Here is a 138859-nt window from a genome sequence, read left to right as displayed (position 1 = left end):
AAGCAGTGGTATCAACGCAGAGTACTTGCAAAAATAAAATTAATGTAATTTGGAATTCTTTTTATATTATACATTTAAAAAAATCGATAAAATTTATCTGTTTAATAATAGGATACTATCGCGTCAACTATGATTACGAGAATTGGCAAAGACTTGTACATTACTTAAATTCTGAAAACTATTCTAATATACATGTTCTTAATCGAGCGCAAATCATCGATGACGCATTCTATATGGCGATAAATGGAAAACTTGATTTCGCCATATTCTGGGAACTTGCGAGCTACTTGTCGCGAGAGAAAGATTACATAGCATGGTACCCTATGATCAAAGCTTTTGAATATACATCGGTTATTTTTGCATTTCCAAATAATACAAATGAATTTCCCGATTCGCTCCAGGTACTGTCAATAATAAAGTACGAGGCCCACTTTTAAAGTAAGGTTCGTTTTGAAATAAAAAAAAAAAACATCTTATCATATAAAAATAATTTATTATAACCAAAACACTTTAACAAGTTTACTTTATTGTTCCACATAATCATTATTGACTTCCACGCATTTCTGATATTGTTTCAACAGCTTCCTAATTCCATTGTCTTAAAAGTTTGCCGCCTTTGTTTTGAACCAGTTAGTAACGCTGTTCTGATATCAAAAATTCTGATATTAAAAATACGTAGAATCAATTATGATTATGTGGAAAAATAAAGTAAACTTGTAGAAGTTTTTTGCTTATATTACATTTTTTTATCTGTTAAGATCTTTTTTATATTTTAATACGGACCTTACTTTAAAAATACGCTTTGTACATCAATAAAATTGTGTTTTGTGTTGTATATTAGGTCAATAAGGATACAAATTTGTATCATTAACAAAGTTATATGATAACAATTTTATATCATTATTCTAACTTGCTTAAATAGTAAGTTGTTGGGTAATGAAAAATAAAATAATAAACATAATTATATAATTCGAAAATCTTATAATAATGTGCTGTTTTTTTTAAGGATCAAAATGTAACATTTTAATTGTGGCTTTGTAATGTTCACAATATTTTTTCTTTATTCTCTCTCTCTCTCTCTCTCTCTCTCTGGGAAACATAATAACGCCATTTGTAACAAATTCAACTTTACATTTTTTTCAGTATAATGCGTTAAAACAAATTTTAAATATATCCCTACAGTTACTTTTGAGGTTACCTGATATATTTTCTTACATACACATAAGTGCAAACGCACACACAAGCACACGCTCATAAAAGCATTGAATTGTTCTAAATATTACGATACAATTTGAAAATATTGTTTTTTTAATAACCTTTTAATCACAGTTGCAATGAAATTGTATGATTTTTATTTAAATCAGTTTATGTAATGTAAATTGTATTTATTATGTTTTATTTTTGTTATTCGTATACAAATTCATACATATTAGAAATTAATTAAAACATAAAATTTAATTTAATTTTTATAAACTATAATACTTGACTGAAATTTTGAATCTCCAAAAAGTTAAAAGTGTAAAAATAAGCGATTTTTTCAAATTCAAATTATTCTGTTATAATATTAAACTAAAATATTAATTTTTATGTATTTAAATACTTACTTTTTTCATTATAAAGACAAATTTTTTTACAACGTTTTTCAAAATTAAAGATGTTTCTCCGATTAATAAATATGAAGATTTAAAATTATAAAATTATTTTGTATTTTATTTTGTATTATATATATATATATATATATTAAAATTATATCGCTTTTATTATATTTTTAAAGAAAAATATAGTATTTAAAAAATTTTTGTGTTTTATGCATAGAACTTAACTTTAATAGCATTAAAAAGAAAATGAAAATTGTATAACAATAGGATAACGTAAGTTTCTTTACAATATCGACAACGAATGACAGTATAAAGTTATTAATTTAAAATCTATAATGAGAAACGATAATGAATTATTTTTATTTTATAAAATAATTCTTCCGTTATTTTTTTTTATAAAAAATTTAATTTAAAAATACATTTAAATTTCAACGTGCAATTAAATGATATTAATGCGTCAGTATCAAGAAAAAATTAATTTTTTGTTGAAACTGGTTACTAATTCACGGGGCACTTTTCTTGGTCCAATAACAAAAAATTGAATAATTCTTAATTTGAAATTTTATTTTTATTAACCGTGCTTAAATAAATATATATTAAAATATAACTTTATTAATTATTATCTCACATTTCACTTAGGAAATTATATCTCAAATATATATATTGATATTGATAATAATTATAATAAGATTATGATTTGTACCCAACGTTTGTCGATAATACTGAAAATGAATAATTAAGAACAATTAAAAATAAAGTAAATGGTCCTTCGAAAATAACAATTTAATGTAAAATATAAAAGGCATACAGGGTTGTTAAGACGCAGATCAAGTTTCTCAATATGTCGTAATACTAATGCATTTTATTAATAAATGTTGGATACAAAAAACGAAAACGTTCTCGCGTTGGATACAAAGAACGTGAAAATTTATAGGAACTTGATAATAAAAGACAATAACGTTAACGTGTATATAGTAAAACCTATGCATTACACGTATAACATTCCACAGTCAAGAATAATCTTTTTGTATCCAGATTCGGATTCTTCAACTAATTCCAATTCCCTTTGAAAATTCTCTTAACAATAACATTGTAATAAAAATGGAACCTTTGTCATTTACAAAGAGCCCAGTTTATATAAAATAAAAAAGACAGGTGGATTGGTAACTTATAATCGGTTACCATACTGTATAAAGTACAATGATTTTCCATTGCTAGAATGCTCCACATTAACTTATCTTAAACTTGACTTTTCCCTTTTTTTGCATTCTCATTGAGGAAGCTTTGTTTTCGATTTTGTTTTTACATGCAAACTATGTTAATAATTCGTCTAATTATTTAAGTTAAGTTTTAATAATTATCTATGAGCCAAAGATGGCCACAATAATGGCCAAACGTTTGCGTTCATTGTATCCAACCGTTATTAATAAAATACATTAGTATTACTACATACTGAGAAACATTATCTGCGTCTTAACAATCACGCTAATATATTTTTTATCGTTTACATTTAATTAAATAATTAAGTAAATAATACATATTCAAATTTGTTTTATCATAAAATGTTATTAGCAGATATCAAAAAATTTAACTGAATTTATGTTTCAAAAAAATATAATATGATTTGTGATAAATCTCATAATTGCAAAACATTTATTAAATAATTCCTTTGTGCAAATTAAAAATTTTTACCTATTACGTATTTTCTCTTCAATAATCCAATATTAGAAAATTTTAAATTACGTAAATAATAAACATATAAAAATTATATGTATATATTTTATTAAAATGAATTTGAGTGTATTTAACCAATATAAACAATTATTTAAGGGATTAATCAATTTGGAGTAAGTTTTAATCACTTACGAAAATAAAATAATTCTAGTCAATAAGAATGTATATTTTTTGCATATATATTATATATGTGTTTGTAACTAATTTAAAAACTGAAATTTATAAATGTTATTTTTTGTCACATTTCAGAAAGTATTAGAGAAAATAAGAAACCTGTTTCTACTTATACCTCAGGATACGTACGATCAAATGATACAAACTAACAACGATCTTGATAAATCTTTAAAACAAGAACTCGCAAGAATCGCATGTATTATCAATAATACTTTGTGCATTAGAGCAGCTGAACGTCAAGTAGAATTATATTTACATAATACTACAGAAAATATGTACTCGTAAGTGTTTTTTAATCATTATATTTCTCAGTATTTTTTTAAATCTTGTACGCTTATATTTGATACATTTATTACTCGAGAAAGAAACCATACAAAATTAAATATAAAAACATGTATGTATATATTTATGTATATACACTCGGCCAAAGAAAAAAGTACACTTGAAAAATAGTAAGAAATTGTGAAAGTTGAAGTATTTATGACTCAGCTAATAATTATGATATTAAGGTGTATAAAAAAAAAATAAAATAAAGCTTCAAGTCTGTAGTCTGTTTGAGAAAATTTTAGTGCTAATTAAGTGGAATGATCAGTTATGCAATGACAAATAACAGAGTGAGAATTGCAAAACTGATAAATAGATGGTCCATTTTCGTGAATTGCACGGCGTAAATCAGTTGACGTAGCTCAATGGGATAGAAAGCACATGAAAATTCAATATTCTTTTCTGTATTGCGCAGAATTTTACCTGGGTGGCAAAAATGGACTTACTGTAATGGTTTAAAGTATGCGAATACGAGTACATGGATGCCTGTATGGGAGGAAGCATCCAGGATATACAAAGAAAGATCTGATTATAAAATGTTAGAGGGCCTTATTTGTTCCGAGGATCCCCAAATAATCATTTATTATCTGTTCCAATTAGCAAACTTTGAAAATAAATTCATAGATAATGAAGATGAAACAATAGCAAAAGAAATAAAGCGTAAAGTTAATTCTGTAACTGCTAATATTTTTCTTTCTGCTCTATCGAAACATGCTAACAACATTAGAATACTTAAAGAATTATTGGAACATTATGAACAAGTAAAGTTGAGGTAAGAACACTCTTCTAAATGAAATTATATTATTTATTATCGTACAGATTTATTATGTATGTGTTAATTATAAATCTATACGTATTATTTGTTTTTATAGTCATGTCAATATAAATGCAGCATTAATTGTGGCTGTTAATAATGCATATTCAATTGAACAACTTAACGAGGTAATTTTATACTTATTTATAAAGTTTTTATTAATATATTAATTTTTTATTAAAATGCATTAAATATATTATATTATATTATATACATTCAACAGATGTTATATTTTATGTATATAATGTACGTATTTTTCTCTTTCATATTGTTAGATATTTTATACACGGTGTTTCATTTTAATTTTTGCAGAAAAATGTCTTCGAAATTAAACAAAATACGAAAAAAGTGTCGAAATAAAAATTGTAAAATTTCCAGCGGGATAGAAATTGTCGCTACTGACTGATTTCTTAGAGCGCGATTTTTTAGGTTATTTAAATATCATTTATGTTTTCTTTACTAAAAAGAGAGCTACCTTAATTTTTTTAAATAAATAAATTCTTTGCAATATTTAGCGTAAAATGTTATTTGGATAAGATGATCAAAAAGTAAATAGTTTACGACATATTTTATACTTTAGTTTGACATTAATTATGAAATATTTCGTAAAAAAATATTCATTTTATGATTATTCTTCTTCAATACTTTTATGCATAAAATAATAAGAGAAATCAATTGGTGTAAAGAAAACACATTATTGTTTGTAAGAAAATGTATGTAGCTGCTAACTGCAAATTAAATACTTTTACAAGCGCCGACTAATTTCTTTCTTGAAATCTTATTTTATCATTTTTTTCGTATTTCGCTTAATTTGAGAGATATTTGCTTGGGGAAATTAAAATAAAACTGTATATCGATATAATTACTTATGCTTACTGTTTAATAATCTTGCATTCGTTTTTCATTATTATTAATTACGAAATTATTTATTGATAAATATTAAATATAAAATAATATTTATTTCAGATATATAAATTTGCGATATCATTTCATAAATATCCACCATTACGTTTGGAACATTTTGCACCCACGATCAGTATACGTATTCGTAAGATATCGGAGCAGATGACATTTTTTCATAATTTGTATCAGAAGTCCAGGCTTCATTGAATTATTATAGGTGCAACTGTAACACATATACATTAACAGCTGCAATTGTAAAACACCCATTATTTATTATATCTTCAAAAATATATCATAGATATTTAAAATAATTTCTTACATGTTTATAATGCTTTACATATTTATTATTTAATTCTAAAAATACTTATATGATAATTTGATTTTCATTATTTTCTTTTTAGTTATTTTGTATTATATTTTAAATATATTTAACGTTAAATAAGCTCTTATATTATTAGTTTTAGTACGTATATAAGCATTAATAATACTTATGTAATGTTTATTATACATATATGTATATATGTGAAGAATATGATTTTTTGCATATTCATTATGCCTTATTAAATATCAAAACTGAGATATGTACTAAAATAAAAATGAGATATTAAATTTAATACACATAGATATACAACTTATATTAATATTTAGTCAGTACATTTAATGTAATAGTAAATATTAATATATTAGCAATATTAGTTTATATATTAATTTCCATTTTAATGTAATAATTAATATTGATATTAGCATTACTGTTTTATATTAACCTTTATAAAAGTTTGTATTTGATTATTAATATATTTATAATATTATATATTGTTTTAATTTTTCTATGCTTTCCCTGTTCGCGATTTTCTTGTATAAATCTCATATAATTGCTTTGGCCCAAGCCTCCAATCGCCTGAGCCGCCGATTCCGTCTATTTCGAGCGCGCCTCGCTCCAGCCCGCAAGGCACATTTTTTAAATCGTCCACTGATAAAAGTGAAGAATAAAAAAAATCAATCGATCAAAAAAAAGAGAGTGGTTTTGAAATAATTCTTGAAATTTATTCTGGAGTTTACACTTTTTCTAGTTTATCGTTATCGATTCTATTTATATTATATTTGCGCTGGTATAATTTTTAAAGAGAGGGAGAGAGAGTACCGGTATAATATTGAAGGAGGGAAAGAAGCGAAAAAACGGGATCACGAATCTCGTAGTCAATTCTCGAGATCTTGAGTGATCCGCGAGGTTTCTCACGAGAGTTTCCGCGGCGGTGCCGTTTTGCTCGGCACGTTTTTATTTTTATTATTTGCTTTTCTGATTTCTCCCTAAAGATAGACTCGTTTTTTTTGCGAGTTCTCGTCGTCTTTTGATGGGAATACTATAAAAGCTTTCTTCTTTCATATATTTCAAATTGCTACAGTCATCACGAATGTGCACAATAATCATATTTTGTAACATTTTCTCTTTGAAAAAATGACTTTCTTATAAGTATCGACCAAATCGATATATCGACCAAATCGATTGTATATAATTTATTTATTAATCATTCACAATTTTTAAAAAATAATAGTAATAAAAGGTAAAAATAATTAAAAAAGAGAAAAAAAAGGAAATTGCAATTTAATATCGCTAGATGTAACTTATTTTTTTCCTGAAATTAAATAGTTGTGTACGTCTTAAAAACAACCATGTATTTTCTTTAAACCAATTAATTTTTCCTTAACTTCTTTTATTTGTTTTATATAACTGTATTGATAACATCATTGAAGATTGAATATTTTACGAGATATTTTATAGTTTATGTAAAATAATATTAAATTGAAATATAAAATATCTTGTAAATTATATTCACTTTTGGAAGTATTGGTAATCTGAATCCTTAATCTACATTCTGTTCTGATTAGGTAGTCGAAAATTCGCAGTGTGACACATGCTTTAAGGAGATATTTACATGACATTGTGTATTTCATATGTTATGATACCGTCAGTATTTGATGGTTGTTCGAAGAGGTGAAATCAAGATTGAGTGATACTTTTGGCTAGCACTTTTAGCTATATAAAATAACGGTTCGTGATTCAACAAACAATGTAAGTAAAATACTGAACATTTAGATATTTCTTTTTACATATATATGTATAAAAATATGTAGAAGAAATGATGACACACGATTACAGATATTTATTTTCTAGAAAATATGTTATTTTGTTTCTAAGAAATCATTTATATTCTTTTTATTTCAATTATTGTCTTTATTCTTTATTTTTTTTTTTTAACAAATTACAATTAAAAACAAATTGCTCTGTTGAATACATTTAATTTCTAACAGATATCGAGAGTCAACGTTCCCTGTAAAATTATGTTAAATTAAGTTAATATGTAATAATATGAAGAAAATAAACAAATAAGCGGAATAAATGATTCTTTTTTTGTAAAAAAATATGTATACAACGATAATGAAAAGTGTTTTTGCGTCTTTTATTTAATCTTAATCTGAATTGCTTTTAAAACGTGTATTAAACAAAATTTGAAATAAATTTGCGACAGCTATATCTTTGTTTTCTTTTTTTTTTTACAATATACGTAAACTATAGGTTTCCTGTACTGGCAATGAATTTCGGAACGTAATTTATTTGTATATATAACTTACTAATGATACATAAAAATCTGATATTAATAAATTAATAACATATTAATAAACATATGTCAAACTAATAACGAACAAAGCCCAGTTATTAAAAGGAATTATTTTATACATTCTTAAGTTAAAATCGATGCATTATATATTTCTAAATTTAAATACAGTTTTGAAAAGAGTTTATCTCCATCAATATAAAACTTTATTTCAGATTAAAATAAAAACCTCTAAAGGAAATTTTACCTTCAACACCTATTAGAAATTTAATTTTTAAGAGAAAATGCTAAAAAGTATAATACTTAATATATGTATGTGTTGCGACATATGATATTTTAATTAATGCAATGTAATTTGCTGCTGTGTATGTAAAAACAATATATATGTATATAAACGTGAAAAAAATTTTATCTCTCTCCCTCCAGCCTCTAAGAAGAAAAACTAACCATCTCATCCTTTACATATACACAAATGGAAAAATTGTCACGAATAGCGACTAATTAAAAAATGTAAGAAAATCATACTATCATGCGTGAACAGGATATAAACACTACGAAATGAATGTTGAATCCTACAAGCCTTTATAATACAATATTTGAATAATATACATATTATAATTTAAATTTTTGTAATAATTTCACCTTTTTAAACTAAGAGTGAGGAACAATTTTCTTAAGAATACTATAAGCTTTTTTCTTTCACATATTTCAAATTGATGCAGTCATCACAAATGTGCACAATAACCATATTTTGTAACATTTTCTCTTTGATTAAATTACTTTCGTATAAGTATTGACCAAAATTCTCTTTACTGAATTTCATTTTGATCTGAAAGAAAGCTTTTCACAAAGTCGAAAAGGACCATACCTTTATGGAACTACATCTTAATTCAATATTAATAAAAGAAACAATATAATGTATCTCTTAATCAAACTTGTTTTATATAAAATTATAATATACACGATACAGAAAGATTTATAACATTAAATAAATATAGAATAAAGAAAATTCATACCTACCTTGATATTTCGTATTAACCTTGACATTCTTGAAAAATAAACTAATATATAAGGAATATTGTTTACAGATTTAACTGTTTGAGGACACAATTTAGCTTACACGATGAAACTAAAACAATTAACTTGATTATAACTGCTCCGCACTATAATTTATATACTGCACAATTTATTTATTATCGAAATCCAAGGTAAATATTCAATTGCTCTGTTTTAGTAAGGCTACACACGTGTAGCTTTTGGTCTAGTCACATATAAATTCAGATTATATTAATAATAAAATTAATTTCCTTTAAGAATTAAAAAAAATTATATTTTTTCTTTATTTGTCTCGTGAATAGTATTTATTTACCATTTGTGCTATAATTTATTCAGTATTTAATATTTCAATATTTATCATTATTATCCTCTATTTATCAATAATATTTATTATATTATTTTATCATTTATAATTCTAACTATGTGTTTATAATATGAATTATAGTTTTTATAGTTTCTAGTGTTTTTAATTTCAATCTATCTAATATAACATTATTGTTGTTTTGCATTAGGAATCAATAAACCATAAATTAACATTAATTTATATATATATAATTAAGATTAATATGTACCTTGATGTGAATATACAAACTGCAATTCATTTATATTATTAAAAAGGAAAACCGCTTTTCCGCGATGTTAATTGGTTCTCTCGATGTCGAATAACCGCGCGATGAAACAATCTTCTATTATTTTCCCGTTATAAAAAATGGAGCTGTCTCAAACACGATCGCGTTATTTGACAGCTTTCACAAATCTAAGATGTCCAACGCAAATTTTGATTAATATCGTGATAAATTGATGTCTAATTACCGTGCTGAGTTTAAGATGTTGATTATTTTTGTTATACTGAGTTGTCACTGCTATAATCATTTTGATATTCTGTAAGCGATTAAAAGTTGCATACTTTACATCAAATATAAATATACACAATAATTAGCGCGCTGCTTGTAGTACTCTAATTTTTATATATAAAAATTCCTTAATGATCAATTATTTAAACAAATTAATCTTTTTATATAAATTATTGTAATTTATTTACATATTCCTTTCTCTCAGATATCGAGAGTTTTCCATTTATTTTCATATATTTCTTTAGTATTTCTGTTTTCTGTTTTCTGTTTTCTGTTCTACACTGCCATATAAACGGTACTCTTAAAAAGTAGTAAAAAATTGTGAAAGTTTAAGAATTTATAACTCAAATAATAATTATAATATCGATGTGTTTAAAAAACGAAAATAAAGCTTGAGGTCTCTAGTTTGAGAAAATTTTAGTGCCAATTACGTGAAATGACCAGTTTTGCAATGAAATATAACAGAGTTAGAATCTGATAACTAAAAGGTCCACTTTCCTGAATTGCACGGCGTGAATCAATTGACATATGAGACAAAAAAAAAACGTGAAAATTCAAACTTTTCTCGTAAAAATGCGCTTTAGCAGAATTCGATACGATAATATTGCGCTGAGCTATCTCAAATAGAATATAGTCGGTTTTCTAACACAAAAATTATAATTTTTTATTTTTATTTTTATATTTTATATTATATTAAATATAGCAAGTACAAATTTTATGTCATAATTTGTCGTTAAAAACCGATTTTTTTCAAATTGAGATAAGTCGGCGAAAAATTATTGTATCGAATTCCACCAAAACGCATTTTAAAGAGAAAAGTTTAAATTTTCACGTGTTTTTTATCCCATTGAGCTACGTCATCTGATTCACGCCGTGCAATTCAGGAAAGTGGATCTTTTATTTATCAATTTTGCAGGTTCACACTCTGTCATTTTTCATTGCAAAATTGATCATTCCACGTAATCGGCACTAAAATTTTCTCAAACTACAGACTTCAAGCTTTATTTTCTTTTTTTAAACACCTTAATATCATAATTATTAGCTGAGTTATAAATTTTTAAACTTTCACAATTTTTTACTACTCTTGAAGTAAACCGCTTTTTTTGGCCGAGTGTATTTAATGAGTGTTCTTAACGAAGAAACAACATTCAACAAAGTAGAGAGAAGATACAGGCTGAAAATTTTTGCGTGTCATTTTTAGATAAGAAGATATTATGATAATATACAATTTTAGATTGCTTTAGTATATATACTTCTAAAATATTCCGAAAATTATCTTTTTCCCTTTATAATCAATCAACAACTGTAAAGTAATTGTGAAATGAGGACCAGTCCATCAGATCTTTGCACATGCGCAGACATTTCGCGTGACAAAGTTTGCTGTTTCAATTATTTTACAATTGTTGATTGACTGTGAAAGGAAAAATTTTAGGAGTATTTTAAAAGTGTGCTAAAATCATCTAAAGTTACGTTTTATCAAAATATATTTTTATATAAAAATGGCGCGCAAATATTCTTAACGTGTATTTTCTCGCCTCTGACGTCACAATCTAACGTGGCCGTAGCCAGTTACAAGAAGCCTTAACATAAAACGCAATATACATATTTAAAAAATATTTATAAAAATTTACAACTATATAAATAGATTGTATATTTTTCTAAATTGCTGCAATTTTTTGATACGTTTCCCTTTTCTTAGAGAGAAGTCGACAGTTTTGCATTCTTCTTATATTAACTTGTTATGCATTTTTGTTTCTCATTTCAATCTTAAAAAAAATATATGTTTGCAGATTTGAAGCAAAAACTGATATAATGTTCCTAAAACTGTCATTAAATATTTTATTACACATCGTTGTAATGGCAATGGCTTTTTCGTCAAACTGTCTGGTACCATACCATTATGATTTGAAGCTAAAACTGGAATCAAAATATATGTTAAAGGGCGAGTCCAATATCTCAGTTTCCATTAATTGTGCATTACGGAACATAACTTTTGATGTATCAATACATATAAATGTACTAAAAGTGAATGTGATGTCATTAGAGAATCGAAAAATTTATACACCAAATTATATACTTTTTGGATATGGAACTGCCATTGCTAATTTCGATGAACAATTAAGTCTTCATAATAAATTCGAAGAAGGATATTATATTTTGAATATAAAATTTGAGAACCATATATATGGACGATATACTTTACAGTTTTTGAGAACTTATTGGTACGAAAACCATAAACAGGATGAGTGAGTAAATATAAAAATATATTAAAAATTAACAATAAATAAATGTATAAATAATATAAAAATATAAATATATAAATATATATATATATATATAAATATTTATAAGTGCATATAATATAAATACATAATATACATATACAATATATATACATATTATGTATATTTAATTATAAATTATAAGTCATATTTATTAAAATTTGTATACATTTATTATTATATTTTACAAATTATTTATATTACCATTAAATACTATATGTATTAATTTCTTTTTTACGATGATTTACAAAAAATATGTTGTTGACAATGTTGCAAGGAAAACTTCTTTATACCTGAGTATGATTATACTTTACATAATATATATTAACATAATATATATATCGAACACTATATAAATATTTACATTAGTTGCATTGTTCTTTAATGAAAAATCTAAATATCCTCATAATAATATATGTAAATATAAATAAGTAGTATTAAGTTAAGAAATGCATTACACACAATCACATTAACATTAAATAAGAATCACAGTAAGTGTACTATTAAAGAATAACAATTATTGCATAAATTTTAAACACATTTCTACATATGCATACCCACGCGTACGCAAAACTATATAATTTAATATTGCTTTTGTGTACCATATTTTATATACAACTATAAAATAATTTTATGCATTAATATACAAGATAGTCTTGAAATACTTGGCCATAATCAAGAATTGGATTGAGCTTGTCATAAGGATGAAAAAAGTTCTTATAAACATTAGTCTAAAAATACTTCCTTCAGAGTTACGACTCATTTAATTATCAATTTCAAAGAATAAATACTTTCAAAGTTCTTATCGTACCTTATTATGATTTGTACTTTTTATACATTAAGGTGTTTAATAAGATTAATCGAGTATATTATACGCGCGAAGCAACACTTCAAAATTTAAAGCACAACAATCTCGATCCCTTCTTCCGGTATCTCGAAGTATTAGTCGAACGGAAAAATTCAATGGTTAGACGAATGGAAATGTGTGTTTCAGTTAATGGTAAATATTTTCAACAATATCTGTAAATCTGTAAATAAAAATAAAGTTCTTTCTTTTCGTTGGCCTTCCATTTTTTTTAATCAGGTATTAATTATTAAATAATTAGATGAATTGTAATTCCTGAAGAAGCCGTTTTTGGACTAATGTACAAATGAACATTTTTCATCCTTATGACGAGCCCAATCCCTGATTTTGGCATAGTATTTCAGAACTACCCTGTATTATAGAAAAATAATATTATATTTGTCCTGTTGTGTATATGTATGTGTATATGTATGTGTAAAACTATACATATAATTATAAATAATAATGAACAATGAGCGATAATCATTATCATATTATTATTTTAACATTATTTATATATTGCGCTGATGCATTCTGTAATGCTTTCTTAATAATAGTTGTATCAGTAATTGCTGAAAAGTTGTCATTCTCTAAAGCATGTCATTAAAATGTGATAGGTGGATGCTCGCGATACTAAATCAGGAAGAAACAGCCCGAGAGTTATTTCCATGTATGGACGACCCGAAATTAAGTGCCACCTTTAAAATTTCCGTAGAACATGACAAAGGATACCGAGCTCTATCGCATATGCCGATACGAGAATACGATATTATAGCCAATGGCACGATATTACTTACTCATTTCCAAACGACATCTGAAATATCTCCAAACGACGTAGCAATTTTAATATATAAAGTTGATGGTCTGCATCCAATTCATATTTTTAATTGGAACAAGACTGTCACTGAGACGTGGTGCAGACCGTATTTTGCACCCTACGTGAAATTCGGTCTATATGTTGCTACAATGATAACTTTGCGTTTAGAAAACGATTGGAATATCCTGAAAAACGTTTCAAAAGTGGATTATGTCGCCGTTCCGAATTTCAAGAACAAAATTAGGCGAACCTGTGGTCTGATTATTTACAAGTAATACATTTATTCTACAAATAACTGTAAACATATATTGAATATATCATTAAAATATTATATTATTATTTTGAAAACTTAAAATTCAAAGATATGCATTTTTCTACTTTTATTGTTACATCTGATGGCTTAATTAAATGCAGACTATAACGGTATTTATTCAATTATTTATTTATTTTAACAATTTAGAGAGTAGTATATTTTATATAATTTGGAAATATGTGCTTTTATCGATGATCAAGTAATTCCTATAAGCAATTATAATGAATGACGCAATAAAACACATGTATATGTAATATTTACTATAATCCAATTACTGAATAACTTACATTTATAGATATGTAATAGACATTCCATCATGGAGAAACTTTTTCGTCGTTATATCAAACTAAGAATTTAAATATTATCAACGATTTAATACAATTTTTAGTTTTTATGTTAAAAATATATGTTTCTGTTCTAATTACTGAGCTTACTTTTATTACTAAACGCATTGTGTATGTGTATGAGTATAATTATTTTTTTTTATATATTTATCGAAAAATGGCTAGAAGATTTATTCTAACACTTTGAGAAATAAATGATAACAAAAATAATGGAAAATAAAATTACTATATACTTATTCTGTTTTTGGGAAATAAAAGAATAAAGTTATATAAAATAATTACATATAATTAACACATATAATACATCGAATAAATTGTTACAAAAAACTAACAACTTTTTTGTGTACTAATGTATAATTATATATTCTTATGTTTATTAAAATTTTAATTATGTATGACAATACTTGAATTATATTTCTTTAATATACATATGTAAAAACATTTAATTTGTATATAAACAAAATATCCAAGTTTATAACAAAATGGTTCGAAATAATAATATTATTAACAAACAATTTTCAGTGAAGCTGATATTATTTACAACGAGAAATTACATCTTCCTGCGCATAAATTTATAATGATGCGCTCAATAGCTCATGATATAATATCTCAATGGTATGGTTATCTCTTTGATTCTATTCATTTGTCTCACTGGTGGTTAAATGAGGGGTTCATTCTGTTTTTCGGAACGTATATCGTCAATCAGGTTGGTCTTCTAACATTTCTAACGTTAATTATAAGAAAATTATGGTTGATATTCTGACAAAATGTAAAATTTTGAAATTGCCTTCTTATTCGAAAAAAATATAAAAGAAATATCAATATATTATTTTTTTCACTATTTTGCAATATCATCACTATTTGAAAAAAAAAATAAAAACATTACAGAGCTGATAAAAATTATACTTAAAATTCGATATTAGATTTTATGAAGAACTCGCGTTTATATTTTTAAATCTACGATAATAATTTTTATCAAATTGTTAAATATGTAGTTGTGAACAAATTTTACTAAAAAAAATTATTTTAATTTAAATGAATATATAAAATAACAAAGGATTTTTAGAAATAGCTATAATAATTTTATTCATTATTTCGTATTATTAATGTGATTTTCTTTCACCATTTTATATTTATTCGGATACATCTATTTGTCCGTAGGATTTACCAGATATCCGGATGATGGACTTGTTCGTAGTTCAGGCTCAATATGAATCTCGATTTCTAACAATAAACGGTACAACGAATACAAATAATGTTAAGGAAGACACAAGCGATACGTTTAAAATTAGTTCAAAATTTTTTTTTTCTCCTATTAAAGGTATGTATGTATGTACATTTGAATTATAAATTATGAATTAATTAAAATATATATAAATATATATACAGGGTGTCACTTAAAGACCACCCACTAAATACATAGCGTTATTCCTTACCAAAAAATAAATCGAAAAGTCCTGAACAATTTTCTTTTTTGAACTTAGTGGGCGGAATTGAAGTGACACCCTGTATATATGTATTTACACATGCAGATATATATTTATATAAAAAATTTGTTTAATAATATAATTAAACAATAATTACATTGCCAACCATAAACATGTATTAATAACAATAATAACAAATTAATCAAATTAAATTCTGCATTTATTTCTTCTTATTTGCTTATATTTATGTTAAAAATAATTTTCTTTTAATTATAATTAGTTCATATATATAGTATTATATTATTAGTTATGTTTACAAATTTATGTACATTATGGAGTAAAATTATTTAAAATGTAACTACGCATACTTTATATTTTTATAGGAGCCCTTATATGGCGCATGTTACAAAGTGTAATTCCCGATAATATATTTTGGACATCTATCAATACGTATGTAAAGTAAATGTTACTTATGTTGTAATATAATAATTATAAAAGTTTTTCTAAATATGGATTACCATAACATTTTTCTAAAATAAATCTTTATTAAGTATTCTATAATTAATCTCGTTTATTTTAATTAGTCTTATAATTATTAAATAACACACAAAAGCATAAAACTTTCTTCACAAAGAAACAAAAACCAAACCAAATATTGTATTTATTTCGAATGTCATACGAAATTTTAAATTTTTAAAACATGTATTATAAAATGGACTGATTTTAATACAAATTAAAGTCCAACTAGCAATAATAATAATCTTATTTATAACAATTTTTAATGAGATCTAATATATAAAGTAATACTTAAATCATATTACGTGAAGTTATTAAATAATTTAATATTATCCATCGGTCAATAGTTGGGAAATTTCCGATATACATATATAATCCATAATAAATATATACACAAAACGTTAAATAAAATGTATAATATAAGAGCAAAAATGTATATCAAGAACTTTTATAAAACAGATAAAAAAACATACGCTAAGTTTATGAAAGTGTATCCGATGATTATTCAAATATGGGTGTGATACAAACTGAAATTTAAAATATAAAAAATTGGTAAATGCTGTTAAAAAGTATATTTGTTAACAAAATAGTTAAAAAACAAATAAGATCTATTATAATAAAAATATATGCAAACAAATACTCAGACAAAGTATATATATATATATATAAAAAATATATATACATATATATTGCATCTTTTTAAATATATAACAAAAACACTGAAATATGACAATAAAATAATTAAATAATTAATTAAAAAAATTATATTATGGTTTGCATCAAATATTAGCGTTATTTTATGGAATTTGCTGATTTGAACTTTATTTTGTAAGAAAATCGACCCCTGCTTTATATTAATTGACCTTTGTAAGAATCAAAGTTAATATTAAAGTAAAAATTATTCAAGCTGTATTCGTTAAAACGGATAATTATAATTTTATATTTTGCTAATGCGAATCATTTATATCATGTAGCATTTATTGCCACAAATATGTTAAATTTTACAGACTATCTTCTTCTAATTTAAAAACTCCCGATGATCTGTGGAACGTTATGGAGAATAAGACAAAAAAATACGATAGTTCCGATGTAAACTACCTTCAGAACGTGAAAGAGATGATGGATATTTGGACTAAACAAAAATATTGTTCTGTGCTAAATGTGACACGAGATTATTTAAACGATCAAGTAATAATATCGAAAGAGTTTGAAGACAAACTGGGTGAAACGCCGTATTTTATACCTGTCACCTATACTATAAACACAGACATCAATTTTAACATAAATTTGCCACATATTTATGATTGTTTAACGAAATCGAGACCGACGTTGGAAATACTCCTTGATAAGGAAGTTGAATGGATTATTGTCAACATACAACAAACTGGTAAATATTAAATAAATTATAATATAGATTATAATATATTAATATTTTCATTACAAAGAATCTTTCTTTATTACATATATTTTTATAAATTTTGGAATTATATTTCATATATTACAAACAATGATAATATTTTTAAAAACATTTTGCAATATTATCATTAAACAGGTTTAGATAAATATTATTTTTTAGTTATAATTGATTTAAATTCATACAATTTTGTACTCTATTAATTTTTTTAAAGCTTTATTCTTTAATTTAATAATGGAATTTTTTTATTATATTATAATATATGTACACACACTCACACATGCGTTCAATTGCTACATAAATTAGTTTATATGTGTTTAAAACAATATGCAAAAGTAAAATTAATGTAATTCAGAATTCTTTTTATATTATACATTTAAATAAATCGATAAAATTTATATGTTTAATAATAGGATACTATCGCGTCAACTATGATCAGGAGAATTGGGTGAACCTTGCACTTTATTTAAATTCTGCAAACTATAGTAATATACATGTTCTTAATCGAGCGCAAATTATTGATGATGCATTCTATATGGTGATAAATGGAAAACTTAATTTCTACTTGTTTTGGGATCTTGCAAACTACTTACGGCAAGAGAAAGATTACATAGCATGGTACCCTATGATTAAAGCTTTTGAATATACATCGATTATTTTTGCATTTGCAAATGAACCAGATAAACTTCCCGATTTGCTCAAGGTACTGTCACTAATAAAGTACAAGGCGCATTTTTAGAGTGAAGTATGATCCGTTTAGAAATAAAAAAAAATCTTAACATGTAAAAATAATTTATTATTGCAAAAATCTTCCACATGCTTACTTTATTTTTCCACATAATCATCATTGACTTCCAGGCATTTTTGATATCGTTTCAACAGCTTCATAATTCCATCGTCTGAAAGTCTGCCGCCTGTGTCTTGAACCAGTTATTAACGCTGTTCTTTAGTTTGTTGTTAGGAAATTGAGTAGACAACTTTGTAATGTTTTGGACAAAATGTTATGAGTGACAGTAAAGTTAGGCAATGGTGTCGTTTGTTTAGAGAAGGACAAACAAATGTCCATGACAAAGAGCGTAGAGATAGTCCAACAATGATGACAGAAGGTTTAATAGAAAAAATGAATACACAAATTATTGAAAATCAGCAGTTTACGGTTTTGGAATTGTCTATTTAATTTCCTAAAGCGAACTAAAGAACGAAATATAAAGCAAACTAAAGAACGGCATTACTAACTGGTTCAAAACACAGTCGGCGGACTTTTACTATAAAATTAAAAAGATGTTGAAACAATATCAAAAATGCGTGGGCAATAGTGATTATGTGGAAAAATAAAGTAAGATTGTAAAAATTTTTTGGCTACAATAATATATTTTTATATATTAAGATATTTTCTTTATTTCAAAACGGACTTTACTTTAAAAATGCACCTCGTATATCAATAAAATTAAATACTAGATCAATATAAATATTAAATTGTATCACTAACAAAATTATATGATAACAATTTTATGTCATAATTCTGACTTGCTTAAATACTAAGATATTAAGTAATTAAGAATAATGACAAAACTTAATTACATGATAATTATACGGAAATCTTATAATTATGGGTGTTGTCTTCTTTCAAGATCGAAATGTAACGCATTACGTGTGGCTTCGTTATCTTTACAATATATTTTTTCATTCGGCAACGTAGTAATTGCATTAGTAACAAATCCACTACTTTACAATTTTTTTCAGTAATGCGTTACAATAAATTTTAAATATACTATCTCTATAATTAATTTTGAGTTTATCTGGCATATTTTCTAACATATGTGCAAACGCACTCACTAAAAGCATTAAATCCTTTCAAATATTACGATACAATTTTTAAATATTGTTTTCTAATCACCTTTTAATCACAGTTGCAATGAAATTTTATAATTTTTTTTTTTATCAATTTAAGTGATATAAATTTGTTTTTATTTTTGTTTTTTGTATACAAATTTAAAGATATTAAATTCAAATTTAAACATAAAATTTAATTTAATTTAATTTATAATTTATAATATACGATCAAAATTTTGAATTTGCACAAAGTTGCAAAAATATACAATATTTTCATATTTATATTAATCTGTTGAAATTTTAAACTAAAAAACTTATTTTTACGTATTTACATACCTACTTTTTTCATTACGAAGATAATTTCTTTACAATGTTCTTCAAAAAAGATGTTTTTCCAATTAAAAAGTGTAAGGATTCACAATTATTAAACTATTATATACTTTATACACAGATTATCAAGTTATATCGCTTTTATTACATTTTAGAAAAAAATGTAATATTAAAAAAATTTTTTTGTTTTATGCATAATACTTAACTTTAATATCATTAAAGAAAATAAAAATTGTGACAATTCGCCAACTCTTTTTACTTAACAATATCGACAATGAATCACAGTAACGAGTTATTAATTTAAAATCTATAATAAGAAACAATAATAAATTATTTTTATAAAGTAATTTTCCCAACTTTATTTTTTTCTTTACAAAAAATCTGATTTTAAAAGACATTTAAATTCCAACCGACAAATAAGATGCTGATATTTATTAATGATTCAGTAACAAGAAGAAATTAATTTTTGTTTGAACATGATTTATGATAATGCACTTTGGGCACATGAGGCACTTTTATTGGTACAAGAATAAGAAGAATTTAAATTATTCTCAATTTAAGATTTTATGTTTATTAACCATGTTTAAAAAAAATGTTTTAATATTACTTTATTAATTATTATATCACATTTCTCTTAGGAAATTATATTTTAAATATATATTTTGAAATTGTGTGTGTGTGTGTGATTATAATTCGAATAAGATTATAATTTGTACCCAATTTTAGTAAATAATACAATAGACAAATAATTATAAGTAAAGAATAATTATTCAAATTTTTTGTATCATAAAATGTTATTGACACATATCAAAAATTTGAACTGAGAGTTTTAGTTTCAAAAAAATATAATATGATTTATGAAGTCTCTTATAATTGCAAACATTTATTATTAAATATCCTTGTGCAAATTTGAAATTTATTACCTAATATGTATTTTCTGTGTAATAATCTAATATTACTTAAAAAATTATGAATTAGGTAAAATATAACATGTTATAATTTTATGTATTTAAAAGGTATAAAAAATTATTTAAGAAATTAATTAATTTAAAGTATATTGTAATCTCTTACGGAAATGTTAAATAGTTCTAGTCAATAAGAATGTAAATTTTTTGCATATACATATATATTATATATATGTGTTTGTACATAATTTTATGACTGAAATATATAAAAACTAATTTTTTACTAAATTGCAGGAAGTATTGTCGAAAATAAGAAACCTGTTTCTACTTATACCTAAGGATACGTACGATCAAATGATACCTACTAACAACGATCTTGATAAATCTTTAAAACAAGAACTCTCAAGAATCGCATGTATTATCGGTAATGCTTTGTGCATTGAAGCTGCTCAACGTCATTTAGAATTATATTTAGATAATACTACAGAAAATATGTACTCGTAAGTGTCTTTTAATCATAATATTTCTTAATACCTTTTTAAATTTTGTACGCTTATTTTCGATATATTTAATACTGGAGAAAGAAACCATGCAAAATCAAATATAAATATATGGATGTATATATTAATGTATATACACTCGGCCAAAGAAAAAAATACACTTGACAAATAGTAAAAAATTGTGAAAGTTGGAGAATTTATAACTTAGCTAATAATTGTGATATTAAGGTGCTTAAAAAGCAAAAATAAAGCTTCAAGTCTGTAGTCTGTTTGAGAAAATTTTAGTGCCAATTATGTAGAATGATCAGTTAGGCAATGACAAATAACAGAGTGAGAATTGCAAAACTTATAAATAGATGGTCCATTTTCGTGAATTGCACGGCGTAAATCAGTTGACGTAGCTCATTAAGATAAGAAGCACGTAAAAATTCAAAATTTTTTTCTGTTTTGCGCAGAATTTTACCTGGATGGCAAAAATGGACTTACTGTAATGGTTTTAGATACGCGAAATTTACTACATGGATCCCTGTATGGGAGGAAGCATTCAGAATATACAAAGAAAAATCTGATTATAAAATGTTGGAGGGCCTTATTTGTAACGAGGATACCTTAATAATGTTATATTATCTGTCCCGATTATCAAACTATAAAAATGATATTATAGATGAAGAAAAAGAAACAATAGCAAAAGAAATAGAGCGTAAAGTTAATTCTGTAACTGCTAATATTTTTCTTTCTGCTCTATCGAAACATGCTAAGAACATTGAAATACTCCAAAAATTATTGAAATATTATAAATTACTAGACTTTGAGTAAGAACATTTTTTTAAATAGAATTATATTGTTTATTATCATAAAAATTTATTATGTATGTGTTAATTAAAAATCTATACATACTATTTGTTCTTATAGTCATGTCAATATAAACGCAGCAGTAATTGTGGCTGTTAATAATGCATATTCAATTGAACAACTTAACGTGGTAAATTTTATACTTATTTATAAAGTTTTTATTACAATATTAATTTTTTATTAAAATGTATTAAATATATTATATTATATTATATATATTTAACAGATGTTATATTTTATGTATATAATGTACGTATTTTTCTTTTTTATATTGTTAGATATTTTATATAGGGTGTTTTATTTTAATTTTTCCAGGAAAATATTTTCGGAATTAAATAAAATACGAAAAAAGTGTTAAAATAAAAATGGTAAAATTTCAAGGAGGAAAGAAATTGTCGCTACTGACTGATTTCTAAGGAGACGATTTTCGAGGTCATCTGAAGATTATTTATGTTTTCCTTTTCTAAATAGAGAGCTACCTTAATTTTTTTAAATAAATAATTCCTCGCAATATTTGGCGTAAAAAGTTATTAGGGTAAGATGACCAAAAATGAATACTTTACGAGATATTTTATATTTTAGTTTGACATAATCTTACATAAATTATGAAATATCTCGTAAAAAATTCCTTTTTTGATTATCCTACTTTCATACTTTTATGCATAAAATAATGAGAGAAATCAATTGGTGTAAAGAAAATACATAATTGTTTGTAAGAAAATGTATGTAACTGCTAACTGCAAATTAAATACTTTTACAAGCGCCGACTTATTTCTTGCTTGAAATCTTACAACTTTTATTTAATCATTTTTTTCGTATTTCTCTTAATTTGAGAGATATTTGCTTGGGGAAATTAAAATAAAACATTGTATCGATATAATTACTTATGCTTACTTTTTAATAATCGTGCATTCGTTTTTTATTATTATTAATTACGAAATTATTGAGTGATAAATATCAAATTTAAAATAATATTTATTTCAGATATATAATTTCACAGAAACGTTAGATTTACCAGTACATTTGGAAGTTTATATTGTACGCAAGATCAGAATACGTAATCGTACGATATCGGACCAGCTGGAATATTTTCGAAATTTCTACAAAAAGCCCAGTCTTGGTTGAATTATTATAGATGCAACTGCAATTCACATACATTAACAACTGCAACTGTAAAACACCCTCTATTTCTTAAAAATTTAATAATTTAGCATAGATATTTAAAATAATTTCTTACATGTTCATAATGCTTTACATATTTATTATTTAATTCTATATATTGCTTATATGTCTATGCTTCGATTTTAATTATTTTCTTGATTGTTTTTAGTTATATCGTATTATATTTTAAATGTATTTAACGTTAAATAAGCTCTTATATTATTAGTTTTAGTATTTATATAAGTATTAATATAATACATACGTAATGTTTATTATACATACATACATACATACATACATACATACATACATACATACATACATACATACATACATACATACATATATATATATATACATATATGTATATGTGTAAATATATGTATATATGTAAATATGATGTTTTGTATATTCATTATATAATGCCTTATTAAATATTAATACTGCAAAATATATACTATAAATCAAATATAAGATATAAAATTTAATATACATATACATATAAATTATAGACATTAACATTTTGATTAGTTATTATTAATATTTACTTATGTTAGTACATTTAATGTAATAATTAATATTAATATATTAGCATTATTATTTCATATTAATATGTATATTAATTTTTATCTTAATGTAATAGTTAATATTAATATTAGCATTACTGTTTTATATTAATTTTTATAAAAATTAGTATTTGATTATCAATATATTTATAATATTATATATTGTTTTAATTTTTTTGTAATTTTCCTGCTCAAGAGTTTGATTCTCGTATAAATCTCATATAATTGCTGCCCAAGCCTCCAATCGCCTGAGCCGATTCCACCTATTTCGAGCGCGCCTCGCTTCAGCCCGCAAAGTACACTTTTTAAAATAGTCCACTAACGAAAAGTGAATTAACAATAAAGAAAATCGATCGGAGAGGGAGAGAGAGTGGTTTTGGATTAATTCTTGAAAGTTAGAGAGAGAGAGAGAGAGAGAGAGAGAGAGAGAGAGAGAGAGAGAGAGAGAGAGAGAGAGAGAGAGAGAGAGAGAGAGGGAGTGAAAGTCTAGGATTGGGTCGGCTAGGACTCGCGCAAACAAAAGCAAAAGGGAATGATTCTATTTTGAGTCCAAGAATTATTTCGGTTAAAAAATTAATAAATAAATGTTTTCTTTAAAAATTGTATATATATTGTATAAAATATGTGATTTTAGATTATTCACGAGGACATCAGCGAGAATCTCCTTTCGGCAATTTTCCGCCTCGACTTGGTATTTTATCGATTTACAATATTTATCTGTTGCTCGCGATATCTGCAGCTGTGTCGTGTCGACCGCGAGGCATGCCGTGTGTATTATACGCGAGTCGGACAGTTGAAAGTATTATATATTTCAGATACGTAATAACAGCTAAAGCGATCGAGTTCTTACTCAATCGATAGATTGAGTTCAAATTATATAATAAAAGTGCCTTTATTTTTTCTCTATGTGCTTTTTAAACGGAGATATTATAATGTAAAGTTTGTTTTTATACAAAATTGATGGCGAATTTCTTTTTTACATTACAATTCTTTAATGATTAAATAAGATAAATTAAATTAAATTAAAATACATTACATTAAATTAAAATAAATGAGTTAAATATGTGTATATTAATAACTATTACGTAATTTTTTTTATTTTATCTTTATTATGAAGAAAAATAACACGACGACATAGTAGAAGTAAAACTTTTTTGAACATATTACGTTAACATATTTTAAATTATAACTGAACATTTACTATTTGTGCAAAGTCTGACATTATAGTTTCAAATTTACGTATTCGTTTATTTGTTGATTCTTCGTGTATTTCTCGATTGTATATAATTGATTTATTAATACTTTCGTAATTTTTCAAAAATGATAGTAATAATAAAAGATGAAAATAATAAAAAGTAAAAGAAGAAAAGAAAAAGAAAGAAAATATTGCTAGTCGTATCGCTAGATGTAGACTATACATTGTTAAAGGCAGACCTTGATTTTAGATATATTTGCTAGATATAGTTGTAAAAACTTCTTCTGTAAAAAAGTGTATTAAAAAATTGGCAAAATATACAAAAAATAAAGCAATAAAGTAGGGAAAAAAGAAATTATGATATGTTGTATATGTTTTGCACAAAATTTAATAAATTATCACAATAAAATACAAAGATAATAATAAATAAATCTCTGAAAATTATTTTAATCTTATAATCACCTTAATCACATTCTTTATTTTCATGAATTCGACAAATTCGATGTCAACAGTGGCGATCAGTTTATCACGTAAAAAACGGCTATATAACTTTATAAATTGTTTAACAACTTCAAATTTCGCAATCATATTTCTAATTTATGTTGTACATATTTTTTATCTTAAAATTTCCAAAATATATATTTAATTGTTCGTTTAAATAAAACTACTTAAGTATAGCTTTTGTTTATTATAGTCACATTATATAGTTGAAAGCTACCTTAATATTGAAGTATCTTTGTTTTGAATATAAAAAAGATTATATAAAAGAATAAGTTTAATCGAAACAACTGTTTGCGTGTTTGTCCTAAAAACATTTTTAATGCAATAATACATAATAGAAAAATAATGTAGGAAAATATTATCATCAATAAGTTATAATATTATGTAGGAAAAATGTATATTGTGATTTACGGTATGACTAAAAAAATTGATTTTTATAATATAACATTCTTTCAAAGCATTAAGAATTAGACGCAAATAGTATTGTATAAATAAAAAAAAATTAATCTTTCCCTAAGACTAAATAGTTGCGTACTTCTTAAAAGCGACTATGTATTTTCTTTAAACCAATTGATTTTTTCTTAACAACTTTCACTTTTTTCATATATAGTATCGAGGTAACATTTTCGAAGACTGAATATTTTACGAAATATTTCGTAGATTTTACTAAAATTATATCAAATTAAAATAAAATATCTCGTAAACTTTCATGTTCTTTGGCTATAAAGAAGGATTCGTAATCCGAATCCTTAGGCTGCTTTGCTCTGATTAGATCGACAATTCGCAGTGTGACACAGACTTTAAGGAGATATAGCTTCTTAATAACAATTATGTATTTTTTCTTTAAAACAATTGATTTTATCTTAACTTCTTTTACCTTTTTTATATAAAAGTTTTGATAACATAATTGAAGATTGAATATTTTACGAGATATTTCATAGTATATCTAAAATTATGTCAAATTGAAATATAAAATATTTTGTGAACTATATTCACTTTTTGAAAGAATTGGTAATCTGAATCCTTAAGCTATATTTTGTTTTGATTCGGTAGTCGACAATTCGCAGTATGTGACACAAGCCTTAAGGAGATATTTACATGACATTGTGTATTTCATACATTATGATACCGTCAGTATTCGATGGTCGTTCGAAGAGGTAAGATCGAGATTGAGTGATACTTTTGGCTACCACTTTTGGCTATATAAAATAACGACTCGTGATTCAACAAACAATGTAAGTAAAATACTGAACATTTAGATATTTCTTTTTAAATATGTATGTATAAAAATATGTAGAAGAAATGATGACACATGATTACAGATATTTTTTTTTTTTAAATACGTTATTTTGTTTCTAAGAAATCATTTATATTCTTTTTATTTCAATTATTGTCTTTATTCTCTCCACATTGCAGTTAACGTAAAAACATTTAGATTTGAATTGTAATATGTATATAACATTTTTTAATTATTTTAACAAATTTCAATTAAAACCAAATTGCTCTGTTTAATACATTTAATTTCTAACAGATATCGAGAGTCAATGGTCTCTGTAAAATTATGTTAAACTAAGTTAAATATGTAATAATATAAAGAAAATAAGCAAATATACAGAATAAGTGATTTTTTTGTAACAAAATATGTATACAACGATAATGAAAAGTGTTTTTGCGTCTTTTATTTAATTTTGATCTGATTTGCTTTTAAAACGTGTATTAAACAAAATTTGAAATAAGTTTAACAATTTGCGACAGCTATATCTATGTTTTTTTTTTTACAACATACGTAAACAATAGGTTTACAGTTCTGGCAATGAATTTCGGAACGTAATTTATTTGTATATATGATTTACAAATGATACATAAAAATCTAATATTAATAAATTAATAACATATATTGATAAACATATGTCAAACTAATAACGGACAAAGCCCAGTTATTAAAAGCAATTATTTTATACATTCTTAAGTTAAAATCGACATACTTACCTTGATATCTCGTATTAAGCTTGACATTCTTGAAAAATAAACTAATATATAAGGAAAATTATTTACAGATTTAACTGTTTGAAGACACAATTTAGCTTACATGGTGGAACTAAAACAATTAACTTGAATATAACTGCTCCGCACAACTATAATTTGTATTCGGCATATTTTATTTGTCATAGAAATCCAAGGTAAATATTTAGTTGCTACGATTTAGTAAGGCTGCACGAGTATAACTCTTGGTATAGTCACATATTGATTCAGATTATATTACAATTAATAATAAAATTAATTTGCTTTACAAATTTGCTTTAAAAGAAAAGTAAATATTTTTCTCTATTTCTTATAATTCTTTCGTAAGTAGTATTTATTTATCATTTTTGCTATAATTTATTTAGCATTTGATATTTTAATATTTATTATTAGTATTTTTTATTTATGAATAATATTTATTATTTTAATTTATCATTTATAATACTAATTATTTATAGTATGAATTACAGTTTTCATAGTATATTGTATTCTTAATCTCAATCTATTTAGTATAACATTATTGTTGTTTTACGTTAGGCACAAAAAAATCAGAAGTCACAATACAAGTAAAAAAATTAGTACTTATTGATAATAAATTTAACTTATCTGATAGTAAATTTAATTAAAAATAATGGTTTATTTGTGTGTGTGTTTTAAAAGCGTTTTCGATAATTACAGAAAGTACAAAGAAGTCAAAATCAAAGATATATTTTTAAATTCTAGAATAAATAGTAATGTTTTCAATATAATTTTTCAATATAATTAAAGTAGAAATTTAATTTCACAATTTAGAATTTTCAAGCCATTAAGAAAGTGTGCAAGTTTCAAGAAAAATTATTATCTTCTTTTAGTTTTAAGCTAAAGTTATTTTTTATTTGCGTTTTTACTTTAAATGTATCAAAAAATTTAAATTGTATTTTTCACATAAGAGTCGTAACAATTTTTTCAATAAAATTAAATTAACAAATACATATACAGTTTTATTTCATAAACTGACATTAATTTATATATACAAAATTAAGATTAATATGTACCTTGATGTGAATAATACAAACTGCAATTCATTTATATTATTGAAAATGAAAACCGCTTTTTTGCAATGTTGGTTCACTCAATGCCGAATAACCGCGCGAAAAAACACTTTTTTGACAATCCATATATTCTATTGTTTTCCTGTTATAAAAAATGGAGCTGTCTCGAACACTATTGCATTGTTTAACAGCTTTCACAAATCTAAGATATCCACCGTAAATTTTGATTAATATCGTGAAAATTTGATGTTGTCTAATTACCGGGCTGAGTTTAAGATGTTGACTTTTTTTGTTATACTGAGTTGTCATTGCTATAATCATTTTGATATTCTGTAAACGATTAAAACTTGCAAACTTTACATCAATTATAAATATACACAATAATTAACGCGCTCCTTGTAGTACTCTAGATTTTGTGTATAAAAATTCCTCAATAAATTAATCAATTATTTAACCAAATTAAATTTTTATATTATATAATTATAATTTTTTACATATTATTTTACTTTTTCTCAGATATCGAGATTTTTCCATTTATTTATTTTAATTTATATTACAGGTTCTTACTCTGCAGGTTCTTACTCTGTCATTTTTCATTGCAAAACTGATCTTTTCACGTAATCGGCACTAAAATTTTCTAAAACTACAGACTTCAAGCTTTATTTTTGTTTTTTAAACACCTCGATACCATAATTATCAGCAGAGTTATAAATTCTTAAATTTTCACAATTTTTTACTACATTTTAAGTAAACCACTTTTTGGCCGAGTGTATTTAACTCTTAACAAAGAAACAACAGTCAACAATGTAGCGAGAAAATACAGGCTGAATATTTTTGCGTCCCATTTTCTGATAAAAAGATATGATAAAATACAATTCTAAATTGCTTTAATAAATTTCTAAAATATTTTGAAAACTATATTTTTCCCTTTATAATCAATCAACAACTGTAAAGTGACTGTGAAATGAGGATCAGTTCGTCTGGTCTTTGCACATGCGCAGTCGTTCCACGTGACAAAATCTGCTGTTTCATCTATTTTACCGTTGTTATATGATGGACTGTCAAGGGAAAGAAATTTTCGGAGAGTATTTTAAAAGTGTGCTAAAACCATCTAAGGTTATGTTTCATCAAAATATCTACAAATAGCATGCAAATATTTTCAACGTGAATTTACTCGCCTCTGATGACGTCACAATCTAACGTGGTCCTGGCGAGTACCAAAAAGCCTTAAGGGCATCCTAAAGTTGGTTCTGCCGTACCGACAGAAAGTGAGGTTAGAATCGACCATAAATCTATTTATTGGCTATACAGATTGTTTTTTACCTGAAATTGAAACGCTTCGCCTTTTGTTAATATTAATACTTTAATTGATCAATCCTTTCGCACAATTAAAGTATTAATATTAACAAACGGCGAAGCGTTTCAATTCGTCGTTTGTTAATATTAATACTTTAATTGATCAATCCTTTCGCACAATTAAAGTATTAATATTAACAAACGGCGAAGCGTTTCAATTTCAGGTAAAAAACAATCTGTATAGCCAATAAATAGATTTATGGTCGATTCTAACCTCACTTTCTGTCGGTACGGCAGTATACGCAATATATTTAAAGAAATTTTTATAAAAGTTTACAGCTATTAAAATAGATAGTATATATTTTTCTAAATTGGTGCAATTTTTCTATATAGTTACTTTTCCTCGAACAGAAGTCGACAGTTTTGCATCTTTCTTATATTTACTTGTTGTCCATTTTTGTTTCTTATTATTTCATTCTTTATAAAAATATGTGTTTGTAGATATTTGATGCAAAAACTGACATAATGTTCCTAAAACTGTCATTAAATATTTTAATAAACATTGTAATGGCAGTGGCTTTTTCGTCAAACTGTCTGGTACCACACCATTATGATTTGAAGCTCAAACTGGAATCAGGAGATATATTAAGCGGCGAGTGCAATATCACAGTTTCCATTAATTGTGCAACATGGAACATAACTTTTCATGTATCAAATTATATAAATGTAAACGGACTAAATATAAAGTCAGAAATAAATCCAGACATCAGTATTCGTAATTTTGTAAGATTTACAAACGGAACTGTCTTCATAAGTCTCGACGAGCAATTAAAGCCTGATAATAACTTGCAATATAAATTTTATATATTAAATATAAAATTTGAAAACATTATATCTGCTCGATATACTTCACAATCAGATGAGTTTTCGCGAGCTGACTGGTACGATCACACACATGAAAAGTGAGTAAATGTAGAGATATATTAAAAATTAGCAATAAATAAATGTATATAAATAATATAAAAATATAAATGTATATAAGTGCATATAATATAAGTACATAATATATATGTATATATATATATATATCTTATAAATTATATTTATTAAAATTTATATACGTTTATTATTATATTATACAAATTATTTATATTACCATTAAACGCTATAATGTGTATTAATTTTTCTTCTGAGATGGTTTATAAAAAATATGTTGTTGACAATTTTGTAAGTAAAATTTCTTTAAACCTGAGTATGATTATACTTTACATAATATATATATCGAACACTATATAAATATTTACATTAGTCGCATTTTTTAATAAATTATAAATTAAAAGACATAATAGAAAATATATGTTAATATAAATAAATAGCATTAAGTTAAGAATCACATTACACAATTACATTAACATTAAATAAGAATCACATAAGTGTAACATTAAAAAATATCAATTATTGTATAAATTTTAAATTGCTTATTTGTACCATAATTTATATTTATATATATAAAGTAATAATTTTATGCATATATATACAAGATGGTCCTAAAATACTTGGCCAAAATCAAGGATTGAGCTCGTCATAAGGATGAAAAAAGTTCTTATAAACATTAGTCTAAAAACGCTTCCTTCAAGAGTTACGACTCATTTAATTATAAATTTTAAAGAATAAATACTTCCATAGTTTTGATCGTACCTTACTATGATTTGTACTTTTTTATTAATTAAGGTGTTCAATAATAAATTCAATAAAATGATTAATCGAGTGATTTGCACACGGCAACACTTCAGAATTTGAAACACAACAATCTCGATCTTTCTTCCGGGATCGCTAAGCATAAGTCGAAATGAAAAATTCAATGGTTAGACGAATGGAAACATGTGTTTCAGTTAATGATAGACATTTTCAACAATATCTGTAAATATAATAAAAATAATGTTATTTTTTTATAGATTTCCACTTTTTAAAACCAGGTATTAATAATTAAATAATTACATGAGTTGTAATTCCTGAAGAAGCCATTTTTGGACTAATGTACATAGGAACTTTTTTCATCCTTATGACGAGCCCAATCCCTGATTTTGGCCTAGTGTTTCAGGACCACCCTGTATAATAGAAAAATAATAGTACATTTGTCCTGTTATGTATGTATGTGTATATGTACGTGTAATAATATATATATAATTATAAATAATAATAAATAATGAGCAATAATTATCATATTTTTTTAACATTATTTATATATTGCGCTGGTACATTCTGCAATGCTTCTTTAATAATTATTCAGTAATTGCTGAAAAGTTGTAATTCTCTAAAACATGTCATTAAAATATGATAGGTGGATGATAGCGATACTAAACCAGCCGCGAACAGCCCGAGAATTATTTCCATGTTGGGACGAGCCGGAACTAAGTGCCACCTTTAAAATTTCCGTAGAACATAACAGAAGATTAAGAGCTCTATCGAATATGCCGATACGAGAATACGATTTTGTAACCAACGGCACAAGAATGCTTACTCATTTCCAAACGACATCTAAATTATCCCCAAACGACGTAGCAATTTTAATATATGAATTTTACGGTCTGCATCCGATTCATGTTTTAGATTCGAAAGGGACTGTCATCAGAACTTGGTGCAGACCGTTTTTGGCACCCTACGTGAAACTCGGTTTATATATTGCGACAATGATAACTTTGCGTTTAGAAAACGATTGGAATATCCTGAAAAACGTTTCAAAAGTGGATTATGTCGCCGTTCCGAATTTCAAGAACAAAATTTGGCGAACCTGTGGTCTGATTATTTACAAGTAATACATATATTATAAAAATAATTTTAAACATATATCATTAAAATATTATATTTTTATATTTAAAATTTTAAATTCAATGCTATGCATTTTTCTACTGTTCTTGTTACATCTGATGGCTTAATTATATAAATACACAGACTCATAACGGTATTTATTTAATTATTTATTTATTTTAACAATTTAGAGAGTAGTATATTTTCAGTAGTATAATAGAGAGTAGTATAATTCGTATATGGGTGCTTTTATCGATGATCAGGTATAATTACTATAAGCAATTATAATGAATGACGCGATGAAACACATGTATATATATATAATATTTACTACAATACAATTACTGAATAACTTATATTTATATCATTTAATAGACGTACAATGATGGAGAAACTTTTTCGTTGTTATATCAAATTGAAAATTTAAATATTATCAATGATTTAACACAATTTTGAGTTTTTATGTTAAAGATATATGTTTCTCTTCTTATTACTGAACTTACTTTTATTACTAAACGCATTGTATGAGTATAATTACTATATTTTGCTTCCTCATAGAGGAAGCTTTGTTTTCGTGAAAAAATTATTTTTTTAGATTTTCATGCCAATGTGTTCTGTATCTAAAAATCACATTTTTGAAAAATATTTGTATAAGTGTGTTTATGTATATATGTATGTACGTGCCCATCCATTTTTAAATTTAAATATTTCAAGAATTATTCGACCTACAGCTCCAATTTGAGATACAAGTAAAGTAGTACAACACTTTTAATTACTGTCATATTTATCAAAATTTAGCCTGTGTTTTAAATTTTAATGCAATTTTAATTTTTCAAAAAATGTTTGTGGTTGCTCTAACTTCCGTAAATTTTAAGATATTGGGATATATTTTTTTATATGAATAGACCATTTTTAAAGAATGGTTGGTATTGAATTTGACGAGGATCGGTGAAAGGATTCATTTTTTTATAAAATTTTGAATTTTTAAAGAAATTTCTGTGATTGCTCTAACTTTTATAAATTCTAAGATATCGGGATAAATTTTCTTACATCAATAGACTATTATTAAAGGATTGTTGGTATTGAGTTCGACGATGATCGGTGAAAGAATACATTTTTTATAAAATTTTTTATGTGCATTTTTTAATTTTCGCAAATTTTAGATATCGAGTTAAATTTTTGTACATGAATAAAGTATCATTAAAGGATATTTGATATTGAATTTAGCGAGGATGGGTAAAAGGATTAATTTTTATATAAAATTTTGAATTTTTCATAAAATGTAAATTTTCAAATTTTAGTAAAGAAACATACGAGCGTAGGTACACAGAGTATATACACACACATACATTTACATGACGTTTTTAAAAATTTTATTTTATGTTAAAAAAGTGTGCAAATAAAAATTTGCACAATACTTCCTCAACATATTATTTCGTTAATTAAGATGGTATTTTAATTATGACTTCCTCATAGAGGACATTGCTTGGCATAGAGGCAACTGCAAATTGCTTGATCACAATTTAATTTCGCTCATTAAAAAAGTTTTAAAATAATGGCAATGTGCAAGTTATTAAGCTTCCTCTATGAGGAAGTCATAATTGAAAAACCACCCTAATTAGCGAAATAATATATTGAAGAAGCAATGTGCAAATTTCCATTTGCACACTTTATTTTTTACATATTAATCGAAAAATCGCATTAGAGAAGACTTATTCCATCACTTTGTGAAATAAATATGATAACAAAAATATAAAAATATAAAATTACTGTATACCTATTTTGATTTTAAGAAAAAAAACAAAGTTATATAAAATAATTACATATAATTAACACATATAATACATCGAATGAATTGTTACAAAAAACTAAAAACTCTTTTATTTATTAATGTTTAATTAATCCATTCTTATGTTTATTAAAATTATAATTATGTATGACAATACTTCAATTATATTTCTTTAATATGCATATGTAAAAACATTTAATTTGTACATAAGCAAAATATGCAAGTTTATAACAAAATGGTTCGAAATAATCATATTATTTACAAACAATTTTCAGTGAAGCTGATATTACCCACAACGAGAAAATACATCTTCCTGCGCATAAATTTATAATGATGCGCTCAATAGCTCATGATATAATATATCAACGGTATGGTTATATCTTCGATGCGTCTTATTGGTGGTTAAACGAGGGCTTCATTCTGTTTTTCGAAACATATATCATCGACCAGGTTGGTTTTCTAACATTTCTGACATTAATTATAAGAAAATTTTGATTTATATTCTGACAAAATGTAAAATTTTGAAATTGCCTTCTCATTCAAAAAAAAATATTTAAAAAATGACTTTATTATATATTATTCTTATTACTATCTTGAAATATCATTACTATTTGAAAAAAAGGAATTAGTACAAAGCAGATAAAAATTATACTTAAAATTCGTTATTAGATTTTGTGAAGGACTCGCGTTTATATTTTTAAATCTACAATAATAATTTTCATCAAATTGTTAAATAGTTGTATGCACATTTTTACAAAAAATTTAAGAAATATTTTAATTTAAATAAATATATAAAATAGCAAAGGTTTCTTTGGAAATAGCAAATAATTTTATTCATTATTACGTATTATTAATGTGATTTTCTTATATCATTTTATATTTATTGGGATACATCTATTTGTCCGTAGGATTTACCAGATTTTCGGATGATGGACTTGTTCGTAGTTCAGACTCAATACGAGTCCCGATTTCTAACAATAAACGGTACAACGGATACAAATAATTTTACGAAAGATACAAGCGATACGTTCAAAATTAGTTCAAAAATTTTTTTTTCTCCTATTAAAGGTATGTATGTATGTACATTTGAAATATGAAGTATGAATTAATTAAAATATATACGAATTGTAGATATATAATATTTATATATATACAGATATATATTTATATAAAAAGTTATGTAAATAATATAATTAACAATAATTACATTGCCAACCGTAAACATTTATCAATAATAACAAATTAATCAAATTCAATTCTACATTTATTTCTTTTTATTTGCTTATATTCTTTGCCTACTTTATATTTTTATAGGAGTCCTTATATGGCGCATGTTACAAAGTGTAATTCCCGATAATATATTTTGGACATCTATCAATACATATTTAAAGTAAGTGTTACTTATGTTGTAATATAATAATTATAAGAAGTTCCTTAAATATTAATTCCCATAAGGTTTTTTCTAAAATAAATCTTTATTAAATATTCTATTATTAATCTTGATTATATTTCAATTACTCTTATAATTATTAAGTATCATACAAAAGCATAAAATTTTCTCTACAAACAAATAAAAAAACGAACAAAAATGTATTTCTTTTCAAAGGTCATATAATACAAAATTTGAAAACATATTATAATATGGACTGTCTGGTTTTAATACAAATTAAAATCTAATTGGCAATAATAATAATCTTAATTATAACAATTTTGTATAAGACCTAATGTATGATATAAAACTTAAATATTATGCAAAATTATTAAACAATATTATATTATCCATCCGACCATATTTGAGAAATTTCTTAAATATATATAATCCATAATAAATATATACACAAAACATTTAAAAAAGTGTATAATAGATGTAAGAGCAAAAATGTATATATAAACGTCTCTAAAAAAGATAAAAAAACATACGCTAAGTTTATGAAAGTGTATCCGATGATTATTCAAATTTGCGTATGTAACAAACTGAAATTTTAAAAATAAATAACAAATTATTAAATGCTTTTAAAAAATAAATCTGTCAACACAAAATAGTTTAGAAAACAGTTAAAAGCTCCTACAATGAAAATATATATATATATATATATATATATATATATACATACAAATACTCAGATAAAGTGTACAAAATTATATGTATATATTGCATCTTCTTAAATATATAACAATGCAAAGATACTGAAATATGCTAATAGAATGATTAAGTAATTAATTGAAAAATAAAGTTATGATTTATATGAAATATATTAGCATTATTTTATGCAATTTGCTGATTTGAACTTTATTTTGTAAGAAAATCAATCGTTGCTTTAAATCGATTAACATTTATAAAGTCAAAATCAACATTAATATCAAAGTAAAAGTTTTTCAAGCTGCATCCGTTAAAACAAATAATAATAATTTTATATTTTCCCCTAACACGAATCAATTATATTATGTAGCATTTATTACCACAATATGTTAAATTTTACAGACTTCCCAACTTTAATTCGAAAACTCCCAATGATCTGTGGAACGTTATGGAAAATGAGACAAAAAAATACGATCCCTACGATGTAAATTACCTTCGGAACGTGAAAGAAATGATGAATATTTGGTCTACACAAAAGTATTGTCCTGTGCTAAATGTGACACGAGATTATTCTAACGATCAAGTGATAATATCGAGAGAGTTTGACGGAAAATTCAATGAAACACCATATTTTATACCCGTCACCTATACTATGGACACAGACATCAATTTTAACATAAATTTGCCAAATATTAATGATTGTTTAACGAAATCGAGACCGACGTTGAAAATACTCCTTGATAAGGAAGTTGAATGGATCATTGTCAACATACAACAAACTGGTAAATATTAAATAAATTATAATATAAATTATAATGTATCAATTTAAATATATTAATATATATATATATATATATATATATATATATATACCAATATATTATTTTAATATATTAATTTTGTACGCCATTTATTTTTATAGAACTTTAATTTTTAATTTAATTATGGCATCTTTTTATTATAATATGTATATATGTTCAATTTCTATATGTTCAATAAAGTAGTTTATATATGTTTAAAACAATATGCAAACATAAAATTAATTTAATTCAAAACCTTTTTATTTTATACATTTAAAAGAATCGATAAAATTTATCTGTTCAATAATAGGATACTATAGAGTCAACTATGATAAGGAGAACTGGCAAAGACTTGCACATTACTTAAATTCTGAAAACTATTCTAATATACATGTTCTTAATCGAGCGCAAATCATCGATGATGCATTCTATATGGCGATAAATGGAAAACTTGATTTCGCCATATTCTGGGAACTTGCGAGCTACTTAAGGCGAGAGAAAGATTACATAGCATGGTACCCTATGATCAAAGTTTTTGAATATACATCGATTATTTTTGCATTTTCAAATGAACCAGATAAACTTCCCGATTTGCTCCAGGTACTGTCACTAATAAAGTACAAAGCGCATTTTTAAAGTAAAGTAAGATCCGTTTTGAAATAAAAAAAAATCTTAACATATAAAAATAATTTATTATTGCAAAAATATTCTACATGCTTACTTTATTTTTCCACATAATCATCATTGACTTCCACGCATTTTTTATATCGTTTCAACAGCTTCATAATTCCACCGTCTAAAAGTCTGCCGCCTGTGTCTTGAACCAGTTAGTAACGCCGTTCTTCAGTTTGTTGTTATAAAATTGAATAGACAACTTTGTAATGCTTTTGAACCAAATGTTATGAATGACAGTAAAGTTAGGCAATTGTGTCGTTTGTTTAAAGAAGGATGAACAAATGTCCATGACAAAGAGCGTAGAGGTAGTCCAACAATGATGTCAGAAAGTTTAATAGAAAAAGTGAATGCAAAAATTATTGCAAATCAGCAGTTTACTATATTAGAATTGTCTATTCGATTTCCTAAAGCAAACTAAAGAACGAAATAAAAAGCGAATTAAAGAACGGCATTACTAACTGGTTCAAAACGCAGGCGGCGGACATTTACGACAATAAAATTAGAAAGATGTTGAAACAATATCAATTATGCGTGGAAGTCATGGATGATTATGTGAAAAAATAAAGTAAGCATGTAGAAGAATTTTGCAATAATAAATTATTTTTATATGTTAAAATTGTTTTCTATTTCAAAACGGACTTTACTTTAAAAATGCGCCTCGTATATCAATGAAATTAAATACTAAATCAATAAAAATACAAAATTGTATCACTAACAAAGTTATATGATAACAATTTTATATCATTATTCTGACTTGCTTAAACACTAAGATATTAAGGAATTAAGTATAATAACAAAACCTAATTACATGATAATTATAGGGAAATCTAATAATTATGGGTGCTGTCTTCTTTCAAGATCGAAGTGTAACGCATTACGTGTGGCTTCGTTATCTTTACAATATTTTTATTTTATTTGGACACATAATAACGGCATTTGTAATAAATTCATTACTTTACCATTTTTTTCAGTTAAGCGTTAAAATAAATTTAAATATATCTCTGTAATTATTTTTGAGTTTATCTGGCATATTTTCTAACATATGTGCAAACGCACACACTAAAACCATTAAATCTTTTTATATATTACGATATAATTTGAAAATATTGTTTCTTAATTACCTTTTAATCACAGTTGCAATGAAATTTTATGACTTTTAATTTAAATCAATTTATGTAAAATTGATGTATAAATTTGTTTTTATTTTGTATTATTTTTGTTCTTTTTTGTTTAAAAATTTATATAATATATTAAAAACGTTAAACATAAAATTTAATTTAATTTATAATTTATAATATACGTTCAAAATTTTTTATATGCACAACGTTAAAAGTGCAAAAATAAGCGATATATTCATATTTAATCTGTTAAAATATTGAATTAAAAAACTTATTTTTACGTATTTACATACCTATTGTTTTCATTACGAAGACAAATTTCTTTGCAATGTTTTTCGAAAAAGAAATTTCTCCAATTAAAAAGTGTAAGGATTCACAATTATTAAACTATTATATACTTTATACATAGATATTCAAATTATATCGCTTTTATTATTACATTTTCAGAAAAAATGTATATTTAAAAACTTTTTGTGATTCATACATAGAACTTAACTTTAATAGTATTAAAATGAAATGAAAATTGTAACAACACGATAACCCTTTTTACTTAATAATATCGACAACGAATGACAATAAGGAGTTATTAATTTTAAATCTAATAATGGGAAACGATAATAAATTTTTTTTATAAAATAATTTTCCCAATTATTTTTTTTTTTTACTAAAAATCTGATCTAAAGACATTTAAATTTCAACGAACAGATAAGATGCTGGTATTAATGCATCAGTATTAAGAAATAATTAATTTTTGTTTGAATATGATTTGTAATGCACTTTGGGCACATGAGGCACTTTTATTGGTACAAGAATAACAAGAAATTAAATTATTTTCAATTTGAGATTTTATTTTCATTAACCGTGTTTAAGTAAACTGTATTAATATTACTTAATTAATTATTGTATCACATTTCTCTTAAGAAATTATATTTCAAATATATATTTTGAAATTGATTTTAATTTCAATAAGATTATAATTTGTACCCAACTTTATTAAATAATACAATAAATAAATAATTAAGTAAAAAATAAATATTTAAATTTTTTGTATCATAAAATGTTATTGACAGATATCAAAAATTTAAACTGAGTTTAGTTTCAAAAAAATATAATATGATTCATCAAGTCTCTTAATTGCAAACATTTATTATATAATATTTTTGTGCAAAATTTATTAATTAATCTGTATTTTCTTTGTAATAATAAGCTAATATTAGTTAAAAAATTATGAATTACGTAAAATATCAACAAATTAAAATTGTATGTATTTAAACGGTATAAAAAATTATTTAACAGATTAATTCATTTAAAGTATATTATTAATCACTTACAGAAGTGTAAAATAGTTCTAATCAATAAGATTCTACATTTTTCGCAAATATATATTATATATGTGTTTGTAAATATTTTATGACTGAAATATATAAAAAGTGATTATTTATCAAATTACAGGACGTATTAGAGAAAATAAGAAACCTGTTTCTATCTATACCTGAGGATACATACGATCAAATGATACCCACTAACAACGATTTCGATAAATCTTTAAAACAAGAACTCTCAAGAATTGCATGTATCATCGGTAATATTTTGTGCAATAAAGCAGCTCAACGTCAATTAGAATTATATTTACATGATACTAGAAATATGTAAGTGCTTTTTAATCATTATATTCCTCTGTGTCTTTTTAAATCTTGTACGCTTATATATTTGATATATTTATTACTGAAGAAAAAAACCATAGAACATCAAATATTAATATATGTATGTATATATTTATGTATATACATTCGGCGAAAGAAAAAGATACTCTTGAAAAGTATTAAAAAATTGTGAGGTGTTTTAAAAAGAAAAATAAAGCTTGAAGTTTGTAGTTGGAAAAAATTTTAGTGCCGATTACGTGGAATGATCAGTTTTGCAATGTCAAATGACAGAGTGAGAACTGTTAAACTAATAAATAGAAAATTTACTTTTCTAAATTGCACGGCATGAATCATTTGATGTAGCTCAATGTGATAAAGAGCACGTGAAAATTCACACTTATCTTTTTAAAATGCGCTTTAACTTTCACAATTTTTTACTACTTTTTAAATCGCTTTTTTTGGCCGAGTGTATTTATGAATAAAATATGTCTACTTATACGTATAGTGTGTCATATAATTAATAAGATTAAATATGTAGGGCATAATGTGGCAACATTAAAAAATCGAGAAAAAAAATATGCTGACACACATATATAATTATATGTATATATTTGATTAAATATGGACTTCAATTTTGAAAATTTATTAATAAAGAGACTGTATGCTGGGTATAGATAACAGATATATCAATAAATAAAACATATCTTTCTTTATTGCGCAGAATTTTACCTGGGTGGCAGAAATGGACTTACTGTAATGGTTTAAAGAATGCGAATTATACTACATGGATGTCTGCATGGGTGAAAGCATTTGAAATATACAAAGAAAGATCTGATTATAGAATTTATGAAGGCTTAATTTGTTTCGAAAATCCCGATATAATCATTAATTATCTGACGTTCGCTTCCGAATACTTAAAAAATCAATTCATAGATAATGAAGATGAAACAAAAGCAAAAGAAATAGAGCGTAAAATTAATTTTTCAACTGCTAATATTTTTCTTTTTGCTCTATCGAGACATGCTAAGAACATTACAATACTTAAAAAATTATTGGAAAATTATAAAATAATACAGTTAAGGTAAGAACATTTTTTTTTTAATAGAATTATATTGTTTATTATCATAAAGATTTATTATGTACGTATTAATTATAAATCTATACATATTATTTGTTTTTATAGTTATGTCAATATAAATGCAGCATTAGTTGTGACTGTTAATAATGCATATTCATCTGAACAACTTAACGAGGTAAATTTTATACTTATTTTTAAAGATTTTATTAAAATATTAATTTTTTATTAAAATGTATGTAGGATTTTATTTAAGATGATAATGAAATCGTTTATTATAAAGTTTGTATTATTAAAAAAAATTAGCGCTATTGACTGATTTTCAAGATCATTTGAAGGTCATTTATCTTTTTTTTAAATAGAACTATCTTAATTTTTATAAATAAATTATTTTCTCGCAATATTTGGCGTAAAAAGTTATTAGGGTAAGATGACCAAAAATGAATACTTTACGAGATATTTTATATTTTAGTTTGACATAATCTTACATAAATTATGAAATATCTCATAAAAAATTCCTTTTTCGATTATCCTACCTTCATACTTTTATGCATAAAATAATGAGAGAAATCAATTGGTGTAAAGAAAATACATAGTTATTTGTAAGAAAAAGTATGTAGCTGCTAATAGCAAATTATATACTTTTACATCTCCAGCTAATTTCCCCAACGAAATTTTACTACTTTTATTTAAACATTTTTTTTTTAATTTTGCTTAATTTCAGACATATTTGCATAAAAAAATTAAAATGAAACACTCTGTATATCAATGTATATAATTACTTATGTGTACCATTTGAAAAAGATGCATTTGTCTTTCATTATAATTAATTACGAAATTACAGATTGATAAAATATCTAAATTACAATAATATTTATTTCAGATATGTAATTTCACGAGAACATTAGACATACCACCATTACAATTGGAAAATATTGATCGAACGATCAGAATACGTAATCGTACGATATCGGACCAGCTAGAATATTTTCGAAATTTGTACGAAAAGCCCAGTCTTAATTGAATTATTATAGATGCAACTGCAACACATATATTAACAACTGCAATTGCATAATACTCATTATTTATTAAATGTTCAATAATATAGCATAAATATTTAAAATAATTTCTTACATATTTGTAATGTTTTACATATTTATTATCTGTTAGTATACATTACTTATATGTCAATTTGATATTAATTTCTTGATTGTTCTATTTATATAGTATTTCATTTTAAAAGTATTTAAAGTTGAATAAGATCTTATATTATTAGTTTTAATATTTATATATACATCATTAATTATATTTACGAAATATTTATTATGCACGTGAGTGTGTGCGTGCGTGCGTACGGGCGTGCGTATGTGTGTGTAATATTTTACACTATGTATATTGATTATATGTCGCCTTATTAAATATTAATACTGAGATATGTACTTAAATATATATGAGATATTAAATTTAATATACATATCCATATATGTTATAAATATTAACATTTTGATGACTAATTATTAATATTTACTTAGTACATTTAATGTAATAATTAATATTAATATATTAGCAGTAATATTTTATAATAATGTGTATATTAAATTTTATCGAATATAATTAATATTAATATTAATATTACTGTATTATATTAATATATTTTTATATAAATTAGATAAATTTGATTATTAATATGTTTATAATATCTTATATTAGTTGTTTTAATTTTTTTGTAGAATAATAAAGAATTTTAAAAATGAAATTTTATGTAATTATAATTATTCCACAATGCTGAATGCCATAAATATATAATTTTAACTGTTTATTTCGTATCTTCTAAAATATTTTTCTACAATTTTTTAAATATAAGTATAATATTATTGTGCAATAATATTAACGCGAATTCTCATTTTCATTACAATTTTTTAATGAATAATATAAATAAAATCAAATCAAAATATATAAATGAGTTAAATATGTGTATATTAATGACTTAAGTAATTTTCTTTTATTTTATCTTTATTATGGAGAAAAAAAACACGGGGAGATAAAAGAAGTAAAACTTTAAACATATTACGTTGCACATATTTTAAATTATAACTAAACATTTACCATTTGTACATAGTTTCATATTATAAGTACAAATTTAAGCATTCGTCTTTTTGACGATTCTTCGTGTATTTTGCAATTGCATATAATTTATTTATTAATTCTTTCATAATTTTTAAAAACGTTAGTAATAATAAAAAGTAAAAATAATAAAAAAAAGAAAATATTGCTAATCGTATCGCTAGATGTAACCTATATATTGTTAAATATAGATCTTGATTCTAGATATATTTGCTTGAAATAGTTATATGGCTTTCGATTGTAAAGAAATGTATAAAAAATGTGGCAAATTATACAAAAATAAAACGATAAGATAGAGAAAGAAGAAATTATGATATGTTGTCCTTTACACAAAACTTAATAAATTATCACAATAAAATACAAAGATAACAATAAATAAATATCTCAAAGTTATTTTAATCTTATATCCTAATCACATTCTTAAATTTCCTGAATTTCGACAAATTCGATGTTAACAGTGGCGATCAGTTTATCGCGTAAAAAACGGCTATAGCTTCATAAGTCATTTAACAACTTCGAATTTCGCAGTGATATTTCTAAATTATGTTGTGTATATTTTTTATCTTAAAATTTCCAAAATATATATTAAATTGTTCGTTTAAGTAAGACTACTTACGTATAACTCTTGTTTATTATAGTCACATTATATAGTTGAAAGCTATCTTAATATTGAAATATTATTGTTTTGAATATAAAAAGAATAATATAAAGGAATAAATTTAATCGGAACAATTGTTTGCATGTTTGTGTAAAAAAATTTTCAATATAATAATTATAAAATGTAGGAAAAAGTTATCATCATCAATAAGTTAATATTATGTAAGGAAAGACAATATTGTGATTTACGATATGACTAAAAAAAATTAAACTTTATAATTAAACTTTCTTTTAAGGGCGTTAAGAATTAGACGCAAATAGTATTGTATAAAAGAAAATAAAATTAATCTTCTTTTGAGACTAAATAGTTGCATATGCACACCTCAGAAACGACAATGAATTTTCTTTAAACCAATTGATTTTTTCTTAACTTCTTTTACTTTTTTCATATGAAAGCATTATTAAAACATTATCGAAAATTGAATATTTTACAAAATATTTTATAATTTATGTAAAATTTTATCAAATTGAAATATAAAATATCTTGTAAATTATATTCACTTTCTGGAACGATTGGTAATCTAAATCCTTAAGCTGTACTTTGTTCTGATTGGGTATTCGACAATTCGCAGTATGATACAAGCTTTAATGAGATATTTACATGACATTGTGTATTTCATATGTTATGAAACCGTCAGTACAAGATGGTCGTTCGAAAAGATGAAATCAAGATTGAGTGATACTTTTGGCTAGCACTTTTAGCTATATAAAATAACGGTTCGTGATTCAACAAACAATGTAAGTAAAATACTGAACATTTAGATATTTCTTTTTACATATATATGTATAAAAATATGTAGAAGAAATGATGACACATGATTACAGATATTTATTTTCTAGAAAATATGTTATTTTGTTTCTAAGAAATCATTTATATTCTTTTTATTTCAATTATTCTCTTTATTCTCCCCACATTGCAGTTAACGTAAAAACATTTAGATTTAACGTGTAATATGTATATAACATCTTTTAATTATTTTAACAAATTACAATTAAAAACAAATTGCTCTGTTGAATACATTTAATTTCTAACAGATATCGAGAGTCAATGTCCCATGTATAATTATGTTAAACCAAGTTAAATATGTAATAATATGAAAAAAATAAACAAATAAGCAGAATAAATAATTTTTTTTGTAAAAAAATATGAATACAACGATAATGAAAACTGTTTTTGCGTCTTTTATTTAATCTGGATCTGATTTGCTTTTAAAACGTGTATTAAACAAAATTTGAAATAAGTTTAACAATTTGCGACAGCTATATCTTTGTTTATTTTTTACAACATACGTAAACTATACAGTTTACAGTTCTGGCAATGAATTTCGTAACCTAATTTATTTGTATATATAATTTACAAATAATACATAAAAATCTAATATTAATAAATTAATAACATATTGATGTACATAAACTAATAACTGACAAAGCCCAGTTATTAAAAGGAATTATTTATACATTCTTAAGTTAAAATCGACATACTTACCTTGATATCTCGTATTAACCTTGACATTCTTGAAAAATAAACTAATATATAAGGAATATTATTTATAGATTTAACTGTTTGAAGACACAATTTAGCTTAAATGATGAAACTAAAACAACTAACTTGAATATAACTGCTCCGCACTATAATTTATATTCTGCATATTTTATTTATCATCAAAATACAAGGTAAGTATTTAATTGCTCAGTTTTAGTAAGGTTAAACACGTGTAGCTATTGATATAGTCACATATATAAATTCAGATTATATTAATAATAAAATTAATTTGCTTTAAGAATTTTAAAAAATTATAAATTTTTCTTTATTTTTCTTTATTTGTCTCGTGAATAGTATTTATTTACCATTTGTGCTATAATTTATTCAGTATTTGATATTTCAATATTAATTATTATTATCTACAATTCATCAATAATATTAATTATTTTAATTTATCACTTATAATTTTAACTATGCATTTGCAATATAAATAATAGTTCTTATAGTTTCTAGTATTCTTAATTTCAATCTATTTAATGTAACGTTATTATTGTTTTAGATTAGGAATCAAAAAACCGAAAGTCACAATACAAGTCGTAGTAAAATTAGCAGTTACCTAATAACATATTTAATCAAAATAACTGTGTGTTAAAAGTGTTTCCAATAATTATATAAAGTACAAAATAGACAAAATCAAAAATATATCATTAAATTAGAAAATAAACAGTAATGTTAGTCTTTAATATTACAGTAAAAATTTAAATTCACAGTTTACAATTTTTAAACCATTAAGACAGAGTATGCAAGTCTGAAGAAAAATTATACTTCTTTTAGTTTTAATATAAAGTAAATTTTTATTTGCGTTTCTTACTTTAAATATATCAGAAAACTTGTATTGTGTTTTTCACATAAGAGTCGTAACAATTTTCTTCAAAAAAATTACATAAACATAAAATACAGTTTAATTATATAAATTAACATTAATATATATATAAAATTAAGATTAATATGTACCTTGATGTGAATATACAAACTACAATTCATTTATATTATTAAAGAAAACCGCTTTTCCGCGATGTTGGTTGGTTCTCTCGATGTCGATTAATCGCGCGATGAAACACTTTTTTGACAATCCATATCTTCTATTGTTTTCGTGTTATAAAAAATGGAGCTGTCTCGAACACTATTGCATTGTTTAACAGCTTTCACGAATCTAAGATGTCCAATGTAAATTTTGATTAATATCGTGAAAATTTGATGTTGTCTAATAATCGGGCTGAGTTTAAGATGTTGATTTTTTTTTAAACTGAGTTGTTATTGCTATAATCATTTTGATATTCTGTAAGCGATTAAAAGTTGCATACTTCACATCATAAATATAAATATACACAATAATTAGCGCGCTGCTTGTATAGTACTCTAGTTTTTGTATATAAAAATTTCTCAATGAATTAATCAATTATATAAACAAATTAAATCTTTTTATATAAATTAATGTAATTTTTTTTTATATAGATTTCTTTTCTCTCAGATATCGAGAGTTTTCCATTTATTTTCATCTATTTCTTCAATATTTCTGTTTTCTGTTTTTTGTTTTCTAATTTACACTGCCATATGAGCGGTACTCTTAAAAAGTAGTAAAAAATTGTAAAAGTACAAGAATTTATAACTCAAATAATAATTATGATATCAATGTGTTTAAAAAACCGAAATAAAGCTTGAGGTCTGTAGTTTTAGAAAATTATAGTGCCGATTACGTGAAATGATCAGTTTTGCAATGAAAAATAACAGAGTAAAAATCTGCAAAACTTATAGGTCCATTTTCCTGAATTGCACGGCGTGAATCAGTTGACATATGAGATAAAAGAAACGTATAAACTCAAACTTTTCTCTCTTCAAAATGCGTTTTACCAGGATTCGATACGATAATATTTCGCTGAATTATCTCAAATGGAAAATAGTCGGTTTTTTAACACAAAAATTATAATTTTCTATTTTTATTTTTATATTTTATATTATATTAATAAAGATAGCAAATACCAATTTTGTACCATAATTTGTTGTTAAAAAATCGATTTTTTTCAAATTAAAATAGGTCGGCGAAAAATTATCGTATCAAATTCCGCCAAAGCGCATTTTAAAGTGAAAAGATTAAATTTTTAGGTGCTTTTTATCCCATTGAGCTAAATCATCTGATTTACACTGTGCAATTCAGGAAAGTGAATCTTTTATTTATCAGTTTTGCAGGTTCGCACTCTGTCATTTTTCATTGCAAAACTGATCATTCCACGTAATCGGCACTTAAATTTTCTCATACTGCAGACTTCAAGCTTCATTTTCGTTTTTTAAACGCCTCGATATCATAATTATTAACTGAGTTATAAATTTTTAAACTTTCAGGATTTTTTACTACTTTTTAAGTGAACCGCTCTATTTGGCCGAGTGTATTTAACTGTTAAGAAAGAAACAACATTCAACAAAGTAGCGAGAAAATACAAGCTGAAAATTTTTGCGTGTCATTTTTAGATAAGAAGATATTATGATAATATACAATTTTAGATTGCTTTAGTATATACTTCTAAAATATTCCGAAAATTATCTTTTTCTCTTTATAATCAACTGTAAAGTAACTGTGAAATGAGGACCAGTCCGTCAGGTCTTTGCACATGCGCAGTCATTTCGCGTGACAAAGTTTGCTGTTTCAATTATTTTACAATTGTTGATTAACTGTGAAAGGAAAAATTATCGGAGAGTATTTTTAAAGTGTGCTAAAATCATCTAAAGTTATGTTTTATCAAAATATATGTTTATATAAAAATGGCGCGCAAGTAGTCTTAACGCGTATTTTTTCGCCTTTGACGTCACAATCTAACGTGGCTGTGGCTAGTATCAAGAAGGCTTAACATAAAACGCAATAAAAAATATTTATAAAAATGTACAACTATCTAAATAGATTGTATATTTTTCTAAATTGCTGCAACTTATGTTTCCCTTTTCTTTGACAGAAGTCGACAGTTTTGTATTCCACTTATATTTACTTGTTGTCCATTTTTGTTTCTTATTTCAATCTTAATAAAAATATATGTTTGCAGATTTGAAGCAAAAGCTGACATTATGTTCCTAAAACTGTCATTAAATATTTTATTACACATCGCTGTAATGGCAATGGCTTTTTCGTCAAACTGTCTGGTACCATACCATTATGATTTGAAGCTCGAACTGGAATCAAGATATGTGTTAAAGGGCGAGTCCAATATCGAAGTTCTCATTAATTGTGCATTACGGAACATAACTTTTGATGTATCAACACATATAGATGTATTAATAGTGAATTTGAGGTCATTAAAGACTTCAAAAATTTATACAGCAAATTATATACTCCTTGGATATGGAACTGCCACCGCTAATTTTGATGAACAATTAGGGCTTCATAATAATTTCGAAAAAGGATTTTATATTTTGAATATAAAATTTGAGAACTTTATATTTAAACGATATTCCTTACACTTTATGCGAACTTATTGGTACCAACATAAACAGGAAGGGTGAGTAAATATAAAAATATATTAAAAATTAGCAATAAATAAATGTATATAAATAATATAAAAATATAAATATATAAAAATATATATGTATACATGCATATAATATAAATACATAATATACATATATATATATACATATATGAATATTTAGTTATAAATAATAAGTTTTTTCATCCTTATGACAAGTCCAATCTCTGATTTTGGCATAGTATTTCAGGACGACTAGTATTTTTGTCCTGCTGTGTATGTACGTGTAATAATATACATATAATTATAAATAATAATGAATAATGAGCGATAATCATTATCATACTTTTTTAACATTATTTATATATTGCGCAAATACATTCTGCAATGCTTTCTTAATAATTGTTGTATCAGTAATTGCTGAAAAATTGTCATTCTCTAAAGCATGTCATTAAAATGTGATAGGTGGATGATCGCGATACTAAATCAGGAAGAAACAGCCCGAGAATTATTTCCATGTTTCGACGAGCCGGAATTAAGTGCCACCTTTAAAATTTCAGTAAAACATGACAAAAGATACAGAGTTCTATCGAATGCGCCGATACGAAAATACAATATTACAGCCAATGGCACGATAATACTTACTCACTTCCAAACGACATCTAAAATATCTTCAAACGACGTAGCAATTTTAATATATAAAGTTGACGATCTGCATCCAATTCATGTTTTTAATTGGAACAAGACTACCATCGAAACGTGGTGCACACCGTATTTTGCACCCTACGTGAAATTCGGTCTATATGTTGCTACAATGATAACTTTGCGTCTAGAAAATCAATGGAATATCTCTAGAAATGTTTCAAAATTGGATTATGTCGCCGTTCCGAATTTCAAGAACAAAATTTGGCGGACCAGTGGTCTGATTATTTACAAGTAATACATATATTCTGCAAATAACTGTAGACATATATTGAATATATCTCATTAAAATATTATATTATTATTTTAAAAACTTAAAATTCAAATATATGCATTTTTCTACTTTTATTGTTAAATCTGATGGTTTAATTAAATACAGACTTATAACGGTGTTTATTCAATTATTTATTTATTTTAACAATTTAGAGAGTAGTTTATTTTATAAAATTTGGAAATATGTACTTTTATCGATGATCAAGTAATTCCTATTAGCAATTATAATGAATGACGCAATAAAACGCATGTATATGTAATATTTACTATAATTCAATTACTGAATAACTTACATTTATAGATATGTAATAGACATTCAATGATGGAGAAACTTTTTCGTCATTATATCAAACTAAGAATTTAAATATTATCTACAATTTGACACAATTTTAAGATTTTATGTTAAAAATATATGTTTCTGTTCTTATTACTGAACTTATTTTTATTACTAAACGCATTGTGTATGTGTATGAGTATAGTTTCTATTTGTTATATATTCATGGAAAAATCGCTAGAAGACTTATTCTATCACTTTGATAAATAAATATGATAACAAAAATAATGGAAAATAAAATTACTTTATACTTATTTTGTTTTTGGGAAATAAAAGAATAAAGTTGTATAAAATAATTACATATAATACACCGAATAAATTATTACAAAAAACTAACAACTTTTTTGTGTACTAATGTTCAATTATATATTCTTATGTTTATTAAAAATTTTTATGTATGACAATACTTGAATTATATTTCTTTAATACACATATGTAAAAACATTTAATTTATAAGCAAAATATGCAAATTTATAACAAAATGTTTCGAAATAATCATATTATTTACTAACAATTTTCAGTGAAGCTGATATGATTTACAACGCGAAATTACATGCTCCTGCGCATAAATTTATAATGATGCAGTCAATAGCTTATAATATAATATATAAATGGTGTGGTTATCTCTTCGATCCGCTTTATTTGTCTCACTGGTGGTTAAGCGAGGGCTTCATCCTGTTTTTCGGAGCTTATATCGTCGACCAGGTTGGTCTTTTAACATTTCTAACGTCAATTATAAGAAAATTATGGTTGATATTCTGACAAAATGTAAAATTTAGAAATTGCCTTCTTATTCGAAAAAGATATAGAAGAAATATCATTATATTAATTTTTTCACTATTTTGCAATATCATCACTATTTGAAAAAAAAAACATTACAGAGGAGATATAAATTATACTTAAAATTCGTTATTAGATTTTATGAAGAACTCGCGTTTATATTTTTAAATCTACAATAATAATTTTTATCAAATTGTTAAATATGTAGTTGTGAAAACATTTTACTAAAAAAAATTATTTTAATTTAAATGAATAAATTAAATAACAATAGATTTTTAAAAATAGCTATTAATTTTATTCATTATTACGTATTACTAATGTGATTTTCTTTTACCATTTTATATTTATTCGGATACATCTATTTGTCCGTAGGCTTTACCAGATATCCGAATGATGGACTTGTTCGTAGTTCAGGCTCAACATGAGTCTCGATTTCTAACAATAAGCGGTACAACGGATACAAATAACAATTTTTTTTCTCCTATTAAAGGTATTTATGTATGTACATTTAAATTATGAATTATGAATTAATTAAAATATATATAAATATATATACAGGGTGTCACGTAAAGACCGCCCACTAAATACATAGCGTTATTCCTTATAAAAAAATAAGTCGAAAAGTTCTGATCAATTTTCTTTTTTGAACACTTATTAATAATGAAGTAATAATTCAGTAAAGTAACAGTCAAACAGCGCCGAACTTTATCCTAGCGCATCTCAGTGAGTCGCACTGTGTGCATGAGTACATATTACCAGGATTTACTGAATTATTACTCCATTATTTAGTGTTCCAAAAAAATTGTTCAGGACTTTTCGACTTATTTTTGATAAGGAATAACGCTACCTACTTAGTAGGCGTAATTGAAGTGACACCCTGTATATATGTATTTACACATGCAGATATATATTTATATAAAAAATTTTTTAAACAAAATAATTAAACAATAATTACATTGCCAACCATAAACATTTATTAATAACAATAATAACAAATTAATCAAATTCAATTCTGCATTTATTTCTTCTTATTTGTTTATATTTATGTTATAAATAATTTTTTTTTAATTATAATTAGTTCTTATTTATAGTAATAGTAGTTATGTTTACAAATTTATGTACATTATGGGGTAAAATTATTTAAAATGTATATAACTACGCATACTTTATATTTTTATAGGAGCCGTCATATGGCGCATGTTACAAAGTGTAATTCCCGATTATATATTTTCGACATCAATCAGTACATATTTAAAGTAAGTGTTACTTATCTTTATATATAAGTACGGTCTGTCTGTCTGGCTCTCTGTCTGTCTGACCGCGAACTACTTCCACATTTATGGACCGATTTTTTCGAAATTGGTACCAAAGTGTTGCAAATTTTTCGGGGATGGCTACTATGTGGTTTTTTTTAGTTTTACACCTCCACCCACGCACCCACGCACAAACACACACACACACACACAAACACATACATATGCACCCGAATACATTCGAATACACCCGAACATACCCGAACACATCCGAAAACACCCGAACACACCAGAACACACACAAATACACACACACCCGACATGCACAAACTCACATAAACACACATGAACACACATGAACACACACACACACACACACTCACGCCAGAAATCGGTACCAACATTTTTCAAATTTTATGCAGAGTGCGACGGCGTGGTTTTTATTTAAATTTTTTTTTTTTCAAGAGTCATACACTCCTCTATAGTGTACACACACACACACACACACACAACTTTTTCTAAAATCACTTCTTGGTTGTGGCATGAGTGTGAGCGTGTGTGTGTATAGAGAAGGTTTAGTGGGTGAGGGCATTTATTTATTAATTGATTGATATTTTTAAATCAATACTAAAATTTTTTAATTTTTTTGTATAGCGAGATTTTGCTGATTTGATTTTGTGTACAGAGAGGGTTTTTAATGGGTGAGAGTCTTACAATCCCCCGCAACACCGGAAGTATATAATACATTTTTTCCGTATATTATATTTTTTCCGTATATTATAAAAAAAAAAATAATTTTGAAGTATTTCCGCGCGTAGCGCGGTCTTAAAAGCTAGTGTTGTAATATAATAATTATAAGAAGTTCCTTAAATATTAATTCCCATAAGGTTTTTTTTAAAATAAATCTTTATATATTAAATATTTTAATCTCGTTTATTTTAATTACTCTTATAATTATTAAGTAACATACAAAACATAACATTTTCTCTACAAACAAACAAAAAAAAGAACAAAAATGTATTTCTTTTTAAAAGTCATACAATACGAAATTTGAAGACATATATTATATTATATTATGGACTGTCTGGTTTTAATACAAATTAAAATCTAACTGGCATTAATAATAATCTTAATTATAACAATTTTGTATAAGACCTAATGTATGATATAAAACTTAAATATTATGCAAAATTATTAAACAATATTATATTATCCATCCGACCATATTTGAGAAATTTCTTAAATATATATAATCCATAATAAATATATACACAAAATGTTTAAAAAAGTGTATAATAGATGTAAGAGCAAAAATGTATATATAAACTTTTCTAAAAAAGATAAAAAAACATACGATAAATTTATGTAAGTGTATCCGATAGTTATTCAAATTTGGGTGTGATACAAACTGAAATTTGAAATATAAAAAATTGTTAAATGCTGTTAAAAAATAAATTTGTTAACAAAATTGTTAAAAAAACAAATAAGATCTATTATAATATAAATATATACATACAAATACTCATTGTCAGACAAAGTGTATATATATATATATATATATATATATATTGCACCTTCTTAAATATAAAACAAAAACACTGAAATATGTCAATAAAATAATTAAGTAATTAATTGAAAAAATTATATTATGGTTTGCATCAAATATATTAGCATTATTTTATGCAATTTGCTGATTTGAATCTTATTTTGTAAGAAAACCGATCATTGTTTTAAATCAATTCACCTTTGTAAGAGTCAAAGTTAATATTAAAGTATAAGTTATTCAAGCTATATTCGTTAAAACGGATAATTTTAATTTTATATTTTGCTAATGCGAATCATTTATATCATGTAGCATTTATTGCCACACAATATGTTAAATTTTACAGACTATATTCCTCTAATTTGAAAACTCCCGATGATCTGTGGAACGTTATGGAGAAAGAGACAAAAAAATACGATACTTACGATGTAAACTACCTTCAGAACGTGAAAGAAATGATGGATATTTGGACTACACAAAAATATTGTTCTGTGCTAAAAGTGACACGAGATTATTTAAACGATCAAGTAATAATATCGAAAGAGTTTGAAGACAAACTGGGTGAAACGCCGTATTTTATACCTGTCACCTATACTATAAACACAGACATCAATTTTAACATAAATTTGCCAAATATTAATGATTGTTTAACGAAATCGAGACCGACGTTGAAAATACTCCTTGATAAGGAAGTTGAATGGATCATTATCAACATACAACAAACTGGTAAATATTAAATAAATTATAATATATCAATTTAAATATATTAACATATATTTAAATTGATATATTATAATTTATATTATAATTTATTTAATATTTATGTTTATAAAGCTTTATTTTTTAATTTAATTATGGCATCTTTTTATTATAATATGTATATATGTTCAATTTTTACATAAAGTAGTTTATATATGTTTAAAACATATGCAAACATAAAATTAATTTAATTCAAAATCTTTTTACTTTATACATACAAAATAATCAATAAAATTTATCTGTTCAATAATAGGATACTATAGAGTCAACTATGATAAGAAGAACTGGAGGAGACTTGCACATTACTTAAATTCTGAAAACTATTCTAATATACATGTTCTTAATCGAGCGCAAATCATCGATGATGCATTCTATATGGCGATAAATGAAAAACTTGATTTCTCCATATTCTGGGAACTTGCGAGCTACTTATGGCGAGAGAAAGATTACATAGCATGGTACCCTATGTTCCAAGTTTTTGAATATACATCGCTTATTTTTGCATTTTCAAATAATCCAGAAAAACCTCCCGATTGGCTTCAGGTACTGTCACTAATAAAGTACAAGGTGCAATTTTAAAGTAAAGTAAGATCCGTTTTAAAATAAAAAACAATTTTAACATATAAAAATAATTTATTATTGCAAAAATCTTCTACATGCTTACTTTATTTTTCCACATAATCATCCATGACTTCCACGCATTTTTGATATCGTTTCAACAGCTTCATAATTTCACCGTCTAAAAGTCTGCCGCCTCTGTCTTGAACCAGTTATTAACGCTGTTCTTTAGTTTGTTGTTATAAAATTGAATAGACAACTTTGTAATGCTTTTGAACCAAATGTTATGAATGACAGTAAAGTTAGGCAATGGTGTCGTTTGTTTAAAGAAGGATGAACAAATGTCCATGACAAAGAGTGGTAGTCCAACAATGATGTTGAAACGATATCAAATATGCGTGGGCAATGGTGATTATGTGGAGGATTAAAATAAGATTGTAGAAGTTTTTTGGCTACAATAAATTATTTTTATATGTTAAGATATTTTCTGTGTTTCAAAACGGGTTTTACTTTAAAAATGCGCCTCGTATATCAATGAAATTAAATACTAGATCAATAAAAATACAAAATTGTATCACTAACAAAGTTATATGATAACAATTTTATATCATAATTCCGACTTGCTTAAACACTAAGATATATTAAGTAATTAAGAATAATAACAAAACTCAATGATAATTATTCGGAAATCTTATAATTATGGGTGCTGTCTCTTTTCAAGATCGAAATGTAACGCATTACGTGTGGCTTCGTTATCTTTACAATATTGTTATTTTATTTGGAAACATATTAACGGCATTTGTAACAAATTCATTACTTTACCATTTTTTTTTCAGTAATGCGTTAAAATAAATTTTAAATATATTTCTCTAATTAATTTTGAGTTTATCGGGCATATTTTCTTACATATGTGCAAACGCACTGAATAAAGCATTAAATCCTTTCAAATATTACGATACAATTAAAAAATATTGTTTTCTAATCACCTTTTAATCACAGTTGCAATGAAGTTTTATAACTTTTATTTTAAATCAATTTATGCAATATAAATTTGTTTTTATTTTTGTTTTTTGTGTGTATAGAAATTTTTACTTATTAAAAAGGAATTTAAACATAAAATTTAATTTAATTTATAATTTATAATATACGACCAAATTTTGAATTTGCACAAAGTTAAAAGTGTAAAAATAAGCGATATTTTCATATTTATATTAATCTGTTCAAAATATTAAATTAAAAAACTTATTTTTACGTATTTACATACCTACTTTTTTTATTACGGAGACAATTTCTTTGCAATGTTTTTCAAAAAAAGATGTTTTTCCAATTAAATTGTGTAAGGATTCACAATTATTAAACTATTATATACTTTCTTCACAGATAATAAAGTTATATGGCTTTTATTACATTTTCGGAAAAAATGTAACATTTAAATAATATTTGTGTTTTATGCATAAAACTCAACTTTAATATCATTTAAAAAAATAAAAATTGTGACAATACGATAACCCTTTTTACTTAACAATATCGATAATGAATCACAGTAACGAGTTATTAATTTCAAATCTATAATGAGAAACGATAATAAGTTATTTTTATAAAGTAATTTTCCCAATTTTATATTTTTCTTTACAAAAAATCTGATTTTAAAAGACATTTAAATTTCAACCGACAAATAAGATGCTGATATATATTAATGAGTCAGTATCAAGAAAAAATTAATTTTTGTTTGAACATGATTTTTAATGCGCTTTGGGCACATGAGGCACTTTTATTGGTACAAGAATAACAAGAAATTAAATTATTCTCAATTGGAGATTTTATTTATATTAACCATATTTTAAAAAAATATATTAATATTACTTTATTCATTATTATATAACATTTCTTATAGAAAATTATATTTTAAATATATATTTTGAAATTGATTATAATTCTAATAATATTATAATTTGTACCCAACTTTAGTAAATAATACAATGGACAAATAATTAAGTAAAAAATAAATATTCAAATTTTTTGTATCATAAAATGTTATTGACAGATATCAAAAATTTGAACTGAAAGTTTTAGTTTCAAAAAAATATAATATGATTTATGAAGTCTCTTATAATTGCAAACATTTATCATATAATACCCTTGTGCAAATTTGCAATTCATTGCCTAATATATATTTTCTCTGTAATAATTTAATATTAGTTAAAAAATTATGAATTACGTAAAATATAAACATGTTAAAATTGTATGTATATAAACGGTATAAAAAATTATTTAAGAAATTAATTAATTTAAAGTATATTTTAATCTCTTACGGAAATGTAAAATAGTTCTAGTCAATAAGAATGTACATTTTTTGCATATATATTATATATGTGTTTGTAAATAATTTTATGACTAAAATATATAAAAAGTAATTTTTTTTCAAATAGCAGGACGTATTAGAGAAAATAAGAAACCTGTTTCTATCTATACCTGAGGATACGTACGATCAAACGATACCCACTAACAACGATCTTGATAAATCTTTAAAACAATCTCTTTCAAGAATCGCATGTATTATCGGTAATTCTTTGTGTATTAAAGCAGCTCAGCGTCAATTACAATTATATTTACAAGATACTAGAAATATGTAAGTGCTTTTTAATCATTATATACCTCTGTGTCTTTTTAATTCTTGCACGCTTATATTTGATATATTTATTACTGGAGAAAAAGACCATACAACATCAAATATTAATACATGTATGTATATATTTATGTATATACATTCGGCGAAAGAAAAAGGTACACTTGAAAAAATTGTGAAAGTTCAAGAATTCATAACTCAGTTAATAATTATGATATCGAGGTGTTTTAACAACATAAATGAAGCTTAAAGTCTGTAGTTTAAGAAAATTTTAATGCCGATTACGTGGAATGATGAGTTTTGCAATGTCAAATGACAGTGTGACAACTGCAAAACTGATAAATAGAAGATTTATTTTCCTGAATTGCACGGCATAAATCATTTGATGTAGCTCAATGTGATAATGAGCACGTGAAAATTTAAACTTTTATATTGCGCAGAATTTTACCTGGGTGGCAGAAATGGACTTACTGTAATGGTTTAAAGTATGCGAATATGAGTACATGGATGCCTGTATGGGAGGAAGCATCCAGGATATACAAAGAAAGATATGATTATAAAATGTTGGAGGGCCTTCTTTGTTCCGAGGATCCCCAAATAATCATTAATTATCTAAATGTATATCCATTATACTTTACATACGATTTCAAAGTTAATAAAGATGAAACGATAGAAATGATAGATGAAACGAAAGAAATTGCGCGTAAATTTGATATTTTGACTGCTAATATTTTTCTTTCTGCTCTATCGAGACATGCTAAGAACGTTACAAAACTTAAAGAATTATTGAATAGTTATAACCTAATGGAGTTCAGGTAATAACATTTCTTTAAATAGAATATTGTTTATTATTATAAAGATTTATTGTGTATGTGTTAATTATAAATCTATACATACTATTTGTTGTTATAGTCATGTCAGTATAAATGCGGTAATAATTGTGATTATTAATAATGCATATTCATCTGAACAACTTGACGAGGTAAATTTTATACTTATTTATAAAGATTTTATTATAATATTAATTTTTTATTAAAATGTATGTAGGATTTTATTTAAGATGGTAATAGAATCGTTTATTATAAAAATAATCAGGCAATATATAAAGATCAGTAACAGAAAACTCTCGCAGAAAGTTCTTAATTACTCTCACGATGTGTGCTCTAATAACAGCTTAATACACGCTCTCACACATTGATCTCTGTTGACAATGAGTTCTTTGGGCCTTGGACTCTCTAGGGTTCACTTTTATACAAACATATATACACACTTGTATATGCTCTCGTGCGGACACTTACACATTTAATTTATGTCGCTGTTACACTGAATCGTATCAGTTGGATAGATTTTGTAACACTCGCTTGGATTTCTTTCACTCACTCGCGCATACATTCACATTCTCACATGTATTACATATACATATTTTATTATATATATATATATATATATATATATATATATATATTTAACAGATGTTATATTTAACAGATGTTATATTTTATGTATATAATGTACGTATTTTTCTCTTTTATATTGTTAGATATTTTAAACAGACAGTTTTATTTTAATTTCTCAGGAAAATGTCTTCGAAATTAAACAAAATACGAAAAAAGTGTCAAAATAAAAATTTCAAGGAAAAAAGAAATTGTCGCTACTTACTGTTTTCTATGCGGCGATTTTCGAGGTCATTTGAAGATTATTTACGATTTCTTTTTTAAATAGAACTATCTTAATTTTTATATAATAAATCAATTTTTCGCAATATTTGGCGTAAAAAGTTATTAGGGTAGATGACTAAAAAGTGAATAGTTTACGAGATATTTTATGTTTTAGTTTGACATAAATTAGAAAATATCTCGTAAAAAAAATATTTTTTTTTATTATTATTTTACCTTAATACTTTTATGCATAAAATAATGAGAAGAATTAATTGGTATAAAAAAAACACATAGATGTTTGTAAGGAAAAATATGTAGCTGCTAATTGCAAATTAAATACTTTTACAAGCGTCAACTTATTTCCTTTTGGAAGTCTTACAACTTATTTAATCATTTTTTTCGTATTCCGCATAATTTCGCAGATATTTCTCTGGGGAAATTAAAATGTAATACTCTGTATATCGATATAATTACTTATGCTTACTGTTTGAAAATCTTGCATTCGTTTCTTATTATAATTACATAATTATTGATTGATAAATATCAAATTTAAAATAATATTTATTTCAGATATATAAATTTGCGACAACATTACATATACCACCATTACGTTTGGAACATATTACAAGCACGATCAATATACGTAATCGTAAGATATTTAACCAGCTAAAATTTCTTTATAATTTGTATCAGAAGCCCAAGGTTTATTGAATTATTATAGATGCAACTGTGCAACACACATACATTGACAGTTACAATTATAAAACACCCATTATTTATTAAATCTTCAAAAATATAACATAGATATTTAAAAAAATTTCTTACATGTTTATAATGTTTTATATATATTTACTATTTAATTCTATATATTACTTATATGTCAATTTGATCTTAATTATTTTCTTGATTGTTTTTAGTTATAATATATTATATTTTAAATGTATTTAACGTTAAATAAGTTCTTATATTATTAGTTAATCATACTTAATATTTGTAACAGTTTAATATTTATATAAGCATTAATAATACTTACGTAATGTTTATTATACATACATATATATATATGTGTGGATACGATTTTTCGTATATTCATTATATAACGACTTATTAAGTATTAATACTGAGATATGTACTAAAATAAATAGAAGATATTAAATTTAATGTACATAAATATATAAGTTATAAACATTAACATTTTGATGTCTTATTTTTAATATTTACTCACTACATTTAATGTAATAGTTAATATTAATATATTAGCTATATTAGTTTATATTAATTCGTATATTAATTTTTATCTTAATGTAATATATAATATTAATATTAGCATTACTGTTTTATATTAAATTATATGAAAACTAGTATTTGAGTATTAATATGTTCATAATATTATATATTGTTTACATTTTTCTGGAAAATAATAAAAAATTTTAATTTTGAAATTTCATATAATTATAATTATCCCAAAATGCTGAATGCCATAAAAATATAATTTTATATGTTTATTTTGTATCTTCTAAAATATTTTTCTACAACTTTTTAAATATATGTATAATATTGTGCAATCAAGAGACATGTAGTGTCTCGCGCCAAGACCACGCGCAGCGAGCTAATGCGCAGCAATCGCGAAGCACTTCATGTATCATCTACCATAAAAAAAATTACTTTTTTAAAAAAAAGGTAAAAAGATGCGCCAAGTTTACGCACCATGTAAAAAAGTGTTATAGAAATAACAGTGTGTTTTAAATTACTGTAAACTTGTGTTGTAAAATTAATATTTAAAAAAAAATAGTGATATGAAAAATTTGCGCCAAATAAATAAAAATTTATACATAAAAATTACGAATTAAAAACTTATACGAATATTAAAAATTAATACAAAATAAAAAAAAATAAAAAGTTAAAAAAACTTGGCGCTCCTAAATTTTAAAATTATTGTACATTCTATTCTGATTAGGTAGTCGACAATTCGCAGTGTCACACAGACTTTAAGAAGATATTTACATGACATTGTGTATTTCATATGTTATGATACCGTCAGTATTCGATGGTCGTTCGAAGAGGTAAGATCGAGATTGAGTTATACTTTTGGCTAGCACTTTTAGCCATATAAAATAACGGTTCGTGATTCAACAAATAATATAAGTAAAATACTGAACATTTAGTTATTTCTTTTTTTATATATATGTATAAAAATATGTAGAAGAAATGATGACACATGATTACAGATATTGATTTTCTAAAAAATACATTATTTTGTTTCTAAGAGATCATTTATATTCTTTTTATTTTAATTATTGTCTTTATTCTCTCCACATTGCAGTTAACTTAAAAACATTTAGATATAAATTGTAATATGTCATATTTCTAATATGTACAGAACATTTTTTAATTATTTTAACAAATTACAATTAAAAACAAATTGCTCTGTTGAATACATTTAATTTCTAACAAATATCGAGAGTCAATGTTCCCTGTATAATTATGTTAAACCAAGTTAAATATGTAATAATATGAAAAAAATAAACAAATAAGCAGAAGAAATAATTTTTTTTGTAAAAAAATATGAATACAACGATAATGAAAAGTGTTTTTGCGTCTTTTATTTAATTTCGATCTGATTTGCTTTTAAAACATGTATTAAAACAAAATTTGAAATAAGTTTAACAGTTTGTGACAGCTACATCTTTGTTTTTTTTTTACAACTCACGTAAACTATAGGTTTTCAGCATTGGCAATAAATTTCAGAACGTAGTTTATTTGTATATATATGGCTTACAAATGTCACATATAAATCTGATATTAATAACATATTGATTAACATATATCGGGCTAATAACGAACAAAACCCATTTATTAAAAGGAATTATTTTATACATTCTTAAGTTAAAATCGACATACTTACCTTGATATCTCGTATTAACCTTGACATTCTTGAAAAATAAACTAATATATAAGGAATATTGTTTACAGATTTAACTGTTTGAAAACACAATTTAGCTTACATGATGAAACTAAAACAACTAACTTGAATATAAATGCTCCGCACTATAATTTATATTCTGCATATTTTATTTATAATCGAAATCCAAGGTAAATATTGAATTGCTCTGTTTTAGTAAGATTACACACGTGTAGCTTTTGATATAGTCACATATATAAATTCAAATTATATTAATAATAAAATTAATTTGCTTTAAGAATTTTAAAAAAATTATACATTTTTTCTTTATTTTTCTTTATTTGTCTTGTAAATAGTATTTATTTACCATTTGTGCTATAGTTTATTTGATATTTCAATATTAATTATTATTTTCTTCAATTTATCAATAATATTATTTTAATTTATCACTTATAATTTTAATTATGCATTTGTAATATAAATTATAGTTTTTATAGTTTCTAGTATTCTTAATTTCAATCTATTTAATATAACATTATTGTTGTTTTACATTAAGAATCAAAAAACCGAAAGTCACAATACAAGTCGTAAACAAATTAGCAGTTACCTGATAATATATTTAATCAAAATAACTGTGTGTGTTAAAAGTGTTTCCAATAATTATATAAAGTACAAAATAGACAAAATCAAAAATATATCATTAAATTAGAAAATAAACAGTAATGTTAGTCTTTAATATTACAGTAAAAATTTAAATTCACAGTTTACAATTTTTAAACCATTAAGACAGAGTATGCAAGTTTGAAGAAAAATTATACTTCTTTTAGTTTTAAGATAAAGTTAATTTTTATTCGCGTTTCTTACTTTAAATGAATCAGAAAATTTATATTGCGTTTCTCACATAAGAGTCGTAACAATTTTCTTCAAAAAAGTTACATTAACAAAAAATACAGTTTTATTGTATAAATTAACATTAATTTATATATATAAAATTAAGATTAATATGTACTTTGATGTGAATATACAAACTACAATTTATTTATATTATTAAAAAGGAAAGGCGCTTTTCCGCGATGTTGGTTGGTTTCTTCGATGTCGAATAACCGCGCGATGAAACACATTTTTGACAATCTCTAACTTCTATTATTTTCCAGTTATAAAAAATGGAACTGTCTCAAACACGATCGCATTATTTGATTAATATCGTGCAAATTTGATGTTGTCTAATTACCGTGCTGAATTTAAGATGTTGATTATTTTTTATTATATGTTATACTGAGTTGTCATTGCTATAATCATTTCGATATTCTGGAAGCAATTAAAAGTTGCATACTTTACATCAAATATAAATATATACAATAATTAGCGCGCTGCTTGTATAGTACTCTAGTTTTTGTATGTAAAAATTCCTCAATGAATTAATCAATTATTTAAACAAATTAAATCTTTTTATATAAATTATTGTAATTCTTTTACATACAGATTTCTTTTCTTTCAGATAATTTTCATTTATTTCTTTAGTGTTTCTGTTATCTGTTATCTATTTTCTAATCTACACTGCCATATGAGCGGTACTCTTAAAAAGTAGTAAAAAATTGTAAAAGTTTAAGAATTTATAACTCAAATAATAATTATGATAATAATAATAATAATAATAATAATAATCAAATAATAATAATAATAATCAATGTGTTTAAAAAACGAAAATAAAGCTTGAGGTCCGTAGTTTAGAAAATTCTGCAAAACTGATAACTATAAGGTCCACTTTCCTGAATTGCACGACGTGAATCAGTTGACATATGAGATAAAAGAAACGTGAAAATTCAAACTTTTCTCTCTACAAAATGCGCTTTAGCAGGATTCGATACAATAATATTTCGCTGAGTTATCTCAAATGGAAAATAGTCGGTTTTTTAACACTAAAATTATAATTTTCTATTTTTATTTTTATATTTTATATTATATTAATAAAGATAACAAATACCAATTTTGTATCATAATTTGTTGTTAAGAACCGACTTTTTTCAAATTAAAATAAGACGGTGAAAAATTATCGTATCAAATTCCGCCAAAGCGCATTTTAAAGAGAAAAAATTAAATTTTCATGTGCTTTTTATTCCATTGAGCTACATCAACTGATTTACGCTGTGCAATTCAGGAAAGTGGATCTTTTATTTATCAGTTTTGCAGGTTCACACTCTGTCATTTTTTATTGCAAAACTGATCATTCCACGTAATCGGCACTAAAATTTTCTCAAACTACAGACTTCAAGCTTCATTCTCTTTTTTTCAATATCTCGATATCATAATTCTTAGCTGAGTTGTAAATTTTTAAACTTTCACAATTTTTTACTACTTTTTAAGTGAACCTCTTTCATTGGCCGAGTGAATTTAACTCTTAACAAAGAAACAACATTCAACAAAGTAGCGAGAAAATACAGGCTGAAAATTTTTGCGTGTCATTTTTAGATAAGAAGATATTATGATAATATAAAATTGTACATTGTTTCAGTACATCTAAAATATTTCAAAAATTATCTTTTTCAATTTATAATCAATCAACAACTGTAAAGTAACTGTGAAATGAGGACAATAAGTCCGTCAGGTCTTTGCACATGCGCAGTTATTTCGCGTGACAAAGTTTGCTGTTTCAATTATTTTACAATTATTGATTGACTGTTAAAGGAAAACTTTTCGGAGTATATTAAAAGTATGCTAAAATCATCTAAAGTTATATTTTATCAAAATATATTATTATATCAAAATTCGCAAATATACTAAACGCGTATTTTCTCGCCTCTGACGTCACAATCTAACGTGCCTGTGGCTAGTATCAAGAAGCTTTAACATAAAACGCAATATATATAAAAAATATTTATAAAAATTTACAACTATCTAAATAGATTGTATATTTTTCTAAATTGCTGTAACTTTTTGATATGTTTCCCTTTTCTTTGACAGAAGTCGACAGTTTTGCATTCCTCTTATATTTACTTGTTGTCCATTTTTGTTTCTTATTTCAATCTTAATAAAAATATATGTTTGCAGATTTGAAGCAAAAGCTGACATTATGTTTTTAAAACTGTCATTAAATATTTTATTACACATCGTTGTAATGGCAATGGCTTTTTCGTCAAACTGTCTGGTACCAAACCATTATGATTTGAAGCTAAAACTGGAATCAGAATATGTGTTAAAGGGCGAGTCCAATATCGTAGTTTTCATTAATTGTGCATTACGGAATATAACATTTGATGTATCAACTTATATATCTATACAAGAAGTGAATATGAAGTCAGTAGCGAATCCAAAAATTTATACAGCCAATTATATACTGTTTGCATATGGAACTGCCCTTGTTAATTTCGATGAACAATTAGAGCTTCATAATATATTTGAAGAAGGATTTTATATTTTGAATATAAAATTTGAGAACCGTATATTTGGACGATATTCCTCACAATTTATGCGAATTTATTGGTACGAACATAAACAAGAAAAGTGAGTAAATATAAAAATATTTTATTAATTAACAATAAGTAAATGTATATAAATAATATAAAAATATAAATATATAAAGATATATATATAAACATATAAATATATTACATGCATATAAAATAAATACATAATATACATATATATATATATATCTATATATATATATATATCGAACACTATATAAATATTTACATTAGTTGCATTGTTCTTTAATTAAAAATCTAAAGACATAAAAGAAAATATATGTAAATATAAATAAGTAGCATTAAGTTAAGAATTACATTACACATTAACATTAAATAAGAATCACAGTAAGTGTACTATTAAAGAATAACAATTATTGCATAAATTTTAAATGCACAACTCTACATATGCATACCCATGCGTACGCAAAACTATATAATTTAATATTGCTTTTGTGTACCATATTTTATATACATCTATAAAATAATTTTATGCATTAATATACAAGGTAGTCTTTAAATACTTGGCCATAATCAAGAATTGGATTGAGCTTGCCATAAGGATGAAAAAAGTTCTTATAAACATCAGTCTAAAAATTCCTTCAGGAGTTACGACTCATTTAATTATCAATTTCAAAGAATAAATATTTTCAAAGTTTTTATCGTACCTCATTATGATTTGTACTTTTTTATACATTAAGGTGTTTAATAAAATTAATCGAGTAATTTGTACGAGGCAACATTTCAGAATTTAAAGCACAACAATCTCGATATCTTTTTCCGGTATCGCAAAATATTAGTCAAACGGAATAATTCAATGATTAGACAAATGGAAACGTGTCTTTCAGTTAATGGTAGATATTTTCAACAATATCTGTAAATCTGTAAATAAAAATAAAGTTTTTTCTTTTCATTGGCCTTTCATTTTTTTGAATCAGGTATTAATTATTAAATAATTACATGAATTGTAATTCCTGAAGGAGCCATTTTCGAACTAATGTACATAAGAACTTTTTTCATCCTTATGACGAGCCCAATCCCTGATTTTGGCATAGTATTTCAGGACTACCCTGTGTAATAGAAAAATAATAGTATATTTGTCCTGTTTTGTATGTATGCGTAATAATATTCAAATAATTATAAATATTAATGAATAATGAGCGATAATCATTATCATATACTTTTAACATTATTTATATATTGCGCTGATACATTCTGCAATGCTTTCTTAATAATTGTTGTATCAGTAATTGCTGAAAAGTTGTCATTCTCTAAAGCATGTCATTAAAATGTGATAGGTGGATGCTCGCGATACTAAACCAGGCGCGAACAGCCCGAGAATTATTTCCATGTTTGGACGACCCGGAATTAAGTGCCACATTTAACATGTCCGTAGAACATAACAGAAGATACAGAGCTCTATCGAATATGCCGATACGAGAATACGATTTTGAAGCCAGAGGCACAATAATGGTTACTCATTTCCAAACGACATCTAAAATATCTCCAAACGACGTAGCAATTTTAATATACGAATTTTACGGTCTGCATCCGATTCATGTTTTAGATTCGAAAGGGACTGTCATCAGAACGTGGTGCAGACCGTATTTGGCACCCTACGTGACACTCGGTTTATATGTTGCTACAATGATAATTTTGCATTTAGAAAACGAATGGAATATCTTAAAAAACGTTTCAAGAGTGGATTATGTCGCTGTTCCGAATTTCAAGAACAAAATTTGGCAGACCTGTGGTCTGATTATTTACAAGTAATACATATATATTCTACAAATAACTGTAAATATATAATAAATATATCATTAAAATATTATATTATTATTTTAAAAACTTAAAATTCAAAGATATGCATTTTTCTACTTTTATTGTTACGTCTGATGGCTTAATTAAATACAGACTTATAGCGGTATTTATTCAATTATTTATTTATTTTAACAATTTAGAGAGTAGTATATTTTATAAAATTTGGAAATATGTGCTTTTATCGATGATCAAGTAATTCCTATAAGCAATTATAATGAATGACGCGATAAAACACATGTATATGTAATATTTACTATAATTCAATTACTGAATAACTTACATTTATAGCATGTAATAGACATTCAATGATGGAGAAACTTTTTGTCGTTATATCAAATTAAGAATTTAAATATTATCAACAATTTGACACAATTTTAAGATTTTATGTTAAAAATATATGTTTCTGTTCTTATTACTGAACTTACTTTTATTACTAAACGCATTGTGTATGTGTATGAGTAAAATTACTATTTGTTATATATTCATCGAAAAATCGCTAGAAGACTTATTCTATCACATTGAGAAATAAATATGATAACAAAAATAATGGAAAATAAAATTACTTTATACTTATTTCGTCTTTGAGAAATAAAAGAATAAAGTTATAAAATAATTACATATAATTAACACATATAATACATCGAATGAATTGTTACAAAAAACTAACAACTCTTTTATTTATTAATGTTTAATTAATCCATTCTTATGTTTATTAAAATTCTAATTATGTATGACAATACTTCAATTATATTTCTTTAATATACATATGTAAAAACATTTAATTTGTACATAAGCAAAATATGCAAGTTTATAACAAAATAGTTCGAAATAATCATATTATTTACAAACAATTTTCAGTGAAGCTGATATTACTCACAACGAGAAATTACATCTTCCTGCGCATAAATTTATAATGATGCGCTCAATAGCTCATGATATAATATATCAACGGTATGATTATATCTTCGATCCGTCTTATTGGTGGTTAAACGAGGGCTTCATTCTGTTTTTCGAAACATATATCATCGACCAGGTTGGTCTTCTAACATTTCTGACGTTAATTATAAGAAAATTTTGATTGATATTCTGACAAAATGTAAAATTTTGAAATTGCCTTCTCATTCAAAAAGATATAGAAAAAATGACTTTATATTATTCTTATTACTATCTTGAAATATCATCATTATTTGAAAAAAAAGAAATAGTACAAAGCAGATAAAAATTATACTTAAAATTCGTTATTAGATTTTGTGAAGGACTCGCGTTTATATTTTTAAATCTACAATATTAATTTTCATCAAATTGTTAAATAGTTGTATACACATTTTTACTAAAAATTTAAGAAATATTTTAATTTAAATAAATATATAAAATAGCAAAGGTTTTTTTAGAAATAGCAAATAATTTTATTCATTATTACGTATTATTAATGTGATTTTCTTTTATCATTTTATATTTATTAGGATACATCTATTTGTCCGTAGGATTTACCAGATTTTCGGATGATGGACTTGTTTGTAGTTCAGACTCAATATGAGTCCCGATTTCTAACAATAAACGGTACAACGGATACAAATAATTTTACGAAAGATACAAGCGATACGTTTAAAATTAGTTCAAACATTTTTTTTTCTTCTATTAAAGGTATGTATGTATGTATGTACATTTGAATTATAAATTATAAATTAATTAAAATATATATACAGGGTGTCACTTAAAGACCGCCCACTAAATACATAGTGTTATTCCTTACCAAAAAATAAGTCGAAAAGTCCTGAACAATTTTCTTTTTTGAAAACTTAATAATGGAGTAATAATTGAGTATACGGCCAAACAGCGCCGAACATTATCCTGGCGCACGTCACTGAGTCACACAGTGCTTGTGAGTACATATTATCAGGATTTACTGAATTATTAATCCATCATTTAATGTTCCAAAAAAAATGTTCAGGACTTTTCAACTTATTTTTTGATGAGGAATAACGCTATGTACTTAGTGGGCGGAATTTAAGTGACACCCTGTATATATTTACATATGCAGATATATATTTATATAAAAAATTTTTAAATAATATAATTAAACAATAATTATACATTGCCGACCATAAACATGTACTAATAATCACAACAAATAAATCAAATTCAATTCTGCATTTCATTCTTCTTATTCGCTTATATTTAAGTGATAAATAATTTTTTATTAATTATAGTTAGTTCTTATATTTAGTATTATTAGTAATGTTTACGAATTTATGAACATCATTGGTTTAAATTATTTAAAATATATATAATTACGCATACTTTATATTTCTATAGGTGCCATTATATGGCGGATGTTACAAAGTGTAATTTCCGATGAGATATTTTGGACATGTATCAATACGTTTGCTAAGTAAGTGTTATTCATATTGTAATATAATAATTATAAGTTTCCTTATATGAACTATCATAGGGTTTTTTCTAAAATAAATTTTTATTCAATATTCTATAACCAGTCTTGTTTATTTTAATAAGTCTTATTATTATTAAGTAACACACAAAAGCATAAAATATTTTTTACAAGCAAAGAAAAAAAACAAACAAAAATGTACTTCTCAAATGTCATACAATGCAAAATTTGAAAACATATATTATAAATATATGACTATCTGGTTTTAATACAAATTAAAGTCTAACTGGCAATAATAATAATCTTAACTATAACAATTTTTTATGAGATCTTATTTATGAAGTAATACTTAAATTATATTATATGTGTGTAAAGTTATTAGACAATATTATATTATCCATCGGTCCATATTTGGGAAATTTCGTATATATATAATCCTATACATACCGGGTGAGTCATTTAAAGTGTTACACACTTATATCTCGGAAAGAAAGCATTTTAGAGAAAAATGTTTCATACAAAAGTTTTTTGACTTCGAGGGGGACATAAGATGGTATCATTGGTTTGACCTTGGATAATCGTTTGAAGGTCACGTGATATAATAAATATATACACAAAATGTTAAAGAAGTGCATAATATATGTACGAGCAAAAATGTGCATTTAAAACTTTTCTATAGAACATGAAAAAAAATACGATAAGTTTAAGAAAGTGTATCCAATGATTATTTAAATTTGGATACTTATGATACAAACTGAAATTTGAAATATAAAAAATTGGTAAATGCTGTTAAAAATAAATTTGTTAACAAAATAGTTAAAAACAAATAAGACATATTATAATAAAAATATATACATACAAATACTCAGACAAAGTATATATATATATATATATATATATATATATATATATATATATATTGCACCTTCTTAAATATATAACAAAAACACTGAAATATGTCAATAAAATAATTAAGTAATTAATTGAAAAAATTATATTATGGTTTGCATCAAATATATTAGCATTATTTTATGCAATTTGCTGATTTGAATCTTATTTTGTAAGAAAATCGATCATTGTTTTAAATCAATTCACCTTTGTAAGAGTCAAAGTTAATATTAAAGTATAAGTTATTCAAGCTATATTCGTTAAAACGGATAATTATAATTTTATATTTTGCTAATGCGAATCATTTATATCATGTAGCATTTATTGCCACACAATATGTTAAATTTTACAGACTATATTCCTCTAATTTGAAAACTCCCGATGATCTGTGGAACGTTATGGAGAAAGAGACAAAAAAATACGATACTTACGATGTAAACTACCTTCAGAACGTGAAAGAGATGATGAATATTTGGTCTACACAAAAGTATTGTCCTGTGCTAAATGTGACACGAAATTATTTTAACGATCAAGTAATAATATCGAAAGAGTTTGAAGACAAACTGGGTGAAACGCCGTATTTTATACCCATCAGCTATACTGTGAACACAGACATCAATTTTAATATAAATTTGCCAAAAATTAATGATTGTTTAACGAAATCGAGACCGACGTTGGAAATACACCTTGATAAGGAAGTTGAATGGATTATTATCAACATACAACAAACTGGTAAATATTAAATAAATTATAATATAAATTATAATATATCAATTTAAATATTTTAATATATATTTATATATATATATATATATATATATATATATATACATACATATGTACCAATATATTATTTTAATATATTAATTTTGTACGCCATTTATTTTTATAGAACTTTAATTTTTTTTTAATTATGGCATCTATTTGTTATAATATGTATATATGTTCAATTTCTGCATAAAGTAGTTTATATATGTTTAAAACAATATGCAAACGTAAAATTAATTTAATTCAAAATCTTTTTATTTTGTACATTCAAAAATATATATACATACATATGTACCAATATATTATTTTAATATATTAATTTTGTACGCCATTTATTTTTATAGAAATTTAATTTTTTTTTAATTATGGCATCTATTTGTTATAATATGTATATATGTTCAATTTCTGCATAAAGTAGTTTATATATGTTTAAAACAATATGCAAACGTAAAATTAATTTAATTCAAAATCTTTTTATTTTGTACATTCAAAAAAATCGATAAAATTTATCTGTTTAAATAGGATATTATAGAGTCAACTATGATAAGGAGAACTGGCAAAGACTTGCACATTACTTAAATTCTGAAAACTATTCTAATATACATGTTCTTAATCGAGCGCAAATCATCGATGATGCATTCTATATGGCGATAAATAAAAAACTTGATTTCGCCATATTCTGGAAACTTGCGAGCTACTTATGGCGAGAGAAAGATTACATAGCATGGTACCCTATGATCAAAGCTTTTCAATATACATCGTTTATTTTTGCATTTTCAAATAATCCAGATAAACCTCCCGATTGGCTTCAGGTACTGTCACTAATAAAGTACAAGGCGCAATTTTAAAGTAAAGTAAGATCCGTTTTAAAATAAAAAACAATTTTAACATATAAAAATAATTTATTATTGCAAAAATCTTCTACGTGCTTACTTTATTTTTCCACATAATCATCCATGACTTCCACGCATTTTTGAGATCGTTTCAACAGCTTCATAATTCCACCGTCTAAAAGTCTGCCGCCTGTGTCTTGAACCAGTTCTTAACGCCGTTCTTTAGTTCGTTGTTAAAAAATTGAATAGACAACTTTGTAATGCTTTTGAACCAAATGTTATGAATGACAGTAAAGTTAGGCAATTGTGTCGTTTGTTTAAAGAAGGATGAACAAATGTGCATGACAAAGAGCGTAGAGGTAGTCCGACAATGATGACAGAAAGTTTAATAGAAAAAGTAAATGCAAAAATTATTGCAAATCAGCAGTTTACTGTTTTAGAATTGTCTATTCAATTTCCTAAAGCAAACTAAAGAACGAAATAAAAAGCGAATTAAAGAACGGCATTACTAACTGGTTCAAAACGCAGGCGGCGGACATTTACGACAATAAAATTAGAAAGATGTTGAAACAATATCAAATATGCGTGGAAGTCATGGATGATTATGTGGAAAAATAAAGTAAGCATGTAGAAGAATTTTGCAAAAATAAATTATTTTTATATGTTAAAATTGTTTTCTATTTCAAAACGGACTTTACTTTAAAAATGCGCCTCGTATATCAATGAAATTAAATACTAAATCAATAAAAATAAAAAATTGTATCACTAACAAAGTTATATGATAACAATTTTATATCATTATTCTGACTTGCTTAAACACTAAGATATTAAGGAATTAAGAATAATAAGAAAACCTAATTACATGATAATTATAGGGAAATCTAATAATTATGGGTGCTGTCTTCTTTCAAGATCGAAGTGTAACGCATTACGTGTGGCTTCGTTATCTTTACAATATTTTTATTTTATTTGGTAACATAATAAAGGCATTTGTAACAAATTCATTACTTTACCATTTTTTTCAGTAAAGCGTTAAAATAAATTTAAATATATCCCAATAATTATTTTTGAGGTTGCCTGGCATATTTTCTAACATATGTGCAAACGCACACACTAAAATCTTTATATATATTACGATATAATTTGAAAATATTATTTTTTAATTACCTTTTAATCACAGTTGCAATGAAATTTTATGACTTTTATTTTAAATCAATTTATGTAAATATTATGTATAAATTTGTTTTTATTTTGTATTATTTTTGTTTTTTGTATTGTAATTATTACATATTAAAAACGAATTTAAACATAAAATTTAATATAATTTATAATTTATAATATACGTCCAAAATTTTGAATACGCTCAAAGTTAAAAGTGCAGAAATAACCGATATTTTCAAATTTAATCTGTTAAAATATTGAATTAATAAACTTATTTTTACGTATTTACATATCGTATTTACATATCTTTTTTATTACGAAGACAAATTTCTTTGCAATGTTTTTCGAAAAAGATGGTTCTCCAATTAAAGAGTGTAAGGATTCACAATTATAAAACTATTATATACTTAATACATAAATATTTAAGTTATATCGCTTTTATTACATTATCACAAAAAAATTTAATGTTAAAAAAATTTTTTGTGTTTTATGCATAGAACTTAACTTTAATAACATTAAAAGAAAATTGTAACAATACGATAACCCTTTTTATTAATCCCCTCTTATGTTTTTCATAATTTCTTCTTCGTATTTTTAAAACGGCTTGTTCTCGGCTCAGGAAAATCCTAGCGAGCTCGGGTTTTCGGCATATGAAAATATTAGAGTGACAACAGCTTTTTTTTTTCACCTAGCGAGAATTCACAACAGTACGTATTAATTACTTTACGAGGGGATTGGCTTCGCGGAATTGTTTTTTCGGCATTACTAGTTTAATAATATCGACAACGAATGACAGTAACGAGTTATTAATTTAAAATCTATAATGGGAAACAGTAATAAATTTTTTTTATAAAGTAATTTTTCCAACTTTATCTTTTTCTTTACAAAAAATCTGATTTCAAAAGACATTTAAATTACAACCGACAATTAAGACGCTGATATATATTAATGAGTCAGTATCAAAAAAAAATTAATTTTTGTTTGAACATGATTTCTAATGCATTTTGGGCACATGAAGCACTTTTATTGGTACAAGACCAACAAGAAATTAAATTATTCTCAATTTGAGATTTTATTTTTATTAATCATCTTTTTAAAAAATGTATTATTATTACTTCATTAATTATTATATCACATTTTTCTTAGGAAATTATATTTTAAATATATATTTTGAAATTGATTATAATTCTAATAAGATTATAATTTGTACCCAACTTTAGTAAATAATACAGTAGACAAATAATTAAGTAAAAAATAAATATTTAAATTTTTTGTATCATAAAATGTTATTGGCAGATATAAAAAATTTGAACTGAGAGTTTTAGTTTCAAAAAAATATAATATGATTTATGAAGTCTCTTATAATTGCAAACATTTATTATATAATAACCTTGTGCAAATTTGAAATTTATTACCTAATATGTATTTTCTGTGTAATAATCTAATATTACTTAAAAAATTATGAATTAGGTAAAATATAACATGTTATAATTTTATGTATTTAAAAGGTATAAAAAATTATTTAAGAGATTAATTAATTTAAAGTATATATTTTAATCACTTACGGAAATGTAAAATAGTTCTAGTCAATAAGAATGTACATTTTTCGCATATTTATTATATATGTGTTTGTAAATAATTTTAAAACTGAAATATATAAAAACTTATTTTTTACTAAATTGCAGGAAGTATTGGGGAATATAAGAAACCTGTTTCTACATATGCACCAAGATACGTACAATCAAACGATACCCACTAACAACGATCTTGATAAATTTTTAAAACCAGAACTATCCAAAATCGCATGTATTATCGGTAATTCTTTGTGCATTGAAGCAGCTCAACATCAATTAGAATTATATTTATATGATACTAATAAAAATATGTACACGTAAGTGCTTTTTAATCATTATATATCTCCGTGTCTTTTTAAATCTTGTACGCTTATATTTGATATATTTATTACTGGAGAAAAAAACCATACAACCATCAAATATTAATACATGTATGTATATATTTGTGTATATACATTCGGCCAAAGAAAATGGTACACTTGAAAAGTAGTAAAAAATTATATAAATTCAAGAATTTATAACTCAATTAATAATTATGATATCGAGGTGTTTTAAAAACAAAATTAAAACTTGAAGTCTGTAGTTTGAGAAAATTTTAGTGCCGATTATGTGGAAAGATCAGTTTTGCAATGTCAAATGACAGAGTGAGAACTGCAAAACTAATAAATAGAAAATTTACTTTTTTTAATTGCACGGCATGAATCATTTGATGTAGCTCAATGTGATAAAGAGCACGTGATAATTAAACTTTTATATTGCGCAGAATTTTACCTGGATGGCAGAAATGGACTTACTGTAATGGTTTAAAGAATGCGAATTATACTACATGGCTGTCTGCATGGATGAAAGCATATGAAATATACAAAGAAAGCTCTGATTATAGAATTTATGAAGGCTTTATTTGTTTCGAAAGTCCCCAATTAATCATTCATTATCTGTCGTTCCATTCAGCAAACTTTACAAATCGATTCATAGATAATGAAGGTGAAACAATAGCAAAAGAAACAGAGCATAAAGTTAATTCTTTAACTGCTAATATTTATCTTTCTATTCTTTCGAGACATGCTAAGAACACTACAATACTTAAAATATTATTGGAAGATTACAAAGAAGTAAAGTTCAGGTAAAAACATTTTTTTCAATAGAATTATATTGTTTATTATCATAATGATTTTTTATGTGTGTGTTAATTATAAATCTATACATACTATTTGTTGTTATAGTCATGTCAATATAAATGCGGCAATACTTGTGACTGTTAATAATGCATATTCATCAGTACAACTTGACGAGGTAAATTTTATACTTATTTATAAAGATTTTATTATAATATTAATTTTTTATTAAAATGTATGTAGGATTTTATTTAGAATGGTAATAGAATCGTTTATTATAAAAATAATCAGACAATATATAAAGATCAGTAACGGAAAACTCTCGCAGAAAGTTCTTAATTACTCTGACTCTGTGTACTCTTACAGCTTAATACACGCTCTCACACTTTGATCTCTACTAACAATGAGCTCCCTGGGCCTTGGGTTCTCTAGGGTTCACTTATTTATCACGATATTTTAAACAGAGTGTTTCATTTTAATTTCTCAGGAAAATGTCTTCGAAATTAAACAAAATACGAAAAAGATGTCAAAATAAAAGTTTCAAAGAAAAAAGAAATTGTCACTACTTACTGTTTTCTAAGCGGCGATTTTCGAGGTCATTTGAAGATTATTTATGATTTCTTTTTTAAATAGAGGACTATCTTAATTTTTATATAATAAATCAATTTTTCGCAATATTTGGCGTAAAATGTTATTAGGGTAAGAGGACTAAAAAGTGAATAGTTTACGAGATATTTTATGTTTTAATTTGACATAAATTAGAAAATATCTTGTAAAAAATATATTTATTTATTAATTACTTTACCTTAATACTTTTATGCATAAAATAATGAGAAGAAATAATTGGTGTAAAAAAATACATAGCTGTTTATAAGTGAAAGTATGTAGCTGCTAATTGTAAATTAAATACCTTTACAAACGCCAACTTATTTCCTTTTCAAAGTCTTACAGCTTTTATTTAATCATTTTTTTCGTAATTCGCATAATTTCACAGATATTTCTCTGGGGAAATTAAAATGTAATACTCTGTATATCGATATAATTACTTATGCTTACTGTTTGAAAATCTTGCATTTGTTTTTTATTATAATTACGAAATTATTGATTGATAAATATCAAATTTAAAATAATATTTATTTCAGATATATAAATTCGTGACAACATTACATATACCACCATTACGTTTGGAACATATTACAAGCACGATCAAAATACGTAGTCGTAAGATATTTAACCAGCTAGAATTTCTTTATAATTTGTATCAGAAGCCCTAGGTTTATTGAATTATTATAGGTGCAACTGTGCAACACACATACATTAACAGTTACAATTATAAAACACCCATTATTTATTAAATCTTCAAAAATATAACATAGATATTTAAAATAATTTCTTACATGTTTATAATGTTTTATATATATTTATTATTTAATTCTATATATAACTTATATGTCAATTTGATTTTAATAATTTTCTTGATTGTTTTTAGTTATAATGCATTATATTTTAAATGTATATTTAACGTTAAATAAGTTCTTATATTATTAATTAATCATACTTAATATTTGTAACAGTTTAATATTTATATAAGCATTAATAATACTTTCGTAATGTTTATTATACTTACATATATGTATATATATATATGTGTGTGTGTGGATATGATTTTTCGTATATTCATTATATAACGACTTATTAAATATTAATACTGAGATGTGTACTAAAATAAATATAAGATATTAAATTTAATATACATGAATATATAAGTTATAAACATTAACATTTTGATGACTTATTCTTAATATTAACTCAGTACATTTAATGTAATAGTTAATATTAATATATTAGCTATATGTATATTAGTTTATATTAATTTTTGTTTTAATGTAATAGTTAATATTAATATTAGCATTACTGTTTTACATTAATTTATATGAAAACTAGTATTTGAGTATTAATATGTTTATAATATTATATATTGTTTACATTTTTCTGGAAAATAATAAAAAAATTTAATTTTGAAATTTTATGAAATTATAATTATTCCAAAATGCTGAATGCCATAAATATATAATTTTATATGTTTATTTCGTATCTTCGAAAGTATTCTTCTACAACTTTTTAAATATATGTATAATATTGTGCAATTAAGAGACACGTAGTGTCTCGCGCCAAGTTTAATAAGGGTAGCTTTGCGTGGCGTGCCGTGTGTATTATACGGAAGTCGGACAGTTGAGGGTATCATATATTTCTGATACGCAATAACGGCTGAAGCGATCGAGTTCTTACTACGCTCAATCAATAGATTAAGTTCAAATTATACATATAATAAAAGTGCCTTTATTTTTTTTCTATGTGCTTTATAAACGGATATATTATAATGTGAAGTTTGTTTTTTTATAAAAAATTGATCAAGTTTGGTCGTCGTCGACCTTCTCAGTGCGCATGTACCAGAAAATGTACACTTCGAGCATTCATTGCAAGACAGCGTTGATGTCGTTCCATGAATGATGTCATTAGGTATCAGTTTTGGCAGTTTTGATTTGACACCTAGGTTCAGTTTTAATGTAGGTAAGTAATAATAAAGAAAAAGTCATAAGAATTTTATAACTCATAGCACAATTACGAATGCTATGAGCTATTCTCTTCATATTATTTATTATATTATTAGCTTTCATTCATTTTCTTATTTTATATCAATAATTATATGTGTACTTATGAAGAAATAATAGAGGGATAGTTATAAAAAAATATAAATTGCTTTCTTATGTTACCGTTCTATTATTTCTTCATAAGTATGTAATTGTTGATATAAAATAAGGTATTGAATAAAAGCTCTAATAATATAATAAATAACGTAAAGAGGAAAGTTAAATAATATGCATTTTATTTTATGAATTAAATTTTAACAAATGATTTAATTTGTATAAATAAATAGCATTAAGTTAAGAATCATATTACACACAATCACATCAATATTAAATAAGAATCACATAAGTGTATTATTACAGAATAACAATTATTGCATAAATTTTAAATGCACATATGTAGATAGGCATACGCACGCGTACGCAAAACTATATAATTTATTATTTCTTATGTGTACCATATTTTATATATATAAAATAATAATTTTATGCATTAATTTACAAGGTAGTCTTGAAATACTTGGCCATAATCAAGAATTGGATTGAACTTGTCATAAGAATGAAAAAAGTTCTTAAAAACATTAATCTAAAAATGCTTTTCTCAGGAGTTACGACTCATTTAATTATCAATTTCAAAGAATAAATACTTTCAAAGTTTTGATCGTTTTTACCATGATTTGTACTTTTTTTATTAATTAAGGTGTTTAATAAAATTAATCGAGTGATTTGCACGAGGCAACACTTCAGAATTTAAAACACAACAATCTCGATCCTTTTTTCCGGGATCGCTAAGTATTAGTCGAAAGAAAAAATTCGATAATTAGATGAATGGAAACGTGAGTTTCAGTTAATGGTAGATCATTTCAACAATTTCTGTAAATAAAAATAAAGTTATTCCTTTTGTTGTAAATAAGAAAAGAAAATTAGAAAAAAGCAGGTCTCGAATTCGAGACCTCCAGCGTTGTAACCGCTCAACCTTACATGCACGGCCACTCTAACTGCTGAAAACTTGGTTTACCGACTCGATAGATTACCCACATGGCCGACTTTAAAAAATTATATCTCGTAAACTAATGCGCATTGGCACGAGTTATTGTACCGAGTATTAATAGGAGGGATATAATAACATATTTAAAATTCAGTTGAATTTCAGGGGACGAAGCTTGATCATCCTCTTGAGTATGGAGAGGAGATACTAAACTATTGAATTAAAAACAATGAAATTTTTTTCTCTTGTTCGTTGAAGAATATGTGTACAAAAAAAGTTAATCGTTACAGATGAAAATAGAAAGAAAATGCCAAATATATATCGTTGCGTCGGGCTCTGTCAACGCTAAAGACGGCCCTACTTAATATTGGAAAACCATCTGCCGGTGTGCCGGGATGGACACTTGCGTTTGAGACCTCGATGTGAAGTGTAGAAGAAAGTTAGTTCGACAAAATTTTCAAAGTGAAATCAAGATTGATAAAATCGTCTCAAGATTGTCCTATTGTGAATTTTCTAAACATTTCTATAAAATTCTACTGCAAACAAGAGGCTTTATAACTCGAAGAAAAGTGTCTTTTTTTCTTTCAAAGTGAGTAAAACGTGAAAAATTCTTAAAAAATTAATTATATTTTAAGAACATTTTTTATAAAACGATAATCATCGATCAAGAGAGTGAAATTATTCCCTATTATAATATAATATTCGCGAAATCAGGATGCTCTGTGTAAAATAAAATTCGACTCTAAATTTATACGTTCGATACGCACACACATGCACATCTACAAATGTTAATTATATGAAAAATCCTACACATAACGCGAAATTGTTTCTTCTTCCGTATTCTATCTTTATTTTACACAACGGCCTACCGAATCTTGTCTCGTCCTTCTCGAATATGCGAAAGTGCGGTCAAACTCCAGGGTATCCTCCTTAGCTGTGTATGCGCCGATCCCTTCCGACGCGCTCGGGACGCTGAGTCCCACATCCCCTTCAGAGTATTGATTTTAGCCACAAAGACCTTATAGACTGGCGATACTTAAAGCAGACCTTGTCCGGAGAGGGTCAGAGAAAGAAACATATACTACTTCTCTTTTGCACCAATGGTATTTCCGGACACTCGGAGAGAGAGAAAGTACTGTAAGATTCAGGCAGAGAGTGAACAAAATAAAATGATATTTGTTTAATAATTTGATTTAATGTCAGAATTAATTATTGTCTTTATTATTTATATGACACAGGCCACAGTCTCTGTTCAATAATCTCGCAACGATCCGATCACTCACACCAATTCTCCAATACTTTTTCCAGCACCAATTCATACGCACGTTCAACGCTACCTGCTTTCGGAGCATGACTCTCTTCGCTCTCTTCGCTCACTCTCCCGTACATCCCCACTCACACATACATTTTCACTGCCGTATATATTCTAGGGAGCATATCGCCTATCGTAAGAATATGGCCCTTCGTTATATTTTTACATATATTTTTCATTTATTTTGCGTACATTTATTTAAATTTTTATAATTATTTATTTACTTGTGGTATCTTACAGTACTATCTCATTCTACAAGTGTCCGGAAATACCATTGATGCAAAAGAGAGAGTAGTATGTTTCTCTGTCTAACCTCCTCCGGACGCTGCTGCTTACAGAAACTATAGGCAATTGCCAGTCCATATCTATAAGGTCTATGATTAGCCATCATTTTCAGATGACGCCTACATTCTGCTGGGTGTTTCTGTTGGCGTTGGTGGGCCACGCCGCAAGCATGCTGCAGCCTCTCGTGGTGGACGCCTGCGCTCTCATCTGCAACCCCGGAGCAGAGACCGAGTCCGAACGAGAGCGGGATCCGGTCCTATTTCCTCGATATCCCAAGGTGGACTGCAAGCTTCAGTCTGACAGCCAAGAGCATCAGGCGTGGGTTCTTGCCAGCAACTGCTTGAAACTGTGCAATCCCGAGTTGTCAATTTCCTTGGAAGTTAATTGTTTCGCTCTGAGGTCGTCGCTCGTAGCGAACTTGGGATGTTATTGTGAAGCTTTAACACCCTTGAGCCCGAATACTATCAGCTTAAACGATGGTGGGAAGATGGACTTCTTGGTGAAGGAACTGGCGAACGACATCCTCACCACGATCTCAGATTCACCTCTCGATATGGACATCATATGTGAAATTCACCAAGAGTTGTTCAACGATACTAAGTTGTACTCGCCAGGAAAACTTGACTCTTGCTACCCGAACACTATCAAATCTACGCAAGAACCTGATTCTGATTTAAGATTCCTTCATCCCAGTTGCAAAAACAGTTTATAGAACAAGTTTCAGTAGACGAGATAGCTATAGATGGCGATGAAGAATCGGAAAATGACGACCAAGCGGATAAAGAGAAAGAAGAAGAAGAAGATAAACAACTTGTTAAAGAAGAAGATAACAAACCCGCAGAGGATGAAAAAGATGAGCCAGTTATTTCCGTCAACAGAAATAAGAATCCAACGCAGCAGGAAGAAAATTACGAATACCAATGCGCACTGACTGTGGGATCATCAAGGAAATGTGTGCTGCTAAATACTTAAACTAGTAATGCGGAAAAAACAATTCCGCGAAGCCAATCCCCTTATAAAGTAATTTATACGTTCTGTTGTGAATTCTCGCCAGCTGGAAAAAAAAAGGTGGAAAAAAAGCTGTTGTCACTCTAATATTTTCATATGCCAAAAATCCGAGCTCGCTAGGATTTTCCTGAGCCGAGAACGAGCCATTTTAAAAATACGAAGAAGAAATTATGAAAAACATAAGAGGGGATTAAAAAGCAAGTAAGTTGAATTTACATATCTCGCGTAGATTAATCGGACGATGGTGATCCGTTATTTTTAATATATTATTTATATATTGCCCTGGTACAATACTTCTACAATGCTTCCTTAATAATTATTGTACCAGTAATTGCTAAAAAGTTGTCATTCTCTAAAGCATGTCATTAAAATGTGATATGTGGATAATTGCGATAATAAACCAGCCGCGAACAGTCCAGAGAATTATTTCCATGTTTGGACGAGCCGGAATTAAGTGCTACTTTTAACATTTCTGTGGAACATGACAGTGGATACAAAGCTTTATTGAATATGCTGGCACGAGAATACGACTTTAGAGCCAATGATACGACAATGCAACAACGTGAAATTACTCATTTCCAAACGACACCTAAAATATCTCCAAACGACGAAGCAATTTTGATATATGAAGTTCACGGTCTGCATCCGACTCCCTGTTTTTGATTCGAAAGAGACTGTCATCAGAACGTAATGCAGACCGTATTTCGCACCCTACGTGAAATTCGGTCTATACGTTGCTACAATGATAACTTTGCGTTTAGGAAACGAATGGAATATCCTGAAAAATGCAACAAAAGTGGATTATGTCGCCGTTCCGAATTTCAAGAACAAAATTTGGCGGACCTGGGGTACTCTGGTTATTTACAAGTAATACATATATATATATTCCAGAAATATAATTGTAAACATATATGAATATATGTTTAATATATTATATTATTATTTTTGAAATTAAAAAATTTAAAGATATGCATTTTTCTACTTCTATCGTTACATCTGATGGCTTAATCAAATAAAGATTTATAATTTTTTTTATCTAGTTATTTATTTATTCTAACAATTAAGAGAGAAGTATATTTTATATAATTCCGAAATATGTACTTTTATCGACGATCAAGTAATTTTTATAAGCAATTATAATAAATAAAGCTATAAAATAACACATAGATATATTTACTATAATACAATTACCGAATAACTTACATTTATATTTAATAAACATAAACATATACAAATTATTTATATTTAATAAACATACATAATAAACATAAATTTATATTTAATAAACAAATGATAGAGAAATTGTTTCGTTATTATATCAAACAAAGAATTCAAATATTATTAACGATTTAATACAATTTTGAGTTTTTATGTTAAAAATATTCGTTTTTATTCTTATTATTGAACTCATTGTATAAGTACAAGTTCTATAATTTTTATATATTAATCGAAAAATCGCTAGAAGATTTATTTTGTCATTTCAAGAAATAAATATGATAACAAAAATATTGGAAAATAAAATTACCATACTTATTTCGATTTTGAGAAAGAAAAAAATAAAGTTATATAAAATAATTACATATAATTAATACATATAATAAATTGTTATAAAGAACCAACAACTTTTTTTTTAACAAAGTTTAATTAATCTATTCTTACCCTAATTAAAATTTTAATTATGTTTAACAATACATGAATTGTGCTTTTGAAATATTGGTAAAACATATTTAATTTTTACACAAGCAAACTATGCAAGTTTATAGCAAAATGTTTCGATATAATCATATTATTTACGAATAATTTTCAGTGAAGCTGATATTATCCACAACGAGAAATTACATCTTCCTGCGCATAAATTTGTAACGATGCGCTCAATAGCAAATGTTATAATATCTCAATGGTATGGTTATCTCTTCGATTCGCTTCATTTGTCTCACTGGTGGTTAAACGAGGGCTTCATTTTGTTTCTCGAAACGTATATCGTCGACCAGGTTTGTTTTCTAATCAAGAGACACGGTAGTGTCTCGCGCCAAGTTTAATAAGCGTAGCTTTGCGTAGCGACTGCGAGGCATGCCGTGTGTATTACACGGGAGTCGAACAGTTGAGGGTATCATATATTTCTGATACGCAATAACGGCTGAAGCGATCGAGTTCTTACTACGCTCAAGCAATAAATTAAGTTCAAATTATACATATAATAAAAGTGCCTTTATTTTTTTTCTATGTGCTTTATAAACGGATATATTATAATGTGAAGTTTGTTTTTTTATAAAAAATTGATCAAGTTTGGTCGTCGTCGACCTTCTCAGTGCGCATGTACCAGAAAATGTACACTTCGAGCATTCATTGCAAGACAGCGTTGATGTCGTTCCATGAATGATGTCGTTAGGTATCAGTTTTGGCAGTTTTGATTTGACACCTAGGTTCAGTTTTAATGTAGGTAAGTAATAATAAAGAAAAAGTCATAAGAATTTTATAACTCATAGCACAATTACGAATGCTATGAGCTATTCTCTTCATATTATTTATTATATTATTAGCTTTCATTCATTTTCTTATTTTATATCAATAATTATATGTGTACTTATGAAGAAATAATAGAGGGATAGTTATAAAAAAATATAAATTGCTTTCTTATGTTACCGTTCTATTATTTCTTCATAAGTATGTAATTGTTGATATAAAATAAGGTATTGAATAAAAGCTCTAATAATATAATAAATAACGTAAAGAGGAAAGTTAAATAATATGCATTTTATTTTATGAATTAAATTTTAACAAATGATTTAATTTGTATAAATAAATAGCATTAAGTTAAGAATCATATTACACACAATCACATCAATATTAAATAAGAATCACATAAGTGTATTATTACAGAATAACAATTATTGCATAAATTTTAAATGCACATATGTAGATAGGCATACGCACGCGTACGCAAAACTATATAATTTATTATTTCTTATGTGTACCATATTTTATATATATAAAATAATAATTTTATGCATTAATTTACAAGGTAGTCTTGAAATACTTGGCCATAATCAAGAATTGGATTGAACTTGTCATAAGAATGAAAAAAGTTCTTAAAAACATTAATCTAAAAATGCTTTTCTCAGGAGTTACGACTCATTTAATTATCAATTTCAAAGAATAAATACTTTCAAAGTTTTGATCGTTTTTACCATGATTTGTACTTTTTTTATTAATTAAGGTGTTTAATAAAATTAATCGAGTGATTTGCACGAGGCAACACTTCAGAATTTAAAACACAACAATCTCGATCCTTTTTTCCGGGATCGCTAAGTATTAGTCGAAAGAAAAAATTCGATAATTAGATGAATGGAAACGTGAGTTTCAGTTAATGGTAGATCATTTCAACAATTTCTGTAAATAAAAATAAAGTTATTCCTTTTGTTGTAAATAAGAAAAGAAAATTAGAAAAAAGCAGGTCTCGAATTCGAGACCTCCAGCGTTGTAACCGCTCAACCTTACATGCACGGCCACTCTAACTGCTGAAAACTTGGTTTACCGACTCGATAGATTACCCACATGGCCGACTTTAAAAAATTATATCTCGTAAACTAATGCGCATTGGCACGAGTTATTGTACCGAGTATTAGTAGGAGGGATATAATAACATATTTAAAATTCAGTTGAATTTCAGGGGACGAAGCTTGATCATCCTCTTGAGTATGGAGAGGAGATACTAAACTATTGAATTAAAAACAATGAAATTTTTTTCTCTTGTTCGTTGAAGAATATGTGTACAAAAAAAGTTAATCGTTACAGATGAAAATAGAAAGAAAATGCCAAATATATATCGTTGCGTCGGGCTCTGTCAACGCTAAAGACGGCCCTACTTAATATTGGAAAACCATCTGCCGGTGTGCCGGGATGGACACTTGCGTTTGAGACCTCGATGTGAAGTGTAGAAGAAAGTTAGTTCGACAAAATTTTCAAAGTGAAATCAAGACTGATAAAATCGTCTCAAGATTGTCCTATTGTGAATTTTCTAAACATTTCTATAAAATTCTACTGCAAACAAGAGGGTTTATAACTCGAAGAAAAGTGTCTTTTTTTTCTTTCAAAGTGAGTAAAACGTGAAAAATTCTTAAAAAATTAATTATATTTTAAGAACATTTTTTATAAAACGATAATCATCGATCAAGAGAGTGAAATTATTCCCTATTATAATATAATATTCGCGAAATCAGGATGCTCTGTGTAAAATAAAATTCGACTCTAAATTTATACGTTCGATACGCACACACATGCACATCTACAAACGTTAATTATATGAAAAATCCTACACATAACGCGAAATTGTTTCTTCTTCCGTATTCTATCTTTATTTTACACAACGGCCTACAGAATCTTGTCTCGTCCTTCTCGAATATGCGAAAGTGCGGTCAAACTCCAGGGTATCCTCCTTAGCCGTGTATGCGCCGATCCCTTCCGACGCGCTCGGGACGCAGAGTCCCACATCCCCTTCAGAGTATTGATTTTAGCCACAAAGACCTTATAGATGTGGACTGGCGATACTTAAAGCAGACCTTGTCCGGAGAGGGTCAGAGAAAGAAACATACTACTTCTCTTTTGCACCAATGGTATTTCCGGACACTCGGAGAGAGAGAAAGTACTGTAAGATTCAGGCAGAGAGTGAACAAAATAAAATGATATTTGTTTAATAATTTGATTTAATGTCAGAATTAATTATTGTCTTTATTATTTATATGACACAGGCCACAGTCTCTGTTCAATAATCTCGCAACGATCCGATCACTCACACCAATTCTCCAATACTTTTTCCAGCACCAATTCATACGCACGTTCAACGCTACCTGCTTTCGGAGCACGACTCTCTTCGCTCTCTTCGCTCACTCTCCCGTACATCCCCACTCACACATACATTTTCACTGCCGTATATATTCTAGGGAGCATATCGCCTATCGTAAGAATATGGCCCTTCGTTATATTTTTACATATATTTTTCATTTATTTTGCGTACATTTATTTAAATTTTTATAATTATTTATTTACTTGTGGTATCTTACAGTACTATCTCATTCTACAAGTGTCCGGAAATACCATTGATGCAAAAGAGAGAGTAGTATGTTTCTCTGTCTAACCTCCTCCGGACGCTGCTGCTTACAGAAACTATAGGCAATTGCCAGTCCATATCTATAAGGTCTATGATTAGCCATCATTTTCAGATGACGCCTACATTCTGCTGGGTGTTTCTGTTGGCGTTGGTGGGCCACGCCGCAAGCATGCTGCAGCCTCTCGTGGTGGACGCCTGCGCTCTCATCTGCAACCCCGGAGCAGAGACCGAGTCCGAACGAGAGCGGGATCCGGTCCTATTTCCTCGATATCCCAAGGTGGACTGCAAGCTTCAGTCTGACAGCCAAGAGCATCAGGCGTGGGTTCTTGCCAGCAACTGCTTGAAACTGTGCAATCCCGAGTTGTCAATTTCCTTGGAAGTTAATTGTTTCGCTCTGAGGTCGTCGCTCGTAGCGAACTTGGGATGTTATTGTGAAGCTTTAACACCCTTGAGCCCGAATACTATCAGCTTAAACGATGGTGGGAAGATGGACTTCTTGGTGAAGGAACTGGCGAACGACATCCTCACCACGATCTCAGATTCACCTCTCGATATGGACATCATATGTGAAATTCACCAAGAGTTGTTCAACGATACTAAGTTGTACTCGCCAGGAAAACTTGACTCTTGCTACCCGAACACTATCAAATCTACGCAAGAACCTGATCCAGATTTAAGATTCCTTCATCCCAGTGCAGAGTTGCAAAAACAGTTTATAGAACAAGTTTCAGTAGACGAGATAGCTATAGATGGCGATGAAGAATCGGAAAATGACGACCAAGCGGATAAAGAGAAAGAAGAAGAAGAAGATAAACAACTTGTTAAAGAAGAAGATAACAAACCCGCAGAGGATGAAAAAGATGAGCCAGTTATTTCCGTCAACAGAAATAAGAATCCAACGCAGCAGGAAGAAAATAACGAATACCAATTTTGCATGGGTGAGTGTAACCCTCCTGATGATCTTAGGGACTTATGCGACTGTGAGTTCGCATTCAAGGATTTTTTTACTTTTATTTTATGTTGTGGGTAGAAATTCATCCAGTTTCTAGCCAATAACTGGCCAGGAATTCTGGTTACTAGCTAGTTTTTAGCCAGTCAAACTGGCCAGAAACTGACAAGTTTGGGCGACGCTTGGTTCGCCAATAACTAGACAGTAAAACTAGTCAGTTTCTAACCAGTTTCTGATAATTTTTTGGCTAGTTTTTTATCAGTTTCTGTCCATTTTCTCAGCAATCTTTGACTATTTTATAAGCAATTTTTTATCAGTTTGTGATCAGTTTTTAACTAATTATAACTAGTTATTTTATCGTTTTCTAGATAGTTTCTGACTAATTCTAAGTAATAATTTATATTAAAATTTTATAATTTTTAATCTTTATTTTATTTTTTTTTTTTTCATAAATATGATATTTAATGTATAACATATTATATTGTATGTAGTTATATCTCACATAGCAATTAAATGTTCAATTTAATCTATTAATTAAATTAATACAATAAATTGTAAAAATAATTAAATTTATATAATTTATAAAATTTAAGATATAATTTATATGAGAATTAAATTCTGCTTTATGCTTTAAATAGAAAGTAAATGGATAATTTTTCATGTATATCCTATTGATTCTAATAAGTTTAATATTCTCATGTTAGACTTGTCAGATATCAAAAATTAAACTGATAGAAAAATATACTTTTGATCTTTTATCCACGACTTGCAGACTTTATATCTATTTTTAACAGAAATTTGATTGCGAGAAAATACATCACATAGCGGTAGGTGAAGGAACTATTAAATAACTGCAAAATTAAATTAAATTGATTGCGTTATAATATAAAATAATAATTATTATTTATTATAATTGTTTCTAATATTATTGTTCCCTTAATATTTGAGACAAATAAATGCAATTATATATATGTATACAATTTTCAAAAATATGTATAACTTATTTACTCGGGGCAACCCTCTCTTTAGTACTTTTATGTCTTAAAAACCTATATGAGACGGAAGATTAATATTGAAAAAAAATCTAAACATCTATTACTTAAATTTATATTTTCTGCTTTTATCATTATAAATCTTTCTTATCAAAATTTATTATCATATTTTTTTCTTGTTTCTGATCAGGAAATGGCCAAGAAACACTGGCCAGTGTTTTCCAATTTTTTTCTGGGCAGAAACTGCCCAACATTTACTTACTATTTTTATTTGCCAGTTTCTGGTCAGAAACTGATCAAGAAACACAGGTCATTATTTTTCGAGTTTTTACTGGACAGAAACTGCCTAATATTTACCTATCATTTTTCATATCTAATTTCTGATTAAAAACTAGCCAAAAAATTATGCCCAGTTTTTTCAGAGTTTTTGTTGGGCAGAAACTATCCAAAATTTACCAATCATTTTTCATGTTTAGTTTCTAACCAAGAACTAGCCAAGAAACTATGCTCAGTATTTTCAGAGTTTTTTCTAAACAGAAATTGCCCAATATTTACCCATCATTTTTCAAGCCTAGTTTGTGGTCAGTAACTGGCCATGAAACAATAGTCAGTATTTATTTGGTCAGTTTTTGAACAGTTACTGTCTAATTAATCCTAGCCAGTAAAAACTGACTGGCTTCTGGAAAGTGAAAAGTTTTTCCCGAAAATTTTTCTACTCGGGGTATTAATTTTTAATTTTCGCATAAGTTTTTAATTTTCAATTTTTTGTATAAATTTTTATTTATTCGGCGCAACTTTTTGATATAATTATTTTTTTTTAATATTAATTTTACAACAGAAGTTTACAGTACTTTAAAACACACTGTTTTTTCTATAACACTTTTTTACATGGCACGTAAACTTGGCGCTTCTTTTTACCTTTTTTTAAAAAGGTAAGTTTTTTATGGTATAATTTCATGAAAACATTACACATATCACCATTACGTTTGGAATATATTGTACACACGATCAAAATACGTAATCATAAGATATCGGACCAGCTGGAATATTTTCGGAAAATTTGTCCGAAAAGCCCAGTCTTAATTGAATTATAACAGATGCAACTGCAACACGTATATTAACAACTGCAATTGTAAAACACACATTATTTATTAAATCTTCAATAATATAGCATAAATATTTAAAATAATTTCTTACATATTTTTAATGTTTTACATATTTATTATTTATTTGTATAATTACTTATATGTCAATTTAATATTAATTATTTTCTTGATTATTCTAGTTATATAGAATTACAATTTAAAAGTATTTAACGTTAAATTAGCTCTTATATTATTAGTTTTAATACCTATATAAACATAATTAATTATATTTACATAATGTTTATTATGCACGTGTGTGTGTGCGTGCGTGCATGCGTGCGTGTGTGTGTATATATATGAGATATTAAATTTAATATACATATCCATATATGTTATAAACATTAACATTTTGATGACTAATTATTAATATTTACTTAGTACATTTAATGTAATAATTAATATTAATATGTTAGCATCAGTATTTCATAATAATTTGTATATTAATTTTTATCGAATATAATAATTAATATTAATATTAATATTACTGTTTTATATTAATATATTTTTATATAAATTAGATAAATTTGATTATTAATATGTTTATAATATCTTATATTAGTTGTTTTAAGTTTTTTGTAGAATAATAAAGAATTTTAATAATGAAGTTTTATGTAATTATAATAATTCCACAATGCTGAATGCCATAAATATATAATTTTATATGTTTATTTCGTATCTTCTAAAATATTTTTCTACAACTTTTTAAATATAAGTATAATATTATTGTGCAATAATATTAACGCGAATTCTCTTTTACATTACAATTTTTCAATGAATAAGATAAATGAAATAAAATAAAAATATATAAATGAGTTAAATATGTGTATATTAATGACTCTCTCTATTAAGTAATTTTATTTTATTTTATCTTGATTATAGAGAAAAAAAACACGGGGAGATAAAAGAAGTAAAACTTTAAACGTTGCACATATATTAAATTATAACTCAACATTTACTATTTGTACATAGTCTGACATTATAATTACAAATATAAGCATTCGTCTTTTTGATGATTCTTCGTGTATTTTGCAATTGCATATAATTTATTTATTAATCTCCTTTCATAATTTTTTGAAAACGTTAGTAATAATAAAAAGTAAAAATAATAAAAAGAAATGAAAAAATAAAGAAAATATTGCTAATCATATCGCTAGATGTAACCTATATATTATTAAATGAAGATCTTGATTCTAGATATATTTGCTTCATATTCATATAGTTATATGGCTTTTGATTGCAAAGAAATGTATAAAAAATTTGACAAAATATACAAAAATAAAACGATAAGGTAGGGAGAGAAGAAATTATGATATGTTGTTCTTTACACAAAATTTAATAAATTATCACAATAAAATACAAAGATAATTATAATTTAATCTCTGAAAGTTATTTTAATCTTATATCCTAATCACATTCTTAAATTTCCTGAATTTCGACAAATTCGATGTTAACAGTGGCGATCAGTTTATCGCGTAAAACACGGCTATAGCTTCATAAGTCATTTAACAATTTCGAATTTCGCAGTGATATTTCTGATTAATTATGTTGTGTATATTTTTTATCTTAAAATTTCCAAAATATATATTTAATTGTTCGTTTAAGTAAGACTTCACTTACGTATACCTCTTGTTTATTATAGTCACATTATATAGTTGAAAGCTATCTTAATATTGAAATATTATTGTTTTGGATATAAAAAGAATAATATAAAGAAATGAATTTAATCGGAACAACTGTTTACGTGTTTGTGTTAAAAAATTTTCAATATAATAATTACAAAATTTAGAAAAAAGTTATCATCAATAAGTTAATATTATGTAAGGAAAGACAATATTGTGATTTACGATATAACTAAAAAATATTAAACTTTTATAATTTAACTTTCTTTTAAGAGCGTTAAGAATTAGACGCAAATAGTATTGTACAAATTAAGAAAAAATTAATCTTCTTTTGAGACTAAATAGTTGCATATGTACATCTCAGAAACGACGATGTATTTTTTTTAAACCAATTGATTTTTTTCTTAACTTCTTTTACTTTTTTCATATGAAAGTATTTGTAACATTATCGAAAATTGAATATTTTACAAGATATTTTATAATTTATGTAAAATGTTATCAAATTGAAATACAAAATATCGTGTAAATTATATTCACTTTCTGGAACGATTGGTGATCTGAATCCTTAAGCTGTACTTTGTTCTGATTGGGTATTCGACAGTTCGCAGTATGACACAAGCTTTAATGAGATATTTACATGACATTGTGTATTTCATATGTAATTATATCGTCAGTACTCGATGGTCGTTCGAAGAGGTCAGATCGAGATTGTGAGTGATACTTTCAGCTACCACTTTTGGCTATATAAAATAACGACTCGTGATTTAACAAACAACGTAAGTAAAATAATAAATATTTAGATATTCCTTTTTATATGTATATGTATAAAAATATGTAAAGGAAACATGAATAGAAAATATTCATTTTCTAAATAATATTTTATTTAGTTTATAAAAACACATATGTATCCTTTTTATTTCAATTATTGTCTTTATTCTCTCCACACTGCAGTTAACGTAAAAACATATAGATTTGAATAGTCATAACAACGTTAAATTATGTTAACAAATTACAAATACAAATTGCTTTGTTTATTTCATTTAATTTCTAATTGATATCACAGGAGTCAATGTCTCCTGTATCATTATGATAAACTATGTTAAGTATATGTAATAAATATGAAAAAAGAATAAGCACAATAAATGTTAATTTTTCTTGTAAGAAAAATGTGTATACAACGATAATGAAAAGTTTTTCTGCGTCTTTTATTTAAGTTAGATCTGATTTGCTCATAAAACGTATATCAAACTAAATTTGAAATAAGTTTAACAGTTTGCAACAGCTATTGGTTTGTTTTTCTTTTCTACAATATACATAAACTATAGATTTCCAGTATTGGCAATGAATTTCGGAACGTAGCCAATTTGTATATATGACTTACAAATGACACATATAAGTCTGATATTATCATATTTTGATAAACATGTGTCAAACTAATAAGGGCAAAGCCCAGTTATTGGAAGAAATTATTTTGTACATTCTTGTGTTAAAATCTGTACATTATATATTTTTAAATTCGGAAAAAGTTTTGATAAGGGCTTATTTCTGATAAAAAGCTTTATCTCAGGTTAAAATGGAAGCCTCTGAAGAGAATTTTGACTTGAACACTTATATAAGAAAATCATTTTTTAAGAGAAAGTGGTAAAAAGTATAATAATTAGTATATGAATATGTTGCAACATATGCCATTTTAATTAGTGCAATTTAATTTGCTGATGTAAAAACAATATATGTATATATATATCGGCGTGAAAAGACCCTGAAAAGAAAAAACTAACCAATTCATCCTATACATTTGCTCTGAACTCTGAACACAAATGGAAAAATAAGCAATCGTTACGAATAACGGCTAAATAAAAAAATGTAAACAAATTATTTTTTCATGCGTGAGCAGGATATAAACACTACGAAAGGTTGAATCCTACAAGCTTTTATAGTACAATATTTCAATAATATATATATATTATAATTTAAATTTTTCTAATAATAATATCTTTTTAAACTAAGAGTGAGAAACCATTTTCTCGGGAATACTATAAATGCTTTCTTTTTTCATATATTTCAAATTGATGCATCACGAATGTGCACAATAACCATATTTTGTAACATTTTCTCTTTGGAAAAATGTTTTTCTTATAAAGTATCGACCAAAATTCTTTTTAATGATTTCTATTTCAATCGAAAAGAAAGCGTTTCACGAGTCGAAAAATTAAAGGTAAGAACTATACCTTTTCGGAACTACATCTTAATTCAATATTAATGAAGAGCAATATAATGTATTTCTTAATTAAACTTGTTTTATATAAAATTATATAAAATTATAATATACACGACGCAAAGAAATATATAATTATATATTAAATGAACAATACAAGAAAAAGAAAAATTCATATTTATCTTGATATCTCGTATTAACTCTGATATTTTTGAAAAAAACGCTTATATATAATAAATATTGTTTACAGATTCAACTGTTTGAGGACACAATTTAGCTTACATAGTGGAACTAAAACAATTAACTTGAATGTAAATGCTTCGCACAACTATAATTTATATTCTGCACATTTTATTTATCATCAAAATCCAAGGTAAGTATTCAGTTGCTTCGATTTAGTAAGGCTACACGAATATAGCTTTTGGTATAGTCACATGTTGATTCAGAATATCTTAATAATAAAATTAATTTGCTTTAAAAATTTGCTAAAAAAGAAATTAATTTCTTCTTTATTTAAAAAAATTTTTTTTTAAGTAGTCTTTATTTACCATTTGTGCTCTAATTTATTCAGTATTCGCGATATTTATGATTATTATCTTCCATTTATAAATAATATTTATTATTTTAATTTATCATTTATAATTCCAATTATTTATAATATGAATTATAGTTTTTATAGTTTTTGTATTCTTAATTTCAATCTATCTAATATAATATACTTGTTTTACATTAAGAGTCAAAAAATCAGAAATCACAATACAAGCCTTAAAAGTATTAGCACTTATTTATCTGATATAAAATTTAATTAACAATAATTGTTTATTTGTGTGTGTGTGTGTGTGTGTGTGTGTGTGTGTGTGTGTGTGTGTGTGTGTGTGTGTGTGTGTGTGTGTGTGTGTGTGTGTGTGTGTGTGTGTGTGTGTGTGTGTGTGTGTGTGTGTGTGTGTGTGTGTGTGTGTGTGTGTGTGTGTGTGTGTGTGTGTGTGTGTGTTAAAAGCGCGCGCGCGTTTTCGATAATTACATAAAGTATAAAAAGTCGCAATCAAAAATATACTATTAAATTATAGAATAAATAGTAATGTGAGTTTTCAATATGATTGAAGTAGAAATTTAAAAAAAATCGGTTTTTTAACGACAAATAATAATATAAAATGTGTATCTGCTATCTTTATCAATAGAATATAAAATATAAAATTAAAAATATAAAATCATAATTTTCTTGTTAAAAAACCGATTATTTTCAAATTGAAATAACTCAGCGAAAAATTATCGTATCGAGTTCCGCTAAAGCAAATTTTAAAGAGAAAAGTTTGAATTTTCACGTACTTATTGACTCATTAAGCTACGTCAACTGCCGTGCAATTCAGGAAAGTGGACCTTCTATTTGTCAGTTTTGCATGTTCTCACTCTGTCATTTTTCATTGCAAAACTAATCATTCCACGTAATCGGCACTAAAATTTTCTCGAACTACAAACTTCAAGTTTTATATTCGTTTTTTAGACACTTCAATATCATAATTATCAGCTGAGTTATAAATTCTTGAACTTTCATAATTTCTTACTACTTTTTAAGTGAAACACTTAATGTTTGGCCGAGTGTATTTAACTTTTAACAAAAAAAAAAAAACAAAAAAAAACAACAATCAACAAAGGGGCGAGTAAATAGACGCTGAAAATTTTTGCGTGCCATTTTCAAATAAAAAATTACATTTTGATAAAATACAATTTTTAATGATTTTAGTGTAATTCTAAAATATTAAGAACGCTATCGTTTTCTTTTTATAACCAAATTAACAACTGTAAAGTGATTGTGAAATCGCCTCTGACGTCACAATCTAACGTGGCCGTGACGAGTACCAAGGAACCTTAACATAAAACGCAACATATATGAAGATATATTCATAAACATATACATATTTACATAGATTGTATATTTTTCTAAATTGTTGCATTTTTTATGTTTCCCTTTCCTCAGACAGAAAAATTTTAAACTATTTAAATAGATTGTCTATTTCTCTAAATTGCTGCAATTTTTTGATGTTTCCCTTTTCTTTGACAGAAGTCGACAGTTTTGCATTCTTCTTATATTTACTTGTTGTCCATTTTTGTTTCTTATTTCAATCTTAATAAAAATATATGTTTGCAGATTTGAAGCAAAAGCTGACATTATGTTCCTAAGACTGTCATTAAATATTTTATTACACATTGTTGTAATGGCAATGGCTTTTTCGTCAAACTGTCTGATACCACACATGTATGATTTAAAGCTGAAACTGGAATCAAAATATGTGTTAAAGGGCGAGTCCAATATCATGGTTTACATTAATTGTACAATACAGAACATAACATTTCATAAATCAAAATATATAAATGTATTGAAAGTAAATATGAAGTCAATAGTGAAACCAAAAATCTATACACCAAATTTGAAGTTTGCATATGGAAATGTCGTTCTTAATTTCGAAGAAGAATTAGGGCCAGATAATAACTTAGAAAAGGGATTTTATATTTTGAATATAGAATTTGAAAACTTTATATCTGCACAATTGCCAGCAGAGTTATTGCGAACTTATTGGTACAACTATACACAGACAAATGAGTGAGTAAATATAAAGATATATTAAAAATTAGCAATAAATAAATGTATATAAATGATATAAAAATATAAATATATATATAAATATATATAAGTGCATATAATATAAATACATAATATATATATATATATATATATATATATACATATATATGTATATACGCATACATATACACATATATATTATAAGTTATACATATAAGTTATGTTTATTAAAATTTGTATACATATATTATTATATAATACAATATATTTATATTACTATTAAATACTATAATATGTATTAATTTTTCTTCTGAGACGGTTTATAAAAAAATATGTTGTTGACAATGCTGCAAGTAAAACTTCTTTATACTTGAATATGATTATACTTTACAAAATATATATTAATATCGAACGTTAAATAAATATTTACATTAATCGCATTTTTTAAATAAATTATAAATCAAAAGACATAATAGAAAATATAAGTTAATATAAATAAATAGCATTAAGTTAAGAATCACATTATACACAATACATGTTAATTATGTAGAATTGGGCCATTTTCGAATTTTGATATATTTTTGCAATTTCCATGATAAAAATTTCTTTTGTGATTCCAATTCTGCATAATTACCGATTGAGCTCGACATAAGAACGAAAAAAGTTCTTATAAACATTAGTCTAAAAATACTTTCTTCAGGAGTTACGACTCATTTAATTATAAATTTTAAAGAATAAATACTTCCATAGTTTCGATCGTACCTTACTACGATTTGAACTTTTTTATTAATTAAGGTGTTCAATAATCAATTCAATAAAATGATTAATTGAGTGATTTGCACACGGCAACACTTCAGAATTTAAAGCACAACAATCTCTATCCCTTCTTCCGGGATCGATAAGCATTAGTCGATAGGAAAAATTCAATAGTTAGACGAATGGAAACGTGTGTTTCAGTTAATATGATCGACATTTTCAACCATATCTGTAAATAACAATAAAATTATTTATTTTCCATGGCCTTCCATTTTTCTGAATCAGGTATTAATATAATTAAATAATTACATATGAGTTGTAACTCCTGAAAAAGTCGTTTTTGGACTAATGATCATAAGAACTTTTTTCTAATAGTATATTTGTCCTGTTGTATATGTATGGTTATACCGGGTGTCCCATTTTAAAGGCCCCACTCAAATATCTCAGAAACACTGCGTTAAATAAAAAAATGTTTCCTACAAAAGTTGTAGGGTTTCGAGGGGGACATAACATAGTAATATTCATATGATCTTGGGCGGCGTCTCCAAGGTCAAGTGAAGGTGAGAATAAATTTTTTAAATGGAAACCCCATATTTTTTATTATAACATCTTTTTCTACTAATTAATTTGAACAACTTTTATCTGAAGCATTTTTTTATTTTCTTCAAAATTCATTCTCACCTTCACTTAAGGTTAACCTTCACTAACCTTGGAGACGCCGCCCAAGGTCAAATGAATATTACTATGTTATGTCCCCCTCGAAACCCTACAACTTTTGTAGGAAACATTTTTCGATTTAACGCAGTGTTTCTGACAAAGAGATATTTGAGTGGGTCCTTTAAAATGGGACACCTGGTATGTGTGTGTAATAACATACATACATATAATTATAAATAATAATGAATAATGAGCGATAATTATATCATATTTTTTTAACATTATTTATATATTGCGCTGGTACATTCTGCAATGCTTCCTTAATATATGTTGTACCAGTAATTGCTGAAAAGTTGTCATTCTCTAAAGCATGTTATTAAAATGCGATAGGTGGATGATCGCGATACTGAACAAGCCGCGAACAGCCCGAGAATTATTTCCATGTTTCGACGAGCCGGAATTAAAAGCCACCTTTAACATTTCCATAGAACATGACATACGATACAGAACTCTATCGAATATGCCGATAAAAGAATACGATTTTAAAGCCAATGGCATTATAATGCTTACTCAATTCCAAAGGACATCTAGAATATCTCCAAACGACGTAGCAATTTTAATACATGAAGATCAGGGTCTGCATCCAATTCATATTTTTAATTGGAACAAGACTGTCATCAATACGTGGTGCAGACCGCATTTCGCACGTTACGTAAAATTCGGTCTATATGTTGCTACAAAGATAATTTTGCATTTAGAAAGGGAATGGAATATCCTGCAAGATTTTTCAAAAGTGGATTATGTCGCCGTTCCGAATTTCAAGAACAAAATTTGGCGGACCACGGGTCTAATTATTTACAAGTAATACATACATATATTTTAAAAATAATTGAAACATATATTGAATATATCATTAAATATTATATTATTATTTTTGAAATTAAAAATTTAAAGATATGCATTTTTCTATTTCTATTGTTACATCTGATGGCTTAATTAGACTAATAACGGTATTTATCGAATTATTTATTTATTTTAACAATTTAAAGTGTAGTATATTTTATATAATTCGGAAATATGTGCATCTATCGATGATCAATTCTTATAAGCAATTATATTAAATGACACGCGCGATAAAACACATGTATATATAATATTTACTACAATACGATTACTGAATAACTTACATTTATATCATATAATAGACATACAATAATTGAGATACTTTTTTGTTGTTATATCAAAATAAGAATTCAAATATTATTAACGATTTAACAAAGTTTTGAGTCAAAGATTTTTATGTCAAAGATATATGTTTTTGTTCTTATTACTGAACTTATTTTTATTACTGAACGCATTTTATGAGTATAATTGCTTTATTTTTTAAATATTAATCGAAATTTGCTAGAAGATTTATTCTATCACTTTGAAAAATAAATACAATAACACAAATATTGAAAACTAAAATTATATACTTATTTCGATTTTGAGAAAGAAAAGAATGAAGTTATATAAAATAATTACAAATATTTACAATTAACGCATATAATACATAGAATAAATTATTATAAAAAACTAAGGATTTTTTGTTTACTAATGTTTAATTAATCCATTTTTATGTTTAATAAAATTCTAATTATGTGACAATACTTAAATTATATTTCTTTAATATACTTATGTAAAAACATTTAATTTGTACATAAGCAAAATTATAACAATATGGTTCGAAATAATCATTATTTACAAACAATTTTCAGTGAAGCCGATACGACCTATAACGAAAAATCATATCTTCCTGCGCATAAATTTATAATGGTGCGCGCAATAGCTCATGATATAATAATTCAATGGCATGATTATTTCTTCAATCAACATAATTCTTCTCACTGGTGGTTAAACGAAGGCTTCATTCTTTTCTTCGAAACGTATATCGTCGACCAGGTTTGTTTTCTAACATTTTAACGTTAATTATAAGAAAACTTTAGTTGTTATTCAGACAAGATGAGAAATTTTGAAATTGCCTTTTCATTTAAAGATATCGAAGAAGTGCCATTATATTATTTTTTCTTCACTATCTTGCAATATCATTACTATTTGAGAAAAAAACATTACAGAGAAGACAAATATTATACTTAAAATTTGTTATTAGATTTTGTGAAGAACTCGCGTTTATATTTATAAATCTACAATAATAATTTTCATCAAATTGTTAAATAGTTAAATACACATTTTTATTAAAAAATTTAAAAATTATTGTAATTTAAATAAATATATAAAATAGCAAAGGTTTTTTTTAGAAATAGCAAACAATTTTATTCATTATATTACGTATTATTAATGTGATTTTCTTTTATCATTTTATATTTATTCGGATACATCTATTTGTCCGTAGGTTTTACCAGATATCCGGATGATGGACTTGTTCGTAGTTGAGGCTAAATATGAATCCCGATTTTTAACAATAAACGGTACAACGGATACAAATAATTTTACGAAAGATACAAGCGATAAATTTAAATTAAAATTAATTTCTTCTTTTTCTCCTATTAAAGGTATGTATATATGTATGTACATTTGAATTATAAATTATGAATTAATTAAAATATATACATAGATACATAATATATTTATATATTCTGATATATATTTATATAAAAAGTTATGTAAATAATATAATTAACAATATAATTACATTGCCAACCATAAACACATATCAATAATAACAAATTAATCAAATTTAAATCTACATTTATTTCTTCTTATTTGCTTATATTCTTGTTGTGAATAATTGTTTTTTTTTTTTTTTATTGTAATTAGTTCTTATTTAGTATTATTAGTTATGTTTACGAATTTGTGAACATCATGTGTTAAAATTATTTAAAATGTATATAATTACGCCTACTTTATATTTTTATAGGAGCCCTCATATGGCGCATGTTACTAAATGTAATTCCCGATTATGTATTTTGGACATCTATGAATAAATATTTAAAGTGAGTGTTACTTATGTTGTAATATAATAATTATAAGAAGTTCCTTAAATATTAATTCCCATAATAAGGTTTTTTCTAAAATAAATCTTTATTAAATATTCTATTATCAATCTCATTTATTTTAATTACTCTTATAATTATTAAGTAACACACAAAAGCATAAAATTATTTCTACAAACAAACAAAAAAACGAACAAAAATGTATTTCTTTTCAAAGATCATTCAATACGAAATTTGAAAACATATATTATAATATGGACTGTCTGGCTTTAATACAAATTAAAGTCTAACTGGCAATAATAATAATCTTAATTATAACAATTTTTATGAAATCTTATTTATGAAGTAATACTTGAATTATATTATATGTGTGTAAAGTTATTAGACAGTATTATTATATTATCCATCGGTTCCCCCATATTTGTGAAATTTCGTATATATATATATATATATATATATATATATATATATATATATAATCCTATTCATATACTATATAATAAATATATACACAAAACGTTAAAAAAAAGGTATAATAGATGTAAGAGCAAAAATGTATATACATATAAACTTTTCTAAAGAAGATAAAAAAACATACGCTAAGTTTATGAAAGTGTATCCGATGATTATTCAAATTTGCGTATGTAACAAACAGAAATTTTATAAATAACAACTTAGTAAATGCTTTTAAAAAATAAATCTGTCAACACAAAATAGTTTAGAAAACAGTTAAAAGCTACTACAATAAAAATATGTATACATATACATACAAATACTCAGATAAAGTGTACAAAATTATATGTATATATTGCATCTTCTTAAATATATAACAAAGACACTGAAATATGCTAATAGAATGATTGAGTAATTAATTGAAAAATAAAGTTGTGATTTATCAAATATATTAGCATTATTTTATGCAATTTTCTGATTTAAGGCTTATTTTGTAAGAAAATCGATCGCTGCTTTAAACCAATTAATCTAACTAAAAGTTAACATTAATATAAAAGTTAAAATTTGTTATAAATAATAATAATTTTATATTTTCCTAATGCGAATCACTTATATTATGTAGCATTTATTGCCAATATGTTAAATTTTACAGACTGTCTAACTTTACTTCGAGAACTGCCGATGATCTATGGAACGTTATAAAGATTGAGACATATAAATACTTTTACTCTACATCAATTCTTGAAATAGTGAAAGAAATTATGGATATTTGGTCTACACAAAAGTATTGTCCTGTGGTAAATGTGATACGAAATTACTCTAACGATCAAGTAATAGTATCAAAAGAGGTTGACGACAAATTGAATAAAACACCATATTTTATACCTGTCACCTATACTTTTCACAAATATAACAATTTTGACGCATATTTGCCAAATCTTATGGATTGTTTAACAGAATCGAGAAAGATTGTGGAAATACTTCTTGATAAGGAAATTAAATGGGTCATTATCAATTTACAACAAACTGGTAAATATTAAATAAATTATAATATTAATTTTAATATACATATTACTATTAATACAAAAAATCTTTTTCTATTACATATATCTATACTTACATTTTTATAAATTTTGGATTTATATTTCACATACAATAATATTACAAACAATGATAATAATTTTTAAAATATTTTGCAATATTACCATTAAATACGTTAAGGTAAATATTATTTTCTAGTTATAATTAATTTAAATTTATACAATGTTGTACGCCATTTATTATTTCAGAGCTTACTTTTTAAATATAATTATGGCACCTTTTTATTATAATATGTAAATATGTTCAATTTCTACATAAAGTAGTTTATATATGTTTAAAACACAATATATATACAAAAATATAATTAATTTAATTCGAATTCTTTTTATTTTATACATTTAAAAGGAATCGATCAAATTTTTATCTGTTCAATAATAGGATACTATAGAGTTAACTATGATCGGAAGAGTTGGCAAGGACTTGTAGATTACTTAAATTCTAAATACTATTCTACTATACATGTTCTTAATCGAGCGCAAATCATCGATGATGCATTCTATATGGCGATAAATGGAAAACTTAATTTCTCCATATTCTGGGAATTTGCGAGCTACTTGTGGCGAGAGAAAGATTACATAGCATGGTACCCTATGATCAAAGCTTTTCAATATACATCGTTTATTTTTGCATTTGCAAATAATCCAGATGAACTTCCTAAGGAGCTCCAGGTACTGTCAGTAATAAAGTATATCAATGAAATTGTGTTGAATAGGTCAATATTAAAAGTCAATAAAAATACAAAATTGTGTCTTTAAGACTCCTGGCTCCTTTCCGACCATATCGAAATCGTGACATCAGAGGCGAGAAAACACACGCTAAAATTTCTTAGATTTCGAAATAAAAAAATATTTCGATGAGACAGCACTTCAGATGGCTTTAGCACACTCTTAAAAAACCCCGAAAACTATCCTTTCCCCTTTATAATCAATCAACAGCTGTAAAATGTAATATTATGAAGCCCAGTCCGTCTGCTCTTTGCACATGCGCAGTCATTCCGCATATCAAAGTCTGACATCTCGATCATTTTACAGATGTTGATTGATTATAAAGGGAAAAGGATAGTTTTCGGGGGTTTTTAAGAGTGTACTAAAGTCATCTGAAGTGCTGTTTAATCGAAATATCTTTTCATTAAAAAATGGCATCTAAGAATTTTCAGCGTGTGCTTTCTCGCCTCTGACGTCACAATCCAATATGGCCGCGGTGAGCACCCAGGAGCCTTAACAAAGTGATATTATAACAATTTTATATCATAATTCTGACTGGTTCAAATAGTAAGATATATAAAGTATCTAAAAATAATCATATAAGCTTTCGAATATACATCGATTATTTTTGCATTTCCAAATATAGATGAATTTCCCGATTCGCTCCAGGTACTGTCAGTAATAAAGTACGAGGCGTATTGTTAAAGTAAGCTCTGTTTTGAAATAGAAAAAAAGACTTTAACATATTAGAATAATTTATTGTAGCTAAAAATCTTCTACAAGCTTACTTTATTTTTCCACATAATCACCATTGACTTCTACGCATTTTTGATATCGTTTCAACAGCTTCATAATTCCATCGTCTTAAAAGTCTGCCGCCTTTGTCTTGAAACAGTTAGTAATGCCGTTTTTTAGTTCGCTTTTCTTCTTGTTCGAACTTTTACGATAATGGAATTAAAAAGCTGTTAAAACGATATCAAAGATGCGTGGAAGTGAATGATGATTATTTGGAAAAATAAAATAAGCTTCTAGAAGTTTATTGGCTACAACAAATTATTTTTATATGTTAAGACCTTTTCTATATTTCAAATCAGATTTTACTTTAAAAAGTAAGCGCTTCGTATATAAATTAAATTGTGTTGAATATTAGGTCAATAAAAATACGAAATTGTATCACTAACAAAGTTATATGATTCCAATTTTATATCATAATTCTGACTTGCTTAAATACTATGATATTAAATAATTAAAATAATAACAAAACTAAATTTTATGACAACTATACGGAAATCTTATAATTATGGATGCTGTTTTCTTTCAAGACCGAAATGTAACGCATTACGTGTGACTTCGTTATCTTTACAGTATTTTTTTTTTTTTTTTGAAACATAGTAATGGCATTTGTAACAAATTCACTACATTGCAATTTTTTTTCAGTAATGCGTTAAAATAATAAATTTATATATGTATACCTCTACAGTTACTTTTGAGTTTAGCATATTTTCTAACATATGTGTGAACGTACACAATAAAAACATTAAATCCTTATAAATATTTCAATACAATTTGAAAATATTGTTTTTTAATCACCTTTTAATTACAGTTGCAATGAAATTTTATTACTTTTATTTTAAATTAATTTATGTAATATAAATTTGTTTTTATTTTGTTTTATTTTTCGTATAGAAATTTAAACATAAAACTTAATTTAATTTATAATTTATAATATTCGACAAAAATGTTGAATTTACACAAAGTTAAAAGTGCAAAAACAAACGATATTTTTATATTAATCTATTAAAATATTAAATTAATTTATTTTTATGTATTTACATACTTACTTTTTCATTTTAAAAACAAGTTTTTTTGCAATGCTATTTAAAAAAAAAGATGTTTCTCCGATTAAGAAATATAATGATTTACAATTATAAAACTATTATGTACTTTATATATAAATATTAAAATTATATCGCTTTTATTTTTTCAAAGGAAAATGTAATATTTAAAAAATTTTTGTGTCTTATGTGTCGAACTTAACTTTAATAGCATTAGATGCATTAAATAGATGAACGAAAAAAATATATATAGGATAACGCAATATACTCTACAATATCGACAGCGTCTGACAGTATATCGTGCCATTAATTTAAAATATATATTATATTAATTTAAAATATATTAGGAAATAATAATATATTATATTTAAGAAGTAATTTTTTCAATTTTATCTTTTTTTTACAAAACATCTAAATTTAAAAGTCATTAAATTTTTAACGGGCAAGATGCTGTATTAATGCGTTACTATCAAATTATTATTTTGTTGAAATTGATTCGTAATGCATAAGGTACTTCTCTCGATACAATAACAAGAAATTAAATAATTCTCAATTTTTCAGATTTTATTTTTATTAACCGTGTTTAAATATAAACATATATTAATATAACTTCATTAATTATTATATCACATGTCTCTTAGGAAATTATATCTCAAATATATATTTTGAGATTGATTAAAATTATATTATAATTTGTACCCAACTTTAATAAATAGTATAAAACGTGAATAATTAAGTAAAGAATAAATATACGATATTTTTAATCATAAATATTATTGACAAATATAAAGAATTTGAACTGAGTATTAAAAAAAAAATTTAATATGATAGTTCTCTTAATTGCAGTTATTTATTATATGTATAATACACTTGTGCAAATTTGATATTTTTTACCTATTATGTTTTTTCTCTTTAATGATCTAATATTAGAATATTCCGAATCACGTAAAAAATAAACATTAAAATTATATGTATTTTATTAAATCTGTATGGTTTTAAACAATATAAAAAATTCTTTGAGAGAGTAATAAATTCGGAGCATATTTTAATCACTTACGACTTACAGAAATAATATAGTTCTAGTCAATGAAAATGTACATTTTTCCCATATATATTATATGTGTTTGTAAATAATTTTAAAACTGAAATTTATAAAAAATTAATTTTTATCAAATTGCAGGCACTATTGCTGAAAATAAAAGTCATGTTTCTGCCTATACACGAAGATATGTACGATCACGATATATACAAAACCACTAACGACCTTGATAAATCTTTAAAACTAGAAGTCGCACGAATCGCATGTGTTATCGGTGATTCATTGTGCATTACAGCAGCTAAACGTCAATTAGAATTATATGTACATGAAAGTGATAGAGATGTGTACTCGTAAGTGCCTTTTAACTATTATATTTCTTCCAAAATTCTTTATATGTCTTTTTAAATCTTGTACGCTTATATTTGATATATTTATTACTGGAGAAAAAAAATACAAAATCAAATATAAGAACATGTATGTACATATTTATGTATATACACTCGGCCAAAAAAAAGGTACACTCGAAAAGTAGTAAAAAATTGTTAAAGTTCAAAAATTTATAACTCACCTAATAATTATGATATCGAGATGTTTAAAAAACGAAAATAAAGCTTGACATCTGTAGTTTGAGAAAATTTTAATGCCAATTATGTGGAATGATCAGTTTTGCAATGAAAAATAACATAGTGAGAACTGCAAAACTAATAAATAGAAAGTCCAATTTCTTGAATAGAATTGCAACGTTTCGAATTGATAAAGGTAACAGATACACATTTTAAATCATAATTTGTTTTAAAAAGCCGACTTTTTTCAAATTGAGATAACTCAACGAAAAATTATCGTATCGAGTTCCACCGAAGCGCATTTTATAGAGAAAAGTTTGAATTTTTACGTGCTTTTATCCCATTGAGGTACATCAACTGATTCACGCCGTCCAATTCAGAAAAGTAAATCTTCTATTTATCAGTTTTGCAGTTTTCTCACTCTGTCATTTGCCGTTGCAAAACTGATCACGTAATCGGCACTAAAATTTTCTCAAACTACAGACTTCATGCTTCATTTTCGTTTTTAATACACCTCGATATAATTATTAGCTGATTGTGAGTTATAAATTCATAAACATTCACAATTTTTTATTACTTTACCAATGTACCGCTTTTTTTGGCCGAGTGTATATTTATGAGTAAAATATGTCTACTTATACACGGTTTGTCATAAAATTAACGAGATTATATATGCAGCGCATAATGTAGCAACATTGAAAAATCGAGAGAAAGAAAATATACTGACACATATATAATTATATTTTTATATTTGATTAAATCTAGACTTCATTTTTGTAGATTTATTAAAAAAGAGACTAATGCTAAATATCGATAACGTACATATATATTAATAAATAAAACATATCTTTTTTGTATTGCGCAGAATTTTACCTGTGTGGCAGAAATGGACTTACTGTAATGGTTTAAAGTATGCGAATCACTCTACATGGATCTATGTATGGATGGAAGGATTCAAAATATACAGAGAAAAATCTGATTATAAAATGTTGGAGGGCCTTCTTTGTTCCAATGATCCCGAATTAATCATTGATTATCTGTCGTACTATTTAGCACGCATGAAAAATCAAATCAAAGATAATAAAGATGGAACAATAGCAAAAGAAGTAGAGCGTAAAGTTAATTCTTTAACCGCCAATATTTTTCTTTCTACTCTTTCGAGACATGCTAAGAACATTATAATACTTAAAAAGTTATTGGAGAATTATGAAAAAGTAATGTTGAGGTAAGAACATTTTTTTAAATAGAATTATATTGTTTATTATCATAAAGATTTATTATGTAATTATAAATCTATACTTACTATTTGTTTTTATAGTCACGTCAATATAAATGCAACATTAATTGTGATTGTTAATAATGCATATTCATCAGAACGACTTAACGAGGTAAATTTTATACTTATTTATAAAGTTTTTATTATAATATTAAGTTTTTATTTAAATGTATGTAGAATTTCCAGGAAATCCAGGAAAATGTCTTCGAAATTAAACAAAATACAAAAAAAGTGCCGAAATGAAAATTTCAAGGAGGAAAGAAATTTTCGCTACTTACTAATTTATAAGAGGGCGATTTTCGAGATCATTTCAAAAAAATTTGTTTCCTTTTTTAAATAGAACTGCCTTAATTATTTTTAAATTAATTCATCGCAATATTTGGCGTAAAAAGTTATAAAGACCAAAAAGTGAATAGTTTACGAGATATTTTATACTTTAGTTTGACATAAATTATAAAACATCTCGTAAAACATTCATTTTTTGATTATTCTACCTTAATACCTTTATGCAAAAAATAATGAGAGAAATTAATTGGTGTAAAGAAAACACATAGTTGTTTATAAGAGAAAATATGTTGCTGCTAAAAATTGCAAATTACAAACTTTTACAAACGCTAACTTATTTCCTCCTCTTCTTATACTTAACTTTATATTAATCATTTTTTTCGTATTTCGCATAATTTCAAAAACATTTGCCTGTAGAAATTACAATGGAATAATCTGTATATGGATATAATTACTAATGCTTACTATGTGAAAATCTTGCTTTTGTTTTTCATTATAATTAATTACGAAATTACTCATTGATAGAAAAAATAAAGTTAAAATAATATTTATTTCAGATATATAATTTCACGAAAACATTACACATATCACAATTACATTTGGAATATATTAAAGACACGATCAGAATACGTAATCGCAAGATATCGGATCAGCTGGAATATTTCCGCAATTTGTACAATTAGCCCAGTCTTACTTGAATTATTACAGATGCAACTGCAACACATATATTAACAACTGCAATTGTAAAACACCCATTATTTATTAAATCTTTAATAATTTAGCATAAATATTTAAAATAATTTCTTACATATTAGTAATGTTTTACATATTTATTATCTGTTAGTATTAAATATATTTAAATGTCCATATGGTATCAATTATTTTCTAGATTGTTCTAGTTATATAGTATTACATTTTAAAAGTATTTAATGTTGAATTAGTTCTTATTTTAGTAGTTTTAATATTTACATAAACATTAATTATATTTACGTAATGTTTATTATATATATGTGTATGTATATGTGTATATGATATTTTATATTATGTACATTGATTATATATCCGCCTTATCAAATATTAACACTGAGATATGTACTTAATAAATATAAGATATTAAACTTAATATACAAACATATACATATAGGTTATAAACATTAACGAGTAGATGATTTATTATTATTATTATTTACTTAGTACATTTAGTGTAATAGTTAATATTAATATATTAGCATTAATATTTTATAATAATTTGTATATTAATTTCTATCTAATGTAATAGTTAATATTAATATTAGTATTACTGTTTTATATTAATTTTATAGAAATTATTATTATATTTATTGTTGTTTTAATTTTTCTCTAAAATAATAAAAAGTTATAATAATGAAATTTCATGTAATTATAATTATTCCACAATGCTGAACGACATAAATATATAATTTTATCTGTTTATTTCGTATCTTCTAAAATATTTTTCTACAACTTCTTAAATGTAAGTATAATATTATTGTGCAATAATATTAACGCGAATTCTTTTGTACATTACAATTATTTAATGAATAAGATAAATGAAATAAAATCAAAATATATAAATGAGTTAAATATGTGTATATTAATGACTATTAAGTAATTTTCTTTTATTTTATCTTTATTATAAAGAAAAAAAACACGGGGAGATAAAAGAAATAAAACTTTAAACATATTACGTTAACATATTTTAAATTATAACTGAACATTTACTATTTGTACATAGTCTGACATTATAATTACAAATTTAAGCATTCGTCTTTTGACGATTCTTTTCATAATTTTTTAAAAACTTTAATAATAATAAAAAGTAAAAATAATAAAAAGAAAATATTGCTAATCGTATCGCTAGATGTAACCTATATATTGTTAAATGAAAATCTTGATTCTAGATATATTTGCTTCATATAGTTATATGGCTTTCGATTGCAAAGAAATGTATAAAAAATTTGGCAAAATATACGAAAATAAAACGATAAGGTAGGGAAAGAAGAAATTATGATATGTTGTTCTTTACACAAAATTTAATAAATTATAACAATAAAATACAAAGTTAATAATAAATAAATCTCTGAAAGTTATTTTAATCTTATATCCTAATCACATTCTTAAATTTCCTGAATTTCGACAAATTCGATGTCAACAGTGGCGATCAGTTTATCGCGTAAAAAACGGCTATAGCTTCATAAGTCATTTAATAACTTGGAATTGCGCAGTGATATTTCCAATTTATGTTGTGTATATTTTTTATCTTAAAATTTCCAAGATATATATTTAATTGTTCGTTTAAGTAAGACTACTTACATATACTTCTTGTTTATTATAGTCACATTATATAGTTGAAAGCTATCTTAATATTGAAATATTATTGTTTTGAATATAAAAAGAATAATATAAAAAAATTAATTTAATCGGAACAACTGTTTACGTTTTTGTTTTAATAGACTTTTTAATATAATAATTACAAAATGTAGCAAAAAGTTATTATCATCAATAAGTTAATATTATGTAAGGAAAGACAATATTGTGTTTTACGGTATGACTAAAAAAAATTAAATTTTATAATTTAACCTTTTAAGTTAGAAATTGGTTAAAACTTTAAGAATTGGACGCAAATAGTATTGTATAAATTTTTAAAAAATTAATCTTTTTTTGAGACTAAATAGTTGCATTTGTACATCTCAGAAACGACGATGTATTTTCTTTAAACCAATTGATTTTTTTCTTTACTTTTTTTACTTTTTTCATATGAAAGTATTGGTAACATTATCGAAAATTGAATATTTTACAAGATTTATAATTTATGTAAAATTTTATCAAATTGAAATACAAAATATCTTGTAATTTATATTCACTTTCTGGAACGATTGGAGATCTGAATCCTTAAGCTGTATTTGTTCTGATTGGGTATTCGACAGTTCGCAGTATGACACAAGCTTTAATGAGATATTTACATGACATTGTGTATTTCATATGTAATTATATCGTCAGTACTCGATGGTCGTTCGAAGAGGTCAGATCGAGATTGTGAGTGATACTTTCAGCTACCACATTTGGCTATATAAAATAACGACTCGTGATTCAACAAACAACGTAAGTAAAATAATAAATATTTAGATATTCCTTTTTATATGTATATGTATAAAAATATGTAAAGGAAACATGAATAGAAAATATTCATTTTCTAAATAATATTTTATTTAGTTTATAAAAACACATATATATCCTTTTTATTTCAATTATTGTCTTTATTCTCTCCACACTGCAGTTAACGTAAAAACATATAGATTTGAATAGTAATAACAACGTTAAATTATGTTAACACAAATACAAATTGCTTTGTTTAATTGATTTGATTTCTAATTGATATCAGGAGTCAATGTCTCCTGTATCATTATGTTAAACTATGTCAAGTATGTAATAAATATGAAAAAAGAACAAGCACAATAAATGTTAATTTTTCTTGTAGGAAAAATGTGTATACAAAGATAATAAAAAGTTTTTCTGCGTCTTTTATTTAAGCTAGATCTGATTTGCTCATAAAACGTATATCAAACTAAATTTGAAATAAGTTTAACAGTTTGCAATGGCTATTGTTTTGTTTGTTTTTTTTCTACAATATACATAAACTATAGATTTCCAGTATTAGCAATGAATTTCGGAACGTAGCCAATTTGTATATATGACTTACAAATGACACATATTAGTCTGATATTAATATCATATTTTGATAAACATGTGTCAAAATAATAAGGGCAAAGCTCCGTTATTAGAAAAAATTATTATGTACATTCTTGTGTTAAAATCTGTACATTATATATTTTTAAATTCGGAGAAAGTTTTGATAAGGCCTTATCTCTGATAAAATGCTTTATCTCAGGTTAAAATGGAAGCCTCTGAAGAGAATTTTAACTTGAACACCTATATAAGAAAATCATTTTTTAAGAGAAAGTGGTAAAAAGTATAAAAATTAGTATATGTATATGTTGCAACATATGCCATTTTAATTAGTGCAATTTAATTTGCTGATGTAAAAACAATGTATGTAAAAACAATATATGTATATATATAGGCGTGAAAAGACCCTGGAAAGAAAAAACTAACCAATTCATCCTATACATTTGCTCTGAACTCTGAACACAAATGGAAAAATAAGCAATCGTTACGAATAACGGCTAATTAAAAAATGTAAACAAATTATTTTTTCATGCGTGAGCAGGATATAAACACTACGAAAGGTTGAATCCTACAAGCTTTTATAGTACAATATTTCAATAATATATATTATAATTTAAATTTTTCTAATAATAATATCTTTTTAAACTAAGAGTGAGGAACCATTTTCTCGGGAATACTATAAAAGCTTTCTTTTTTCATATATTTCAAATTGATGCAGTCATCACGAATGTGCACAATAACCATATTTTGTAACATTTTCTCTTTGAAAAAATGTTTTTCTTATAAAGTATCGACCAAAATTCTTTTTAATGATTTCTATTTCAATCGGAAAGAAAGCGTTTCACGAAGTCGAAAAATTAAAGGTAAGAACTATACCTTTTCGGAACTACATCTTAATTCAATATTAATGAAGAGCAATATAATGTATTTCTTAATTAAACTTGTTTTATATAAAATTATATAAAATTATAATATACACGACGCAAAGAAATATATAATTATATATTAAATGAACAATACACGAAAAAGAAAAATTCATATTTATCTTGATATCTCGCATTAACTCTGATATTTTTGAAAAAAACGCTTATATATAATAAATATTGTTTACAGATTCAACTGTTTGAGGACACAATTTAGCTTACATAGTGGAACTAAAACAATTAACTTGAATGTAAATGCTTCGCACAACTATAATTTATATTCTGCACATTTTATTTATCATCAAAATCCAAGGTAAGTATTCAGTTGCTTCGATTTAGTAAGGCTACACGAATATAGCTTTTGGTATAGTCACATGTTGATTCAGAATATCTTAATAATAAAATTAATTTGCTTTAAAAATTTGCTAAAAAAGAAATTAATTTCTTCTTTATTTAAAAAAAATTTTTTTTAAGTAGTCTTTATTTACCATTTGTGCTCTAATTTATTCAGTATTCGCGATATTTCAATATTTATGATTATTATCTTCCATTTATAAATAATATTTATTATTTTAATTTATCATTTATAATTCCAATTATTTATAATATGAATTATAGTTTTTATAGTTTTTGTATTCTTAATTTCAATCTATCTAATATAATATTATACTTGTTTTACATTAAGAGTCAAAAAATCAGAAATCACAATACAAGCCTTAAAAGAATTAGCACTTATTTATCTGATATAATAAATTTAATTTAAAATAATTATTTATTTGTGTGTGTGTGTTTGAAATCGAAAATATACTATTTAATTATAGAATAAATAGTAATGTGAGTTTTCAATATAATTAAACTAGATATTTAATTTCACAATTTAAAATTTTCAAGCCAATAAAACATAGTGCAAGTTTCAAGAAAAATTATTGTCTTTGTTTAGTTTTAGGGATAGAGCTAACTTTTATTTGCGTTTCTGACCTTAAATGTATTAGAAAATTCAAATTGTATTTTTCACATGAGAGTCGTATAATTTTCATAATTTTCTTCAAAAAAATAAAATTAATATAGAATACAGTTTTATTATATAAATTAAAATTAATATTAATATATAACAATCAGGATTAGATATATGTACCTTGATGGAAAATACAAACTGCAATTTATCTATATTATTACGAAGGAGAACCGTTTCTCCGCGATGTCGGTTGGTTATTCTCTTTATAAATCGAATAATCGCACGATGAAACATTTTTTTGACAAACCAAATCTTCCATTATTTCTGCGTTATAAAAAATGGTGCAATCTGAAACACGACCGCATTGTTTGACAGCTGTTACAAATCTAACTAACAATAAGATGTCCGACGCGAATTTTAATTAATATCGTGGAAACTTGATGTCTAATTACCGTGCTGAGTTCAAGATGTTGATTTCTTTTTTTTTTTTTTTTTTGTTATACTGTTATCATTGCTATCATAATTGTATATTTTGTAAAAAATTAACTTGCAATTTTGTAACTTTGTAACTAAGTCTTAAATTAAATTTCTATTAAAGTAAATTCTACAAAAAATTAATTGAAGGGTGTAATTTTGTTAATATTTTATTTCGACAAAGCTTAGTTTGCGAAAAACCGTTTATTTTCAATCGCTTATAACTCGAAAATTATTGTTGCCTCGACATTTTTGCTGAGAAAAAATCATCTCCAAATCGATCCCAGAAATCTGTCATTAACAGGTATATCATTCATTTTGGGATACTCTGTATAAAAATTCCTCAATATTTATCAATTATTTAAACAAATTAAATCATTTTCAATAAATTATTGTAATTTTCTACATATAGATTTTTATATATAGATTTCCATTGCAAAACTGATTATATTCCACGTAATCGGAACAAAAATTTTCTTAAACTACAAACTTCAAGCATCATTTTCGTTTTCTAAACACCTCGATATCATAATTATTAGCTGAGTTATAAATTCTTAAACTTTCACAATTTTTTACTACTTTTTAAGTGAACCGTTTTTTTGGCCGAGTGTATTTAACTTTTAATAAAGAAACAACATTCAACAAAGTAGCGTGAAAATATACGCTGAAAATTTTGTGTGCCATTTTCAGATAAAATACAATTTTAGATGGTTTTAGTATACTCCTAAAATATTCCGAATATTCCGAAAATATTCCGAATTTTATCTTTTTCCCTTTATAATTAATCAACTGTAAAGTGACTGTGAAATGAGACCTAGTCCGTCTGGTCTTTGCACATGCGCAGTCATTCCGCATGACACAAAGTCTGCTGTTTCAATTATTTTACGGTTGTTGATTGACTATCAATGGAAAAAAAATTTTTTGGAGTATTTTAAAAGTGTGTTAAAACCATCTAAAATGTTATGTTTCATCAAAATATCTTTGTGTATAAAAATGTAACGCAAATATTCTCAACGTGTATTTTCTCGTCTCTGTCGTCTCAATCTAACGTGGCGTGGCGAGTACCAAGTAGCCTTACCACAAAACGCAATTAATATAAAGAAATTTTTATAAAAGTTTACAACTATTTATATATATTGTATATTTTTCTAAATTACTGCAATTTTTTGATATGTTTACCTGTTTTCGGACAGAAGTGGACAGTTTTGCATTTTTCTTATATTTACTTGTTGTCCATTCTTGTTCCTTATTTCATTCTTAATAAAAATATGTGTTTGCAGATATTTGAAGCAAAAGCTGACATGATGTTTCTAAACCTGTCATTAAATATTTTATTACACATTGTTGTAATGGCAATGGCTTTTTCGTCAAACTGTCTGGTACCAATTCATTATGATTTGAAGCTCAAAGTGGAATCAAGATATACGTTAAAGGGAGAGTCCAATATCACAGTTTCCATTAATTGTGCAACACAAAACATAACTTTTGATATATCAACTTTGTTAAATATAATGAATATGAATATAAAGTCGGTAATGAATTCAAAAATCTATACAGTAAATTATATAAAAAGATTAAATGAAGCTGCCGTTACTAATTTCGCCGAGCAACTAGGGCCTAATAATAACTTAGAACGTGGATTTTATATTGTGAATATAGATTTTAAAAACCCTATATCTACACGATATTTCTCAGGGATATCTTTGCGAACTTTTTGGTACGAACATAAACAGAAAGAGTGAGTAAATATAAAGATATATTAAAAATAAGCAATAAATAAATGTATATAAATAATATAAAAATACATAAGTGCATATAATATAAATATATGTTATATATATATACCGGGTGTTCAAAATAAAACGTTACAAATTTTTATCTCCAAAAATATTGTTTCTAGAAAAAAATATTTCAAATAAAAGTTGCAGTATTTTAAGGGGGAAATAAGTTAATGTTACAGAAATGTTTGTAGCAGATGGTTTTCAAGATCATTTTAAAGTCAACTTTATATTTTAAACTGGAATTACCCTAAATATTTTATGTAAATAGATTCCTTGTAACATTCTGCATAAAAAATTATAAAGCTAAGATAGTCAAAAATCGAATGGTTCACGAGATATTTACATCTTAATCTGACATATTTTGATATAAAATACAAAATATCTCGTAAATTATATGATTTTCGATAATCTTACCTTAATACTTTTCAAGTCAAATGAAGGTCAAGTGAAGGTGAGAATAAATTTTTTAAATGGAACCCCATATTTTTTATTATAACATCTTTTTCTACTAATTAATTTGAACAACTTTTATCTGAAGCATTTTTTTATTTTCTTCAAAATTCATTCTCACCTTCACTTAAGGTTAACCTTCACTAACCTTGGAGACGCCGCCCAAGGTCAAATGAACATTACTATGTTATGTCCCCCTCGAAACCCTACAACTTTTGTAGGAAACATTTTTCGATTTAACGCAGTGTTTCTGACAATGAGATATTTGAGTGGGTCCTTTAAAATGGGACACCTGGTACATTTTGCAATGCTTTCTTAATAATTATTGTACCAGTAATTGCTGTAAAGTTGTCATTCTCTATAATAGTATATATGTTATTAAAATGTGGTAGGTGGATTATGGCGATACTAAACCAGCCGCGAACAGCCCGAGAATTATTTCCATGTTGGGACGAGCCGGAATTAACTGCCACCTTTAACATTTCTGTTGAACATGACAGTGAATGCGAAGCTTTATCGAATATGCCAACACGAGAATACGAATTTATAGACAATGAAACGACAACGCAGCAACGCCAAATTACTTATTTCGAAACGACACCTAAAATATCTCCCAACGACGTAGCAATTTTGATATATAAAAATAACGTTGTGCATCCGATTCATCTTTTTCATTGGAAAGGGACTGTCATGAGAACGTGGTGCAGACCGTATTCGGCACCCTACGTAAAATTCGGTTTAAATGTTGCTGCAATGATAATTTGGAATTTAAAATACGAATGGGATATCCTGAAAGATGTTTCAAAAGTGGATTATGTCGCAGTTCCGAATTTCGAAAACAAAATTTGGCTGACCTGGGGTCTAATTATTTACAAGTAATACATATAATCTAAAAATAATTTTAAACATATATTGAATATATATCATTAAAATATTATATTATTATTTAAAAGCTTAAAATTCAAAGATATGCATTTTTCTACTTTTATTGTTACATCTGATGGCTTAATTAAATACAGACTTATAACGGTATTTATTCAATTATTTATTTATTTTAACAATTTAGAGAGTAGTATATTTTATATAATTTGGAAATATGTGCTTTTATCGATGATCAAGTAATTCCTATAAGCAATTATATAATAAATGACGCGATAAAACATATGTATATATAATATTTATTATAATACAATTACTGAATAACTTATATTTATATCGTGTAATAGACGTACAATGATGAAGAAACTTTTTCGTTGTAATATCAAATTGAGAATTCAAATATTATCAACAATTTAACACAATTTTAAGTTTTTATGTTAAAAATATATGGTTCTGTTCTTATTACTGAACTTACTTTTATTACTAAACGGATTGTATGAGTATAATTACTATATTTTGCTTCCTCATAGAGGAAGCTTTGTTTTCGTGAAAAAATTTGTTTTTCAGGTTTCTATGCCAATGTGTTCCAAAACATCGAAAAAACATTTTTGAAAAATGTTCGTATTTGTGTGTATGTATGTATGTATGTATGTTTGCGCCCATCTATTTTCAAATTTAAATATCTCTAGAACTATTCGACTTACAACGCTCCAATTTGACATACAAGTAAAATAGTACAACACTTTTAGTTACTGTCTTATTTATAAAAATTTACACTGTGTTTTAAATTTTAATGTAATTTTAATTTTTCAAAAATTGTTTGTGGTTGCTTTAACTTCCGTACATTTTAAGATATTGGGATAAATTTTTTACATGAATAGACTATTTTTAAAGGATAGTTGGTATTGAATTTGACGAGGATCGGTGGAAGAGTTCATTTTTTATAAAATTTTGAATTTTTAAGAAATGTGCATTTTTTAATTCTCGCAAATTTTAGATATCAAGCTAAATTTTTTACATGAATGAAGTATCATTAAAGGATATTTGATATTGAATTTAGCGAGTATGGGTAAAAGAGTTGATTTTTATATAAAACTTTGAATTTTTCAAAAAATGTAAATTTTCAAATTTTAGGAAAGGAACATACGAGAGTAGGTACATATATACACACTTACACATACATATACACGACATTTTGAAAAATGTTATTTTATGTGAAAAAAGTGTGCACATTGCTTCCTCAACATATATTATTTCGTTAATTAAGATGGTTTTCCAATAATAACTTCCTCGTAGAGGAAGCTTAATTTGCACATTGCTTGATCACAATTTAATTTCGCTCATTAAAAAAGTTTTAAAATTATGGCAATGTGCAAGTTAAGCTTTCTCTATGAGGAAGGCATAATTGAAAAACCACCCTAATTAGCAAAATAATATATTGAAGAAGCAATGTGCAAATTTCTATTTGCACACTTTTTTCATATATTAATCGAAAAATCGCTTTAGAGAAGACTTATTCCATCACTTTGTGAAATAAATATGATGACAAAAATATTGAAATATAATATTACTATATACTTATTTTGATTCTGAGAAAGAAAAAAATAAAGTTATATAAAATAATTACATATAATTAACACATATAATACATCGAATAAATTGATACAAGAAACTTTTGACTTTTTTGTTTATTAATGTTTGATTATTCCATTCTTATGTTTATTAGAATTCTAATTATGTATGACAATATATTTGAATTATATTTTTTTAATATATATATATATATATATATATATATATATATGTGTGTGAAAACATTTAATTGGTACATAAGCAAAATATGCAAGTTTATAACAAAATGGTATAAAATAATCATATTATTTACAAACAATTTTCAGTGAAGCAGATCTTGCCTACGACGAGAAATTACATCTTCCTGCGCATAAATTTATAATGATGCGCTCAATAGCTCATGATATAATATATCAACACTATGGTTATATCTTCGATGCGTCTTATTGGTGGTTAAACGAGGGCTTCATTCTGTTTTTCGAAACATATATCATCGACCAGGTTGGTCTTCTAACATTTCTAACGTTAATTATAAGAAAATTTTGATTAATATTCTGACAAAATGTAAAATTTTGAAATTGCCTTCTCATTCAAAAAGATATTGAAAAAATGACTTTATATTATTTTTTTCACTATCTTGAAATATCATCACTATTTAAAAGAAAAAAAAAAAAAAAACATTATACAAAGCAGAAAAAATTATACTTAAAATTCGTTTTTAGATTTTGTGAAGGACTCGCGTTTATATTTTTAAATCTACAATAATAATTTTCATCAAATTGTTAAATAGTTGTATGCACATTTTTACTAAAAAATTTAAAAAATATTTTAATTTAAATGAATATACAAAATAGTAAAAATTTTTTTAGAAATTGCAAATAATTTTATTCATTATTACGTATTATTAATGTGATTTTCTTTTACCATTTTATATTTATTCAGATACATCTATTTGTCCGTAGATTTTTCCAGATTCTCGGATAATGGACTTGTTCATAGTTCAGTCTCAATATGAGTCTCGATTTCTAACAATAAACGGTACAACGAATACAAATAATTTTACGAAAGATACAAGCGATACATTTAACATTAAATCAATTTCTTTTTTTTCTCCTATTAAAGGTATGTATATATGTTTGTACATTTGAATTATAAATTATGAATTAATTAAAATATATACATAGATATATAATATATTTATATATACTGATATATATTTATATAAAAAGTTATGTAAATAATATAATTAAAAATATAATTACATTGCCAACCATAAACACATATCAATAATAACAAATTAATCAAATTCAATTCTACATTTATTTCTTCTTATTTGCTTATATTCTTGTTGTGAATAATTTTTTTTTTTATTGTAATTAGTTCTTACTTAGTATTATTAGTTATGTTTACGAATTTTTGAACATCATGTGTTAAAATTATGTAAAATGTATGTAATTATGCCTACTTTATATTTTTATAGGAGCCTTTATGTGGCGCATGTTACAAAGTAAAATTCCCGATAGTATATTTTGGAGATGTATCAATACATATTTAAAGTAAGTGTTACTTATGTTGTAATATAATAATTATTAAAGTTTCCTTAAATATTGATTCACATAAGGTTGTTTCAAAGTAAATCTTTATTAAATATTCTGTTAATATCAGTCTCGTTATTTTAATTAGTCTTATAATTATTAAGTAACACACAAAAGCATAAAATATTTTTTACAAAAAAACGAACAAAAATGTATTTCTTTTCAAAGATCATACAATACAAAATTTGAAAACATATATTATAATATGGACTGTCTGGCTTTAATAAAAATTAAAGTGTAACTGGCAATAATAATAATCTTAATTATAACAATTTTTTGACATCTTATTTATGAAGTAATATTTGAATTATATTATATGTGTGTAAAGTTATTAGACAATATTATATTATCCATCGGTCCATATTTGTGAAATTTCGTATATGTATATATAACCCTATTCATATATACATATAATAAATATATACACAAAACGTTAAAAAATGGGTATGATAGATGTAAGAGCAAAAATGTATATACATATAAACTTTCCTAAAGAAGATAAAAAAACGTACGCTAAGTTTATGAAAGTGTATCCGATGATTATTCAAATTTGCGTATGTAACAAAGTGAAATTTTAAAAATAACAAATTAGTAAATGTTTTTAAAAAATTAATCTGTCAACACAAAATAGTTCAGAAAACAGATAAAAGCCACTACAGTAGAAATATGTATATACGTAAATACATACAAATACTCAGATAAAGTGTACAAAATTATATGTACTCGTATATATTGCATTTTCTTAAATATATAACAAAGACACTGAACTATGCTAATAGAATGATTAAGTAATTAATTGAAAAATAAAGTTATGATTCATCAAATATATTAGCATTATTTTATGCAATTTGCTAATTCTAACTTTATTTTGTAAAAAAATCGACCGCTGCTTTATATTAATTGACCTTCTGTAAGAGTCAAAGTCAACATTAATATTAAAGTGAAAGTTATTTAAGCTATATCCAAATAAAACGGATAATTTTAATTTTATATTTTGTTAATGCAAATCAATTATATCATGTAGCATTTATTGTCACAATATGTTAAACTTTACAGACTTCCCAACTCTTCGAAAACTCCCGATGATCTGTGGAACATTATGGACAATGAGAAAAAAAAATATGATTACCATTTTTACGATTTATATCACCTTCGAAACGTGAAAGAAGTGATGAATAGTTGGTCTACACAAAAGTATTGTCCTGTGCTAAATGTGACACGAGATTATTCTACCGACCAAGTCATAATATCGAAAGAGTTTGACGAAAAATTCGGTGAAACACCATATTTTATACCCGTCACTTTTACTATGGACACAAACATCAATTTTAACGCAGGTTGGTCATATACTAAAAATTATTTAAAAAAATCGGAACCGACGTTGGAAATACTTCTTGATAAAACAGTTGAATGGATCATTGTCAACATACAACAAGCTGGTAAATATTAAATAAGTTATAATATTAATTCTAATACATTAATATCCTTATTACAAACAATCTCTTTTTATTACATATATTTAGACTTATATTTATATAAATTTTGAATTTATATTTCACATACAATAATATTACAAACAATAATAATAATTTTTTAAATATTTTGCAATATTACCATTAAACACGTTAAGGTAATAATTATTTTTTAAGTATAATTAATTTAAATTTATACAATTTTGTACGCCATTTATTTTTTCAGAGCTTTATTCTTAAATTTAATTATGGCATCTTTTTATTATAATTTGTATATATGTTTAATTTCTACATAAAGTAGTTTATATATGTTTAAAACAATATACCAAAATAAAATTAATTTAATTCGAAATCTATTTATTTTATACATTTAAAAAAAATTGATAAAATTTATCTGTTCAATAATAGAATACTATCGCGTCAACTATGATAAGGAGAATTGGCAAAGACTTGCACATTACTTAAATTCTGAAAACTATTCTAATATACATGATCTGAATCGAGCGCAAATCATCGATGACGCATTCTATATGGCGGTAAATGGAAAACTTGATTTCGCCATATTCTGGGAACTTGCGAGCTACTTATGGCGAGAGAAAGATTACATAGCATGGTACCCTATGATCAAAACTTTTCAATATACATCGATTATTTATGCATTTCCAAGTAATCTAGCTACATTTCCCACTTCGCTTCAGGTACTGTCAGTAATTAAGTACGAGGCGCATTTTTAAAGTAAGATCCGTTTTGAAATAAAAAAAATATCTTAACATATAAAAATGATTTATTATAGCCATAGATTTATTATAAAAATGATTTATTATATATTATTAAAGATCTTCTACAAGCTTACTTTATTTTTCCCAATAATCGTCATTGACTTCTACCCTTTTTTTATATCGTTTCAACAGCTTCCTAATTCCATCGTGTTAAAAGTCTGCCGCCTGTGTCTTGAACCAATTAGTAACGCCGTTAGAAAATTGAATAGACAACTTTGTAATATTTTGGACCGAATATGTTATGAATGACAGTAAAATTAGACAATAGTGTCGTTTGTTTAGAGAAGGACAAACAAATGTTCATGACGAAGAGCGTAGCGGTCGCCCAACAATGATGACAGAGGTTTAATAGAAGAAGTGAATACAACAATTATTTATTGAAAATCAGGAGTTTACGGTTTTGGAATTGTCTATTCAATTTCCTAAAGCGACCTAGGGGAAGCGAACTAAAGAACGGCATTACTAACTGATTCAAGACGTAGGCGACGGACTTTTACGACAATAAAATTAGAAAGCTGTTGAAACGATTTCAAAAATGCGTGAAAATCAATGATGATTATGCGGAAAAATAAAGTAAGCTTGTAGATTTTTGGCTACAAAAAATTATTTATATGTTAAAATCTTTTCTTTATTTCAAAACGGACTTTAGTTTAAAAATGCGCCGCGTATATCAATAATAAAGTTGCGATGAATTATAAATCAATAAAAATACAAAATTGTATCACTAAACAAAGTTATATGATAACAATTTAATCATACTTTTGACTTTTGCTTAAACACTAAAATATTAGGTAATTAAAAATGATAACAAAATTTAATTACATGATAATTATACGGAAATCTTATAATTATACGTGCTGTCTTCTTTCAATATCGAAATGTAACGCATTACGTGTGGCTTCGTTATCTTCACAGTATTTTTTTTTATTCGAAAACATAGTAACGCTATTTGTAACAAATTTACTACTTTACAATTTTTTTCAGTAATGCGTTAAAACAAATTTTAAATATATCTCTATAGTTACTTTTGAATTTACCTGGCATATTTTCTAACATATGTGGAACGCACACACTAAAAACATTGAATCCTTTTAAATATTACAAAAAAGTTTGAAAATATTATTTTTTAATCATTTTTTAGTCACAGTTGCAATGAAATTTCATAATTCTTATTTTAAATTAATTTATGTAATATAAATTTGTCTCTATTTTGTTTTATTTTTGTCTTTCGTATAGAAATTTATACATATATTAAAAACAAACATATAATTATATTTTATTTATAATTTATAATATACGACCAAACTTTTGAATTGGCACGAAGTTAAAAGTTCAAAAACAAGCGATATATTTTCATATTTATATTAATCTGATAAAATATTAAACTAAAAAAGTTATTTATACGTATTTACATACTTACTTGTTTCATTATGAAGAAAAATTTCTTTCCAATGTTCTTCAAAAACAGACGTTTTTGTTTTTAAAAAGTGTAAGGATTCACAATTATAAAACTATTATGTACTTTATACATCGATTTTTAGAGAAAACGTAATATTTAAAAAATTTGTGTTTTACGCATAGAACTTAACTTTAATACAATATCGACAACGAATTACAGTAACGATGAGTTATTATTTGTAAATCTATAATGGAAAACAATAATGAATTATTTATATAAAGTAATTTTCCCAACTTTATCTTTTTCTTACAAAAAATCTGATTTTAAGAGACACTTATATTTCAACGGACAAGTAAGACGCTGATATTAATGCGTCAGTATCAAGAAAAAATTAAATTTTCTTTGAAACTGATTTGTAATGCATGGAGCACTTTTATTGCTACAATATTAAGAAATTGAACTATTCTCAGTTCGAGATTTTAATTTTTATTAACCGTGCTTAAATAAATATATATTAATATTATTTTAATAATTATTATATCACATTTCTCTTATTAGGAAATTATATCTCAAATATATATTTTGAAATTGATTATAATTCTAATAGAATTTTAATTTGTATCCAACTGTAGTATGTAAATAGTACAATAAATAAATAATTAAGTAAGAAATAAATATACTAATTTTTTTTTATCATAAAATGTTATTGACAGATATCAAATATTTGATTTGAGTTTTAGTTTCAAAAAATATAATACGATTCATGATAAGTCTTCTAATTGCAAACATTTATTATATAATACACTTGTGCAAATTTGAAATTTTTTACCTAATATGTATTCTCTGTATGATGTAATATTAGTTAGAAAATTATGAATCACGTAAAAAATAAACACATTAAAATTGTATGTATTTAAACGATATAAACAATTATTCAAGAGTTTAATTAATTCGAAATAAATTTTAATCAATTACGGAAATAAAATAGTTCTAATCAATAAGAATGTATATTTTTCGCATATATATTATATATGTGCTTGTAAATAATTTTAAGACTGATATTTATAAAAATTAAAAAATTTTTATCAAATTGCAGAATGTAATTGATAAAATAAGAAACCTGTTTCAATCTATACACGAGGATACGTACAATCAAATGATACCCACTAGCAATGATTTTGATAAATTTTTAAAACAAGAACTCTCAAGAATCGCATGTATTATCAATAATGCTTTGTGCATTAGAGCAGCTGAACGTCAATTAGAATTATATTTACATGATGCTAGAATGTACACGTAAGTACCTATATAATAATTCTTTGTGCACTAGAGCAACTGAACGTCAATTTGATTTATATTTATGTAATTTTGTAATTTTGATTTAAAAAGTATATCTGCTACTTTTATCAATTCAAACCGGTGCAATTTTATTCAAGAATGTTACGTTGAATGCGCGATGTTCCATAGCGATACAAATAGTGCCGGGCATTTCGCGCAAACAAAGTCCGAGTAGGATATTCGCGGAATTTTCGCAGGTACGGATTGAACACTACTTTCTCGAAGATCGGAAAGTATTCATGAGGATTTCGCCGCGTAAAAAAAAGACAAAAAAAAGGGAAAAAAAATACAGAAAAGTCACAGAGTTTGAAATCACTTTCAAACATCAGTGTGACTTTTGTCTTTTTGCTTCCTCATAGAGGAAGCTTTGTTTTCGTGAAAAAAATTTTTTTTTAGATTTCTATGCCAATGTGTTTAGAATGTTCCAAAACATCGAAAAATAACATTTTTTTTAAATGTCCGTATGTGTGTGTGTATGTATGTGCCCACCCATGTTTTTTTAAATTTAAAAATATTTCAAAAATTATTTGACTTGCAGCGTTCCAATTTGGCATACAAGTAAAGTAGAACAACACTTTTATTTACTGTCATTTTTATAAAAATTCATACAGTGTTTCATTTTTTATAAAATTTTGAATTTTTTTAGAAATGTCTGTAGTTGCTCTAACTCCCGTAAATTTTAAGATATCGGGATAAATTTTTTTATGTAAATAGACTATTATTAATGGATTGTTGGTATTGAATTTAACGAGAATCGGTGAAAGGGTTTATTATTTATAAAATTTTGAATTTTTTGAGAAATGTCTGTAGTTGCTCTATCTTTCGTAAATTTTATAATATCGGAGATAAATGTTTTTACATGAATAGACTATCATTAAAGGATGGTTGGTACTGAATTTAAAGAGAATCGATGAAAGGAATTGATTTTTATAAAATTTTAGATTTTATGAAAAATGTCTGTGGTTGCTCTAATTTCCGTAAATTTTAAGATATTTGGATACATTTTCTTACATAAATAGACTATCATTTAAAGATGTTTGGTATTGAGTTTGGCGATGATCGGTGAATGATTTCATTTTTTATAAAATTTTGAACTTTTAAGAAATGTGCATTTTTATTTTTCGCAAATTTTGAGATATCGAACTAATTTTTTTTACATGAATATAGTACCAATAGGATATTTGGTATTGAATTTAACAAAGATTGGTGAAAGGGTTTGTTTTTTATAAAGTTTTTATAAAATTTTTTAAAAAAATTTATGCGGTTATTTTATCTTCTGTGAATTTTGAGATATCAGACAAATATTTTTACATAAACTTTTTACATAAATAGAGTATCATTAAAGGATATTTGCTATTTAATTTGACGAGGATCAGTGAAAGTTTTTTTTTTTTTTTTATAAAATTATCAATTTCGAAAAATGTTTGTACATGCTTTAACTTTCGTAAATTTTGAAATATCGAACTTTTGAAAATATCATTAAAGAATTATTGATATTTAATTTGGGGAGAATTTTTTAAATGGTTTATTTTTTATAAAATTTTTAATTATTATTTTAAAATTTAAATAATTTTCTGAAAGTTCTGAATAAAATATCATTAAAGCATGATTGATATTAAATTTGTTGAGATTTGGTCAATTTCTTTCGATTGTAAATTGACAAATTATACAACATTCAGAACTACACAGTAGCATAGAAATATTAAAAAAAATTTTTTTAAGAAAATATTTTTTAATTATATATAAGGTTTGCTAGTATTGGAAAAAATTGTGCAAATGAAAATTTGCATATTGCTTCCTCACCATTTTATTTCGCTAATTAAGGTTTTTCAATTATGACTTCCTCATAAAGGAAGCTTAACTTGCACATTGCCATAATTGAAAAACCATCTTAATGAGCAAAATAAAATGGTGAAGAAGCAATGTGCAAGTTAAGCTTCCTCTACGAGAAAGCCATAATTGAAAAATCATCTTAATTAGCGAAATAAAATGGTGAGGAAGCAATGTGCAAATTTTCATTTGCACAATTTTTTTTTTTCTTTTTTGTTTTTGTCTCCTTTTCCTTTTTATCAAATTACGTGGAAAATTCTCATGGATGCTTTCCGATTTCCGAGGAAATAGTGCCAAATTCATACAGCGAAAATCTCGCGAATATCCTACTCGGACTCTGTTTACGCGAGATGCCCGGCACGATTTGCATCGCTTCGGGACACCCCGCATTCTATGCATCATTCTTCTGAATTTCAACAGTTCGAATTGATAAAGGTAACAGATTAAGCAGATACACATTTTAAATCATAATTTGTCGTTAAAAACCCGACTTTTTTCAAATTGAGATAATTCAGCCGAAACTTTTATTGTATCGAGTTTCGCCAAAGCGCATTTTAAAGAAAAAAATTTGAATTTTCACGTGCTCTTTAACCCATTGAGCTACATCAACTGATTCACGCCGTGCAATTCAAGAAAATGGATTTATTATTTTTCAGTTTTGCAGGTTCTCGCTCTGTTATTTTTCATTGCAAAACTGATCATTCCACGTAATTGGCACTAAAATATTCTCAAACTTCAGACAGCAAGCCTCATTTTCGTCTTTAAAACAGGGTTTGACTAAGTGGGCCCAACCCAATAAAACCCGGTGGGTTTTATTGGGTTAAACCCACTTTAAAAACTTACTTAAAAACCCATTTATAAAACCCATCCAAAAATGCTAAAAATTTAATAATATTATAAATGAAGTATTTAATATTGATTAATTTTTATTTAATTTTTCTTATTTATTAATGTAATAGAAGGTCTATTACATTAATAAATAAAAAAAATTAAATAAAAATTAATTCATAATAAGGAATTGTGCCAATTAAATAGCCAATTTTCTTAATCATTAGCGAATTATAAAAACGAATTCATATATTTAAGAGGCCAACTTTTCGAGCCATTATTAGGGTGTTATATTAAACTTAAGTTTATTCAATTTATTATACAAAACATAATAAAATATAAATGGAAAGTATAAACGTTTCATTATGTTTTGTATAATAAATTGAATAAACTTGAGTTTAATATAACACCCTAATAATGACTCGAAAAGTTGGCCTCTTAAATATATGAATTTGTTTTGAACATTACACGAGCGTAGAAGACTTTCTCATTTGAATTATAAAAAATTAAATTTAAAAAATTAAAAAACCCAACAAAATCCCAAAAAACTCAATAAAACCCCAAAAAACCCACTGGGCTGGGCTTTTTAAAAAAAACCCGGGTTTCTTCAAATCCTGCTTTAAAACACCTTCATATCATAATTATTAGCTGAGTTATAAACTCTTGAACTTTTACAATTTTTCATTACTTTTCAAATGTACCGCTTTTCTTGGCCAAATATATGAGTTTATGAATAAAATATGTCTACTTATACATGGTGTATCATAAAATTAATGAGATTAAATATGTAGTGCATAATGTAGTAACATTAAAAAATTAATAGAAGAAAAATATATTGACACATATATAATTTTATTTTTATATTTGATTAAATCTAGACTTTATTTTTGTAGATTTATTAAAAAAGAGACTAATGCTAAATATCGATAACGTACATATATATTAATAAATAAAACATATCTTTTTTGTATTGCGCAGAATTTTACCTGGGTGGCAGAAATGGACTTACTGTAATGGTTTAAAGTATGCGAATCAGACTACATGGATCTATGTATGGATAGAAGCATCCAAAATATACAAAGAAAAATCTGATTATAAAATGTTGGAGGGCCTTCTTTGTTCCGATAACCCCGAAATAATCATTGATTATCTGTCGCACTATTTAACACGCTATAAAAATCAATTCATAAATAACGATGGAATAATAACTAAAGAAGTAGAGCGTAAAGTTAATTCTTTAACCGCCAATATTTTTCTTTCTACTTTTACGAGACATGCTAAAAACACTAAAATACTTAAAAAACTATTGGATCATTATAATTTAATAGAGTTCAGGTTCAGGTAATAACATTTTTTTTAATAAAATTGTATTGTTTATTATCATAAAAATTTATTATGTATTAATTATTTATTATGTGTAAATTATAAATCTATACATACTATTTGTTGTTATAGTCATGTCAATATCAATGCAGCATTAATTGTGATGATTAATAATGCATATTCAGCTGAACAACTTAGCGAGGTAAATTTTATACTTATTTCTAAAGTTTCCATTATAAATTATTAATTTTTTATTAAAATGTAGGATTTTATTTAAGACGGTAATAGAATCGTTTATTATAAAAATAATCAGGCAATATAAAGATAAGTAAAAGAAAACTCTCGCAGAAAACTCTTAATTACTCTCATGCTGTGTATTCTAACAGCTTAATACACGTTCTCACAGTTCTGTCTCTACTGACAATGAGCTCCCTGAGCCTTGGGCTCTCTGGGTTCACCTTCATACAAACACATATATACACACCTGTATCATTTCGGTAGGCTTCGATACTTTATCTGGTTTACGTCGCTCGCGTCGACTCTTGTCTCACGTTACACTTACGCATTTAATTTATGTCGCTCTTACACTGAATCGTATCAGTTGGGTAGATTTTATGACACTCGCTTAGATCTCTTCCACTCACTCGCGCATACATTCACATTTCCACATGTATTACATTTTATTATATATATATTTAACAGATATGTTATATGTATATAATGTATATGTATTTTTTTCTTTCAATTTGTTAGATATTTTATACAAGGTACTTTATTTTAATTTCTCAGAAAAATGTCTTCGAAATTTTTGTTTAATTTTGTTTATTTGAAAAAAATGTCAAAATAAAAATTTCACGGGAAAAAGAAATTGTCGCTGCTTACTGATTTCTAAGACGGCGATTTTCGAGGTAATTTGAAGATCATTTTTGTCTTCTCTTTTAAATAAAAATAACTTAATTTTTTTTAATAAATCAATTGTTTGCAATATTTGACGTAAAATGTTATTAGGGTAATACCAAAAAGTGAATAGTTTACGAGACATTTTATACTTTAGTTTGACATAACATATGAAATATTTCGTAAAAAATATTCATTTTTTTCATTATCCTACCGTAATATTTTTATGCATAAAATAATGAGAGAAATCAATTGGCGTAAAGAAAACGCACAGATGTTTATAAGAAATAATATAGTAGCTGCTAATTGCAAATTACATATATTTAAAAGCTTCAACTTTATTTCCTCCTCGAAGTCTTACAACTTTTATTTAATCATTCTTTTCGTATTTGACTTACTTTCAGAGATACATATTTGCTTGGGGAAATTAAAATGAAACACTCTGTATATCGATATAATTATACTTATGGTTATTACTTGAAAATCTTGCATTCGATTTTCATTATAATTAATTACGAAATTGTTGATTGATAAATATCAAATTTAAAATAATATTTATTTCAGATATATAAATTTGTGACAAGATTCTATACATCACCATTACGTTTGCAACATATTGCACGCACGATCAGTATACGTATGCGTAAGACAATGGACCAGCTGTTATTTTTTAATAATTTGTACCAGCCGCCCAGTCTTGATTGAATTATTATAGGTGCAACTGCAACACACATACGTTAACAACTAGCTGCAATTGTGAAACACCCATTATTTATTAAGTCTTCAATAATATAGCGTAGATATTTAAAATAATTTCTTACATGTTTACAATGCTTTACATATTTATTATTTAATTCTATATATTACTTATATGTCAATTTTACAAGCGCCAACTTATTTCCTCCTCGAAGTTTTACAACTTTTATTTAATCATTTTTTCGTATTTCGTTTAATTTCAAAGATATTTGCCTGGGGAAATTTGCATGTAATTTTAATTAATTTCTTGATTGTTTTTAATTATATTGTATTATATTTATATGTATTTAACATTAAATAAGCCCTTACATTATTAGTTTTAGTATTTATATATACATTAATAATACTTACGCAATATTTATTACACATACATATTTATATATATATATATATATACATATATACATATATTCATGTATAATATATAATGTGTTGTTTATTTATGTCATAAAAATTAATAATAATTTTTTAAAGTAATATAATTTAGAAATTAATTTGATTAGAAAAACGAAAAGTAAAAATTTTGAAAAACCGGAAACGTAACCGAAAAAAATTATTTAAACGGTTTCGATTTTCTTTATTTATCAAAAAACCGAAACTGGAACCGAAACAGTTGTTAAATAATTTATTAAACCGTAACCGAAACCAAACCCTAATTTTGTTTTGGTCCGGATCCCTGATACATATATGCATATTTATTTATTTGTATATATACATATATATGTATATGCATGTTTGTATGTATATGTATAATATAGCTGCTATAAATGCCATGAAATTATTTTTTCCAAATTCTTTAAAAACATTAGTCGAGTTAACAATGTCAAAATTTATTATTTGTATATTATATTGTGTACATGTGTATTTAAATAATGTTTACAAAATTTATAAAATTGTTTAATTGCACGGTAGTAATATACCTATATGAGAAAAAAAACTAAAGTTTTCTTCTATCTCAAATATAAATAACCATGCAATGTGCTTCACTCTTCTGTAAATTTGCTGTGATATTGCTATAGCCGATAGTATTAATTTTACTTTTTTAATCAAATATTCAAATTTTCTATTTATGATTCTCTACATGTATCAAATATTAGCAGAATTAATGAGAAATTTTTAACTCTTTTTTTCACTTGATTCACTATATATATGTATATATGTATAATCTACTTATTTATGTACATTTTCATAAATGTGTCAAGATGTATGAGATAACGCATATTTGTATAAATATTTTAATAAATTAATTGTAAATTTTTGACATTAAAATCAAATAATATGTTTTCATATGTACCAGTGTGTGTGTGTATGTGTATTTATTTGCGCATGCTTTGATTCTGACAGAAATGTTTTTTTTCCGTCAAAAACGTTGTATAAAGCTAGAGAACGGCTTCAGATTTAAAAATTGTTCAATATTATTTGAAACGAATGTATATGGGGAGGACAAAGCTATTTCACACTCGGTTCAACTATCTATGCAACAATTTTATCCGATATAATAACTACAACAATTTGCGAGCTAGACTAAAGCTGCTAAATAATATTGCGATCAAAGCAATATTTAATAAATATAAGACTTGTGCGTTTCATCTAGGCCACGCGTTCGTTCTTGCCCTTGCTATTTTATAAATAGAAAATAAATCGAGAACAGCTATCACAAATTGGTAAGTTAAAATATTCTTGCATAAAACCATGTAATTTTTCGAGTTTTCTTGTCGAAGAGATAATAGTCTGGAATAATTTTATATATTAATGTCAAATGTATTTACAGTTCTATGTAATTTAGTGGCCATGACTTGAAGAATCTTGCCATTTGTTAAATTTTAATAAGCTAAATTCTAGTACTTTTTCTCAAAATTTGCTCGAAATCAGCATTAACATATTTTAGCGAACTGCGTTTCGAGTTTTAAATATACACAAAATAAGTTTAATTTTAAGGTGTAACTTCGTCAGCGTAAAAACGACAGAAAGTACACTTGAGTAAAGTATAAATAGAACTTTTGTAAAATGGGTTTCTTCATTGTCAGTATTGATAAATATCATTATTAATTTATATCAGTAATTATAATTAAATTTATAATTTATAATATTCTACAAAAATTTTGAATTTGCACAAAATTAAAAGTGTTAAAACAAGCGATTTTTTCATATTTATATTAATTTGCTAAAATATTGAACTAAAAAATGTTTTTTATGTATTTACATACTTTTTTTATTATGAAGACAAATTTCTTTGCGATGTTCTTAAAAAAAAAAAAATGTTTCTTCGATAAAGAAATATAAGAATTCACAATTATAAAAATACTATGTACTTTATATATATAGATATTCAAATTATATCATTTTATTACATTTTCAAAGAAAAAAGTAATATTTAAAAATTTTTTGTGTTTTATGCCTAGAACTTAACTTTAATAGCATTTAAAAAAACGAAATTTGTAACAATACGATAACGCAAATTACTTTATAACATCGACAACAAATGACAGTAACGAGTAGTTAATTTAGAATCTATATTGGGAAACAATAATTAATTATTTGTATTAAGTAATATCCTTAAATATATCTTTTTCTTGACAAAAAAACTAATTGTAAAAGCCTTTAAATTTCAACGGGCAAGTAAGATACTGATATTAATGCGTCAATATAAAGAAAAAATTAATTTTTTGTTGAAACTAATACATAATGCATGTGGCACTTTTCTTGGTACAATAACAAAAAATTAAATAAATCTCAATTTGAGATTTTATTTTTATTAACCTTGCTTAAATAAACATATATTAATAATTATAATATATACGTGACAGAAATATATAATTACATTAAATGGATATATGTGAAAAAGAAAAATTCATTTTTACTTTGATATCTCGTATTAAACTTGATATTTTTGAAAAATAAAGTAATAAATAGTAAATGTTGTTTACAGATTTAACGGTATGAGGACACAATTTAGCTTGCATGATAGAACTAAAACAATTCAATTGAATATAACTTTTCCGTACAAGTATAATTTATATTCCGCATATCTTTTTTATCATCAAAATCTAAGGTAAATATTCAATTGCTTTGTTGTAGTAAAGCTACACACGAATAGCTTTTGGTATAGCGTTTGGTATAATTAGTTTGGTATATTGATTCACATTACCATAATAATAAAATTAATTTGGTTTAAAAATTAGCTTTAAACAAAAATTAAAAATTTTTTCTTTATTTTTTATTATTTTTCTCGTAAGTAGTATTTATTTACCATATGTGCTATAATTTATTCTGTATTCGATATTTCAGTATTTATTATTATTATTTTCCATTTATCAATAATATTTATTATTATTATCATTTATAATTCAAATTATTTATAACATGAATAGTTTTTATAGTATTTGTATTTTTAATTTCAAAATGTATCTAATAAAACATTAATGTTGTTTTACATTATTAATAAAAAAATCAGAAATTACAATACAAGTCGTAAAAAATTATTAGCACTTACTTATCTGATAATATATATAATCAAAATAACTGTTTGTGTGTGTGTTTTTTTTTTTAAAGCGTTTTTAATATATACAGAAAGTACAAGAAAACGAAGAAGTCGAAATAAAAAATATACATATAAATAGAATAAATAGTATTGTGAATAAATAGTAATGTGAATTCACAATATGATCAAAGTAAATTTAATTTCACAATTTAAAATTTTCAAGCCAATAAGACAGTGTGCAAGTTTCAAGAAAATTCATTGCCTTTGTTAGTTTAGTTTTGGGATAGAGTTAATTTTTATTTGCATTTCTGATCTTAAATGTATTAGAAAATTTAAATTGTATTTTTCACACGAGAGTCGTAATAATCTTCTCCAAAAAAGAATTAATATAGAATACAGTTTTATTATATAAATTAAGATTTTTCCTAAGCGAAAATGTCGAGGAACCAATAATATTCGAGTTATAAGCGAGTATTAAGGAGATATTTACATGACATTGTGTATTTCATATGTTATGATACCATCAGTATTCGACGGTCGTTCCAAGAGATAAGTTCGAGATTAAGTGATACGTTTGGCTACCACTTTTAGCTATATAAAATAACGGTTCGTGTTTCAACAAACAATGTAAGTAAAATAATGAATATTTAAATAATTCTCTTTACACATATATGTATAAAAATATATGTAAAAAAGCATGACTAAAGAATATTCATTTTCTAAAAAATATTTCATTTAGTTTCTTAGAAAACGTTTATATTTTTTTATATCAATTATTGTCCTTGTTCTCTCCGCATTGCAGTTAACGTAAAAACATTTGAATCTGAATTGTAATAACATCTTTTAATTATTTTAACAAATTACAAAAACAAATTGCTCTGTTTAATACATTTAATTTCTAATAGATATATATTGAGAGTCAATGTCTCCTGTATAATTATGTTATATTATGTTATATAATGTAATATAATATGTAATAAATATAAAAAAAAACAAGCATAATAAATGTAAATTTTTCTTGGAAAAGATGTGTATACAACAATAATGAAGAGTTTTTTTGGCGTCTTTTATTTAATCCAAATTTGATTTGCTCATAAAACGTATATCAAACAAAATTTGAAATAAATTTAAAAGTTTGCAACAGCTATTTCGTTGTTTTTTTTTTTTTTTTTCTACAATATACCTAACTATAGATTTCCAATACTGGCAGTGACTTTCGGAATGTAGCCTATTTGTATATGTATATGACTTACAAATGACACAGATAATTCTGATATTATAATAACATATTGATAAATATATGTCAAACTAATAACAACAAGGACAATACACAAGGCTTGAAGTCTATAGTTTGAGAAAATTTTAGTGCCAATTACGTGGAATGATCAGTTTTACAATGACAAATAAGAGCGTGAACCTGCAAAACTGATAAATAAAAAGTTCAATTTTCTGAATTGCACAGCGTAAATCAGTTGACGTAGCTCAATGGGATAAAAAGCACGTGAAATGTCAAATTTTTCCTTTTAAAATGCGCGGAACACGATATGATTATTTTTCGGCGAGTTATCTCAATTTGTACAAAGTCGGTTTTTAAAGGATAAATTATGATATAAATTTCGCATTTGATGCAACATTTTTCAATAAATTTGCAACGGTCTGAATTGATAAAGGTAGCAGATACACATATGAAATCATAATTTTTGCGTTAAAAAATCGACTATTTTCAAAATGATATAACTCAACGAAAAATTATCGTATCAAGTTCCGCTGAAGCGCATTATAAAGGGAAAAGTTTGAATTTTCATGTGCTTTTTGTTTCATTGAGCTACAACTGATTCACGCCGTGCAATATAAAAAAGTGGACCTTCTATTTATCAGTTTTGAAAGTTCTCACTTTGTCATTTTTTTATTGCAAAACTGATTATTTCACGTAATCGGCATTAAAATTTTTTTACACTGCAGGCAAAAAGCTCCATTTTCGTTTTTTAAACACCTCGATATCATAATTATTAGCTGAGTTATAAATTTTTGAACTTTCACAATTTTTTACTACTTCTTAAGTGTACCACTTTTTTTTGGCCGGGTGTATTTAACTCTTAACAAAGACACAACATTCAATAAAAAGGCGAATAAATACAAGCTAAAAATTTTTGCGTGTCATTTTCAAATAAGAAGATATTTTGATAAAATACAATTTTAGAAGGCTTTAATGTATTTCTAAATATTAAGAAAACTATAATTTTTTTCTTATAATCAATCAACAACTAAAGTGACTGTGAAATAAGGCCCAGTCCGTCTTTGCACATACGCAGCCTTTCCGCATGATAAAGTCTGCTGTTTCAATTATTTTACGATTGTTGATTAACTGTCAAAGGAAAACAAATTTTTTTGAAAAAAGTATTTTAAATGTGTGCTAAAACCATCTAAAGTTATGTTTCATCAAAATATCTATTTATTTAGAAAAAATGGCGCGCAAATATTCTCAACGTGTATTTTCTCGCCTCTGACGTCACAAACTAACGTGC

At 25.3% G+C, this 138859-nt stretch overlaps 9 protein-coding genes across 12 annotated transcripts; all 9 read left to right on the top strand.

The window, feature by feature from the left end:
* Positions 1 to 141: 141 nt before the first annotated feature.
* On the top strand, positions 142 to 5865 carry LOC145945654 (aminopeptidase N-like). The gene is made up of 5 exons (XM_083054729.1): positions 142 to 401; positions 3582 to 3787; positions 4246 to 4602; positions 4703 to 4772; positions 5611 to 5865. Exons 1-5 carry the CDS (start codon positions 234 to 236, stop codon positions 5752 to 5754), a joined length of 945 nt encoding a protein of 314 aa, XP_082910855.1. The 5' UTR covers positions 142 to 233; the 3' UTR covers positions 5755 to 5865.
* Positions 5866 to 7530: 1665 nt separating this feature from the next.
* Positions 7531 to 22413, top strand: LOC145945590 (aminopeptidase N-like). The gene is made up of 10 exons (XM_083054648.1): positions 7531 to 7618; positions 11863 to 12318; positions 13816 to 14286; positions 15195 to 15378; positions 15834 to 15993; positions 16483 to 16549; positions 17623 to 18002; positions 18443 to 18732; positions 21392 to 21597; positions 22053 to 22413. Exons 2-10 carry the CDS (start codon positions 11885 to 11887, stop codon positions 22411 to 22413), a joined length of 2553 nt encoding a protein of 850 aa, XP_082910774.1. The 5' UTR covers positions 7531 to 7618; positions 11863 to 11884.
* Positions 22414 to 27018: 4605 nt separating this feature from the next.
* On the top strand, positions 27019 to 42219 carry LOC145945588 (aminopeptidase N-like). Its single transcript, XM_083054647.1, has 11 exons — positions 27019 to 27107; positions 27930 to 28052; positions 30723 to 31183; positions 32563 to 33033; positions 35094 to 35268; positions 35727 to 35886; positions 36133 to 36208; positions 37301 to 37680; positions 38009 to 38298; positions 40944 to 41140; positions 41856 to 42219. The coding sequence occupies exons 3-11, from the start codon at positions 30747 to 30749 to the stop codon at positions 42217 to 42219; spliced, it is 2550 nt and encodes an 849-aa protein (XP_082910773.1). The 5' UTR covers positions 27019 to 27107; positions 27930 to 28052; positions 30723 to 30746.
* A 4394-nt stretch (positions 42220 to 46613) lies between these two features.
* Positions 46614 to 59632, top strand: LOC145945587 (aminopeptidase N-like). Its single transcript, XM_083054646.1, has 10 exons — positions 46614 to 46664; positions 49566 to 50018; positions 50451 to 50921; positions 51816 to 51999; positions 52447 to 52564; positions 53255 to 53330; positions 55217 to 55596; positions 55883 to 56172; positions 58617 to 58816; positions 59254 to 59632. Exons 2-10 carry the CDS (start codon positions 49588 to 49590, stop codon positions 59630 to 59632), a joined length of 2529 nt encoding a protein of 842 aa, XP_082910772.1. The 5' UTR covers positions 46614 to 46664; positions 49566 to 49587.
* Positions 59633 to 63513: 3881 nt separating this feature from the next.
* LOC145945586 (aminopeptidase N-like) lies at positions 63514 to 77398 on the top strand. Its single transcript, XM_083054645.1, has 10 exons — positions 63514 to 63564; positions 66422 to 66874; positions 68136 to 68606; positions 69517 to 69691; positions 70143 to 70302; positions 70975 to 71050; positions 72288 to 72667; positions 73226 to 73515; positions 76383 to 76588; positions 77035 to 77398. Exons 2-10 carry the CDS (start codon positions 66444 to 66446, stop codon positions 77396 to 77398), a joined length of 2553 nt encoding a protein of 850 aa, XP_082910771.1. The 5' UTR covers positions 63514 to 63564; positions 66422 to 66443.
* A 3963-nt stretch (positions 77399 to 81361) lies between these two features.
* LOC145945365 (uncharacterized) lies at positions 81362 to 84844 on the top strand. 2 transcript variants are annotated; one of them, XM_083054326.1, is made up of 2 exons: positions 81362 to 81611; positions 82732 to 84844. In XM_083054326.1, the coding sequence occupies exon 2, from the start codon at positions 82732 to 82734 to the stop codon at positions 83329 to 83331; it is 600 nt and encodes a 199-aa protein (XP_082910452.1). In that variant the 5' UTR covers positions 81362 to 81611; the 3' UTR covers positions 83332 to 84844. The 2 variants fall into 2 exon arrangements, 1 of the variants encoding a protein (XP_082910452.1); XR_014426840.1 differs by lacking the exon at positions 81362 to 81611 and having other exon boundaries at positions 82188 to 83828; positions 84389 to 84843.
* Positions 84845 to 87473: 2629 nt separating this feature from the next.
* On the top strand, positions 87474 to 92174 carry LOC145945335 (uncharacterized). Its single transcript, XM_083054268.1, has 2 exons — positions 87474 to 87722; positions 88847 to 92174. Exon 2 carries the CDS (start codon positions 88847 to 88849, stop codon positions 89762 to 89764), a length of 918 nt encoding a protein of 305 aa, XP_082910394.1. The 5' UTR covers positions 87474 to 87722; the 3' UTR covers positions 89765 to 92174.
* Positions 92175 to 93880: 1706 nt separating this feature from the next.
* LOC145945287 (aminopeptidase N-like) lies at positions 93881 to 110757 on the top strand. Its single transcript, XM_083054184.1, has 13 exons — positions 93881 to 94215; positions 95905 to 96027; positions 97801 to 98253; positions 100039 to 100509; positions 101406 to 101589; positions 102041 to 102200; positions 102566 to 102641; positions 103747 to 104123; positions 104574 to 104863; positions 107915 to 108123; positions 109202 to 109561; positions 109655 to 109724; positions 110455 to 110757. Exons 3-13 carry the CDS (start codon positions 97823 to 97825, stop codon positions 110578 to 110580), a joined length of 2754 nt encoding a protein of 917 aa, XP_082910310.1. The 5' UTR covers positions 93881 to 94215; positions 95905 to 96027; positions 97801 to 97822; the 3' UTR covers positions 110581 to 110757.
* Positions 110758 to 112914: 2157 nt separating this feature from the next.
* On the top strand, positions 112915 to 133171 carry LOC145945286 (aminopeptidase N-like). Of its 3 annotated transcripts, XM_083054182.1 has the most exons (14): positions 112915 to 113017; positions 114716 to 114838; positions 117235 to 117692; positions 118578 to 119060; positions 120963 to 121137; positions 121599 to 121758; positions 122117 to 122192; positions 123288 to 123505; positions 123569 to 123670; positions 124112 to 124401; positions 126978 to 127177; positions 130856 to 131218; positions 131333 to 131402; positions 132662 to 133171. In XM_083054182.1, exons 3-14 carry the CDS (start codon positions 117256 to 117258, stop codon positions 132800 to 132802), a joined length of 2715 nt encoding a protein of 904 aa, XP_082910308.1. In that variant the 5' UTR covers positions 112915 to 113017; positions 114716 to 114838; positions 117235 to 117255; the 3' UTR covers positions 132803 to 133171. The 3 variants fall into 3 exon arrangements, with proteins under 3 accessions (XP_082910308.1, XP_082910307.1, XP_082910309.1); XM_083054181.1 differs by having other exon boundaries at positions 123288 to 123670; XM_083054183.1 differs by lacking the exon at positions 117235 to 117692 and having other exon boundaries at positions 123288 to 123670.
* Positions 133172 to 138859: the final 5688 nt, after the last annotated feature.

This window comes from Prenolepis imparis, unplaced genomic scaffold (genome assembly GCF_030444845.1).
Source record: "Prenolepis imparis isolate NDT839.2.m4 unplaced genomic scaffold, iyPreImpa1.0 SCAF_14, whole genome shotgun sequence".
Lineage (NCBI taxonomy): Eukaryota > Metazoa > Arthropoda > Insecta > Hymenoptera > Formicidae > Prenolepis > Prenolepis imparis.
The sequence above is the reverse complement of the archived record's forward strand: the minus strand, read 5'-3'. Positions and strand labels throughout refer to the sequence as shown.

Excerpts from the sequence above, each read along its gene's own strand:
- LOC145945654 (XM_083054729.1), top strand. The coding sequence starts at position 234 with ATGGCGATAAATGGAAAACTTGATTTCGCCATATTCTGGGAACTTGCG. Across the intron at positions 402-3,581 it reads AATTTCCCGATTCGCTCCAG|AAAGTATTAGAGAAAATAAG; the intron begins GTACTGTCAATA and ends GTCACATTTCAG. Across the intron at positions 3,788-4,245 it reads ACTACAGAAAATATGTACTC|AATTTTACCTGGGTGGCAAA; the intron begins GTAAGTGTTTTT and ends TGTATTGCGCAG.
- LOC145945590 (XM_083054648.1), top strand. The coding sequence starts at position 11,885 with ATGTTCCTAAAACTGTCATTAAATATTTTATTACACATCGTTGTAATG. Across the intron at positions 12,319-13,815 it reads GAAAACCATAAACAGGATGA|GTGGATGCTCGCGATACTAA; the intron begins GTGAGTAAATAT and ends AAAATGTGATAG. Across the intron at positions 18,003-18,442 it reads TGTCAACATACAACAAACTG|GATACTATCGCGTCAACTAT; the intron begins GTAAATATTAAA and ends GTTTAATAATAG.
- LOC145945588 (XM_083054647.1), top strand. The coding sequence starts at position 30,747 with ATGTTCCTAAAACTGTCATTAAATATTTTAATAAACATTGTAATGGCA. Across the intron at positions 36,209-37,300 it reads TCTATCAATACATATTTAAA|ACTTCCCAACTTTAATTCGA; the intron begins GTAAGTGTTACT and ends TAAATTTTACAG. Across the intron at positions 37,681-38,008 it reads TGTCAACATACAACAAACTG|GATACTATAGAGTCAACTAT; the intron begins GTAAATATTAAA and ends GTTCAATAATAG.
- LOC145945587 (XM_083054646.1), top strand. The coding sequence starts at position 49,588 with ATGTTCCTAAAACTGTCATTAAATATTTTATTACACATCGCTGTAATG. Across the intron at positions 50,019-50,450 it reads TACCAACATAAACAGGAAGG|GTGGATGATCGCGATACTAA; the intron begins GTGAGTAAATAT and ends AAAATGTGATAG. Across the intron at positions 52,565-53,254 it reads TTTTTTTTCTCCTATTAAAG|GAGCCGTCATATGGCGCATG; the intron begins GTATTTATGTAT and ends ATATTTTTATAG.
- LOC145945586 (XM_083054645.1), top strand. The coding sequence starts at position 66,444 with ATGTTTTTAAAACTGTCATTAAATATTTTATTACACATCGTTGTAATG. Across the intron at positions 66,875-68,135 it reads TACGAACATAAACAAGAAAA|GTGGATGCTCGCGATACTAA; the intron begins GTGAGTAAATAT and ends AAAATGTGATAG. Across the intron at positions 73,516-76,382 it reads AACCTCCCGATTGGCTTCAG|GAAGTATTGGGGAATATAAG; the intron begins GTACTGTCACTA and ends ACTAAATTGCAG.
- LOC145945365 (XM_083054326.1), top strand. The coding sequence starts at position 82,732 with ATGACGCCTACATTCTGCTGGGTGTTTCTGTTGGCGTTGGTGGGCCAC.
- LOC145945335 (XM_083054268.1), top strand. The coding sequence starts at position 88,847 with ATGACGCCTACATTCTGCTGGGTGTTTCTGTTGGCGTTGGTGGGCCAC.
- LOC145945287 (XM_083054184.1), top strand. The coding sequence starts at position 97,823 with ATGTTCCTAAGACTGTCATTAAATATTTTATTACACATTGTTGTAATG. Across the intron at positions 102,642-103,746 it reads TCTATGAATAAATATTTAAA|ACTGTCTAACTTTACTTCGA; the intron begins GTGAGTGTTACT and ends TAAATTTTACAG. Across the intron at positions 104,864-107,914 it reads AACTTCCTAAGGAGCTCCAG|GCACTATTGCTGAAAATAAA; the intron begins GTACTGTCAGTA and ends ATCAAATTGCAG.
- LOC145945286 (XM_083054181.1), top strand. The coding sequence starts at position 117,256 with ATGATGTTTCTAAACCTGTCATTAAATATTTTATTACACATTGTTGTA. Across the intron at positions 117,693-118,577 it reads TACGAACATAAACAGAAAGA|GTGGATTATGGCGATACTAA; the intron begins GTGAGTAAATAT and ends AAAATGTGGTAG. Across the intron at positions 123,671-124,111 it reads TGTCAACATACAACAAGCTG|AATACTATCGCGTCAACTAT; the intron begins GTAAATATTAAA and ends GTTCAATAATAG.